Genomic DNA, 121,896 nt, shown 5'->3' with positions numbered 1-121,896 from the left:
TCCTGACATGTACCCACTGACTGTTTATAATCACGTGGATGCAGTTATAATGTGTTGTGATTGAGATCCGGACCCACCATGCATCCTTTTTAACTCAAAATTACATAATTACATAACCGAAGTCTTGGTCAGGAGGGACGACTGTTGCTGTGATTTTTTTTTAGTAATTACAGCAACACAGAGGAGAGAAAACACATGGTAAGTCAAAGTTTTTTGCTCTGAATCGCAGTAACCAGCTGGTTTAACTTCACACCTTGCTGCAGTGATTTGATGAGTCAAGAATCTGTTGAGCTGTCAGAATGTGAAGGCCATACTGTAAGAGGAAACACCTCACAATGTCAGAAAAATTCATCGAAAGTGCCATGATGGAAACCATCGGAATTATTATGTTTTTTGATTGTTTTATTATTTCAGCGTTTAGAGACAGGGACAACATAGCAGGAGGATCCTGGCCTATTTGAGCCCTCATGACCTGATACTAGATCAGTAAAGATATTTTATCTCATTTAGTAGAAAGTGTACCATTTTATTGTAGCTACTAATGTACTCAAATAGTGACTTCTCGCTATTGTTACTAGATTACAGCTTACATGTCTGTTTTTTGAAGCAGTGCACCCACCTGAAAGTGTCAGAGAAGCACACTGTTCTACTTAGTACTGTCCTATTGACAGGGAGCTGTGAGAAGCTGTAGGATTTCAGGAAAAAATACAACTGTGCAATGAAGAATAAAATCAGGAGGTGGGATATAGAAGACTTGAGTCAGGACGGGAGCCCCCCCTCCCAAATTTGAAAACAATGAATCAGACTCATTTTTTTCACAGTGGGGTCCTGATGATCGTATAGTTCCTGGCTGATGAACAAGTATGAAGGCTTTATATCATGGGTAGTCTCCACTCTCACCTGCTCTAAATGGATTCCACTCTGTTGGAAATGAGATATCTGCGAGAGGCAGCTCTCTCCTCCCTGGAGACTAATGCATTTGGAGAGTCCATGGTTCGAGTGGAACGCTATCGGACAGCGAGGAGGAATGGCCTCGTGGGGAGATATATCGATGTAGACGTTTTCCTAGCCCATTACCAGTACACCCGGCGCCAAAACAAACCTGTGGGGTGGATTCTGCGCCAGACAGCAGACGTGATCTAAATGGAAAGAGCTGAGTTTTTCCAGGACCACTATCTACAAATCTAAATTTGTGCAGCCACAGGCCTGAGGGAGGTGAATAAATACGCTAATGTCTGTCTTCAGGCTAGCCTTCGGTTGGTGAGCCACATGAATGTAGTGTGGGGATTATAAAAACAGCAGCCAGTCAGGTCATGTTGCTCCTACAGCGTGTTAGGGTTAACAGTAATAGAGAGCCCAAGTCCTGACATCATAGCCAGCTTCTTAAGGGTCTGTTTTTTAGGAGAAAAAAAAAAAGAAAATCAAATGCAGAGCAGTGCCCGTTATAAATGTTCTGTTAGTGACAGATTATTGATTGATAATGTGATCCAGGCTGAAGTCTCCTGACCTGTTTACTGACTCAACAGGGCTGCCCATGTTTGATATTACTTTCTGAACTGGACAACAACAACCAATGATAGAGGCGTCCTGCAGCAGCTGACAGTGCTGCCAAGTAACAAGAAACACTGTAGCCTTCAAGGTTAATGTTTGCTGGCATACATTTGTTCCCACTCAACTCCCCATTCATCCAGACTCGTTTAACCTGCTGCTCTTTGTTTCCTGATGCGACGCGCTGTAGCCAGTTGTTGCACCCCACTAATCCGCATTTTGTTTACGTCTGCTTCGCCATAAAATGGTGGGAGGGATCACTTGTGAGCCCAGCTTCAAACTGCAGAGCCATGGCTCCACACTGCTGCACACAGCTGTGTTCTCTGTTTATTCAAAATGTATTGAATGTCAAATTAGACCAAATTTGACATTGCATTTCCTCTGGTCCTCAGCAAAAAGCCTGCCAATTATGAAATAGATTGAATAAATGGTTCTCGAGATATGTGAATAACATACAGACAGACAGAGATTGTTTGCATCACAGTGAGACGACAGTTTAAAAATTACAGATTTTACTAGTTTTGTTATGTTATTTAGTCAATACCTCAACACCTCCAAACACCTCTGGAATAACCTTAGTACTTATACTTCGAAAAATGGCAGGTTCTGGTCACGAATAAAACTTCTGGAAATGTCCGCAGGTCTCCTGAAGAAAATACACTAGAGTTAGATGTGTTTTCAGTGTTGTGACTCAACCTCCAGTTGTCCATTTGGTTGCTTTGTTGTGATGACGCCACCACCTTCCTGTCCGCCCCCTACTGGCTGCAGCAGCTGGCCATTAAGCATATTGTGTGGACGTGATATGCCATGTTTGGGACCCTTCAACCTTAAACACATCTGTCTTTTGCAGACACTTTAACTGCTAAAATTATATAGTGGTGCCTGCCTGGGCTGCATGGAAGGTTTGGGGTCATGAAAAACTTTCATCATCTGCAGAGCATGAATTACATTTCATGGTAATCTGGCCAGTAAAATGTCTAGAATAACCAGGGGGCCGCTTGTGTCACCCGCAGGCAGTCAAGTATTATTTGTAGTGAGACTAGCTACTACCCTTTGCACCCTTTCTACTCCACAGTAGTGGAGAGTTCAACATTATTCAGCCTCTGCTCCATCATTTCAGGATGAATCATTTTGCTCTTTGATATCACCTTTCAGTCTGCATAAACGGTATTAATGTTGTAGTTGCTCATTGATTCAGCAGCCTAATGGCTAATGGCTTTTATGTAGGCTTCAGATGGAAACCAGTTCAGATAAAAAGTGTTATGTTGGACAGACAACAGTATCCAATTTGAAAATCCCCTGCTCTGATAATGGGTTAGAGCATCATCAAACTAAAGACGAAGCTGCTTTGTTCATCTTGTTCATCTGCTTTTGCTACCACCAAAGAAGCCCCTTTGAGCAGTCTACCCAAGGCTGGGATGGAGTTTCAGCTTTGCTATCAAATATTCTCTGACACAATATAATATTTGATTCTACATATTATGGAGTAGTGTCACCTTCATGATGATCAAAAGTAGACATTTGTGAGAAGAGGAGGATCATAGAGATGTATTCCTGTATTTCTGTGACCTCACACCTCAACACACCACAACAAGATATATGAGGGGAGGCATCGGGACAGGTAATGTGTATCTTTAACACTAGTGATATTGACTTGGGTCAGAGTTTAGGCGATTGCCAACTGACGTTTCATTTGTACGTTGCCTGATAAAATGCTGACAGAGCAGACCTCTCTGTCATCTTACACACAGTTTGTAAATAATCTCACTGATTGCCTTGGTTTCAAGGGGCTCTTACAGCACAAGATCTCAATTGGTTGTGGTTTACTGGGTCACTTGAATTTAACAGAACCATCACTCATAATCTCATCTACACCTTTGCTTTTCCTGTGTCTGCTGTAGCTCCTCCCAACTCCGTATCAGTCAAAATGACTGAGGTGAAGTAAGTGGCAGTTCATTTTGAATATCTGATTAAAGTGAACATATATTATCATTATTATTATTATTATTATTATTATTATTATTATTTAATCTAAATAAGTAAAAACAAATGGAACACCGGAAATACTTGTTTGCAGTAGCTTCAAAGTATTGCCCCTAACGGCCATTTAAGGCACTACGGTTTATCAGCGGTAAGTAGATGAGAGTACAGAGCGAATTTCGGCTGTTGTTGGTGAACCTAAAATACAGTGGTTAAATACCAATGGAGGTCTTAGCTAAGTAATAACAGAGCTGTCTGTGACTCAAGTGATCAGGTTTTATTCATTTGAGCACGACAGAGCAGGAGCCAGTCAGGAGATAGACCTCACCTGCAACTAATGAGGTGAGCTCAATCCGTTTTCCTTACTTTAAAAGCTGTGTACGGGCCACATCACCTCTGCACTTTTGGTAAATTAACAACCGCCGTTTAGTTCTTCAGTGCAGCATAGCTTTTTGCTTAAACAAGCAAGTCACGGCGACATGATTTAAACAGTCTCCAACGTGAGGCATCCCTTAATTGACATTTTTTTTAACAGAGTTTCGGCTGAGTTTTAACCCAAATCTGACACGCTTAAAAGTGTTTGCGGCGCTCAGCAGGCTGATTTTTGATCCTTGCCGCTGCCTGTACAAAGCCAACAGGCAGGTGTTAGCTAACACAAGGTGTCGTTTAATTGACACAGTTTTGAATGGTGTCCAGGTTGTGTCGTCGCGCTAAAACTTCATTAAAAAAAACCAAACATAAACATTGTTTAATATTGAAACAGTGGGGCATTGAGCAGTGTAAGGTATTCTGAATTTACTATGTGGTGTAATGTTTAGAGAACCTTGGCCTACAGGATCCTGAAGAGTTTCAGGTGAAACCATGTCAACTTCTAATCTGTTGCGTTTAATTGACGCATTTTTGAACGGAGTTTGGCTCGTGTTATCCCGTAAAAATAGCATACACAAAAAGCTTTTTTTTTTAAGTCAATGTGCTGCTTTCTAAACTATGACTAAATATATAATCTAAAAAAAAAAGAAAAAAGTACTGCATCATAACACATTTCCAGGTGATGTATCTTTTTAAGTTAAATATATTTTAATAGAGTGTGAAATCAACTTTAGTCACCATTGGACCACATTGAAACCACCTCGTTCATGTTAAAATGTGAAAATGATATTAAGTCTGTTTGTTACCTTCAGGCTGTCTCCTCCGTACCCACCCCATCAGTCCTGTGCAGCCATGGGGCCATATATAAAGCAGAGTCAAGCCTGGCAGCTTCTCTTCAACAAGTTTGTGTTGGTTCTTGGTGACTCAGGTAAGAGAAGGACAAGACATTTAAGATTTATCTGTAATTATAAGTATTTGAGATTGACACAGGGTAACCAGAGTACACCGCCACGCTGACAAAGCTTTGATTTATTAGAAACATGGTTTTAAAAGAAGAAGAAAAATCATGACATGCTTCCTGAAATATTTTGGTATTGAATTCTAGAACAGAGTCAAAGTGCCAGCATCCAGCTTTGATTCAATAGCCTATCTACAGTTTTTGCCAGATGCAATCTCATTTTTCTAAGAATGCCTCTTCACATCTGAGCAGCTATCAGAACCCCTGAAACCCCCCCCCCCCCCAACTGCTCTGTTCCATTTCAGGCTCTTACTTTTCATTGAAACTGATTGAGATCTTTTGAGTTTTGTCTGCTACTTGATGTGAGTAAAGCCTTTTGCATTTGTTCTTTGATTTCAGTGCAGCGCTCCATTTACAAAGACCTCGTTCTGCTGCTTCAGAGGGATCAGTACTTGACTCTGCCTCAGCTGAAGTCCAAAGTAAATCTTTCCCACTCACATGAAATTGCAGCATCTTCCCAAAAATCACACTTAAAGGGGTGCTATGTACTTTTGGAGAGGAAATTCATACATACACATACATACATACATACATACATACATACATACATACATACATACATACATACATACATACATACATACTACATATAAACAAGGTAAAACTGTCCTTTAAGGTCAGTTTGGTTATTCAGTTGATTCAGTCACAACAACAAGGAGAGTTTGTTTATTTTGTTAAGGCATGAAAAAAATCAGCCAATGAACATCTTTCTCTTCCTTTTAACATTTCCTCAACAAAACTACAGAGTGCTCCTTTTTCAAAATCTGCAGTCTCATGGCATGTCTTTTTGTTCACACAAAGGCCTTGGCTCAGTCCAAATTACATTAATCTTCGTCTTTATCAACCGCTAATAAATTGTCTTTGAAACAAAAGCTGCCTAAATAGTGTAATGTGGTGTTATACGTTGGGTAATAAAGATGGAGGATAAACTGGAGGGTGGCGATCATGAAGCAAGTTATTACCAATAGAACAAAAAACTGCATTAATGTTTTTCTGCATTTCAAAAACACCCATGTTCTTTTCCATAGCTAAAAGAACCATGTGCTAAATAGCTAAAGCCAAGGATAGCTATCAGAGAGCAGCAGTTGCCAGTTTCCTGTCTTATGCTACCCCCCATGTTTTTGGAGACAACTTCAAATTCTGGCCATGGTTTACAAATTAATTTTTTAGGACTAGTTGACAAAGCAGATAGTGCTGTAAATCTAGTCTGTACATCTGTCAGAATTAAGAGTTAGTGCACAGGTGTTGCTAATAAGTCACTAAAGGCGTGTCTACACAGGATGTATAATTTAAAACTTTTTTTAGTCCATCCAATTGTCGACATGGGCTGCATAAAGACTCACATTCACTTGCACGTAAGGTTCAAAGCACTGAACTGAGACATTTTAAAACTTCAAGTGAATTTTTTTCTGTTTTGTGTCATCAATATTATACTGTTTTTATGTAGAAAATCTGTGGAAAATGGCATAGAAAATATCTGTTAATGAAATCTATTGTAGATTGAATCGACTGTTTCTTCACATTGGCTGATGTAGACCAGTCAGCTGTTAACCAGGTACTGCGGGTAAAATAAAAGTTCAATCATGAAATATTATGTAATCCTAAACATTACAGTTTAGCTCCGCCCCTTCTCTTAGCCCAGTAATCCTTTCCATTTGTCAGTTCAAGTTCCTCTCAGCAACTTTGTGAAGTTTGCCTATCTCACACACATCACATCGCTATGTCACATCAACTATGAAATGTGCCTGTGTAAACTGTCTGGATAATGAAATGTCTCCCTGTCTGTGGTCCAGGGGGAGTTTTCCTTTGAGTGTGACACCCTGGTGGAAGGAGGTCGATTAGGTCCCATGACTAACGGCACAGAGTACAGAGAGGTCCGACAGTACCGCTCTGACCACCATCTGCTGCGTTTCTACTTCCTGACACAGATCTACTCTCCGTATATGGAGAGCATCCTGGAGGACTTAAGCCAAGGACTTAAACCTGATTTCATTATCATCAGTTCCTGTGCCTGGGACATCACCAGGTAGAGAAGTTGAATTCACTTACTCTATAGATAAACACATGGGTCAGTAAGTATGGATCATCAGTCAGGTGATAACAGGTGGTTGTATGTGGAGTGAGGTAGTCTGTTTAAAGATGGTCTCTTGTGGCTGGTATGAATGTCCTCTGATTTTTTTCCTGGATGCCCACAGACTCCTGTTGGATGACCCCTTCCCAGTGGATGCTGGCCATGTGTTTTGGTCTGGCGTGATCAGCTGTTCATTCAGTCTCTACTTCAGGTCTTTGTTTCACTGATGTAGTCTTCCCCACAGATGTCACATGGTCCTTGTAGATACAAGACAAAATCCAAAAGCTGGAAGTCACGCACTTGTCTTTAGGGTGACCCAGCAGAGGGCCTGAGATTTTCAGTGGCTCCGATTGACTGGACTAGGGATGTCAAACCTGAGAATAGTTTTGACTGGTTGCCAGGGATGTAGTGCTGTTTGTTTAAGTACTAGCGTGCATCTAGGAGGAGTGCACATATGTGCGTACATGTGCATGGTGACATTTTGGCTCGTTTCAGTCAAGTATCCACTGCACAGTGACAAGCTAACGTGAGTGGATTATAACTGACCGCATGAACAAATGTTAGACTGCCTCCATTATATTGAGAATATAAAGCAGCAATCAGCCAAGACATCTGTTTGGAATGATTACGTTCATAATTTTTTAGCACTAATATAACTTACCTTTTTTAGCTGCTCCAGAACAATAAGATTATGTTTTGCTGCCTTCTCGTCAATTCCAGCTGTTAACCAGAAGAAAAAAAAAAGTCTCAAGACCAAGTATAAGTTGACACACCTTAAATGTCAAAAGGGCATCTTTTACAAATCAGTTTTGCATCTTCAAGCACTGTATATGATTTTCAGCTGGATTATGAAAACTGAAAATTTCCATACAGAAAAAAGCTGCGCTCTGGTGCACTTAAAATTTGAGATGACGACTCTATACGACATGCAGTAGTTCTACTTGTCAATCTGCATGCAGCAATGCTACTTGACCCTGTGGTTGTTACCTTAGTTTTTCTGTCCTGTGTTTGCTGCTCTCTAATGCATTAATTTCAACTCGTATGTCATTTTTGAATATGATTCTGAAAATATTGTAAGATATGTGCTTCCAGGTATACATCACTAATTGGCACAGCAGTGTTAAACTGCAGAATATTTTAAAGGAGTTTGTGCCACACAAGCGCTGTACAAGGCTCTACCCATAGACTATTCATTCCCCGTCCTTTACTGCTCTTAAAAGACCATGAGCTGTCACTGACTGCTTCAGCCTCCACACAAACTTCACTTCACTCTGCAGACAAAAAATGATCTCTTGTACAGTGTCTGCATTGACAATGAGACTGATGTCTAGAGAGGTATGTTTTGTAAGTTATGGGGATGAAACTACATTTTTGTTCTCACTCGCCGAAACGCCTGTCTGCCACTGCACATCGTGGTCCTCCCACTCATTTCTTTGGTATGAATTTCATTAAAGTTGAGCCTTGTTCAAGCTCAGTCAGGGTAAGATGGAGATGAGTGTATGATTGATTATGTACATAGTACATGTACACTGAATGGAAACTCTCAAAAAGCTGCCACCGGAGAAAAATGAAGTAGCTCCATCCGGTTTCCCCGTCCTAATATACAGTTACACTCCAAAAACATCCCCTCTGTCTCTGAGAAGGAAATATTGAGCTATGTGTCAAATACCAGAGCAGAACATGAGAATGCATAATGGTGGACCAAAGCTCCTCCACTTGTTATTGCCTCATTCAATTTACGGGGAAGTTTTTTACAAAGTTCTCGCCACAATCCAATTTTTAATGAGTCATTTGATTTTCGTGAAAGATCGAATATGTCCTTCTTGATTGTTAAGAACAAAACAACAAAAAAGCAAGTGTGTGAACCAAAGGAGCTTGTCAAATGGAGAGAGCTTTGGTGTAGTTGTAATTCTATAATCTATTTTTAGATTTTGTCTTGGTTTTAATCCTGAGATAAATGTTGTCCTTTTCATTTTAGTCAGTTTTTGGAGTTGAAATGATTGGATGATTAGTTGATTGACAGAAAATAAACTGATGACTTTCATAATCAGTTAATCATCTTATCATTTATAACTGGTGATTCAGACTTATGGGGGGGAGGGGAATCCCTTTTTTTATTTAACTTGCTCCTCCGGCGCTCCTCATGGGCTGCCGTAGTTCATAGTGGGCTTTCCACAGAGAAAGAAACACCCCAACATGCAGCGAGCCAAGAGCTTGTACCTAAAACGGCACTGCCTCGTTAGTAGCTTGGTTTTGTGGCGTCGGACACTTGTTGTTCACTATGAGAGGACCGCGGCAGCCCACAAACACCTGCTATAAAGCAGCTAACATTAATAAGGAGTATAGTGGTGCTGAGCTAGCAGTATAGCGCCGTTATTCCACAGTCTGGGGAGAACCCTGCTGCTGTTTTTTAAAAAAAAGTGTGTTGATGTTTTTGTACTCCAACACTAAAGCAATGTGCTCCTATAGTATAACATTGTTGGACAGACAATTGTTTTCTGAAAAAAAAAAAAAAAAAGATAAAAATTGATGCATCAGAAACAGAGATACTATATGTTTCTATTCCAAGAAGTGTTCTTCTGTTTCAACACACGTAACTCGGCCACCAAACGTGTGGTCTTTGCTGTTATACTAGTAGTGAATAATGTACCATGGAGCCTCTAGCCTGCAGTAAAGATGAGATGCGAGGTACAGAGGCTTGGTGAGCTCATGTCAAGGGTCATCACTTGAAGACATTTATCAAACTTCACACAGTGCCCTCTGGAGATACTAAAGTTTAAATACAACTATTTAACGTAGGCCGTAGCACTCCCCAACACCTGGAAACACACTTTAATGTGTAACATCAGTTCCCCTTTAAATACCACTACAATATGACAACAGATTGTTTTCTACAAGGAATTCTGCACCAGAAAACGGTAGCGATCACAATGCATCAGACAGCTGTGATTGGTGTGATGGTATGAGGTCCCTGCTTGTCACTCGCCATTGAAAAGAATCGGCTGGTCACACAGTGGGTACTTTTGATTTTGCTGATTGTCCCTCCTGGCATTTTCATTCATCTGACCTCTGCCCTGTGACCAGAAACCACTCTCATCCACCATTTTGAAGGTGTTTCCCATGAGGAAATGTTCTACTAATGGTTACACCCCATCAATGGGTTTTGATTGATTGTTTATTGATTGGTCACTGCAGCTAATCTGGTAGGACTGCATAAGAGGCAGACTGCTGTGGAAATAGATTTTACTGCACAGTTGAGTTTTAAAAGATGCAGTGTAAAAGACCTGGGGGCCAGGAATAGCAGCACCATTCATAAGTGTAACATTATTCATGTCTTTACATATGGTAATAATTATTGGATATGCATATAATCTGGATGATGGATGAATCATGAGGGCTCTTACTCTTATCGAATAAAAGCCGACTCCCTTCCCTTTTCTTCTGTTTTCTTCTCTCTTTGCGTCTTGGCTCCTTTAGGGAAAGCCAAAGAGTAAAATATTTTTTTAAAGGATCATGCCTCATCTTTATTGTTGTCACTATTTACGGTGATCCGCCACAACATTAAAATCACCGACAGGTGAAGTGAACAATTGATCATCCTGCAATGTTCTGCTGAGAAATTTGGGGTCCTGGCATTCAAATGGCTTCCACTTGACATGATCTACCAACCCAAGCTTGCAGATGAAGCACACACAAACAGGACAATGTACACACTGCCTGAGGGGGTGTAGTTGGTCGTGTCATATGGCATCCTCATGGATGACGGGACCCAACATTTCCCAGCTGGACATTGCATTGTGACAAGATGATCAATGTTATTCATGTCACCTGTCAGTGGTTTTAATGTTTGCACAAACATACAGTTCTGCTCATAGAGTAATGTGCAAAAAAAATTTAGTGTAAATTTCACAGATGTATGGAAACATGGAACCTGGAACGTATATAACATATAGAGCTGAGCTTTATGAGAAGTCTGCTAGTGTGTTGGCGGACTTCTGTTTTGTAGAATGGACAGGCGGTGTCGGGGTGTGTCTTGGTGAAGGAAAATTGAAATGTCCACAGTCATTAGCTGCAGCTGCGTGTTGCCCAAACCCCAAACATACCCCTCACTTGAGGTATCTTGGGGCTTGGTGCTCCACCTCATCTCCGCTGATGTAGACGGGGGTATGTGCCTTTTTGCCCCCTTTTTTTCTAAAATCAACAATCAGTTCCTAGATTGTTCTCTGTGCGCCACTCTGCAAGATCGTTGATCTCTTCCCGATATGAACTCTCATTGATGCTTGTAATACGCCCGTTTATGGTGGTGTTGTCCGCATACTTCACAAAAGAGTTCTGCTAATCTCCTGGTCTTGGAGTGCAGTCATGGGTGTACGGTGTGAACAAGAAGGAGCTGAGCATGCAGCCCTGATGTGCTCCTTTGTTCAGCAGTGCAGTGGAGGTGTGTCAGTCTATCATTTGTGGTCTGTGAGGAAGTTTAATACTGCTTGATAAGTGTGGTGCTCAAGTCCAGACTTCTGAGCTTTCCAGTCAGTTTTGGTGGGTTGTTAGTTAAATGCTAACCGGAAATAAATGAGCAAGACTGATTTATCATCATATAGGATTTTTGCAATATTTATGTATCAGTATGATACAGTTGGTTTGATTTCTATGACATTTGTCATTGCAATCCTACTGACTTAAATGATTGTCTGACTTTTCCTTTCGCAGTGAACTTCAGTTTGACTATGTGTACCTCAGGATGCATTGTGGATGGATTTGGATTTAGCATGCTAAAATAAGATGGAAGTGGGCATTTTGAAATGTGCACTGACTGTGTATCTGTTGTAATGCTTCTATTTTTAAACATGCTCCTTTTTGACTTGAGTCAAGGGACTTCCTGGTAATATAAAAGGGTATAGAAAAAAAACAAAATATCTAGGTCACAGTAACCAAATACATCAACATAGAAATGTTTGTCTCCAGAGTAAATGATGCAGCATAAAATTTCTGTTTATCAACCTCAACAGTCCAGTAGTGATCAGGTTTGTTCTGTTAATGGTCAATGATTATGTCAATAACATGCCTGTTCTATGTGGATTAGGGGAATTTTGCATGCAGAATAATTAGTCATGATTGATAAATGCACTGATGGATGATAGAACTATTTCTTGCAGAACTTTCTTTCTCCTTTCTCTCTCTGAAAATGTCACTGTTGTTCTGGTGTCTTTAGCAGTGTACTGTGAATGTGTGAATCTTTGGCACAGTGTACATCATTAGTTTTAAGGTGATTTCATTCATATCAATAATATTCAACACAACATTTTGACTGTCATTAGTTGATAAGAAATTTGTGTAAAATTGAGTCCAGTTATAACCCTATAGAACATAGCAATCCACCACCAGACAATTTAGTGGCTGTAATTCAGCTAAATGCAAAGAACACCATGTGTTGCAAAAATGTGACTGTATACTTCCTTAACAAGTCATCTGTTAGTTAGTTAGGTAGTTATTTAGTCAGTTAGCAATGAGAAGGAATGCACAGCACTAGACGATTTAATTTTCATTCAATTTAATCACAAATTCTCCTTACTGTTTGTTGTCAGGTACGGCCGGGGGAGTCTTGAACTATACAAACAGAACCTCCACAAGTTCTTTGGCCAGATTAAAACCATTGTTTGCCATGACTGTCTTATCCTGTGGAATCTGACTATGCCACTTGGCAAGAAGATCAAGGGTGGATTCCTGGTGCCTGAAGTGAGTATCATTGTTCTATGGGCCTGCAGATTTTAATCTCAACACCACACCATCTGATTTCGCCAAGAGAACAGATAATGAGCAGCTGAATATAGGCATGGTGGAAGTAGAAGCGCTTATAAAGAGACTGGCACCTGAAATAAAAATCACACTATTCTGTCACATGGCAACCTTGGGTTGGACCTTTAATCTTTATGTGGGAGAACATGGCAATGTGTGTAGGTGTAGAGTTTCTTATCTAAGATAACACTGGGTACTGGCCATGACAGAAATGATGAGTTTTTGGCTGCTGAATGTGAGACTGTAACCTTTCCGTAAACATTATTTTGTATGCTGACTTTAAAATACAAAATGAAATTACAAACTCTCCACCTCTTTTCAGGAAACCAAAGGAAAGGTGATAGAAGCCAATACTGCAGTACTTGATAAACACATTGTGGTTTCAGTGAATCATTGAGAGGCTTTAACATTGTGGAGAATCCTCAGCTTTAGTGTCATAATGCCAAGCTTAGTCTTAGTTAAGATACTTTCAGCTGTACTGCTGGTGCCTATCATTTGTCCATATGAATCCATAGTTCATCCAGTAAGCTGATATAATACATTTTAATCATGATATCATAACAGTTTCACCCAGCCCTGTGACGGTCAAGTGATTGTGAGGATGCATTTGAATACTTACAAACATGGATCCTTGTACATACGTGGTTGCAGCTATTATTGCAAATTTATACTTATTAGGTTTTCTTCGTGCAAAATGGAAATGTCCACAGATACTGATGAACAGAAAGGAAGTTATTAATTATTAATTATTAATTATTAATTGCGACCAAACACTGTCTTGAACAGTAAATATGGTTAAAATGTAGTGTAGTTAAAAAGTTGTTTATGAACTGGCTATAACACGTTACCATGATTGAATCACAACAGGTGAGCCACCTGCGCCCCACACTGTGTTATGACATCATAGAGGCCAACTTCTACAGCAGTCGGTTGGCGGAGGCCTATGGATTGGATGTCTTGGACCTGCACTTCCACTTCCGCCTCAGGCTGCTGCATCGTATGCCAGACGATGTCCACTGGGACGCATTGGCCCATCGGCGCATCAGCACCCTGCTGCTGCAGCATGCCGCTGCTGCCTGGGGAGTAGACCTGCATGTCCCCCTCCTCCCTCCAGGACAAGGTCAGTGTACACAAAGCTGTTAACATGATATACTGACTGCTGAGCTGTTATTGGCCTTTGATTTCAAATGGAACATGGCTCAGTCCAGTGACTGCTTCACTTATGTTATGACATGGTTTATTGTTTCTGTATTTACTGTGTGTTCAGCTGATCAATACTGCAGGGGAGGTCTATAGGAAGACCTCTTCCTGAACTGATTGATTCTGCATATAACAGTATGCACAACATGCTGTATGCTTTATTTATGCATTGTGCTTGGAGGAAGATATTTTCATTGACTGCTTCATTGGTGCTGCATGGAATAAATGTGTGCACATGACTGTGTGTGTGTGCACACTTTGCCTCAGCAAGGAAACTGGACATACTGTTATTTTCTGACAGAGACTGATCTGTCCTTGGAAACCCTTCTCTCCTGCCTCCTGCAAACTAAGAAGAAATACAATTTTTATCTGACACATAGTGCAGCCACTGTCATTTTGAAATGGCCTGGCTGAAATGATTGTTGGAATGATTCTGTCCCAAATCTCCTTCCTGGAAAGCTTGAGTTCGGTTGGCCTGCCTTCCCAAATCTAGTAGGCACTGATACAGATGTGGTCTGAGTTGATATCTCTTGCGCTAGCAAAGGCTGAAGCTCCAGCTCTTTACCTGCCCAAGCAGCAAAATAGCTTTGTATGGTGCTGGAAAATGAGCAGATGCCAGATTGTACTGCAGTCTGTTTTATTTTAGTTGCTTTTGGCCTTGTAAAAGTGAAAAAATCCAATGTTTTTTGTTCTGCATTGTTTAACTCCCACTACCACCAAATCTCTCAATGTTTAGCAAACTCTTGAACACTGACCTTATTTAATTAAAGTGTCACATCAGAATGAATAACATTTTTATATTTTCTGACTGGCACTTTTTCATGTGTTGTCCCAAACTGAGAAAGCAGTGGAAGGTTTTCATGTGTCTTGACCTTGATACTGTTTGATAGACTTGGATGAAGATTAGATTAATTTAATAACTACCTTTCTCCTTCCCTGTGTATCTTGGGGAGTCCATAAATACATGGGATACTAGAACTACTGTCTTTGAACAGAGGTGGTGGCTTAAGACATTACTTATTGCCCACCTACAATGCAGTACTGGGTTACCTCCCCAGACAGCTTCACCCAGCCCTAGCAACACATGAAGGCTGGTAAAGTCAACATCCCACAAAGTGGGACTAACGACTCTGTAAGGACACTCCCACACACAGTTTAAAAGCCTGCCCTCCAGTTAGTTAGAACTATAGAAGCCTCTTGGATGAGAGGTGAAACATATTCCAAAAACTAAAACAAGTCCAGATGCCTACAATACCTACAATACAATGACCTGGATCACTGAGAGCCTTCATCATCAAACACTCCACTTATGATCTAGAATCACATAAAATAAGGGAACATCATCAAACTAGGTTTAGTCATAAAATTAAAACTCTTGCGAAGAGGTAGAAAATATTTTTCTTACATTATAGTTGCATCAAGAAAAGTGCTATTTTTTTTGAGTGGAAAAGAAGAATAATCGAGGTTTGACTTTCTGAATGCCAAAGGTTTTTTAGTCTCTTTATAACACGGAACAGACTTTTAAACAATGAACAAGTGAGATGCTTCGGATGCTTTTTTTTATTAGAAAATATGCTCATATATTCCAAGAAAAAAACATTAAAAAAGGTTTGTTTTTGTTGTGTTGTAGCTTAATCAAGAGAAAACTGTATGATATTTTGTGCGAGCTCTTCAGATGGTAATTATGTAATGTTAATTAACAAGCCACCATTTGATAATTAATTGGAGCTGCATTAGGCATTACAGATGTATGAAAAGACTGACTTGTCATTTTTGTTTTTTTAAGTGCTCTAATATACGCATTTGTTCCCACTGTTTGTCTGTCCGTTAATGTGTAAATGAGGCGATGAATAATACATAAATGTTGTTTAGAAAGGCTGCAACTTTTGTCTAAAGAGTGCCATTTTTGTTTTGTATGTGGGTGGAAGACCGAGAAGTGAACATCAGACCCCTGCTGGCGCCAACACAGCTTGCCAATCAACCTGGGCGGACTGCTGGTCACCACTATGGAGGTAAAGCTCCAACCTGTCTGCCGGAATTACTGGGCCTGATGAAAACTTACACTATACCCACCATTTCTTTGTAATCATTCTCTCCTGAACGCTCTCGACGCTGTCTGCTTCTACATACTTAATGCTACAATCTTTCCAGTGTAGAAAAAAACTCTACAGTAGTCACAGGTGTTCATCAGATGCAACGCCAATTGGCTGTTTGTGCAGAACATCAGAGGACTGCCTTGCACAGACTTCAGTAGTAAGTTTTGTTGGTAAATGAGAGACATTCATGTCAGACATGTCTTCATCTCCACAAGCAGAAAAAAGAAAGTAAAACTCAATGCTTTGCATGCTGGACTGGAAAGATCGGTGAAACTAGCGGGAGACTACAATGAATGGTGAAATTTTTGAAAAGATGCAATGCTGCTCAGATTTTATGGGGAATGATCACATTTGTGTTAATTGTTGCAGACACAGAATTGTAACTTTAATGTTGGAGTGAACTTGGGTCAGCCTTCACTGTATCCCAGCAAAATATACATCAACACAGGTCTGGACCACAGACCAAGAGTCTTACTCTCCTCGCTGTAGTAGGGGACTGCAAGGCTGCAGTGAATATTCACAAACCTGTGGGGAAAAGCTGAGCTGCGTCCTTCGCGGTACATCTCTGAATAACATCAGAACATAACATTTTTTTTTCTCCCACTCAGTCCTCATTCTGTGCTGCTTTTGTGCTGCGTCCACAAATTCCCTTTAACACTGATTTATTCTGATTTTTACTGTAGTTCTTGTTTTTCTGCTTGCTGATATTTATGCTGTATATTGTGAGAGTAAGAAGCTTTCAAAGCTACATATAGACCTCAGAGGTACACTCTCACTAAACGGTGGATGACTAATTACTAGCAGCCTAGGGATTAGGCGACTTGGATCTAAACTGCTTCAGCAGTATCAGTTAATGTTGGAACCTCTAATAAAAGGCTGAACTGATTTATTTCATTCATCCCACCTCAGTGTCAGGAAAGTCACCACCAGTGATCTATACATGTAAGCCCCAGGCACTCCTTTTGATCAAAATGAGATTTGTGAACCTAGAGATCTACACAGCTATCTTATCTAACGATGAAGACCCACTGCTTTAGAGTACACCTGCTTCTAGGACACAGCGGAGCTGGAAGAATGAAATGGAAGCAGTGTGAAAAAGGCAGATAAACCCCAGTGAACTGTGGACAAGCACCGTCTCACCTCATTACACCAAATTTGAGCTTGACAGGCAGAAGGCTGCCTCTGTGAACTTCCCGTTCCGTTGAGGCATGCTTTGCATACTACTACTTTAGTTTTTGTGATCTCTGTGGAGTCCGCTGACAGTCTAAGATGTTTGTTCCAAAAAGCAAAAGACCAAATGCTGGCAAGTTTACATTTTTATAGGGATAGATTCACTGACAGACCTGTATAAATGATGTTTTACTCTGTAAGGCGCACTGAAAAGTTTTCTTTTCTGTCTTAAAAGAAAAGTTCACTGAAGAATGACAAATTAGTCATTATCTCCTTGCTCCATGCTGATGGAACATGAAGTTTCATAGTCCATACGACATTTCCGGGGCTCCAGTTTTGTTTCAGCAAAACAGCCATGCCGCATTCTTCTAAATAGCTAAAGTCACTGAAGACTTGTTTTAGATAGTTTAAAAACAAAAAAAAAATGTATCCAGAATCTATTTGAAGACATTTACACCCTTGATGCATGGTCAGTCTCGTGTTCCCACATAAGACGAGGTGCCTTAAAAAAGCTCCCCAGCTTTGCTTGTGGAGTGTCAGGAATGTTTGCTGCTAAACTTCACCTGACGTTCCATCGGCATGCAGGTAGTAGACGGATGCCAATAAAGCCGCTGATTTGTTTTATATAATTAATGCCCCCCGAATGGCAGTCCCCACGGCAGGTTGATTTCACGAGGAGGGAAATTTTACATTGTTGCTCAGTGAAGCTTAAATACAAGTACACACCTTCATTACCTCCAAACATTTGTGGAATAGGAATTCAATACTTCCGATATATTAGGCATCTCTATAAACGAGCCGCTGGTAGAGAACAATATTGTTGGCTATAAAATGCCATAAGCCCTGTGTCTGCTGCTTTCCCTCAAGCCTTTTTTTTATGTTTCATTGCTGTACTTGGCCATCAGACATGTCTGCCCACTTGGCAGGATCCATTGATTGCATCAGTACAGTAATCAACCCCCATACAGAGGCGAGCCTTCACTTGTTGGGCAATTTAAAATAGCTAATACGGAACATTTTTAGAGTTATAAGAGCCCCTTGCCCACCTTTAATCAGCCAGAAAGAGTAATCACCAAGTCATGCTCTGTTTTCTCAGCTGGTGTTTATGCAGAAATCCTACAAGGGAGAACGTCGCCACCTGCTTCAACAGCCACCATCGTCCCTTGTACCTAAAAGTCTTAGTAGTCTGAACAACTACCATTATGTGGCGCTCAGCCCTATCCTGATGAAGTGCGAGTGGGAGACTGGTTCTCACCAGTATGCTTTCAAAACCAACAAGTCCACAGAGGATATCATAATAATATCATAATAATTCATCTGCTGGATGAAACTTGCTGCCCTTCGCCCGTGTTGCGCCTCACAACATTCTTTGACATTTCTCTCCAATCACTATGTCACATTATGCCACGTCATGATATGAATTCTAAGTAAATATTTTAGTTTGTATCTGACAGTTATCATAAAGCACAGCGATAATGAAACAACTGACAGGTGATGCCGCTGTGCTACACATCATATTTAATTGAAGTTGCTGTAAAATAGGACCTCGAAGAACAGACGCCTCATTTTGTTAAAATGCTTGTTGTCTCGACTCCTCTCTTTTCATGTCTATTTGTCGCCTCCCCAGCTCACATTTCTTTCTCAAACTGAGAAATCAGGAGACAGGACAGATTCTAGTGTTGCTGAATCTTTATTTGTTAAGCTGACATTTTTATGATTGAGCGCTGTCCTCTTGAGAGCAGTGAGAAGAAGCTAGACAAAAAAACGCATACAAACTCTAACGTTGTTATTCTGTTTCTGTATGTTTCAGGTGTAGATCAACCCATGCGTGACCCACTGCAGCTGCCCCCCTTTAGGCAGCAGAGTTCAGCTGCTGGTGCAGTCGGACCTTTTTACCCTCAGGTTCCTATGCAGTATTATCCTCGTCCTCCTGCTGGAAACTGGAGATTCTACAGAAGGTGTAGGTTAAGCTCAGAGCCAGCAACACTTTGCCCTCATGTAGTCAGTTTTTGGAAGTATGGCTTTATTCAGACTGTCATCGCTCCTCTTTTGCTGACAGATGATAACCCTTTTCCCCCTGCAAACCCGTGGTTGGGGCCACAAGTTCATCATCAGGTTGGAGGTCAGAGTGCAGCAGGTATGATGCTTACTTTCTCTTTGTCTGTTGTGTGTGGAATCAGTTGTAGTTTTAACATAGCTCTATGACATGGAGACCTTCTCCCCTCCTTCCTGTATTTGTTTTGCAGTGTTTCAGTAACCTCACTGAAATGACTCTGTTCTGATTTAGCTGCAATGAAAAAGAACATTTTAAACAATTTAAAATGATTGTTTTTTGCTCATTTATGCCCAGTGGTTTTTAGCAATCGGTATATGATTGGATGAAGGAGGCTGAGACATGGAGACATGAGAACCATGTCAAGTAAAACCGTCAGTTTCAATAATGGAATAGCACTGAAATCTTTAAACATTTTAAATTGCAACTCAAACCTCATGTTTTTATCAGTCTAATAATAGCTTACATGTCAGCAAATTACCTTGCTAGCTGTAGTTCTGGCCAACCCAAACAGTTGTGCAACCCTCATCTTGCAGGTCATAGCGGCCCAATGAGAGGCTCCCAGCTCTCTTTTAGGTGTCTAGATTCACTGACTGGAAAATTCGTATTACTTGCAAATAATTTTGTTCATTTAGAAATTTCATGAGACAACATTAGTAGCGAGTTGACAGGGATCCAGAAAATGTCCCTCAGCAGGTGCCATGGTTAACACTGCTGCCTACAGCAAGATGGTCCTTGGTCTGTATCCTGTTGGGGCAGGGTTCTCCAGTTTCCCCTACCATCCAGAACATTGTACATTAGGTTTATTCTCCATTTAGTGTCCTTGACCAAGTCACAGGCTGAGATCTGGAGTAGGTCCCCGGGTATGTACATTACGGTAAATGCAGACTACCAATTTCACCTTGTTGTACATTGTATGATGTGTGATCAAATGAAGAATCTTTTTAACCAAACAAGATTTGTAGTCAGCATCTTAACCCCTAAGTTATAGGGCTGCCCATCAAAAAGTATGTTGATAATAGAAACATTGTTTTTCATTGATTGAACAAAAGGTCAATCAGAGTTCCAGACTCTCAGTTGTGGGGATTTGCTCTTTTTTCTTTCATTGTAAATGGAATATCTTTGGGGTTTGGACCGTTGGTCGGACAAAACAAGACATTTGAATGCATCACCCTGGGCTCTGGGAAATATTTTTTTCCTCTATTTTCAAATGTTGCATTGACAAGATGATTTAAAAAAAAAAAAAAAAAAAGCCGAGTTGATAATGAATATAACCACATATTCCAGCCCTACCTGTTTATCACCCTCAGTAGTAATATCAGCAGGTAAACATCGGCAGGGACAGAATCCATTACTGAAGCCACAGCAAACTCAACAGGCATCATTATTCAACATGACTTGTCCAAACAGGTGCTTTCTTTGACTTTGTTTACTCTACAAATCAAATTATTTTGGAGAGTGAGCACCAGAGGTGCCAACAACCAACAGTTTTTTTTTTAATTTTATTTAGTTTTTTCTCAAGGCAGTCTGTGGAAGCTAATGGAACTGATTGTTTGGCCCTGACATGCAAATGAATGTAGCCTAAAACATGCAGAACTTGAAAGGGAGCTATTTTATGTTTTTCTGTGCAGAATGGTGATCAAAAACAAAACAGCCTGTAACTGTAATCACACATTCTAAAGTTCCTCATGATTGAGAATTGATTGATGGAGAAATCCTCAGAAGATTTCTTTTCATGGAAACGGTCCTAAAATTAAAAAACTGATCTCCACCTCAACCAACTTCAGCAAAAAAGTTCTTTTTTTATAATAATGCATGAGATTTAAATAAAAAAAGTTTTATTTAAATGAAACATTTAAATGAAACTTTGTGTGTACCTTCATGTATACCCATACATAAGTCATTGTCTATCTTGGACCATCCCAGTCACAAACATCTGAGCAGATCCATTGCTCTTTAAGGGGAATAAACGGACACAAAGACCAACAAAGAAGCTTTTCTTCTGGCTTTTGTGAGATCACTGTGTTGTTTTATAGTGTGAAACTTGTCTGCAGACTGCTGAATATATAAAAGTGCATTCATGTTCACTGTCTGTGTGCACGTCTGTAGCTGTTTGTGTCTGTGTGTCTTTGAGGAATGGCAGGTGCATATAGATAGGCTTTATTTAACAATATTTTTGATGGTAGCAGTTAGGGGTAGATTGATGATCCAGGTCTATATTCAGCTTTTTTTTTCAGATCATTGTTTTATTAGTGTCTCAGTGCCAATAAAGTAAACATTTAAAAATGCCGTAATTTTTCTCTGACGCAGCATCTTTTCTGGTAGTGGTCACCACTCTGTTGTCTCAGTGCCCCTAATACCAGTGCTTGATTTGTAAATCGAAAGGTCCCAGAACACAGACGTGGGGCTGTTTCAGCCAGTTGGAGGAGCAAAAAAGGCAGCCACACATCAAAAATCCACAATCCCAGGAGTGCAGTGGACAACGCCTGGGGACAACCAGTTAATTAAACTTCAAACTGAACATTATTTATTTAGATTTATTAATCAGAGCATCACTCAGAATCAGCAGGGGGAGGTACATAGTAGGAGTTGATTAATGTTGATGTTTGCACATGCTCTCCTCCTCTTTTTTTTTCTCTCTCTCTCTCTCAACTGTCCCTTCATCTCTCTGTCCACTCGTCTCCTTTCTGTTTGTGGACTGTTACAAAGGGGGGAGAAATCAATAGGACCAAAGAACAACTGGCTAAGAAAACAAACTAAGTGTGTCTGTCTGTCCATTTGATCTGTCGCCTCCGATCCACATTAGTACCGTGGACGGTGTTGCACGCTCACACCCACACACACATCTTAAATTAAACATAGGCCTACTCGTTTTGTCATCTCACACCACAAATGGGAGTTCACAGTAAAGTGCCAAAATATTAAGAAATTAAAGTGCATAAACCACATGCCAGCTTAGTTCACATTTCATGCACAAAACTGAGAACTTTAATTATGCCTCAGATGTCACTGTGTGATCGCTCACTCTCTTTTTAATATCAGATTTAAAATTTCTGTAAAAAAGGCAAACAAACAATTTTTGAGAAACGTCAGTAAATCAATGAAGGACAGGATAGATAACATTAGATATTATATAACGTTTATTTGATAGTGATTGGAGGTGGCGGTCCCAGTGAAAAATGAAAAAATGAGGCCCCGTACAATAAAATGTGATGTCAGGAGTTATAATGACAATTACTGAATAATCAGAATTTGCAAAGTAACTTGTTGCTAGATGTATCAAATACATGAAGTGGAGGGAAAGCAGCAGAACATTTAAAATGGAAATGATCTCAAAACTATACATAAGTACAGTACTAGAGTTAATTGTTCTTGGTAACATTCCATCAATGACAATTCTTAATTTTGAGAGTATGATTTTTATTTTTCCTGTAGATGTTTGTTGGTTCCAGTTATCTATTGTCTGTTTTCCTGGATTACTAATAATCAGTATCATCCCTGGGGGAAAAAAAGCATCTGCTGACAAGGACATAGGTTTGCACATGGATGGTGGGGACATGGGCACGTGGAACTTGTATGCATTGTCTTTGGAATGAACGCATATTTTGCAATTTACAGATATACCCTACATCTCCAAGATGACCAATTCAGGCAGGCTATGCTAGGATTTGATTTGCTGAAAGGCTTGAAGAGAGGGCTTCATGCTTCATGCAAATTTGATATTTGAAATAGCTATTGCCAGACATGCAGGAGGTGAGAGCAGATCAGTGTGCTGACAACAATGAGTTATCAGGGCTGTCAGTCCATACCACAAACACGGGGGAGAATTTAGTCATCCAGATGACTCACTCTGTTGCCTGAATGTTTTTTTTGTTTTTTTTGTCCACACCAACACATTTTGTCGTGGTTCATTAGCTAAGTGGTCCTGATTGTGTCACATGCCTCTGCTCACATGGACTAAGTTAGCAATCTAAATATTACCACCAGTGATGGATAATTTGTAATTTGCCAAAAGGGAATGCACATTTATCCAGGTATTTGAAAAGTTTAATGAATTACTGTTTCATTATTTTTTTTCCCTTCCAGTTCATTGAATCAAGTAAGTTTAAGCACATTTCTCAAATTCACTATGTAGTAAGCACACTGATATCAATGTACTAGTACAATATTTGGAAGTGTTCCACTTACGTACTTCCTCAGAGTAAATTTCTGTATTATAGAAGTATGTGTTACTATACTGTCTTAAGTATATATCTAGTATATCACTGCTAAGTACATAGAATGTACACTGATAGCATTCTCTTTTATTTATAATTAAAAGAAGTTTATTGATAGCATGCTTGAATAACTGACTGTTTTGTAAGGGTGTTCAGTTCTACAGTAAGTATTCAGAGTGCACCAAACACAATAAACTGATTACATGCATTACATATATTATATCAACTGAATGCACAAAATTATGACCACTGCTGGGGTGCATCCAAAAAATTAATTAAGTTGAATTCTGTAATAAAATATATAACTTGAACATCGGGAATTAGGCAAGTTGCAAACTGTGACTGTGGGAGACCCACAGTAGAGACTGGACAGACACTGTTACATACTATTACTGTAGATATAAATGATCAGAATGCAGCTTGACACTTAAATTCAGACATTTAAGTTCACCTTGTCCTGATGTGCGAATGGTATGTGTTTTAATAGACAATTGAAAGATACTATATTTGTACTTGATATGTAACGATAAACATACAATATTTTCAATATTTCAGAAGAATCACTAACAGTAGTTCGTTTTGTAAATTTGTAAACTTTTGTACAGCCGGTTGACAGAACTGCTGGCATGCCCTGAGATGAAATACCTAAATCCAACACTGATCAATTAAGAAATGATTTTGAATACAGAGCTGTATGTATGTGTATTACAATCATAACGTATATCAGTGACTTGAAAATGTACTATAGCAAAATGTGAATGATCAATCGGCTTTGCTTCCTTCATTTAGGTGCAAACACGTCGTACTGAATTACGAGTAAAAGTCACGCACTAGCCACCTCACCATCTTACAACTGTACAATCTGCTGAATGTACGTTAAGTATCAAAATGTAAAGGCACAGGTTCTGAAGTGGAATGGCCTCTGTGTGGTTAAAGCCTTACAACGAACTTTAAACACCCAATAGCATTTTGTTTTTGTATGCTATTTTAATGTTTAATGACATTAAAATGAAGTATAATCGTATAATGAAGCTAAAGTTATTTATGTGGCTGATCGTGTTAGAGTGGGCCTTGCAGACCCAGTTCAGGAACAGATACCCAGTACCAAGGGAGAAACCTCAGGAAAGACGATTCAAAGAGAGATCCCCTTTCCCCTTTGCCGGTTGGGTGTCTGCATGCATTTGTGTTTGTATATTTATGATGACCAGTTTGAGTTTTACAAAAGTGGAGTTTTTGTCCTGGAGAGTCTTCTTGAGGCCTTCTGTTGCCTGAAGGAGAGATGACTTGTCCTCCTGTCATTCAGTGCGATGGCTCCCCAACTTTTTCTCAGTGTTTTTAAGAGCAGCCAGGTGTTCTCCTGTTCTTGCCTGTCAAGCTGAGCCACATCAAGTGCTCTGGATTTCTCCGTCTCTTCCAGCCGGGAGGTTTTCTCCTGCTGCCAGCGGAGGTGCTCAGTCCCCCACAGATCTTTGCCTTTTTCAGGGCTTTCTCTTCCTGATCTCTGCTATATGTTCCTTGAGATGGGCGCGGTGGGTTCTCTCCACGGTCCTCTTGGCATCCTCCTTTTGTGGTTGTCCTCAAGCTCTTTGAAGAAGATACAGCAGAGTTTGAGGACTGCACAAAAGCCAAAGAGCTGCAGCGTCTGGCTTTGAGCAGTTATCAAAGTGTTGTGGTCCGCTGCTTTTCAACACAGACTTCTAATCTCATTGCCTCCAGTTCTTCTTGAAGGTCCTCCCTCTCTGCATTCACCTTCTCCAATTGGACTTGAAGGTCCTTGCTACCGTAAATCTGCTGTGATTTCAGATCCTCGATCTTGGCCTGTAAGGAAACACATCTTCCTTTACATCAGCTCGCTCTCTCACAGCTCTTTTGGTTTTGTTTTTTTTAAGCTCATCGAGTAAAGTAGTCAAGAACTCCTCTTAGATTTTTAAGTAGACTCTGCCTGCAGATCTGAGCAGGGCCATGCTGTCTGTCAGCTAAGACCTTATTTAAGTATATGAATCTTGTGGTTGCAGTTGGATACCAGTATACCAAATTCCACTGTGACTGGTTCAACGCCATCTAGGTCATTGAAAAATGGTAAAAACATAATAATGTTAAAAGACCATTTTGTTATGTACTATACAAAATAATCAGTTTTTAAAAAGTGCAATGAAACAGTATATCAAAAAGTACTGTGTATATAATGTGAATGTGTTTTGGGTTTCCAGCCTGCAAATTCGGCTTGTCAGTTGTGTTACCGCAGAAAAAATTTGATTGACCCACTGGACACTACCCGTCAAGCACCAAATGATTGATGTTAAAAAAGAAGCAACTAGCTGGTTGAATGCATGACACCGTCCAATAGCTAAAGAGACAAAAAACTTTTTCATAGAAATGTCAGTGTGTATCTGTATGCGCTGGATGTGTAAAGAGGCAACTTTTTCCTTTTTGCTTTTTTCCTGAAGAACAACTTAAAAAAAATAAATAAATAAAAATAGAAATAAAAAATCAACAGACTGGGTTTTCTTGTCTTTTCTGTCTAGGTGGAGAGTTCAGATTCTGTCCTCATTTCCAAGCACATGAATGCTATATGAGGAGGAGGAGGAGGAGGCCTAACATCAGGACTCACCCATACCTCCCCCAACCTCCCCAGGGGGCACCCAGATACCCAGCGTATGGATGGTGGTGAGCTGCAGACATTCCATAAGAGATGCAGGCGCTCTGGATTCAACATTAACTGGGTGGTTTGCCAAAATGAAATGACTAACAGATGATGAGTCACTGTCGGTGTTGAGAAAACACATTGGGGAATAAAGCAGTTCCCAATAAAGCAGCAAAGGGGAGAGAAGGTTAAGTAAAAGTTAAGTCACAGACGGTTTCTGTGTGCTTCTGTGTGTGTTTAAGGTTGATCAGAAGCACAGTGACATGTACAAAGTGTGCACTAGAATTGATGATCAGGGTTTCTACATGTTCCTTAAGGCTAATGATGATAGAAAATTTGGACATGTTTTTTGGCACAAGAATGGAGATAATAAAAAGATGTTCCACTCTGTCTGGGCTATCTTTGTGGAATGATGCACGCCAAGCCTGTTCTCTCTTTTACGTCGTCCCCCTCAACTTTGAATCCTGTTAATCTGCACTGAGGGCATCATGTGTACCAAATCTAAGCCACTGCTCTCCTCAACCAATGCCTTGATCTCTAGCCTCAGGCAGCCAGACACCGACAGGTACACCGTGTTCGCACTGCGAGCAACACCGTTCAGCTAGCCAGCAGTTGACCCAGAAATATGGACTGTGTGCTTTTTGCCTGATGGAAGATTTTTCCAGTCAAATCAGGCTTTGTGTTTGCCTGTTAGCAAATTGACAGATTTTTAGATGGAGAGTGTAAGATGGTTGAGAAGTTCTCTCATACAACAATACAAACAATACAACCTGTATTTCAGCATGCAACTGTCTGTGCTATATTTCAGTCTGTTTTTGTCTCGATTAAACATTAGAGTTAGATTATGGATTTAACATTTCAATATTAAAAGTATTTAGATAAATAGTAGTCACATGAATAAATTATGTAAAATGTATGCATAAACAAAAACTTAAATTCAAAATGTCACATTTCATAATGTCATCACAAAGTCATTTCCCTGACCTTTCAGCCTCATAGGCAAGTAAGCTCAACAACAACCAAATGTAGCCAGTTAGCACCCGTTAGCTAGAGCAACAGCAATGTCAGAGTAATCGTGAATAAAATACCTTGCTGCTGCTGGAAATGAACACAGTACACACATACAGCAGCTAACATCTCATTTTATTTACCTAGCTTAACAAGGCTGCATATGCTTACTAGCTAAACTGAGTTGTATGCTTGGATTATTATTTTGCATCAAAGTGAAGGGACAAGCAAACACTAGCTGCTAGCTAACAGTTACTTCTGCCAGTAACACAACTTTTTAATTGTAGCGCTCTTCTAAATGCACAGTATCATTTTCCATCGCACTAGGTGATTTGACATGCTAGCTTTTACTAGCTAACTGCGATCCCCAAGATTCAAGACTTTATTATTTGCTCAATTAGAAGTGGTGTGTCCAGACCACACAGTGATGCCTCTGGTGAGGACAGTCTGCCAGTAGACCTCTGTAGGCCTGGGAGTCTGACAGCACCCACCCAGCCACAGTCTGTTCACCCTGCTGCCAACATCTGACAACAGATACAGAAGTATCTGCTGCTGTACCACCAGACTACACAGCAGCCGCAGACTGTGAGACTCCTCAACTCATCCTCAACACTACATTTTCTAAAAAAGATGTAGCTTAAAAGACATAATTTCCTTTACGTTTTAAACCAGTGTGTTTAAATAAAATGACAGTAAACTTGAGAACTCAGGCCAGCCCTCTTCATTTAGTTGTTCATGGAGGTTACGCTGAGCTTTTTGAGAACCAATAAAAGTGGCATGAGACAACCACCTTGGCCAATGAAGTGTTTAAGATGTCGGTGTAGCCATCATCCAGCTCAGTAAGCACAGCGTCCCAGAACTCTGGGTGATCGACCCGGCCCCCTGATGGCTTACGAGGGTTAATCTGCTGCAGAGACCTGACAGCATGTGAACACATCACCTGGAGAACACTCTCTTCCAGGCCACATGGTGGTATTGGTAGTGCATTTAAGGTGTCCAGGTAGGGGTTATCAAAGCATGAAGTCTGGTGGGAGGATGCTGTCGGTTTGGAACAGTCTGTCTCATAACAATCGTACAGGTTTTTGCACATGGGCTCTTTATGGTGCCTTGGAACTATTTCAGCAGAGCTTAATGGACTAATTAGTACTGCTGGTTGTTGCATAATTGGAAATCCTGTGAACTAACCCTAATCTTTTTTTGAGATAATGTTTTGCTAGATACTAATGTTTTATGTTTTCCATTCTAAGCAAATGACTACTCTTAACACTCATATGCTTTTTTTCCCCCAGTTTTCAAATAAACCGTCCCTGTCTTCTCAAATTTCATCTTGCATAATTTTAAAGGTACACTCAAATATTTTTTTCATATTTCTCCTTCCTATTTCAATATTTTGTTCCATTTCTGTCTTTCTGAACTTAAATATAATCCATCAGTATGGCCCAGTTGGTAGAAACTTACCTCAGAGTACCTTTAAGTGCTTGCCAGCTTTAATTCTGAGGACTTGTTTGACAAATTTGAAATGCAATGTAAACCACAACTCGACTGATCGGACGGCCTCAACTACCACATCTAATCTCATCTGTACCCTGATGAGTGGTCGAATGACTACAAGCTGATTTTCGGCTTCCGATGATAACTTTGTTCCTAATACTGTAGAGCAGGTGATTATCACAGCTTCCGGCTGCACACACATCACAGATGTGACCAGAGCCTGCGGCCCTGCCCGCTATGAGTCACAGCCGACTGCCTCATAGACCAAGTATCGCAGCGTGTGAACAGACTCTGAGTCTCAGGCACGAGCTGCTGTTTTATCAGCAGCTTCCCCGAAAAACACTCACCTTCTTCACCTGTTCTCAGCCTCATCTAACAGCAGGTAGATGAACCAGGACGGCAGATCTGCTGCTGGTTGATATCCATCTATGTCAGAGCGTGGGGGTTCATACCCATCTTCAATTACATCCCATAAATGTCCCTGCCTCAGCTAGCGGTAGGCCTCACGGGGGCGTCAGCTCGGACGTGAGGAGAATCGGACAGAGGCCATTTCCATTCACAAGTGTGGGCATTCATTATGTGTGTGTCTTATCAAGAAGTGAGACGATAAGCTGGCAGCAGACGGTCCTCCAAGGCGGAGCACGATAGAGCAATTAAGATGATAGTCAATTAGGCCACGCTGCTAATTGACTTGTGATTAAAGCCAGAGCTGATTAATAAAGTGAAGGCAGCTCTCTTCTTTCTTGGCCTTGATACAGAGGAGGTGTGATAGAGAGCCTGTATGAGCTGATGCAGCGATATAAACGGAGGAACAGCTGGGCCCTTCTGTCAAGCTGTATGGTGGATAGCTTAGCAGTGTTCGAGTACAGCTGTGAAAAAGCCTATTATTTGATTTCCATCCTTTTGTCAGCTCCCCGTTCAGAAGTCTGTCTCTACAACAAGCAGTTATGTAAGCAAGATCTTAAATGTCACATCTGTATTAAAGGCCCCTATTTGTAAAGAGAGTTGAATTTTGAGGCTAATTCCTAACTTGTCAAATACAGACGCTTTGGGACGGCAGCCGGCCTGACCTACAATCCCAATGCGTCAGTATTTGACAGGTTGGGAATGAGACTCAAAAATCAACTTTTCTTACAAATAGCACTGTTAAGACCTCCATGAAAATTCTCCTATTTGTGCCTGACAAAAGTATTATCACATTAAAACAAAGTCTTTTTCTTCTCCCTCATTAAGAAGTTCAGAATATTCTCACTGGAGGCTTCAGGTTTCCACATTTCCACACAACTGTTCATGATGTCACAAATCATGCTTGCAGACTCACCTCTTAAAGTTGCAGTATGTATGTCAAATTAATAGTTTAAACAAATAGGGGGCAGTGTGTCACTAGAGCAACTGCTAACTGCTGTTTTTGCCATTATCTAGCTCTGTTAGCTGTGCAGCTAGCAGTCCAGACTGTAAACCTGAAGCACCTTGGGAGTGTTGGTGTTTACACTGCTAGCAAAGGCGCTTTGGGCCAGGGCTTGCTGATGGTAATTTTAGTTGATACCTCTACAACACAATACACAGATTTTTTTTCACCTCAAACTCTTACATAGTGCACGTTTAAAATCAGATTTTCCCTCAACACAGTTAAGCTCAGACATTCAAATGGACGAGGCTTTAACTACCTAACGGCACAGAATGATCGTAACAGCATGTGCAGCAATTGGTTGTCTTGCCGGGGTTAGGGTTTTATCTTGTTGCTGATAAAAGATTATTTGACCAGATGCTGAGAATTCCAAACTGATGCTGCTGGTCACACAACGAGTGAAAAGAGTGATAAAGAAGGGTTAGGACAAAAAAATATATTCACACTCCTGTTGGAATTATTCGTCCATGTTTTGATATTTTGGTCCTCCGCCAAACACAGTGGAGGTCAGTGAAAGTTCATATGTGGTGCTGCTCACAACATTGACAAGTTACATTCTATTTTTTTTAGATTCGTCTGCAACGTTTCTCCCTGAAATAGTGCTCAGTGTGGATGGTTATAGGCACTAAATTTAAACGTCAGCTTTCTTAGAATAATAGAATTCGGCTCGGGATCAAAGTACATTACTGTTAAAAGTTGCACAGGGTGTTCTCAGAATCATAACTGAACTGAACATACTGAACATATGGGACACACTCACCATACGTAAAGCTTTACTCACTCGCTCCAGTGGTGTCTAGGATTAGGTATCTAGGATAAATCAGCTTAATAACTCCAGTAGACTTCTTCTGTACTGTCACTAGTTCCTGTGAATGTTCTCTGTCTAATACCTCAAGTTCCTATAGTGCAGATTTGCCAAATGTAAACAAAATTAAAACAAAAAATGATTATTATTATTGTATCAGTTTTCATCGGATATTCCCTTCAACTTTACTGCTTCGCTGTTGAACTTCAATTAGCGCTGAAGGTTCACACTCGGCTGACCTTGGCTTGTTTTACATGCTTGTACAAAGCTTTCAAGACCACTACTATTAGGTTACATAGTGTATATATTGGCCAAATAACTCCCTCACTTTACTTTTCACTGGATAGGAAAATCCTTGGCAGTGTGTTTAAAGTGGTGGCTGTGGTTCAGTCCTTGTCACTGGGGGAGACACCCCAAATGGCTCCTGACGAGAGTGCCAGCAGCGAGCATGGTAGCTCCATCAGTGTGTGTGTGTCTGTGTGTGTGTGTGTGTGTGTGTGTATCTCCAAACCAGATCAAATGAAGCCAGAAGCACATGGCCAGATGCCACAAGAGGTAAGAGAAGGTGAATGCGCCATTTTAGAGAAGGTTATGGGATTTGTTGTGTTTGAGAAAATGTCAAATCGAAAAAAGAAATTCAGTAGATAGCCTCCTGTTTCACAGCAGGTTGTTAAAAGAAAATAAGATCAGCTTCAGCGGTGCGTTTAACATCTCCTAACAGTGTGCAACACTTAGCAACAGTCTTGCAACAGATCTGTGTACTCCTGTTGGACGAATGAGTCAGAGGTGAAAACCTTGAACTGAAGCATTTTCACAACGTTAATTAAAGCCTCACTGTCAGTGGTGTGATAAGTGCCCAAAGAGGGCACACACAGCTGTACCCATTCACTGCTGCAGTGGTGACTGGAACCTGTGCTTTAAAGCAGGATGTTCAGTTCAACACCCCGTATAATTGAGACGTTTTGTTACGCTTTGGCAGCACTGAGCGAGACACGGGGTGACTCGTTCGCAGGTTTTTCAAAAATAAACCAAAAGCATCTCACAATCCCAACCACATCCAATAATGGTCGCATGTCTCTCGTTTGTCTTATTTTTTCTGCTGCTGCTGCTGATAACTGCTCTTATGCTACATGCTGTAAAAATCGCCACACATTCTTGCACCTTTTTATTGATGTTTCTATATTTTAATATCCATCCATCCATTTATTCTCCTCAGGGTCAAGACCCTGGGGTCTCTACTGGTGAGAGGTGTCATGAAAACCTCCAGGGGAGGTCCAGGAAGTATCCCGATCAGGCTCATCTTGACACGAAGGAGCGATGGCTCCGCTCCAACTTCCCTCTGGATGCCAGGCTATGGAGGAAACTCATTCCGGCTGGTTGTATTGACAATCTCATTCTTTTGCTAACCACCCAAAGCTTGTGCCCATAGGTCAGGGCTGGAACTTAGATCGACTGATAAAATCACCACAAAAGTCTGGGAGAACTCCAGCAGTGCTGCTGACACCGCGGCAATCTGCCTGTCCATCTCACGCTCTAAGACAGCGATACTTACACACCTGGCTCAGGGCCGTAACTCACTCCCCACACACAGACAAGAATCATGTTATTCAGGGACATTTGGGGGTGTTGGTGGTAGTATTTCTGTCTCCCGTGCTTCAAGTCCTTATGATAAGCCAGGCTAACCACATCCTGGCTCCAGGCTGTGCTTTACACACAAACATGATATTAATGTTGATGCTCTCTGTTAGGAAGTGTATGGTGAACTGTTTCTTTATCTTAAGTGATTCAGAATGTGCGAGGCAAAAAAACAGACACGGCACGGCTCTGAGGTCAACTACATGACTCTTTTTATTGTTACCGTGTATTTGATGTTTGGACGTCAAAATATGAAGCGGGTTAAAAAAACAAACAGTGGTCCTGAGAAGAATCTCTTGGGTATGATACTGTTAAATCTCTGCAGATGCAATGCTAGCATTGTGTGGAGCCAGTGGTCCCCAACGTTTCCTGTTTCAGGGCCCGCTGGGAGCCGTCAGCCAGGCCGACCAACGCCTGGACAGTCTGGGCCAGTCGACACAGTCCCTCATCTTCCATGATGAGTTGAGGAGAACACAATGAATCCTGGGAAGGGAGGAAGAAAGGAGTTATACATACATGCGCATGTTTCTGACACACTTTTGTGTAGCTACATTGAATATTGTCGCCATTACTGGCAGTTTTAGCCCAATTCAGCATTATTGTTCCAGTGTGACTCCCCCAAAAACATTACAATATGTCTACAGAACAAGGTACATATGGTAGTTTGTGAGCTTTTAGATGCTGTGTCAATATCATGGCTGGAATATGTACACAATTTTTGCTCTACGACCTCTGTTGACCACTCTGATATCCACAGCCGGCCATCTGTGAACTGTCTGTATGTACCATTCTGCCAAGCAGAATACAGTACACAGCAGCTTCATAGAGGCAGACACAACCACTACTGCTCAGGTGGAATGACTGTGTGAGTCACTAGTTGGTAATTTAACTTTTATACCAAAATACCACGTTTTGAAAAAAAAGGGGAAAAAAAGAAAAATCGTGCCTGTACCTTAGTGGTGAAACTTTACCTACAAAGTTGTAATTAATTAAATGTCAAACCCGTTAGCTAAATGTCAAACTCCAAATTCTGAGATATTCCGACAGTTTTAAAAGAGTCAGCATTTCTCTCAAACTGTCTCAAACTATCATCTGTAACGCACGCGTATTATTACATTCAACGCATACAGAAGAGAAGCATTTGGCCAGTGGTCTCAGATTTTTGGATCCTCTTGTGCATCCGAACATAGATTAGCTCTCAAAAAGAAAACAAATATGTGAAATTTGCAGATTGGAAACCAGTCCTTTAACTCTGTTCAATGACTGTTTAGATGACCTCAGCCATTGGTTATTGGGTTTCAGGTGAAAGTTCGCAGAGTTTGTGTTGTATTAACAAAAATGAAGAGAGCTCTAGATGTCTACTTAAGTCTGTTTAAAAGCACTTTGTACACTATAGGATCAAAAAGGTTAATTCCCTTGCCATTATGTGGTAGTTTTCAGAACTATTAGTATCAATAAAAAAATGTCTTGGCAGAGCAAGGAGCCACCCACAGATTCAGAAATGCCGTCAGAATGATTTGACACCTACTTAAGCACATTCGTGTTGTTCAGGACTTTGAAATATATTGAAATGATAAATGATGTTAGTCTTTTTTAGTCCGCTGTGGTTTTGTCATATTTTGTCTTCTAACAGGCCAACCTGGTGGCGAAAGCGTTAACACATTTATGATACGTACTCAATGACATTCTGTAGCAAAGCGTGTCATTTCACTCTCATACAGTGGGTATCAGAAACATCCACGCACCCTGTCAAATGTTCGAGTGTTTATTGCCTCCAGGCCTGAAATGAAAAGCCATTAAACCAGACTTTCTTTCGAGATGGGAAACCAGGCGCGTCGAAACGAAAACAACCACAAACTCACTTGCTGTAAAATAGAAAAAAAGTGTCTGGACATGTTTGAATGTTTAATGGAAAAGGGGAAACTCTGATCCAACTCACAATAAAGTCTTTCTGTCATTCAAACTGTGGCATTAATGAATGTCTGTGGGTCTGCATGTAGGTTAGATATTTGAATAGCTGAGGCTGAGTAACAATCTCAAAGAACTGTCAACTGTGTAATAAACCTACCAACATGTAGAGCTGTGAGATTAAACTGTGCTCAGCAATCTAACTTATGTCAGGCACCCATGATTGATGATACTCACTCACTCATAAGTACACTCCATTGTGTTGATTTAAACACAATTTGTATAATACAAGACATAATAATGCAACGTTTCATATATTTGGATGTTTAAATGAAAACTTCTCATCAAAATGCCACGACTGTTGTTCCGGAGCTGCTCATCCATTCAAACTAAGCTTGGCTGTATGTCTGACAACCTTCTTGCTATAACTTTTAAATCCTGAAGTCACAGTGTAACATCTGTAGAGAAATGACACCGTCCACGTATAGATCGGTTCCTGATAAACCTCTCTTTAACTATCCAATTCAGTCTGCTACCGGGCTGGATTATTCCCTCGAAAATGAAATTGAATTACGGCAAAGATCGGGTCCTACCAGCATGTTTGTGGTTATTTATTTAAAGTTATTGAAGGCTGATGAAAGAAAGAAAAAATAAACCTCCACCACATTAACTCCAACCCACACTGGCATTTCTTTCAGTCTGCTGCCTGCACTGTAATTTTTTTGATACCCATCCAGCGACGTATACCTGTATCCTATATCCTGACATACAGAGCTGGACAGTGTATCTGTCTGGTCAGTTCATTGGTTCATCTCCATGCTGTTAATAGTGTTTCTTCATGTCTTTGAAAGGCCGTGATGCAGTTGACTGAACAAAGGTTGCTCTGACAACAGATATAAACCTCACGGCATCTCTGAGGCAGAAAAAAAGTCCTGATGAATGATTTCCTTTCATGAAATTCACCAACGGCTTCAGTAAAATCCCAATCAATTTACAGCACAGCATGGCAAAACAGTGATACACACGTCATACAATATGCGGTGTTGAGATGTCATACTTGAGTACAAGCAAAGGTCTTGTGTTAGAAATATTATTCGAGACAAAGTCTTAAAGTATCTGATATATAATGTACCTACAGTGTCTCAGTGCTGGAAGCTGGTCGTCCAACAAACTTCAAAATTGTACTGAAGCACTGAAAAGTACTGAAAACATGTTGCTACCAATGGACATCAGATGCAAAAAATGTTCAGGTTTCTGGTATCAACTATGTTAGGACTAAACTCTGTCAGTACCACACACAACCACTCCCTCGCTGCAACACATGGGATTGTTGAAGTGATTAAAAAAAAGAAGCGTCATCAGCGTAGAGCTTTAACACATCGCTGCTGTCCTGCTCTGCGTCTCTGCCGCGCTGAACCATCCCACGCCCTCGGCCTCAGTGGCCGTGCCGCATGTATCCCTCCCCTGCACGCTTCATAACACCCAGCACCTCACACCTGTTAGCCAACAGCTGGAATTGGGGCGAAGAGGTCTATAATATTGAACTTTAGAGACAGAGCTCCAGTTATCCACCAAATAGTGACTCAACCTGCGAGTGCGACTCCACAAAATGCTGTTTTTCTAGTGTAATAAAAGAAATTATGGCCTGGTAAAACTCACTCAGCACTGTCCTGTCTAACAGAGCAGTGTTTCATGATGGGGTAGAGAGGAAAGCGTAGAATAAATGATGTTGAGAGTAGTTTTGGACAGATTAGGGCACATTTTTTCGTAACTTGTACCTGCCTTGTAAACTGCCAGAATAAATATGACAGAGGTTGTCAACATGGCATTCACTTTAGAGAATGTACAGGAACAGGCCATACCCCTCCTCCAGCAGTGTGTTTGATATGGAAACACTTGCATAAAACTAGTTATTGGTCTTAATCACAATACATTTTATCTTCTGTTCTTAAAAAAACTGTACCGTAGGCTATAGAATGAGAACACGGATAGTGTACCAAAACCCTTAGGTTCACTGTGTTCCAGCCTGGTTTTGATCATTTCATCATTTGAAAATTTGGCAAAGAATTTCAACAGAATTTCAACAAAAAAGGAGTGTAAAGCCTTTTGTGGCTCCAGAGGAAGCTGCATGTGATCTGAGAAGCTACCTCCAGTGATGTCACCGATGGATCAGCCCTCACAACCTTCTGTCTGGTATTCAGGAGTTTCGCAGTCGATGTGGTTTTTTACACCACATGACTGATCAGTCACAGCTGGTCACACGCTCCGAGACACAAGATGTGACACAGGAATAACGCGATCCAAACAGTCCAGGACCTCACGTGCACCTTAATTGATGGAACGTGCAGGCAACAGGACACGCAGGCTCTGATTATATGTAATGAGTGATGGTGATTCCCTTGGGGAAATCAGAAACTGGGTCAACTGCATCCTCATCTAATGAGGATATATAGAAATAAAGGATTGCAGAGGGTTTTAGATGGGAGCTACACCTGTGTCTAATCCTAGGTTTTTATTTTTCAGGTGTAGGAGGACATTCCATTATTGGTTTTGACCAGTCAGTGTTTTTTTTAGGTCACCTGTCATCTGAGCTGATTGGTATAGAGCAGGGCCACCCAAAGTGGGGCCGTCATTACGTTTGATTTGTTCCGGCAGATGTTTTTTTGTAAAAAAAAGAAAAGAAACAGACAAACAACAAATTAATGAAATGTATAATATGAATCGCTTTGATGCTGCTTTAAATTTTTGCTCTAAATAGTCTGATTACAGCAGGCAGAGTGTCACTGTGCAGCAAGTCAGTCAACTCAGGATCCTTGCTCTGTGGAGGCCCTGACAGGCAATTAAAAAATAAACTGGAAGATTATTCACACATTATTTAAAATGGGTCACTACAATTTTCTTTTCTCACTTCTCACTTGTACAGCAGTCTCTAGGGGCTTCCTGATTGGACCATTTTGCATCTGAACACAATAAGTGTTTGTTCTTGGGCCCCCTCCTGCTTTGGAGCGTTCATTTTAAAGCTACCACAGAGAACGTTCAATGTTTGTGGAACAAAAGATGGCGAGAAAAAACAGCAGACACCAGGCAACAGAGTGGCTTGATGACAGCCTTCAATTCTTCCATTCATTTTATGATAAACCCAGATAAGTTGGAATGGGACCTGGTGGTGGGCACTAAGAACAACTATATCAACTAGATCTTCTCGCTGATGATGGTCATCAGCATTAAGATGAGACTGTTCCATTCAGTCTGTTCATCCTGAGGGGAACATGAACGCCTGAACTATAATTTCGTCGACCAAATCAGTCCAAACCTCGAATGCCAACCTTACCGTGGAGCTTATATCACTTATTAGAAATTCATCTTCTGAAAGTCGAACATTTTATGAAGAGCTATCCAATAGGCCAGTCAACATTTGCACTGAGTGAGCCTAAAATAGAACCTGTGTAACAGTGTGTGGATCAGGTGTGCTGTATGATTTGTATCGGTGCACGTTCAAACAGTCTCTCATGTACCAGTCCAGCTTCTGGGCATGTGTGTGTAGCCATCAAATTCCATTTGTTCAATCAATACTCTTTAATGATCTTCTTTGGTGTGAGTGTTTTGATCCATTCTTATCTTGTGTTTAGCCAGTCGGCTGTTATCTGCTGATGTGACAGTCTTGCACAGCTAGAGCCCTACGCTGTACATACCGTAAATTACTGTTTTAAGGCAACACAATGAAGATTAATTTGGCACTTAAGGTACATAAGGTACATCCACAATAATGCACAGTGTTAAAAGGGTAAAAGATTTAGTAGCTCTACCCGGATCAGCTATGACTGCATGTTCTTGAATGTCTATCCTGGTAGTTGTTGCATCAAATCTCAGACACAGGTGTTTTCATTCCACACAGTCAGACAAGGCCCCCCCCCCCGGATGACCCTTCCTCAGTGGCCCATCAAAGGACTCCCAGAGGAACTCACTCATCCACAAAAACTGACATTTCCTGGTAAGTCATAGAAATGATTCAATCTACATAATCAGTGCTGCTGACTCTCTAGTGATTGCCTGATTAATTGGTGGCCCTCCGAGTCTGACTATACACATCAAGTGCAGACAATCCACGCTCACAGCTCCGGTGGTGTGTGTGAGTAGCAGGTGGACTGAAGTGATGCAGAGAGGGAAATCAGAAAAGGCGACAGCAACTGTTTACGAGTCTCCTCCCGGTGAACGGCGCAGTATGAACCTACAGGCGGATTTCTGCCTCTTCTCCGACCTTGGCTCAACACACTCACCTCCTCCTGCACGGGCCAGCTGGAATTTATAATGGTACACCTGCTGTTTGGAGAGCACACGGGAGCTTTTTGAGGAGGTTAAAGCACAGGGCAAAGTGATTCGCATCAGGATATCTGCACGCCTGCTTACCACTTCAACACATTTTCTTCAGTTTGAATGTTTTGCGAACGTCACTTAAAAAAAACAAACATTTCAGAACCAACATGATGGAGCCAAGCCGGTAATATCGCACCGGTCCTGTACTGACCCAACATATGTGCACTCAGTTACTGCTAGCTGTTGAGTTTTTAAAGAATAACTGAAGTTTTTAGGCCCTATTTTTCTTGCCCAGAATACTTTTCATCAGCATGGAGCGGGGAGGTAATAGTGGGATTTAAAGAAAAATGCTTTAGGTGAACTGTTCCCTCACTGTGGCGCTCAACAATGAAGAACAGAATTATTTGGGGTTGTGTGGAGGTTAACCAAGCCTGCCACTTTGGCCTTGTCCTTGCATTCTTTTCTAGATCCATTTAAATTGGGCCTTTTCTGACTCTTTTGTACCTGGCAATGCCTCCATTGGGGCCCAAAACTTCTCCTCTGGGTCATTCCATTTTATTCTAGTCTTTTCAGCTCGTGTCATGAATTTCCCAGAAAAATATTCATGCAAAATTCCAATGAAATTCATGGGAACCTGCAAAATGCTGTAGCTATAAAACGATTAATTGTTATTAGTTTCATGTTAACATCCCGCACAAACTATTCAAATTAATGGATGTAGCAAAGTATCCTCAGGGTTTCTTGGATGTTCAGGACAAATTTTGACCTCAATCCAGACAGAAAATTAGGGTCAGATTACACATACAAAGAATAACAAGTATTTTTTTTTTATCAGGTAATTTAGCTCTGAGGGCCAAACTAACCAAAAATTACTCCGCATTTTAATAAAGTACAGCCAGAGGATTTTGCAGGATTTATTTGATTTAATTTTTAAGAAAATTCACGACATAAACTGGGAGGGCTGAGGGTTAGTTGGTATGGAATGACTCTTATCCTAATGTCATGACGCAGAAATCCTAAAGAGAGTCTACAGTAGGCAGTAATGAGCAAATTGTATTCCATTGGATTCCTGAAGACATGAATCATTATAAATGCCTCACAAATTTAGTTTAATTTCTTGAAAACAGGGTCTACTTTCCTAAAAACAGCTGGACATTGCAGCAGTTGCAATTACTGGGGACCATTTTCAGCAGTGGATTAATCAAAGCGAGTATTTCTGGCAGCGGGACGACACTTTTTAATAGGATACATTCATTGTTGTTTGGCTCTGCACACAGGTTTTTTTTTTTATAAGAAAAATAGAATATCATCAGACTAACCCAATTAAAATCTGACATGTTTGAACATGGGCAAGCAGTAAAATTTGAAAATGGTTTAAAAATGTCTACTTTCAAACTTAGGTGTGCTTACTTGTCATTGTGTGACCTGTTTTTTTCCTGGTCAAAACAAGACCAAAGCAGCAGCAGATATCCTGATTACAGTCAGAGTTTTTGGCAGATGAAGCAAAAGCAGGAAGGCAAGCAAGCAGACAAACAGCACATGGTCAAAGTTTGTTTTTAATAATTTCTTTACAGCGGGAGGAAAAAGAACTTTACATATAGATTTATATAAACTCAAAACGGATTCTTAATAATACAAGGGTATCATATAAATATAAAATACAACAGCACTTCTGTTCCGCTAACATATTTAAGAATATAGCTTGGTCTAAGCCAGTGAATCAATTACTGTGTGTTGCTTATCCAGTTTCATTTATAAAATATACACTTGAATTGAAACAGTATAAATTTTCATTTTAACAGCAGGCTAATAAAAAATATCAGCCATGGGAGGGGAGGTTTGTACAGCGGACAATCTGAGCTCCAGACAACAGCAGAGACGAGGACATGAAATGGATGGTGGATGCAAATTAACATTGTGTTGTACACCAACAGAATGGCTTGTTATTATTCAGAACCCAAAGAGCTCATGGTTCAATAAATAGCGAAAGATATTATGAAATAATCATGAATACATTGTTTAAAATAAACCTGAACCAATAATGAATTATTCTAATTATATTTTTCGCATATTTCTTCTTTTCATTTCAACAGATTGACTTGTTGATTTTTACTACATTGTAGAAATGTATTTAAAATTAGTTATTTATTTCTCCATTTTAATTTCATGTCACTTTCATGACAGTGGTGTCAACACTGCCTGCTCTTTTAGCTAGTTAGCTTTTGTTAGCTTGAGCAACAATAATGCTAGAGTCATTCTAAATTAACCAACAAGAGCCTCACTAAGCTCAGCATAGCTACACATGCTTCTAAATGAGCTGGCTAACGAGCTAGCTGATTCATCACCTGCATTGCTACTGAAAATCAAAGAGAAAAGCTGACGTTAGCAACAGCAGCTAACTGACTGGGTCATTTCTGCAGGTTTTTGATGTTCCTGACCTACAGGTGCTAGCTATGACTGTAGCAATTCAAGTCATGAATGATCATAGACATGGACATGAGGGCGTTGCTCAGTCATGCTTCCAAATTTGCCTAGTTCCCAGTGGTGGTATTGCAGTGAAAAATTACGATTGCCCAAAAAAGACTCTTAAATACGTAAATATTTGATTCATGCAGGCTTTATATCCGTTTAACTGTCCTTGAGTCGAACAAGGTGATTTTAAATCTGTGACATCATCACAATGTAAAATCAGCAGTAATCTATGCATCTATTTGCTGCAGCAGCTGGATGGTTGATTCAGATATACTTCAGCACCATCGCTCAAGCTAACAGGAGCTAACAGGCTAAATTTTGGAACAGTCACTGAGCTTGTGGAAGAAGCAAGGTGTGCCAAGTGGAGATAACACCCCTGTCCTAATATTATAAAAGCATCAGGAGATAAACTGTGACATGGATGAAGTGTCATTATAAATCATAATATAATCATTAAATAAAAGAGACAAGGGGAATTTTGAAGTTAGTTTCTATGACAAAAAATTAACTCAAAATAACATTTCATCACAATGTATAGTTTATATAATTTATTAAATTATAGATTTATTTCCTACACAATGTATTCATGAAATTTCGTTCATTGTTATTTAATTAATATTGAACTGTTTCATAATCTGTCCTGCTCAGCTAAATTAGAGTAAGGTTAAACCAACAAATAATGTCAGTACTATTTACCTCTGATATTATGACGTTTCTTTCTTACCACAATCGCATGGGGGGATAAATAAAAGTCTAAAAATGTTCTTCATTTAATTTTCCCCTGACATTACCTTTAGGCTTTTAATTCATTAATTATGGTCTCAGAAGAATGTTTTTCGGGTGCCATTACAATTTAAATGTTGGTTCAGAGGCCTTGATAAGAAGGTTTCAAGGGTTTTAGCAGCACAATCCCAAAAATCTTCCCCTTGATGTTAGTTTTGAAACCAAACATCAGTGAAATAGGCATTATAATCGGATTCCAATCTGTGTTTAGTCGCAGACACTGACCTTCTATGAGCCATGAGCCAGACACAGCGTGTGGTAGAAACAGCAGAGGCCGTCTGACGCTCAGTTCAATGAGTAGCCTCGAGGGAATCAATTATTTACCAATCCAATGAAAAGGAAAACTTTTAAAGAATCAATGTTATTTTAACTGCGAATAATTGAGTATTGATTTAATCTATTTTACCTGTGTTTGTGATTTAAAGCACACACACTGATTTCACAAAGCTTTTATAACAGGATGAACTAACCCGGTGAAGCCTCTGCTGTCTCACCTCGAAAACAGTAAAACAGAAAAACAAAACAGATTTGAAATAAATAAAAAAAAAGCAATAATTTAATAACCTGTTTACATTTATACAAACATGAAGACAGCTGGTCAAAGGGACCAGTGTCAACGACAAAAAGACACACACACACAACCTCTTGGAGGAGTTTGTACCGTCAGTTTGGAGTGGGAATAATGCAGCGACATCGCCCCCTGCTGCTCACAGTTAACATAGCAGACATAAAGGGTCTGGTCTTAGTCAATAATCATTAAGAGGCACTGTATCATTTGTCTCACTGTCACATTTTAGTGTCAGACATAACATTACGTAACATCCAGCTTCCACTTTCATTAACTTGCATCTGTCTCAAGGCTAAAAATCACATTCACAGTTCAGTCTCAGGTTACTTGAACAGCTTCTCTAAATAAACAAACAGACTGCGGTTTGAATAATTCTCAGAGGTTGAGCTGCTCTGAACGCACAAATAATCAATCAAGTTAAAACTTGGTGAGCAGGGCTAAAGAACTACAGTGTCTCTGGCTGAGTGATGCTGAGAAATACACCAAACCAGCAGTGTCTCATAATAAATAGGAATGTCACCGTTTAAGTAAGCTGTTGAACCTGTCTGCTGACTTGATATATCACCGTTTCTGAGTTTGGGTAATAATTTTGCTGTTTGCCTCCTTTTCTCCTATGTATCTGGAGTATTGGACTAACTCAGGAGTTGGTGGAGACCAAAACAGACATAAAAAGGGAGTGAATTTTGGACTAATAATCATCAGGTGGACACAAGCACACGTCCAAATGAATTATAACAATCCTTAGGACATATGACAAATGCTGTGTTTACTGCTTGTTGTACTGCCCTTTTCAGTGGCCCAAAATAATTCCAACAACAAAACAAAAAAAAAACCCTCACAGATAAGTCAGCCTTAAGTTCAACTATGCCCTCAAGTGCACATGATGGCTACCCTGCACATCCTGCTTTTAGAGCATCTGTTGTGCACATCCTCAGGCATCAACAACTACACATGGAGGATCCAATTGGTAAGTCAGGTTACCAGCGGACTCTGAAAAGACAACATTGTACAAAAGCTCACAGAGTTTGGTCCCAGTGGTCTAAACAACACCAGCGCAGTGTCACCAAATTTACTTACGCAGAGCTCAACGATGACTGGCCACTTTTTGAATGACTCTGGTTCTGGATGCGATTTTCCCCACTCATTCACTCCACTGATGTTTCTAAAGAGTTTTTAGCCGGGAAACCATGCCAGCCAACTACAAGATGAAACTTGACCATAAAACATTTGACTCAAATCAAAAACAAAGATTTCAGGAATGTAAAAAAGGGCAAAGGTACAAGACTGTGTGCGACATTGGCAAACGGTCTGACTTACAGCCATTGTCACACCTTTGAACACTTTTTTCCTCTGGAAAAACCAAGGCAGCATGTCAGAAAAACAAAGCTGGTCAATGTTATGTAAACAACCCACTCATGGCAGCAGTAACTCGATAACCAAAAAAACTTCTGCAGGTTCAGATGTCGCTGTTACACTTTCCAATTGTAGGCAGTGTGGTACCTCGACATCAATAAAAAAAAATTTAAAAAAAGTTTCTCTTAAAACAGACGGAACACCACCAGAGTCGATCTAGGGTGGTTAGGACTATATGGCTTATGATCAACATCCTAGAGTCTGAATATGTACAAGGACTGCCACCTCCAGAACCTCACAGTTGAGCTCAATTTACAATACGCCAAATAAGACATTCGCAAGGAAGGTATTCAAGAATGAGCCAGTGATGATTGGGCCCTGATCTGCTCTCTAGTGGCGACAATGTGAATCTTGTGTGTACACACAAACAATGAAGCTTGCATCACAGCTGTTTGTCTACGCAGGTAGAAAACTGAGGGTGTTGTACCTTTGCTCTGCCCACTCATGTCTCAACCAATTAAGAGTGTTTGTCCGTGTGGAGCAGCTCTGCCTCTGACAATTAAACATGCTGTGCGTTATAGAGTGAAGGCTAAACTAGGCTAAGGCAATTCCCTGTTTGTCTAATCTCATACAGTATCTGTCCTTCAGCGTAGTGCATTCTATTGTTCTAAGTGTCTAAATGAAGAGCTGTTATGTGGTGTATTCTGTTTGTTTTCTTAAAAAGGTGCTCGGCTGTATGCTCTATATGGCTCCAACATCCAACCAGTGCAGCTATGGAGAGTCAACACACACTCGTATGTCTATAGCCATGGAGGGTATACACACTGAAACTGGGTTTAAAAACTCTACAGATTTGACTGTGAGTGTGTGTGTGTTCAGTTAATCATGTGAATATAGGTACTGTGTGTTGCTCCTCTATGAGAGCAGGTAGCAGTAGAGGACGTAGAGCAGGGCCATGGCTGCACAGTAGAAGAGCAGGAAGTCTGTGGACAGCAGCGAGGAGGACGACGATGGCGATGAAGGTGAGGAGTGGAGGTGGGGCGGCTCCTCCGCCGTCTCCCGCACCTCCACGGCCAGCAGGGCCGTCACACAGCGCAGCACAGCGGGCAACTTACACAGAAGCACATCAGAGCACACACACACATCCATCTGGGCCCACACACACAGGAGGAAAATACAAGTAGTTACATTGTTAAAACTAGGAGACAAGAGAGGACAAAACAGAATAGCATTACAAACAGCAAAGTTAGGGTTGGGCTGATGTATGGGTCAGATATTTTTCTTGAAGACATGATTCAATTCAGGACAAAAGGCCTTCAAACACCGTCATCAGTCCAACCCTGAGAGGAACAATGTAGCAACACAACTGAGCTTAAAGCACATTGAAAAATCTATTTTTACTAACTACTAGAAAAGTCGCATTTTTGAGAGGCTTTTAAGAAACAATATTAAAGTCAGACGTTGTACTGAAAGGACAGGAAGTCAGTGAGAATCATAATCAGGCTTTACCTCAGGGACTCCCAGCTTCCGACATGCAGCGATGAAGTTCTCCACGTTGAGTCGACATTTTGCTGAGCTCAGCTTTGGCTGAAAATAATATCAGGCAACCTCATTCAGTTGACATAATGTTGAAATGAAACACTGCTGTGATATAAATATTTTTCATTAGTTGGGATAAGGATGCTTTGACTTCTCATATGGCTCAACCACAGAGAGAAATGAATTTGATTTCATTATGGTAAAAAGTCTCCCCATTTCCTTTGATTTTATTTTGCTGGTAGGCTTCTCATGTGAAACTGTGTGTAGAAGGTTTGAGATTGCTGATAGGAAGTGAACACTGCAAAAACACCCCGTGAAGTAGAAATGACATAAAAGTGTATATGAATACAGTATTTGCAGTACTATTCTTATTAAAACATGCCAGCGCTCTAAACAGATTTTCCTGTTAGTTTGACTTGTAGTCAATACTTCATGACTCTTTGTGGCGTTAACGTCGGTGAATTTTATTTATTCAGACTGAAAAGGATTTTGTGAGCCACAGTTGTATCCATCCCTTAAAAAGGTTTGAACTCCAGAATTGTCTTACTTCCTGCCAGTTTATGGCTGTTACACTGCAACGATGACACACAGACGTAAACAAGTTGCAGTCTGTGTTAGCTAAAGAGGCGCTAAACTTTGACTCTTGTGGACATTGTTTAATCTCAGTTGGAGTCAAATTCTGCCAAACTGACACCACAATTCAGTGAGTAAATACATTATTCCTGCACTTTGCATTTGTAGCTTCTTTGGTTGGACACTGTGATGTGCTGTCAGATGATTATAATGTAATTAATCGATTAGAGCAATGCTATGTTGTCTAGAATTATGCTCTCAAAATATCAACTGTCTCCCCTCAAATGAATTATTTGTGCAGATGACTCATTAGTTTGTGTCCTCAAATTACTCCATGTCCCCGCCACTAGCTTTTTTTGCAGAATTTACACAACGTAAAATGTTTTTTAAACATTCAAACTTTTAAACTTGAAGTAGCCACTTAAAGGTCCAGTGTGTAGGATTTATTGGCAGCTAACAGTGAGGATGTACCTATCAACTAACTGAATAAACCTCCTCACACCCTCTCCTATGGTGAACGCTTAAAACAGATGTTGTTAGTTTAGTTCAGATAACTCATCTTTTTGTAAGAAATAGGGAGAAAATGCTGGACCACCTATAAATGAAATGCAGATTGGTATGAAGACAAATGGCTGAGCTGAGTGATTGTAGTAAGAGATGTTTTAGAGACCTGTCGAAATGTGACAGATGATGAGAAGAATCACAAATTCAACCTGAAGCAAATTCTTGTGCCAGAGACTGCTCACACAGTAATTTCTATTCAAAGTTAGCTAACATTAGTACCCCGTGAAAACAAGTAAGGCTGTAGCAGGAAAACCCTTGGTGCACACTGCAGTTTGAGTTTGTGACAGGAGGAGATGACAGGATTCGGTAGTTCAGACTTACCACTGCTGGGGAGGGAATGTGGATAATTGACACGGAGCGGGCTCGAATCTGATTGACCAGCTGGCAGAGGATGGTGCCATTGGATAAGGCCTCTCCGAGATCCTCTGGTAGAGTGATCTTCAGTCGAGACTCCAGAGTCTGAGGAAAGAGACAGAGAGCGTGTCAGATATTTATTCTTATCCATATTAAACAGCCTATTAGACTGCCAAGGGACACCAACTACTATAACCCAAAGACTATCATAATGATGTTTAGCATATGTCAACTGTAAGCAACTTAAATTGTCAACAAGCTCAGGAGACACTGACAGAATAAATGTGTGATACTTTCACAGTGTGCAAGAAGTTATTCAATTAAAAGAAACTTAAAGGATTGAGAAATGATCTTCGTACAGCACAGGAGCATTGGAGAGCATGCAGAAAAGAAAAACACAGCTCCTACACACTTAAACGTGTAAAACTTAAAAAACATCTGTGTTGTGGGTACGTACCTTGCGTAGTTGTGTGATATCTGGTCTCTCCTCTTTAGGAGAACGCAGCATCGTACGAGACTCACTTCTGCCAGACTCACCAAGAGTAAAGATTGACCCTGACACAAAGACAATAAACATTGTAAGAACATTTCTAAGCACTAAATAAAGTGTGAAGGGTGTGTGTGTTATCTTGTGTCAAGTTGTGTTGGCTGTGTACCTGTGGGTTTGACATTGCTGCGGGATGAGGTGCGAAACAGGAAGCTGTTTGGTCTCTGGGCCTGGCCAGGTGGAGGGGATGTCTTCGGGCAGGATGGGACATCTGACACAAACATTTAGGTCCATGTTAAGAGCTAAGTGTTAAGTTACTAAAGACACATTCACAAAGCACATCTTTATACCTCTAAAATATCAATATCTATTGATAATACACATCTGTTAACACAGGGTAAATAATCCAGCACCTCTTAATTAATTTCCTTCATTTCGTTTCTCACCTCCTACAACCCTTTTCTGAGTGTGTGTTGAGGGTAATATTAAACACTGGCTGTCACCAACCATGAAAAGGATTTCCTTAACTACATAGCTAGCTACTACCAGTGTGTGTTTACTGTCAGAGGAGGTGACAGACAAAAGCATGGGACTGTTGCTGCACCTGAGTTATCATAGTTATTACATGTTTTAAACTTTTTTAAAATGAATTCTTTTGGCTACTGACAAAAGCTCCCCAAGTGCTCAGAAAAAGTCAGTTTAACCCATGGTAATGTTGGTTAGTTTCACCCATAAATTTTAATTTTCCCTCAACAGCTGATCTGAAGTATGAGAAAAGAGATAGTCCAAAATGGCCAGTGTAAACAGGTAGAGGTGTCAGGAAACAACAGCAACAAAACACCTGGGGCTAGATACATAAACAAAGTGTACGCACAAAAACAATGCGTATGCCTTGAGAATGTGTGGCCCTCATGCACACTTCAGACCAGCATACACATATAGAGGTAGCTGTGGGTGAAATTAAACCACACAGTAAAACATTGTTTAGTTTTCATGGATTATGTTTCAGTATATAGCATTCAGGAAAATGTCACTCAGAGGTGCATTTATAAACTTAATTTGAAATTGTTCATGTGTGATTAATTCTCTTAATCTTTTAATTTACATCAAGTGATATTTACATTTGATCCTGAATTGTGAAGCACTTTGTAGTCTGTTTAAATATGAGCTCTCAAGATTGATCATTGATCATCCTTCTGACATTAAATAATGATGAGAGAGGTATTCCACCAGGTACAGGTGTTCTGATACTGTTGGCAAACCCTGCTGATGAACCATGATCAATTGTACTTTTTCTTTGTGGAGTGGTGGAGCAAGAAAAGGTATAAATATGCAGCCAGATTAAGGTCATCTCTACATCCATTTATGGTGTGTGTGTGTGTGTGTGTGCGCGCGTGTTTGCGCAATACCTATTCCGCTGCTGGAGCGATGTAGATGTACTGAAGGAGACGCTGTGCTCATCTGATCAGCACTCTAATAAAGAAAGGGACAACATTCACATTTTCAATAATGGACTCACATTATCTGTTATTATCCGTTAACTGAAGGAATAAGGAGCACTACTCACTGCACATCGCTGCCGAAGTCCTGAGTGGGAGTTGCTGTTCTCTGGAGATCCACCACTAGGGGGAGACACACACCAAGAGTTGTTCACTACATACACCCAACACTTTCCACACCCTCAAGTTTCACTCTGTTTGTAACTCAACATAAACTGAAGAATAAATGGAAGTGAGCATAACTCAAAGATTCACTCGGTCATGAGTCTCTGCTGTTTTGCCACTGTGTTTTATCATGTTCAACAGGCCTTACTTACGCCGAGCTACTTCCTGTCTGTGGTGCAGTGGCCACATGACTTCCTGTTTTGGTGGATGACTTCAGCAAACTGCAAAATTAGAGTTTTGACATGGAGAGCGTATAATTAGATCTGAGACAGACTGAAGGGAGTAGCCTCTGACAGAGAGTGGCTCCTTACAACACAAACTATACACATTTATATTCACACAGCGCTCCAGTGACAAGGGAAACACAGAGTCACATTCGTGTTGACAGTCTATTCAAACACTACAACCCCCTTCTAATATGGCATCAAATGCTTCTTCCTCTACCAGCGGTAAATTCTGAAATATTTTCTGACATTTGTTCTGGGCAAATCAGCACAGATGATACCCTCTCTAGTTTGGTTTTAGAATGGCTTTATACAGACTGTAAATGAGTACTTACTTGGCCTTTTCTCTTTGCTGCTGCTGTTGACGCTCTCTCTCCTGCCAGATGAACAGGGTGCCCGGCCTTCTCCGCTCCTCCATGGTGGGGCTTGAGGGGGACAGGGGAGAGGAGGATGTCGAGGATGGGGGGCCTACCTCTACATGCAGGCTGGTCCTGGAGAGGAGATTAGGAGAACGCCAACGAGGCATATGATATTGAATACTTTGACCTGAATGTCCTGTTTCTGGTGCTTTGGGTTACTCTAGCTACTCTAGCTAGTTTGCAACTTCTGTACAGTAAAGTAATCTGGCTGTTTGGGAAGGATAAACACTTGAGCCGATAACATCCATAAACACATTTATCTCACAGTCAGACTTGCTGGTGGCAAACCCAACATTACACATCTACCACTGCTGATGAAAATCTGAAATGACTTAAACAAAAATTCTCATGGACAAGGTAATTTTTTAATTTTATTCATGTTAAGCTTAGTCTCACTCCCTGTATCCAGGCGACCAAATGAGACACTCTCTCTCCTTTAGTAAACTTGTGGATTTCTATGGTTTTGAACATAGTTGGATACAGTTGGAAAACATAACAAAGGTCTTGTCATTTTTAAAAATACAGATTACATCTTTAAAATAAATTAATTTTATGTGGACCAGTTTCTTTGCAATGCAGTCCCCAGTACTGCCGACTGCATTTGGGCCCAGGAAGGAGTTGTGACATAAGCTTTAAACACTCTGAACTGGTTGCACTCAACCCTTAAAACCACCAATTTTTAAGGGTCAACTTGTGTAAGTGGTAATAAATATCAAAATAATGCACTTTATTTGCATTTCAAGTTTCATGTTGGCCAGTCAAACTCTACTGTGCACTGCAATGGGTGAAGATTGTACCTAGGCTAAATTCAGGTTCCAAGCAGTTTTACAAATAAATGAGAGCAGATTAATGCTTTAGACCGCCTATGAACTCAAGTCTTTTGTGGAGATTTGACAGATTTGCGCCTCTATTCTGAAGGCTGGGTCTGTTAAATCGTTTTATCACTTAAATGTAAAAGCTGTTTGGAGACTGTGTGTTGAGTTTCCATTTTAAGTCTCTGTATTCTATTTATAGGAGTCCCAAAGGAAGTGTTGGAAGCCAAGATGTGGAACATCCGTTTGTTCAAGCTACAATATGATTGTAGGATTGTGCAACAGTTCAAGCAAATCTCCCTAACTCAGGAAAATGGCAGTCCAGTGACTAGATTCTAATCATGTACAGTATATAAGGCTTAATGATGGTTGGAGCACTGAATTAATGTTAGGAATTTGGCCTGAGCACAGTTAATAAAACTCAAAGATTTAGAACAATGAAGCATATGCAGCATGTTGCTCCAAAGGCTGAGAACAATGGCCCTGCATCGAATATTAATATTTGGCCAGTGGACTAGCAGGACACTAAATCTTAACAATGTGGTTACAGAACAACAGAGCAGCATGATAAAAGCTGCCTGCTGAGCTTCAGCAACTACAAGGCATAAATGTGGCTACTGCTGACAACACTGCATGGAAAGGAAAATATGATTATTAAGAAACAAGTTTTAATCAATGAGCCTGTGCCCCAAACCACAATGTGACAGGGGTCAACATCTAACCAGAGAAAATATAGCTGGATGTTTGTCAAAAAAATTCTTACAGTGTTTTAGCCTGATAATCAGACCACTTCATTCCTTTGGACTGACTTCATGCTCATGACAGCCAGTTTCTGTTTGGCAGTGGCATTACTCTGTTGCAAACATACCAACATTTTCAGTCAACTCAGTTCCTGGGAGCAGTTTTAATATAGCAAAATTATAGCAGTTATTCTGTACATTGCAACATGTGAGACAGATATATGCATCTCTTCCATGCTTGACACCATTTTGTTGGCCATATTTCTGGAACAGATTTTCAAGGATGTAGCTTTCTTGTGCTACTGTGGCCACAGAGTGATTATGTCCATATAATCTGCCTACAAAGTTTTGAGTGGTCAATTGTTTTTTCTACTAGGGGAACAGTCGTCAGTGGCTTTACTCCATTTGGCTGTGCTTTTTGTCATGTAGCAGCATGTGTGGGAAATGACACCAGGTATGACAAGGGATCTCTCTCAGCTGATAATCAGACAACAGCAGGTAGCAGAGAAGCTTTTTACAACTTTAATCTTTCTACAGTTTGTAAATGTTGGAAGAGGCACTACAGAACATTTTACACTAGGGATTAAGTAAAACTCTCACCAAAATGCAGCCTAGTCTTTTTTGTGTGTGAATGCACACGAGTCAAACCTTCGTGGAAAAGCATATTTACAACGAAAGAAGCATTTTTAAGATTTACTCACAAAAGAAGCCTGGGTTGCTTTTTGGCGAGAGTTTCACTTTAAGATACAACAAGTTGGGTGAAATATCTTAATAGTCTGTATTGTTTATAATGCGGTTGGTAAGAACTAATCACCAATTAGTTGACTGAACAATTAGTCGATCAAAAGAAAATCTATGCAAATTAATTAATGTGATCAATTAATCTTCTATGCTCTTTTTCAAGCAAAAATGTTGAATATCTATACAGAACTATACACAACTCATTGTTTCAGCAGCACCACATACAGAAATATCTTGACTCTAGCAGTATTGTGTTTTGTTCTTACATATCCTCTGACATTCCTGGATTTATGTTGGCTTTCAACAGATACATGAACATTGAAAATGCTGTTCTGTTGCCACAAAGTAATAAATGTGAAGACTGGGTGAGTCAGGCCAGTCAAGACTGTTAACTTTTCGAGATAACAGCAGCCACAAGCACTCAGTATGCACAGTTTGAGGGGCAGTGAGTGTCTAACATTGTAAGTAATGGGAACTGCAGTCTATTGACTTTTCCCAGCTCTTTAAATACCTTGTAAAGTGACCTTGTAAAACAAGGAAGGAAAAAGACAGCAAAAAAGTGGAAAGTCCTTGTCTGTCTTTGTCACTTGGAGTGACTGAGTACATCAACGACTCTGTTTCCAACCAGTAGAAATGAAGAGTAGAATTAAACGTGATGTAAATACTTTTCAAATTTACTGGAATACCTTTGGACAAGAGCTGTAGACAAACAAGACCTCGGCTGAAGTCATTATGAGCCTCAGCCAGCAATGGCGCTATAGAAGAAAAGAAACTTCCAATACACCCTTTTTATTTCCTTCCTTCCTTCCTTCCGAGGTTTTACAAATTGGAAGTGTATTTTTTTTTCAATCACCTTTTATTCCTGCTACACCCAGACCAGTGCCCTCTTCCAGTTTTTTCTGACACACAATTTTCCTATTTGCTTTGAATTAATTAGGCTTGTGCTTATTGGATCACATGATGACAACTGAAGAGATGATCCCCCCTCAATCCCATTTTCTGTCATCCCTCAAGCTGTCCTGTCCATAAAGCAATGAAAGGGCAAAAAAATACAAAAAAACCCAACAAAAACAAACACTAATGTGCATACAGATGTTTACTTCTACTTCAAGGAATAAAACAGAAATATATTTCATGTGTTAGTTTAGTGCAAAGTTTCAATAAGTCATTTAAGGCTAGATAAAAAAAAAAGATCTACACTCACTGTTAAAAAGTTATATAAAAATGTCTCCAAAAATTCTGTTAGCGTTATATTGGTAAATAGAAAACAACATTTTCAGAAATACTGCACTTTCTTGTAGTAGTAGTGGCCCTCCTACAAAATGACAATACCAGCAGTGGCCCCAAGATAATTTGAGTTTGAGACCGCTGCTTTAGAACAAAGCTACATCACAGCTGGGTCAGGTCAGAATTACAACAAACCACAGCATTTCTCATATTGGGTGTAGGGAAAGGTTCAACAGACATATACCATGAACCCAAAGAGAGCAGCGCAGCCATGTTTTCTTAATTCAAACCAATACTACCGTGTTGTGCTTTAATCAATCACTGTGTTGTGTTTTAAACCATTAGTGTTTTATTTTTGAACCATTTTTCCTATGTTGTGTTGTTTATTAAGCCAAAAAATGAGCAGTGCCATGAAAAGGGTATCTTTGACAGCATGATTTAAAGGCATACCTGCATACTGTTGAGTCCTTGGTTTGGGGTAGTGAGGAGTTCTCCTGCTGATCCTGAAAATCAATGACACAGTTAATAACCTGTTTTCTATTACAAACAAGACAAGTTTTTGAGCAACAACAAGATCTGACAATATTACTACTCAGACAGTGAATGATTGGTACCAGAGGTGGAGCTGTGAGAGAAGGTGTGGGTGGATCCATCCTGATCTCCTCCTCCTCTTCCTCTGTCACACTGCTGTCGATGAAGTCCATGTGCTCAGCTTCACCATTCACTGCAAAGAAAACATGCATACAAATCTATTGTTTCAGAAATGTTCAAACTTACGATTTTTACTGTTCACTATTTAATTCACCCATGTTTTCTTTTTTACATGAAAAACAGAACAAATGTGTCCTTCCTCACCTTTATTAGCTTCCAGAGGGGATCCCTCCTCCTCCTCCTCCTCTTCCTCCAGGTTCCTCTGATCTCTGCTGACCTCAGCCATGCGGAGGGAACGCTCTGAGAAGTCATCTGCTGACTGGACACAAAGACAGGTAGTCAGTGAGTCATTGATCTGTGGTCTGTTGGTCACACTGCAGCTAAATAGGACTGTATTTGTATCATTGTATTCATATCAGAGTTTTTATTTTCATCCAACATATATTAATATCGTGTTATAATCATTATGTATAGTATGATCACTGAAGACACATGCCAGGGTATAAATGACTGTGTGTGCGTGGGATCCAATAGTTGTACCTCATTCCCAGACCATCTTTTGCTGCCACTGTCCACACTGTTGAAACCAGAATCCAGCCCTCCAAACTGACCTGTGAACAGCTCCTGGTCTGACAGACTGCAGGGAAACATTTAGAGCACACATCAGGACAAGTTAAACACACAATCAAGTAAAAGGTTCATTAGTCTAAAGGGCAGTGACTCAAACTCAGCACTCTTCTGCCAAATATTCTCTCTTATCTCTGTCCTTGGTCCTGTCTATATCATGGAAATGGCTCACTAGGCAGCTAAAAGTGGTCCATGAAAGTTTATAAATAATTGACAAACCCTGCTTCCCATCAGCCACTCATACCATTTCACTGTCATTATGTATTAGCAATTTCCCGTTTTCAACATTTACTGTAGCTTCTACTATTTATTTAATCTCTCTCCTCATTTTCACATCATACATATTTTGGCATGAGAGTGTGCCTATCAGTGCATATCGTGGTGGCAAAAATATTTCCATAACACGTTTATCCTATGATAACTAGCTGCAGTAGCTGCTGCTATCAGTAAACAGTACTTATGTCCAACTGTCATTTAAATGTGACAGCCATGTTACTCCTGTCAACACACCAATTTTTCTTTCTTAGATTATCTACTATACTGTAAAACCTGAGAAACATTAATGCAATACCTGTTATAAGTGGCCACTGAAGGCAATTTTCACCATTCATTACTGTAAGAATCACTGTAGAATCATACGGAATAGTGTGGACTCAAGCATTGCCTCGCTTCTGATTCCAGTGTCCCTATAAGCCTACCCACCGTTGGCCTGATGAAATATTCCTCCCTAAAACTCTTTCCTATTACGAAGTAAGCCTAAAATCTAGAAATGTTAAGAAGTTCAAAAATATATACACAAACCAACACATCTAAGGCTCACCAAAAAGCCCAAAAAATACTCATGTATTACCATGTAATGATTATTTGTAATATATCTAAAATACAAAAAATACATCTCTTCTAGAAAATTTGACCAGCAGAAATGAGCTCATTCCTTGAAGTGAGGCTAGACATCTATTTTCCATTATTTCTTACCAGCTGTTGAATCCAGTAGGCCTCAGGTGTCTCTCCAGCTCCTCCTGGCTCCTCTTGCAGGCCTCCATGTTGAGGTACTTGAAGATATGGTATTTGCCCTTGGAGCAGATCTGCGCAGGTGGCATTTGCAGTGGGTTGTTGTCCAGTAAGATACTCTGAAGATGTCGCAGGTGGCGGTAGCACAAGGGCACGTGGGAAATGCGGTTGCAGGACACATCAAGCCGGACAAGGGGGAGCTCAGATATTTCTGAATGATACCAAGAAGTGGAGGTATATTAGTTACAACATCTATGCTATCTCTGGTATTTAACTAAATATCTAGTTAAAATCAGTAATACTTTTTTACTTTACTTTTTTTGTTTGAACAAATCAAGTAACTTCTAACTCCCATAACTTCTGCTGTTATCGGGCTCAATTTACTCTTGCTGCTTTCAGTGCTTTAACATGTTTTATACACTTGAATCGACATTAATTTATTTGAGTACTTCCACTTCATCTAACACTTGCTCATTTCATCTCATACACTTTTAACTCCACTCAGTGTTTAACCCTCAACTAAATCTTCAACTCCTTTCAGCTCTTTCAATTAAGTTGCTACTTAAGATACTCTGAACAGCATTCACAATGTTCTTGAAAATAAACACAAGTGCTGTTTACATTCAGCATTCCAACAATTTCTGATACTTCAGCTGCAAATTTTCTGCAATACTTGCATTAATGTTTCACAAAAATGTCATTTCCTGGCAGTTGCATTGAATTATTCAATCAACAGCAAAGCTGAGGCAATTGGAAGTAATAAGTAAGAGTTTGAGAGCAGCTGAGTGTTGATTATGATGTGAATGTTATTTGTACATTGATTAAATTAGTATTGTAAAACTGTACTTGGCTTTACCATTAGAGCTGTTATAGCATGGATATTGCTAGCCCCCTTAATATTTTACCATACTTTTATCTGTATGCAAGTTAAACAGTATTTCAATTAAGTCTAAAGTGAAATATGTGGACAGTATTCCATAATATATCTTATACACTTCACTTTAAGGAATGCAAAGATTAGAAAGCAAATTGCAATTTAAAGATGGCTTAACACCAATTTATTATATGTAGATCATAACTTGGTAACTGAAGTTTTAATTTAGAAAAAAGGAGGAAGTCTAGTCATTTTCATTAAGTGCTACATCGTAGGCAGTTGTATCGAAGGAAACTTGTCTTTGATACAGCACTTAGTATAGCCATGACCTGGATGACAGAGAAGCTTCATCAACATCTATTCATTCGCAATCCCTCCTAATGAGTTTAGGAAAGAGGGACTAATGGTGTAAGATCCATTAGGCTTGCAGTCAATTCCTCTACATGTAAATGGTCAATGGCTCCACAATAATGATGCAATCTATCTCTCCATCTAATTTGTAGAGACCCTACATCAAAACCATGGTATACAATTTTGTTTAATTGCAGGCATAACACAGTTTATTTTCAGTGAATGAGAGATCTTTCTCTTCTTCAACAGTTATAGATGCACTGAACAGCAATTGACGACAACTAATACACTGTGCAGAAGCATCCTGAGGTTTCTGGAGTTGGTTGGGTTCATCAAAGAGCGGTGAGAAATGATGGATGGAGCAATATGAGTCAAGGTGATCAGGGAGAACTAGAGGAAGTTTTAGGTTAATGGATGGGGTCAAGTTTGTCTATACCTTCAGGCAAAGTGGTGAGCTGGTTCCTCCTCAGGTTCAAGTCCCTCAGACACTCTAGTTGACCAAGCTCTGGTGGCAAACTCTGAAGCTCATTACAGCTTACGTCCTGAGAAAGAAAGACACAGAAAAACATAGTGAATTAAAACCAGTGCAGACAATTGATAATTAATTGCACCAGAACATAATCTGGACTTTAAAACCCTGACTATAAAACAGATATCATTTAATTTTCAAAATGACCTACAAGGACATAAAAAGTACTTTAGTGATACAGTCGGAGTTTGATACTATCACCGTAGAAATGTTTAAACTCTATTCTGTTGCCAAGATATACAGTATATATAGCAATGTGTGTGTGAGTGTAAATGTGTATACCATACCAGCTGTCGGAGGTGTGTGAGGGAGTATATGGAGGCAGGCAGTGAACACAGCTTGTTGTTGCTGACGATGAGCACTCGCAGGAGGGGGAGCTGAAAAACCGACGGGGGTAAGCTGGACAGAAGATTCCGACTGTGGGGACAAGCACACAGTGATGTCATTCAAGTGGCAAATCCATTTGAACTAGAAATATAAACTTTATCTTTAAACCTCCTTAATAAAATTATTATCCAATATATGTTATTACAGTTAGAAAAAACAGTTTATTGTTGTAGCTAACTAGCTACTGTCTAAAAATATGTTATTTTTTGTTGTACAGTATATTTGCTTTGAGCCTACACTTAGGCTGCCTGTATTACCAGCCACCTGGATGGGTTTTCTGGTCTCCTAGCAACAGTAAAATTACAGTGTGTAGGAGAGTCAGTGTGCTTCTGTTTTTGTAAGAAGGTTTGGGCCGGATTTGTAGAGCTTCTCTTCATCTCCAGCATAAACAAACACTGAAGTTCACATGCAGTTTTCAAAAAAAAGCTGCGCTTAAAGGCGTCAATGCACCTGTAAACTGCTAACTGTGGAATGGATGCAAAATGATGACTGCTGCAATGTGCTAAAATGCAACTTTTAAGTACAGTTCGTAGAGAGGCCAAGTTCAAACCCTTCCAGTTTGTCAGACAAACTGCAACATTATATATACAGGGTTCTCCCCAGATGGTGGAACAACGGCGCCGCGCCGCTATACTGCTAGCTCAGTGCCACTATACTAATTTTTAATGTTAGCTGCTTTATAGCGGGTGTGGGCTGCCGCGGTGTTCTCGCAAACCCCTGACGCTGACGATAACAAGCAGCCGTCCATCTTCCCCCCTGGCTGACGATAGCGAGTGTCCGTCCGTGAGTACAAAGCCTCTGTAAATGGGACACACGCTACACCAACGCCCCCCAAACTGCAACTTTCTAAAGTAAAAATTATCATATTTGTAGTTCATGTCACAATTAAAACACAATCAAAAAATGACTTGTCCCTAGCCATTAATTGCTGGGCATCATTTTTCGGAAATAAGTCCATGGTGGTCCACCAGAAGGGGCGGGAGAATATCAATCTGGGTTTCCTGGTTCAACTTTGACTCTAACAGTGTCTCCCACAATTATTCAGTACTTCTACATGTAGTAGCACAGTTTTCCTGTGCAATGATAATTACATTTTGGGGGCACTTTTGCCTCAGCACTCCCTGTCTCACTCCAGAACAATATGCATTTTTTGAACTGTAGTATGGCGCTGTAGGGTCAGTTCAGGGAAAACCAGCCCATCGTCACCACCTTTCAACATTCAGCAGAGAATGCAGTTTGTGGAAGGAAGCCAGCTGAATGTTGCTGACTCATTGATCTGTAGTTTTTGTTTATTAGAAATCAAGCCAGAAAGAGGGCAACTGGTAACAGGGGACCACATGCCATTCTTTCATCTCACAGTGTGGAATATCAGAACGACCACCAGCAACAATAATGACATCAATGACACTACTTTGTGGTGCAAAAAAGACTGGGGACACCTGGTTTAGATCATCTGTTGTAGTGATGTTATCATGTTCCAAAATCAGTACAAGTAAAAACAGTCAAAATAGGACCCAGAATCTGAGGGGATGGACCCATCAGTCTTTGACATTGCTTTTTCTGTAAAGTTTTGGCATGTTTTAGGGTGGAAGCCCGACCGTTTTAAGAACTGTAAAACCAGAATGACACACAAGCTACAATAGATCTTTGCTGGGGACAGACCTAGATCACTTTCTTCCCACAACATTTTGCTCACACTGAACGAAACAACTACTTGCTGTCTTTCATTCAGACTAAAAACAGTCAAGATCAGTCAGGACCTGCAGATGTCAGTAGTTTGGGTACCTACGCCACCAATGGCTTTTGTTAAAGTAATAGTAATATGATTTTTTATTTTACCAACTAGATCATGGGTGCCAAAACCTTTCCCTTGAGATCCAAATTCAAACTTGATGGTGAACCACAAACCTAAAAGCTCCACTTTGGGCGGCCTTGAACTAGATGTCTTAAGTAACACTCAAACGGTTGATTATCTGACAAAGTTAGCAGCAGTAAAATGATAACTAGCAACAGTAACTGGCTCAGATAGAAGTATAATATGTAATTGTATTACCTGAGGTTGAGGTAGGTGAGGGCCTGGAGGTTGCCCAGGCTGGAGGACAATGAACGCATCCCATTGTGGTAAAGGCTCAGTGTCTCCAGGGAGATGAATTGACAGAGCTCCTCCGGTAGCTCACACAGGCGATTCTTAGACAGATCTGCAACACAAGAAGATGGCCAAACATTAGACGGATCCATGAGAGTTTCTCCAGTATTCTTACTGCCACCATAGAAGGACAAGTGGAAACTAATGATGATTTCAATTCAAGCTAAACCAGACTTTTGTAATGGATGGAGTTTTAGTGGGAATTAGCAAAAGAGATTGTGAAAAAGAGAGCTTTGGGGCATCCTTGTTATCTAGTGGTCTATAACAGACACTATGTACCATAAATACAACTTAGCTGTTGTTCCATGTCATTCCCCTCTGTCTCCCCTCAACACTGGCAATATGCCATTAAAAATAACATGACAAAAAGAGCTTTCACCAAAATAATAAATAAATCAGTCATTTTAGCCTATAGAATAACAAATATAGGTTGATGGACTTAAAAATAAATGTGTCCAAATCAACAAAGTCTTGGGAAAGCAACCATGAGTGGAAAATTTAGTCAAAAGATTACTCTACATTAAACAAGAAAGGTAAAAACTGAAGGAGCAGAGGCTGGGATATTCAGACTTTTAGTCACACATATGGGTCAAACAGTGTCCTCCTACAGTTCCCACGATGCCATTTGAGAGCATCTTTAGTTACAACTCTCTTTCCCTCTGCTTAAAATGCAAGCTTTCTGTTCTAATTTTGTAGTTTCTAAGTCCAAACAAAGAACATAACCCCATGCCATCCATCAAATTCATACTTTGGTTTTATTTGATGTATCCCTGTGCCATATGACAGGAGGACACACACTGTTTCCAAAACCACCAGCCTAAAATTAACAAACAGCTCCAAGCTGGGAACCCACACTGCTGTGACAGAATCTTGGCCAACAATCGTCCACTTCTGACTAAACTGGGTATTTCCAAAAATAGCTGCTATTGGCTACCTCCAGCTATCTGTTTCCAGAGTTACAGTATCTAGGCCATTCTCATCCATCTTGAAGGATACATACATACCAGCCAATTCTAATGTCAGCTCGAGGTGACACCTCCAAATCAAAGCATGCCCTAGATCAGTGGTGTCAAACTGATCCAGTAAAGGGCCTTGTGGCTGCAGGTTTTCATTCCAACCAAGCAAGAACACACCTAATCCAAATCAGGTGTGTTCTTGCTTGGTTGGCTGATTGGTTGGCTGATCCAAATCAGGTGTGTTCTTGCTTGGTTGGAATGAAAACCTGCAGCCGCATGGCCCTTTACTGGATCAGTTTGACACCACTGCCCTAGATGTACAACTTCACAACATTTTCACTTTTTACCCTAAAGTCCTACATGGGGAATACTTCTTTAATTTCAAGCACTCAAGTTAGCCTTGAACCAGACAACATCACATCCTGTTAGTCACCTAGAAATATTCCACGACAGCACTACAGACTTTATCGCACACCCTGCGATTTTCCTCATTTGTGAGACATTTTTCTCAGAAATACCAAGATGAGACATTATAATTGTAAAAAAAAACTGTCTACAAATAATAGTAAAATAGTTACAGTATTAGTAGAGGTTGACTGTCAATTAACAGTAAATTACAAAATAATTTGACACAAACATGGGCGCTGGGAAATTCTGACACACATACAGTATGTGATTGATTGATAAAAGTATACTCAAGTTCTCGCCCCCTGTATCTAATTTTTTTTTTCTGTTAGCTCTAAGAGCATGCCAAATATATGTAATAAAATCATAAGTATTTTTAATCCAAAATCCCTATTTTTCCTATGAAAAAGTAATAATATTTTTAATGCCATCTACACTAAGGTGTGTTTAAACAAATGTACTGAGTCACATATAGTGGATAATATCATGGGTCATTGTTGAATGTTTGGTTACCAGTTGATGATAACTTTTTTGTAGAGTAGTTGGTGGTCTAATAAGCAGTTTGATTAGTTTGTTGCTGACTTCCAACTGATGCAACAATATATGCTATGAAGACTCCACAAAGCCATGCCCACTTCTGAGTGTTCAGATCCATCTATGAGCCAGTCATATTTCTCTTGAAAGTCATGCTCCATCCACATCTTCACTCAGGCATTCATTATAGAAGATAAAAACGTTCTAACTGCTATTTATGAGGGAAATAAATGCCCCGTAATAAACTGATTATAAACATGATCTCTAACAATCATTTATGTGTACTTGATTTCTTTCCTCATCGATCAGATTTTTTTTACCTTCCAATCTCTACTTCCCAAACCTTCCCCTTCCCAAATGATGATATCGCTGGGTGTGCTCAATATTCAACCTGTCATCAACATATCCTCTACACAATTATCCATACCATTTAGGTTTAAAAAAAAATTGTGAGCACCAATAAAGCACCAGTAGATTGTCTAAAGAGCTGTAGTATCCCAACCAACAGCATTAGCTTTCACTGCCAGCAGGATGAGACAGAAGTCTGTCAATGGCAGACAGCCCAATGGCTTTTTATTGATTGCTGTTGGAAACGGCAGGGCTGCAAGAGGAGAAGGCAGTTCCTCTATGTGTTAGAGCTTCAGTGGCGACTTTTATTTTGGATGGCTGACCTCAAAAAAAGGTGATCTTTTACTGTTACTAATGCCACACAGTGGAATAGGTTAATAACAGTGGAAAATGGTCTGTTGGCTCTCACATTCAGTGAGGTGACAGTTATTATGCTGACAGACAGTGTTGTACAGTTGAGTGAAAATGTATGGTACTTTCATGTATCACTATTTAACTTTTGGTTTGCATTACATTTTGTAGTGTTTGATTTCTTTTTTGTTTCTCTTTATATCAAGATTTTCAACAGACTTAAGAGTCATTAAGGTTTTCTTTATCAACCTTACTGCTGGAACAGCTAATCACATAAATCATTTGGGTAGGTGACAGACAATTAACTACAACTATCAAACAATTATTGGTTCCAGCAACTCAGTGGTGAGAATTTGCTGCTTTTCTTTGTCTTATTTTATCTTAAATACTTCAGGCTTTTAGACCAAAAACAAAACAAAAGATAACAAACCCAAACTGTTTCTGATCTCTAAAAACAGCTAGTAATTATAAATGGACAAATTACGGTAAATGAGGTCTAACTATGTGTTCTATAAAGCAGAGAGGATGTAAATACTTTACTGCTGGGCCATGTTCTTTATAAATTTAAGCGTGAACAAAGAAACCAGAGATTCATTATCAGGACCATTTCACACGGCCTTAATAAACACAGTCGAGTGGTTCAGTGTGTGTGTGTGTGTGTGTGTGTGTGTGTGTGTGTGTGTGTGTGTGTGTGTGTGTGTGTGTATGTTTTGTATGCATATAGTAAATGCAAGAGGGCTAGGCTCTGTACAGTAGCTCTAAAGCCTGATCTCTCCCCATCTTCACTGTCCCATAGCTGGAGGGGAGCTGTCTGAACAATAGGTGGGGGTGGAAATAGTGTGTGTACTGTGTGTAGTGTGTGTATGTATGCTCTGGGGGATGGAGAGGTTGTCTAGTCTATGTATCCACTGTTGCAAAAGACAACCAGATATCTGGGAGCTCCAGTGTGATTTAAAAAGGATATGTGCTGGCTTATTTCTGCGACAAGAATAAAAGTATCTGCAGTCATTTCATTCATTTCCTAACCTTAACCTGCATCCTAAACATAGTTTAACCTTAAATCCATGCAGTAATAAAGAAAAGGCCCATATATCAATTATAAAAATAAAATAAAAACACACTCATCCCAACAGTTAAGTCCAAGGCAGCCTTTCCCCTGCACTTTTTCTCCCAGGAGGCATTTCTACCCAAATGTTCTGGTAGCTCTTGAAACAAAGCCAGATTGCCTCTCTATGAGCATCATGGGAAAAGTATGTGCTGGGGAATGGGCAGTGAAACGTCCAGTCTCACACTGGCCTGCCATGGTTGAGACAGCAGGACGCTGGCTTTGAACAGATTTTTTTCTGTGGTGCAGAGCCAACTCTGTCAGTTAAACAAAACTGCATGAAGAGGAGGAGGGCCAACATGTCATGATGACAAGAGCTGAGATCCTTCCGGTTAAAGAGCTGACTCACTGGCCCTAGCAATCTGTTTCCAGATCGTTCATATCCAGCTGAGACACTTCACAGCTGGCATTATAGTGAGTGTCAAATGTGTCATGATAGACCATTTATGTTATGTCTTCTATGCTCGATGATTTGGCTTCCCTACCCAATGTAAACAGCCACGAACATTTGTTACCCCACCTCAGGTACACAAGCCTGGTTTTAATTGATTTAAGCACAAAAACAGGTTTGTCAACGACAGCTGGGATACACAAATATATTGACAAATAGCTATTGGCTGAATTTACAGCAAGTGGAGTGACATATATTCCTCATATAAATTAATAAGGTATTTGTGTCTAATATTCGTTTAAATGAATTTTAACTCAAGATGAAAAGGAAAAGCTATCAACACAACATAATTGTACAAAAAAGTGGGGAAAAAGCACAGAAAGTCAAATGTCAACCCAGTTAACAGGATTAATCCATACTAGCCACTTTAAAGTCTCTGCTGACCTGGACTGACCCATGTCCGAGTTACCATGGTGACCATGCAGATTTTCTGAGAGGCTTAAGAATAAGGTCACCTATCATTAGCCTGGAAAACGAGCTTGGATAAAAAAAGAAAACATCCAAAGCAGATGCACACAAGCATGATCATGTGTATGTGCTTACGATGGGAACAACTTTCTGTTTAGGCCTGGAGAATTTAGAGCCGCTAAACTCTTATATACTCTTATACCCCTTTTCCACCATTCAAAACTCCCACTTAAACCCACTAATATCGGGCTTTTTTGTGCAATGGGAATGTGTAAATGTGACCAATTGACTGCAGTAGACCCGGGTTTTTATCACCTCTGCTTTGCTCAGCTTTGATCTAAACGTAAGACACGGATGAACATGCTAAATTCAGCCATGCGAAGAAATGACGCATTATCAACATCTCTTGGTGCCATCTCTTGGTGGCGTGTGAAAAGGCAAATAATTGGGCATGTGCTCTATTAAGAACGTTTCATTACTGGACACAGTGTTGGACACAGAGCCTCAGTCATTCCTGTCAAAGCTGCTCAGTGGTGTTTTGAAGCCTAAAATGCTTTAATTCCCAGGCATAATAATACCTGGATCGCAGAACAAGCCAGGTAACTTCAGGTTTAGCACCCAGCTAACTTGAAGGGAGTTAATAATTAAATTCTGAGGCTCTTCTAGGCACAGACACGCTGCCTTGCCTGTGGGAAGTGGGAATGGTGTCAATATGCAATTTTTAGCGGATTTACCCATGTTTAAAAAGTGTTTGCAAACCTAACCAAGTTTCAGTTGGAGCTGGTTGGATCTCTTTGACAGCTAATAGAAAACACCTGCTATGAAGTCACTGATGGTGATGGTGCCAGGAGTGCAACATGCTGACAAGGTTTCAACAAACACAGCCATACAGCAACAGTCTCCTGCAGCCTGTTGAAGCATATGCTTGAGCTTTAAGGTGCAACATACAAAATCATTGCTGTGAAATTGACTGTTATTCCTCTCTGACTGCCATCAAAAGAGGAGGCCATGTTTAAGGCAGGCCAAAGCAATGATCACACAACTTTTTAACAGTTCTGTTAAAACCTATAAAACTGTACAATTTATGGTTTCCAAATCGGCCGCTATTATTACCTAAAGTGGAAAGAACAGGTTATCACCATTAAGTCGCAATAAAGCTTTATAAAATCAAAAACTAAAGCATTATAGTGCAGTCATCACCTTAGAAATAGAGGGTTTGACAAAGCAAGACCAGTGTGCAGCACAATGATTTTTAGTGAATTACTTATGGTCAGTTGCCAAGAAGACTGAATCTGTTGACAAAAATGGGTGATATAACAGCTGCTGAGCTTGCATATCAACATCTCCATCTCCATGACAAGTGAACAAATGCTATCTGCTAATGAAGACCATGTGACATAGATGAAAGCTCTGGAAAAAGAAACTGAATGGATTTGGACTTCTGATTGTTCTGTCAAGGTAAAATTTGACAGAACAAAACAAAAAACTAAAAAGAGAAACCTGTTATTATTACACCTCTTACCAAACACACTGGAGGTACTTTAAACCTAAATTATTTAAAATTCCAAACTGTTCAACAAAGGGAAGGTATAATAACAATGAAATCTGATCACACATCCTGAAACGTATGTCTAAACAGGATTTCAAAGGATCAGCAAAACAAGGAGGATTGGTCTGTCAGAGCAGAGCACTGTTTCTAATTACAGGTCAGGATGTGATGGAGGAGGATCCACTTCAGATGCTTATGTCATTGCTGACCCAATGACCTCTACAACTTATGACACACTGATAAGCAGGACTGTTGTAAAGTGTCCAAACACACAAAGAAAACTCCATGCACACATGAAAACAGGCTGGCAAATTCACTCTGAATTACACTCAATATGCTCATATTCCAGAGTGTATTGCATAACATGGGGCCACACTCAGGCAGTCTGACATAACCACCCAAGACTTTGTGCTGCTTTTCAAAAGTCTCACTTCATTTTACAAGATTGATTATACTGACTATACTGATACAGTCCAGTTTCACAAGCCTTCAAAGGTTTGTGGGTTCTTTGTATTGGTATTAGTTCAGCGTTTGTTTCACTTGACATCTGTTTCTAATGATAACACAGAGATAATAGTCTCCATTCTAAAAAGGAAGAGTTAAAACAAGCCTTTATTATAAGGCACTAGAAGTTCGACACCTGCAAAAACTGTTGGGCACTGTCAAAGAAATTAACACACTAATCTACTCATAAATCTTGTTACTCTCTGCAGTCACAAGGCTGTTTCAGTAACTTGCAGTACCATGAGAATAGAAAGTCTTCACATACCTGACTATTATGTACTTCTGAAGGCTGTATTAGACATTAATAAATACAGTTATTGTTGTTATGGTGAAAACCAGGAGTGGTTTGTGATTGGGTGTGGCTTGGTGCATCAACAATTCACCAGCATAATGTGGACGACAAAGTTAAGTAGGAGACACAAATTCCATCAGTGACACATTTTGGTGCTAGTCAAGACACGCTAACGCTCTGTGCTCAGAAACCTGTACAACTCAGAGACAAGTAGCTACTATCTGAATTAATTTGTTGCAGCTCGGTCTTACTTCCAATAACTTGGCAAGGCAATAGTGTGCTTCATGGATGACTCCGTCAAGTTATATTCTGTATATTAGGATATCAGCCAATACCAAGGCCAGTGAGATATTTAGCTAAATGACACAGATGCTTCGGAAGCTGCTGGGACTAAAGAATCTTGAACCCAACCTCAGCCAAGTTACATTCTGGATTGTTATGAAGTTGTGCTCTGTATCATACAACAGCTGATAAATCCTGCAGTCAATGACATCGGTCATTTTAACTGGTAAAAATGTAATCAGTGCCAGCTACCTGAAAACTGGTAACCCAACAAGCCCAGTGAGGCAATGTGATTGTGATTTTGAGCTGTATACACAAAATTGATTTGAATTTGATATGAAGCTGCTCTGCAGCTGCGTGAGCTGTTGGTTTCCTATAGAGGAACCCAAGGCCCTAGGCACTGTGTGCTGCTCAGATTGTATACCTTGCAATTCAAAGTTCAAGCTGTTTCAATTCTGACCTCATCCTTTTTGACCCTTCAATGCATAACCAATTAGATGAGCAACCACAACATTTTCATGAAGCAACCTGCAACCGCCGGAAAGCTCATTCTTTGCATGAAGACTTTTGTACCGCAGAATGTACACAATCAGACAGGGCGACCAGGTATGTGAATAAGGGAGCAATGGTATCTTCCCCCTGCCTGACACTGATGAAGTGAAGAAGGCTTTTAAGTATGGACAAAATACTACTAACAATACTGTTAACTAATACTGCTTCAAAACTACCAAGGATTTAAGCTTATTCCTTCAGCTCAGTTAACAAAATAAAAAGAATAGTAAAGAATCTAAGCCTATAATAGGTGGTATTTACTGCAGGACTTTAACTGTGTTTCATCACACTAACCCAAGAAATACCTTCAAAAATAAGAGGATATCAGGTTTCTGAATGCCTTGCCTGCTTAAGGGTGGTGACTGGTGTATGATGAAGGCATTTAGAGTCTGTATTTTTCCATGAAAGACAAGAGAGAGAAAAAGTTAAAGATTTAACAGCTAATGAAGATTTGACCATAACTGGAGAAAAACAAAAAAATAAATAAAGTTTCTCTCTCAACCCAGTTATGCAAAACTAACAGGCAATCGTCTGAAGGTAGAAGGGGTGAGGGAGAGAGAGAAACACAACCGTTAAAACATCCCAGGTCACATGTACCTGCTTAAAGCTGGTTAGGAGGAACATGTTCACGCTTGCAGCCTCTGTAAATCACTCTTTACTATGATTTTATTGATGTACATTTGGTTTTCTGATTAATGCGTGTTTATCCGAGTGTTTCCTTCATCTCATCCCACAAGCTGTTTGGTGTTGATGAGACATTAATAAAGCCAATCAATAGCAGCAAGCTTGAAAATGTATTCTGTGTCATTCAGCCAAGAAACACACACACACACACACACACACACACACACACACACACACTTCAGCCCTCAGAATGAAACTGAAGAAAAAAGGGACCCCTGGCCTCCCTGTGCGTACAGAGGTGTGTTTCTGTGTTCACAAAATGAGGCTCTTCTCATATCACATTCTGAGGAAGGGAGGTGAGGGTCATAAAAGAGGTACAGGAGGAGGGGTGGAGTGCATGAGTAACAGGCATATAATACCAGCAGGAGAGCATGGACAAAGGATCTGAGGAGCAGCCAGAAAGGGGATAAAAAAACAAAGAAGCCGACCATGAGGATGCCAAGACAACAAAAACCCCCTGGAGGAGTGACTCAACGAAAAGGGGAGCTCTTTACTGGTTTATATCCACAGTGTTGATTGAAGCAACTGCTGTCTCTACAAAACATGAAATAACTGACTCACAGTGAGAGTGCTATGGCTGGACCTCAAATACTGTTATTTACCAAAACCTGTTCAAATGTCTTTTTTAATAATATGCAACCATATCATGTTTAAATACGACTACTTTATAATCGATCTCTGAGTCGTTGAATGTTACAGTACGTGTATTTCCCACCAGGCTCCCAAAAGGCTCGACTATAATGCACAAAACTGAACCAGTGGGATATTTGTTCAAATGTGGTGTCTTTACCTAGATAAAGTCAGCTTGTAAGATCCCATTGTCACCAGTGCATTTACAGTTGGGTCAGAGTCGTCTGAGTTTTATATGTAACACTAATGTTTCATTTTTGTTGTTTTATAACTTTCAAAAATATTCATGAATTTCAGTATATCTCAGTATTTGGTTTTGTCCCCCTTGTGCTTTAATGACAGCACGCACTGGAGCTTGCACAGACTCCACAAGTTTGAGCAAAACCTACTGACTCATGTTCACTGGTGTTGAGGTTAGATGACTAACAGTCAAGACTACTTCAGGGTCGTCCTGAGTATTATGTGTGCCCATAATTCTACTGGTTGCTTTTCAATCTCATCATCTTCATTTTAAATGCAACACAATGAGCTGGAAAACACAGTGGTAATCAGTAATCTAAGATTTAACAGATGCCCCTACCTACATATACAATAATAATAATAATAATAATAAATAATATTAATATATACATATAACATGCATACTTTGTGTCAAATAAGCATCCTATACGTACCAGCCACATCTTGCACAGCTGTTTAGGTTTATATTACAATGTTGCCAATGGCAACACAACTCTGTGTCTGCTGTAAGACAGGATGTGGCAGTGTTGATTCCTGTGTTAGTTACAGCGAGCAGAGAAGCAGCACCATAGCCAGCAGCTGAACACAGCAACTCCATGAGTAAATGTGCCTGTGGGTGAGACGATTGCATGACTAGGACTGAGTGCTGACTGAGACAACACTTTACACTTTGTTCTGAGATGAGTAAGTGATTAAGATGCTGGCATTGAATCAGTTAAGTTAGCTAAAGGTGTGACCTGTAACATATGGCCAGGATTTCCATTAAAAACATTCAAAAACTGAACTAACATGATCAAGAGAATGTAAGGAAACAACAGTTATTGACATTATGTCTAAGTCACCAATGCAGTGTGTTCCACAAATTTTCAGATGAAATTTAGCATGCTAATCAGCAAGCCATGGCTCTTCATGTCTTGTAATGCCACTTTGGAGCCACTGAGCTCCACGGCTAATTGAGCTACTTGCTAACAGCAGCTACTCCAGGAGTATAGTGAGCAACAGTTTAGCAATGCTGCCTCCTATTGTTCTGGGGCTACCTTCAAATATTGGCCATGCCTTTCAAATTACACCTCTACATTCAAATCATATTTTTTTAAAAATTATAAAAAAAAACAATCTGAAATTGGATAAATATTCACTTCCGAGCTCTTTGAGTTGTGTTTGGATAAATATTCACTTCTGAGCTCTTTGAGTTGTGTTTTTTGTCTGAATTTACTGACTGACAACAAGATTTAAGGCAGGAACACACCGGCCCAACCGCTGGATGCCTTAAGCATTTGGAGAGTCGGGAACAAATATGTTTGGTGTCTTCAGCTTCGTCGGAAGTTTTCGGAGTCGCGCGGACGTTGTCTGCTCTGACTGGCGGTGTGCTAGGAAATCAGCTTGGTGTGTGGGAGGGGCAGAATACTGTGTGCTGTCTGCTTTGCAGTCCTGGCACGAGACTAATTGTCATGTCCGTTCAGGACGAAGTAATTTGTGTTCCTTTGGTAATGCCTCACTGCATGTTTAGTATGCAGCTGTTTTTATCTGAAATAGTTCAGTTTCATTTTGATCGAAAGTAAAGAGAGTTGCGTGCATAAGCCTCTCGTTTACAACTCACAACACAAGCGCCACCTGCTTATGGCATCTTGCGCAAGTGCAGAACGTACTCGCTACTGTGGAGTAGGCAGCACGTCGAAGCGGTGTGTTTCAATGCAACTTTTCTGCCGAACGGGTCAGACAAGAGGCAACGGAGTGGTCAGAGAGTGGTCGGACAAGGCAGTTGGACGTCTGGGCGGTGTGTGGGGGCCTTTACACACTGCTAACTGAACAAAAGACTGTCCCTTACGTGGCTTGACATCTGAGCTCAGCACTTACCACTATAAGCACACACACACAAAAAAAAAATCACCTTGAAATAGTTCAACAGCTTTTAATTTTACATGCTGTTTGAGTTATGAAATATGCTAATTTACAGCTAACACCTTATGTTAAATGCACAAATGGAAACGGAGAAGTTTTTATGTCACTGTGTTACTAACAACTGCTTGGTGCAGTGATTGTGTGCAGCATGTCGGAAGTCTTGTATGGTTGCTAGGCCAGTGCCTACTGCTGTGACAGACCAAAACCCAGGCAACTCATCTGGATAACAAGATATTACAAGTAAATAAGATAAATAAAGAGTTTGGAACTATGAGGGCAATTCGTTCCGCTTTCATGTTGCTCCATTAGCAGATTCCATCTCCTTCCAGTCTTTGTGCTCAGCTAAGTTAACTGCAAACACACTCATCTCCAAAATGCAGACATGTTCCTTTAAAGCTTTAGGCCAACTATAGCCCAGACACCTTTGTTTGCATTGCCTCAGGTTTCCCCCCATACACTGAATGTAGTTCGGGATAAAACAGGCTACATAACAGAACAAGGGTGTCAAGTGGTGTTGTTAGGGCCTTCGTGAGACTCAGTTCTACTCAACAACAGATGATGGGGAGTAACTCTTCCCTTCTGATGAATACTTGTGGCAAATCAAGTCAGACCTGATTCACTTGCCCTCCCTACGGCCTGGATCTTTTTCTCCTACACCAGCTCTATTATCCTTCCCCTCCATCTTTCACATTTACTTCTCTCCACCTCCTCCTCTCTCTACACTCCCTCCTACAGACTGCAGAGTTTGCTCTGGCTCTCGTATGCAAAACTCAAAAAAGCTTCATGCAAAAGGGGAATTCAATTTGACCACACTCAGGACACCAAACGTACACAGAAAACAAGACTTGCATGGAGACTCAATAAAAATGACAAGAATTACTGGTCATTTAAGCTGTGCAACAGGCCTAAAATAAAATGGGATAAGTTTGCGTAGATCTGTAGGCCAACAGTTAGCAACATGTAGCTGTTTGCTATAAATTCTCATTTTTAAAATGTTGTGAAGGCAAATGGATCATGTCTGTAGGTGAAACTGAGTGCAAAAGATTAAACAGGCAAACAAATTAAACAGTGGGTGCAAGTGTAAAAATGTTCCAGTCGTCATGGCAACGACTTGCACATTGCAGGAGTGTCAAAACGAGTTACACCACAGAAAGGAAAAGACAGTAGTATTTACGCAATTACAGAATGAGCCATCAAATCTGAGGGCTGGTATTGGACATAAAATTAGTTCAGATTAGTTTAAGAATAAAAAAACGGATGATTTATTTTAGCTACAACTCTGAAATGGTTACAGTTATGTTCAGTTACAGATCAGTGAGGTTAACCACAGATATGTTGTTTGAAGGTTATTATAAGAATCAGAGGGATACTGAGATTCAGATGAAGTCTATGGCATCAATTATCCTTCCAGATGTCCTTCTGATGTAAAACAGACATCAGCGTACATACATACCCCCACATGCATGTACACATACTGCACCTTTATCTTAATCAATAAAGTAATACTGAATAGAATTATTGTAGTAGAGTTTAATTAACAGACTTTATTAACAGAGAAAAACTGCCTTGACTGGCTTATTCCAGCATTATTTTTATGTTTACATTGGATTGATAATTGTCAGGAAAATAGGGTAACAGAAAGTAGAAGGAGGAAGTAAAAACAAATTACAACAAGAGGCCAAATACACAAAAAATCTTTGAAGCATATACAAAAGTATGAACAGAATAAGCTATTTAATTAGATCCTATGATCAGAATCAGAATCCCTTCATTCCCCAAACGGGAACATTTGTTATACAATGTCAAGCTATTCCAGAGATAAGTTTACAGAAGCTAATACCAAGTACTTTGATGACTTCAGATATTGTAAGTTATAGTTTGGTTAAGTGGCTTTGCCATGTTAATAGTGCAACATTGTATTTTTAGTGTGTGAGGGCCCTGTGGTGTTTGTTAGTAGTATGGCAGCAGAGTTTTGAACAAGACCGAATAGATTCATTTAAGAGTGGCATAAACTGGAAACGATTATGGAGATGCATTCAAGTCTCATTTGACCCATTTTAGCCAGACTGCTGTCACGTGGTAATCACAGTTCCAACAATACTAGTGTAGTTCCCACACACATCACGGAGATACACTAGTGAGCCCCCGTCAGTGTTATCTATGTCAATGGGGACTGTCGTAAAATCTGTCGACAAAGAAACTACAGGCCATTTTAGTTTGGATTTTTAGTCTCCACCTCTGGGTGTCCGGCAGGCGTGATAGATGAAAATAATACATAAATGGGGGGGGCGCGTGTCAGCTGGCACTAAATTGCAAAACTTCTTTCATGTCTCACTTATATGCAAATTAGCCATGTGTTCAACAGCAAAAGCATAATTTTTAACATGAGGGCAGAAGAGGTCATAGAAGGGGTAACTTTCAACTGACAATTATACTCAAGCAGGATACTCATTTGAGTAAAACTAAACACGTGAAGAATTCCGGTAGAGAGAGGTTGAGCTGCAGCTGAAATAGTGTGAGAGGACATAGTCAACAGAGACAGAAGATAGCGACTGTATCTCAGACGCCAACAGAAACTGATTATTTCTGCTGCAGTGAATTTTGCCACCCACAACCAGCCTAGGAAGACTGAGAGGAAGTATACCACTGAATGAGTATTTTGTGGCCGAACATAATGTTCTAAATATATTAAGAAAACATGTAGGTGTACAGTTTACCGTCTCAAAACATACGCAACAGCTGTTCGGGTAAAGGCCTGTGGAAAACACACATATGAACACAAAGCCACTTAATTCAAAGCACTAAGGAAACCAAAAGGACATGTTGACTGTCGGTTCCTTAGTCATCATTATGAGGAGACCAAAGCTGAACAAGTGTAGTGGTTGAAGATGGCACATCAAGAACGTAACACAGTAGCATCTCCAAGCACGCACAGTACTGCAGCTCCAACAGGTGACAGTGAGTCCAACCTGCAGCAGGTCATCTCTCCGACCACATAACCTGCTCCAGAGGAGTAGAGGACAGTAACCGACCCAATGGAATCTGTAACCAATGAATTATAGACAGCTGACAGCCTCTGAGCGCTAATAGAATAATCCGCCACAGGTTGATAGAGTAACTTTGAAAACACCAAGTGACTTGTTTTAATGAATTTCAGTTGTTTTATTCAGATTTTAAATATGATATCTGTGAGGGTCTGCTTCTCAGCTGACAGACCACAGGCAGTAAACGTGGCATATAATACTTCTCATCCTTGCAGCTGTAACAACCTTAGCAAGTTACATATTGAGTCCTGTTCTTCTGATCATTATATCAAATCATTATTAATTCCACAAGATAATACACAGCGCAGTCAAGGAGTGATCCGACATTTGTGCACATTGCTCCTCGTTTCATTTACTGTTCATCGGCCCACTCGGCCATCTTCCATATTATTGTTTCTGTTGTATTCATTGAAAGTTTTAAAACGTGTCTTGACAGTTTTTATTGTTAACAATGTTATGAATAAATAAAGACTAAGAGTTAAAGGATACTAAATAAATTGTGTTGTATTAGTACAATGAAAACTACGATGATCTCATGACATTCTCTGTTGACGTAGCCAACTTTTTCCATTTTCTCACTTCAGATGCCTTTTGAAACACCCACCTTCACGAGCTGGGCAGGTTTAAGAGGTATTGTGGGCTGGAGCATCAGGTGGTTGCAATGCATCCTGGTACATGTTGGCAGGCTGTGCAAGCAGGACAACTGTATTAACCCAACTTTCTCTTTAAGGACACTGGGGATCTAATTGCCTAAAATAATTTAATTTACCATCAAAACAGACCGCGACTTTAAGACCAGCAGTGCAGTTGCTGCACTTGGTACTGCTCTTCTAATAGCAGTGCAGACTGACAGGGTAGGAGCATGGGTTGCTAATGTAAGCCTCTAAAGAATAGCTAGCTGCCAGGTAATGAAGCAGTGTTTTATTTGATGACTTTATTGATGGTGTTTGGTTGTCAATAAATGGCGAGCATCCATGCTTTTCGATCTCCATCTGCTAAATGGTGAATGCTATTGTGATGAAACCAAGATTGCCATAGTTAAAGAAATCACCACAGGTGAAGACAGCATGCTGGAAATGTCTAACCACGTCTGTTTATGTGATATTATAAGGAACTTGATCACGCATGTGGGTCTTGAAGATTTGTCCCATTTCATAGGTGGAGATTTTCAACCTTGTAAACACTGGTCTGAGAGGCAATGTGTACAAGAAAGCCAGGGGTATGAGTAAACGCTTGAAATGGGATAAATCTGTGATACATGTCTTTCAGTTCATTAGATGTGGTCTTTGGACTTCCTTCATTTGTCATCCTTGTGAAAACTTGCTCCTCTCTACAAGCATATAACAGTAATCCAAGACTTAGTATATGCATAAGTTTGCCATCTCAACCCCTCCAAGGCCCCATACCCTCTCTATGTTGTTCAGACTCCCTCAGTGAATCAGCCATCTGGACACCACACACTGTGGGAGTTAATGGATCTGCTGGGTTACATAAGACAGACAGGACCTTGGCTTTCATTATTCACCAAGTAGTCCACTCCACACCATTAGATTATTTACACACACACTCTTATAGTGTTACATTATGTTGAGGGACAAACATAGGGCTAGGAGGAATGGGAATGAAGCCCATTAACTAATGGCTGCCTGCTGAGCCTGGAGGAGACAGAGGCTACAACACAACAGATAGAGCAAATAAAGAAAGTAGAGACCTTTGCATGCAACCATTATGTCACTTTTTCAAATCCAGCCAGGGACTTTCAGTGTGGTGTGAGCAGTCCCCCTGCAACTCTACTATCCTGGCAGTTTAAACCAAGAGTGTATTATTAGGTTGTGTTCCCTGTGCAAGCTTTACAGGTGCCAGTTGCATTATCATTGAGACTGATGAGATAGATGAAATGTTATTGTAGAGCGATCAAAGGGAGACACAGGAGGATTGTAGAGCAAATGATTTACTTTTTTCCTTTCAAATGCTTGCCTAAAAAATACTTAAAGGAAAAGGCTAACTACATTCTATAGTTTTATGACTGAAATGAGACAAAATAACAATGATCACACATATATCCCCACAAGAATTCTACTAACAAGTATTGTGTATTATTTAGTATTGTGCCTGATACATCTCTTTGCATAAAAACTACAGTGAACAGCTGATGTGTGGGGAATAAGGATAATCTAGATACAGCGCCAGAGAGGCAGATCCCCATTCATTTCTATGAAAGCTGCTCAGTGTGGCATGCAGCCAAAAAAGTTTGCCTTCCTGGTTATGAAATTATCTGGTTTTCCGCATAGTGGGGCCTAGAGTGTAGGCACCAGAGACCTCCGCCGACCGAGTTGGCTAACTTCAAAATAGACAAGCTGTATGGAGCTATTTCATGATTTTTTGCCTGCCCCCCCCCCCCCCAGTCCCACCTACTTCAGTTGTTTCGAAGAATGCCTCAATGCTGTTTCACTGTGAAGCTCCAAAAATGTTTTGTAGACTACAGAATTTGAGTAGATAATGACTAAAAAAATATATAAATAAATCAACTAACTTAAAGGGTATGTTGTAAATGTAAATTTAAACTGAACACAGTTCAATATAGAACAACAACTAACCAACCAAGGCTAGAAAAAATGACTTCCCGATTTAGAAGTTAACTTACGAAAAATGCAGTCTCACTCTCAGTGTCAGACATGATGCAACTTGTGCAAGTTCCCACCAGTCCTTCAAACGGGTAACAAAAGACAGATCACTGCTTTTCCTGTTTGGCTATCTCTTGTACACTAGAGAGTCTTCACACTTTAACGTGGCTAACTGCTGCTGACATCCAGTTGCCTGACAACATGGGATCCACCTCATCACTCAGTGCCTAATGAACAATGGCTATGGCAACCATGGAGGAGTTGTGGCCCATGCTCCCTCCTACATACATATACACATATCAGACTGCAGACCAGGCTATGCATCTAAGTAAGGCTTTAGTATGTGTTTGTTGGCATACTGGTCATGTTGTCCTAATGCTTCCCTGTCTGTCTCTGCCTATACTTTGGTTACCTCCCATGGGACTGAAGAGGGATTCCCCCTCCCCACCAGCTGCTGTGCTCTGAGAGAGAAAACACAGCAGAAGGTTTCAGACAGAGGACAGGGAGAGGGAGAAATGTTGCAACATGAAACTAAGAATACTGTCTGTAAATTACTGTAAAGCACGAGTAACTGACTTCTGGTCACTGTTAATGCAATAATGCCTGAAGATGTGCATGCTGCTCTGTACTAAAATAAGTCATGCCATTCATTAGCCAACATCAACAACTTGTCCAGTATCTATCAGTTCATGAAAGAGTCCTTCCAGTTTCCCCATGAATAGCTTTTTTTGTGACATTTCCAAAAGACGTCCTTTAAGAAGTGCCCTGACGGATGGAATCATGCTGGCTGACAGAAGGTGTGGAGCAATCAGAAGCAAAGCGGTGTGGATTCAGAGTAGAAGACAGACAAAGCAGAAGTGAAGACTGAGTGAAAAGGCAGCCCACATCCGCAGCACAGAGGAAATAAAACACGAGGGGGGTGAACACACACGCTCACACACCGCACCAACATGCATGCACGCTACACAGTCTCATTAAATGACACAGAACAGATGTAAACAACTGACAGAGAGGGCTATAGACATGTGTTGGGCTTAAACTGCACAAGTGCATGCACACACACACAGATGAAATCAGGGCCTGCCTAACCTGAATATAAACCGACAAAAAGGTTAGTTTTGGAGTTTGTAGTAGCTTAGCCACATAGCTTTTCAACAATGCTTAAAACCAGGCCATTTGTTTGAGGAGGTGGTGTACTGCACTTTACTGGATCCCTCTTTATAACAGTATGTCATCACACCAAATTCAGAACACCAGAGCCAATCAGATCAGATTTGTTTTGTCTCTGCCCACTCCCAGACACATAACAAGTAGGCTTGCTCAAGCAATGTCTAATTTTTACAGAAATGGACTATGGTTGAATTCACTCACAGCAGAGGTAACCACAAAATCCAGTCTAAACTGCATAGTCTCAGCTAAAATGAAATAATCAAACTTAAAAAGCAATGAAAGATCATGTGGAACTTGGATAACATAAAGTAATGCCTACATTAATTTCCCTCAACATACTGTTGCACAGGAAGTCTCACTTACTTGGTTTCAAAACATTACATATTACTGACACATTTCAGGACAGGAAGACAGAAACCAAGACTAACGGTACATTTAGATGAAACGTGAGGAAAATACTTGGGTCACTGTAAAAGCAAAAAAGATAACCTGCAACACAGGGAACACACCTTGGTGAATATCAGTGTCTGGAGATGTGTCTGGATGTCTTCAGCATCCACACGCAGCTACCTGAGGCTACCAGCTACCTGAGGCTGACCGGTGCCCAGTTCTCAGCTGCAAAGCACCTGTCCATCCGTCTCTGGTGAGTGGAGGTTTCTTAATTAATATGTTAAAAGCAATAAAAAGTTACTCACCGGCAAGTAGAGGTAGACTGAATTCATCTGTTTAACAACAACAGTATGAACCCAAAACAAGGAGATTTCTCTGTGATCTGACTGCAATAACTGGATCAGAAGAACGCTGAAATAACAATATCATAAAGTCGCCTTGTACAAAGCCTGAATTCATGCTTCATCGGGTCCGTCAGCTAGACGACAAGCAAACAACTTTTGAAATGCTTTTTCCGTGAATGGAGTTTGGATCAATTAGGGCAATGCTGTGCTGAGACATATTTCCCAAAATTCCCAGGTAGTCTTTCTGACTAACTTCCCTAAACGGCAGCTCCTTATTATTCCTGTCCCAGTATGAGTAGATGTGTTATGATACAGCTCTGGGTTATGTCCATGATTAGTGATAATTATCCTCTCCTCCATTGTTGATCATGTTCAATGTCCAGACATGTGAACTGGTGTTTAATCACTGACTTTGTATGTAATCTACACACAACATAAGAGTATACAACTAAACTAGAAGCTCTGTGAGACATGTAAGGATGCTAACATGCTCACAATGACAATGTTCATGATCAACTTTTTAGCAGCTATAACTTTTTAACATTAAGTTAGTGCTCATTGCAGCTTGACACAAAGTACAGATGAGTATAATGGGAATATGATTAGTTTTGCAGTCACTATGACTGAATGTTAGCTATGAAGTGGTTGGATGCTAATGATGGCCCTTACAGATTTTCACTGTAGTTCAGTTGCTGATCAATAAGGATGTGGTGAAATGATCATTTGTCAAATATCCTACATTCAAATGACAACAGCATTACGTTAGAGCTTCCCACCCTGAGTTTACCACAACCTTATTAAGTCACAAAATGGTAGGGAAGAGGAAATAGCATTCGCTAGCTAATAGTTATCTGCCATCATCTCATGCAGATGCTCCAGTAATGAGGTTCTAGGATGGTTAACATAATCTGTGCAGCCATTCTAAGAGCTGTCAAAGCTGTCCAAGCTGTATTTGCCATTGTGTTCTAGTTTCTTTGCACAAGAATAAACTCTAGTCTCAGCACCGACATACAAAACTGGAGCCAGCCCTCGTTTGCCATCCAAGCTACCCACAGCTGTTGTGATCACACAGAGGAGAAAACTACAAGAAATTCAGAGCCACCTTTAAGTCTATACTGCACAGACTCAGTTAAAGCAACGGCTTGACTTTCTCTAGGTATATGAATATATGTTGCTATGAAAAGCAACGGGAGGAAATAAACAGACAGTGGGTTTAACTGTTAGGATAATGACGACTACTGTCATGGTTATAAAACTGCTCAATCTAAACAACAAAAACACGCACATAAACCCCTGGTTGTGTCAAAGTGATGGAAAGTAATTTAGCTTTAATCTGTGTTAATGTGGAAATGGAGGAGGGGTTAGATATCTGATGAAGGCAGGATCAGGTCTATAACCCACTTCACAGGAACATGCCATGGAAACATCCCTCTAACTTCCACAACACACAGATACAGACGCACAGGTATAGACACATGGACACGCACATGCGTCCTTCCCTCATTCATTATTTCTCTAAGTCAGCTGCTGCCCTTCTCAGTTGTGGTATGGAGTATGTGCTAAGTGTCCTGCTCCCCTCCTACCCTCTACAACAGGCTCTTGTCTCTCATATCCTCAGAGGTCATATGAGACTTGAGGTCAATTTATTAACTTTGTGCCCATGCAACAACATTTCCGTTGCTTCTGCTTCAGAACAAATTAAAATTGCACTTACATGAGCCTTTGTTGGTCTCAGCATTCCGTTTTTAATAAAGTAAGAACTCAATAAATACTTTATTACTGAGAAGGACGTCCCAATCCTATTATGACTTAATATTGAGAATCTGTTATTTGTAGTTGTTATTTTCTACATTGGGTCTAAATTAAAAACATGGGGAGGAGATAGAGTGGATGTGCTATGCCTGACCACATTGCTAGCAGCAAAAACAAGATGCAGTGCACCAGCAAAATGTTACTGAAAACAAATAAAAGAATGCTTCTTTTATTGCTTTTTAACCCAATCTCCCAAAGAGCCCACTGGCTCTGTTCTGCTTTCTTTTCTGTATATTTCTATCACAATTCTCTGTGGATCACTGTTTTAATGAAAGGCAATGGAGCATTTTTACAGAAAAAATGAATGGGCCTCATATAGACCAGTCCTTGATGGCCTCAGCATGCCTGAAAGAAACTACGTTGTATAACACTTCATCCGACGCAACTGAAGGTTGTGTTTCTACATATTCCAAATGGCCACACAGAGCCATCCCGAGTTCTGCCATCAGAAGGTGGGTTTCAGATACTGAAGAAGTTCTACTGAAGAAGAACTTTTGTTAGAATATGGCGAGCAGTTAATTGCAATGGCGATCACTGATCATTTGATAACATCAGCCCATTTGCTTTTTTCTCCTTTAAGCAATCATTTTATCAGTTAAAATATTTTAGATCATCTGACAAGCACTTTAATGTACTGTACCAGCATATAAAAAACCTGAGTAGACCCACTAATTGTGGTGGAAAAACAGCATTACAGGAGGTAAAAGCAACGAAAACTGTAAAATGTTACATTGTGGGTAATTTGCAGTTTAATATACCTTCAGATCTAGAGCTGACTAGTTTAACGAATTAATCAATTATTGTTGCTATTAGAGTCAATAAGAAGCTTCAGTTATTTTTCAAGGAAAGATGCCCACAAAATCCAGTTCCTGGCATGATGTTTTTCCAAGGTAACTAGTGGGCGATGGGAAACAAAAGGGAAATAAAGGGCATATTTATGACATTTTATAGACAAAAGAATGAACTGAATATCTGCACATTCATCAACAAGGAAAAACAGGAAAACAGCCTCTTTCAGACTCAAAACACAGCTGACTTGAATAAAATTACAGACACATCCGCCATTATCACAAATCACATGAGATCCCCTGATAATACCCCTAATGCGTCGCTCATGACATATCAGATTTATTGTTATTACCAATTTTCAACTTGTAAATTGTGTTCACGTCAACATCCAAGTAATTACGATTCAAAAACTGGGGATTATTCTGAAATCACTGCTACATAGGACTAATGTGTAATATCAGGAAAGAACCTATAAACCCTTGTAATTGCAAAACTATCAAGGTGATGGACTGAAAAAGACATCTGAAGCTGGGGGTTTTTTCAACATTTTTCTTTTCTCTTTTCTCTCCACTATATGATGAATCAATCGTTAACATAATCATCAGTTTAACTGATAATGAAAATAATCATTAGTTGCAGCCTAACTGTTTATATCATAAAATCTGTTATTCATTCAAAGTTGGCTTTAAAATGATCAGATTTAAAAAAGCAGCATACTAGAGGGGTACTGAAAAACTCTTATTTGACATTGTCAATCCAGTAACAAAAATTATCATTTCTAAACCCATACTAGGTAAAACCTAATTAGAGAAGCATTTACCCGAGGGTAGCCTGTGTATATTCACTCTGCAGCAACACACAGACTTGTGGGTCCACAAGGTGCACACAACATACAATGGCTGGGCTTTGTTCCGCTCAACCGCTCTGAGCTACCGGGAAGCACTCTGGGGGAGGCAAGCCAAGTCTCCTTCTTTGTGAGTGTGTGTGTGTGTGTGTGTGTGTGTGTGTGTGTGTGTGTGTGTGTGTGTGTGTGTGTGTGTGTGTGTGTGTGTGTGTGTGTGTGTGAACCTTTGACCTTCCTGAGGGAAGCTGCTCCAGTGGGGAAGAAGGGGGGCTGATGTTATCATAAACACTGCTGGGCCTACACAGACCAGTCTTATCCCAGTTCAACCACTATGATCATCTCTTTCTATGACCTCAGTTTCTAAACACACAACTCACTCTGGATCAGATAGGCTGCATCTTTCATTGTGAAAATGCTTAGCAGAAACTAACATATAAATCCTGACTGTTGACTGAATGACCAGTTAAAAATTCTGTATATCTGGAGTGGGCTTTGGGATGACTGACTCGTGGTTATTGTTGCTACTCTCAGAATCATAATATTGATATTTGGATGGATTTAGTTTATTGTCCAGTCCCACAGTAGTACTAGTCAGTCTCACAAAGAATTAACCAAGCAGCAACCCTTCCCATGGACATCAACAAGCTCAGAGTATGTCTGTATACCTGTCCAGCCTCACACACCAGAGAGACAACAGAAACAAGTGACTGCTGGGAAACGTGGAACATTTAGCAGCTATAGAGTCAGATATTTGTCATTAGAGTTGGTGGAGACCAAAACAGAGCAGTAAAATGTTGGAATACAGGACTTTAATACTGGTCAGGTGGCCAGAAACAATGACTTCAAAGGGACTGCTCATGTTGCTCTTTGTCTAAAGGATGTGCAAGTTTGGCAACAGCAACAGTATATTAGAGTCTAAGGCATTAGAGGCGGGATACATTGATAAAACCCTTTACTGTGGAATACTGTGTGTACTTAATGATCAATATCAGTTGATATATATCTTAATTTAATTCATTTTCTGGAAAATCTGCTAATAAACTGACAAGAATGTCTGAATGTCGGCTAATCCTGTAAATGAAATACTTCGAAAATACCACGTGAATAGCTGTAACACGATTAAAGATGCAGATAACTCTTTTCTTCGTTTAAAGCTCACACAACAAGAACTTTCAAAATCAAAAATATTTCTAAAATTTCTAAAAAATGTTTAATTGCACTTGACAGATTTTTGGGAGCATGTGTGACTAAGATAGTCATACCCTGCCTTGTTAACACTTCTCAAATGTCTGTCTGAAGGGTTCTGTACAGTTTGTCAAACAGAACATCACATTTGGAGATTTCTCCTTGGGCTTCGGGGAACTGTAACTACAGAATCCACCAATGCAATAGCAAACCATTTAACAACACAATATATGTGAAGCTCTTTATTAAACACTGATTTATGTCTGGCTAGTGAGTTGTAAGAGGGTGTAACGCACCACAGACCACACATCTATCATTTTAACAAAAACTATAGTGAATGCTACTGTTCTCCTGGTAAATTCCCTTTAATACCTATCCGCCTTGACTTAACATCTGGATTAGTTTAGATCTACCATACCTGACAACCATCATGACAGCTTGATGAATCAGCAAGGACCGTCACCACACACAGAAAAAGAATGTGCAGGGGCAGGACTCTCAGCCAGGTTTGCTGTACTTCACAGCTGATATAATGTCTGTGGGAGTTGGCATAACTACCAGGTATCTCAGTGAAACTGAGAGAGCCTCATTACTCAAATAATAGACATTACCACAAATATAGTCTACACAAACATGTATTCAAGACTAAATGTCTACAATTGTGCCTATAGAAGAGCATGACCCTAGAATTAGAGCAAATGAATAACAAATGAGTCACCATGAGCCACTAGGAATGACTAGTGATGTCAGCAGCTGCCTTGTTCAATGTGGAGGTCAATGCAGATTGAAACATTGATGAACACATCCCATTTGGAAATGTATTAACGATACTTCTAGATATCCATCTGGAACTTATCACATTGCCTGACAGCAGAAAGGCTCTGTTCCATTGAAGTAGAACATTAAGTGCCGGTTTTATCATTAGTGTTACCTGTGTTAACAAAATGTCAACAGTGCCAAAGGTCTATTTCACCTTAACAATGCAGGGCTCTAACTTATCCCTACTGGCCACCTGCTGTATGCTGGAGTTCTCACATTTGAAAATAAAGACCACCACACGCCGGCGCCAACATATTTGGCTCTCAAGTCTACATTATGTGGCCCTACCTAGATGCTGCAGTGTGATATCATGAGTGCTAGGGGTGCAACGGTACAGTTAGCCCATTATTCGATATGTAACTTGGTTATTGGGTCTGGTTTCATTTTGCCTATTGCTAGAACAAAAGGTGTTTTACATTTATGGTGTACTGTATAATGTCCAATGAAGACATATATAAAATAAAAACACTTTCAAATGCTAAAAATGAAAAAGTGCCTCTTGGGCTTGACTACTGGAATAATAAAAAGAAAAATAACAGCTGGTGACAGCTCACAGCTGGTAACCCATACACAATCTGAGAAAAAATGGAAATTAAACAATTGTTCATGCTCAGCCTTTCTTTAAGTAAACATAATTTACTATATTCAGAATGAAAAGTACAATATCAGTTATCCATCAAGTCCTGTATTTTCATTTCATTCATTTCCACTATCTTTGTTGAGTCCAAGGTTCTGTGTTTTAGTCAATTCATCTTCTACGGCTTTGTGCGTCTTTTCATAGAGGTTGCAGTGACTTAAACTAGTGATGGTGAGTAAAGAAAAACTATAAATAACACATGCTGTTCATTAAGGCAAGAGTAGAGTGAAACTCCAATAGCTGCTAAGCTAATCTATGTAATTTCAAAATGCCTGTGGACTGTGATGAGCACAAACCTTTGTTGGTCTCCCCTGTAATAGAACTGTACTTTTGTTTTCAGTCCATGTTTTTGTGTGTGTTAATCTAGTCAATTTAAAGTAAATTATACAGCACTAAACTGGTCCCAATTATTTTCAATAATCTATTGTTTTTAAGGCCTAGTGCAAAACGAAAGTGGGGGAAGCACCTTCTGTGGCTGATTGTGTTAAAATGGCAGATGATAGTTCTCTAAAGATTGCAGACCCCTGAAATAAATCAAACTGAAATCGTATCATGCCACACTGAATGATGGACACATACTGTATTGTTCTCTAAAGAATTGACATAATATTGTATCATAATTAAAACTCCCACTGCTGCTAGTGTCTGACAGTTTTTCTATTGAGTCTCCAAGCTGAAGATGAGAAATCCAATCATATCAACATTACATAATCAGGTTTATTTTTGTCAAAATTAACAGAGTGAGCAAAAACTGTACATTGATACTGTAATAAGGTGGAATGGCCCTTTAAACTGAACGTTGACAGCTGATACTTTACTAACTGGCCAAGCTGGGTGATTGGTTTAACCAAGAACCTGCGCTTGGATAAACACATCCTAATCAAGTGACATTACTGTAGGTATGGGATACATTCATCACAGCCATAGTCATTAGGGTTTGGTTGCTCCAGCGGCAGGTGCCTGTGTGTGTGTTTATGTGTGTTCAAGGCCAACTCATCCCACAGGGCCTAGACCTGGGTTGTTATGAGCAGATGGTCATAATTACCAAAGCACAGAAAGCGGCAGCAGAGGATAAGGGGGGTGTTGCTTTAAATTGCTGCGTAGCCAGATTGATTTCAGCAACCTGGATGGGGTAATCCTCTTTTCAGCCAGGCGAGGCCAAGGTAGTTCCCTTTAATCCACAGCGTCAACCACACCTACTCAACGTTAAATTTTACTCTCTGTCATCAGTGGCACTTCTACAATGTCCGGTGCAACTAAGCTCAAATGAGATCGAGTGACACACATTGAGAGAGAGTCCAGGAGGCTGGTGAGTAAATAGGGTTGCCATATTGTTACCCTCCATTAAAAAAGTGAAAAAAATAAGATAAAAAATAACTCAGGACTACCAAAACCACTGCAAAGCAGATTAAAGCCAAAGCAGTAAGCACAAGAACAACACAAAACCCAGTGAATGAAACTCTAAAACGATCACACAAGGGAAGTGACAATGTTGAGGGCTGTCAGTCGCTTATAAGAGGATGTGTTGAGGAAGAGGAACTCGCATATCTGACGTTTTTTTTTTTTTTCGTTTTCTTCCTTCAAGTCCACTTTAAGAGAACAGACACGTCTAGCTTCGTTTAAAAAGCTACGACTTGATCTGGCCTTACTTGAAGACACTGGCGAACGCCCCATAGAATGAGCCTCGGCTTTCTTATAGCTGCGTTAGTCCACCTAGCAGGAACTTTCTTTTCAAAAACACAAAATTCTTGAGCTGCGTGCTAACACTAGGCTCACGCTGCCGTTTGGTGGGGGACTACGAGGCTTTAAAAAAAAATACAAAAGCAGTTTATTGGCGTGTACATGGGCCGAAGTAAGAGGTAAGTCCTGCTGATCTGAAAACAAGTCTGAATTGATATTTCTAACGAGGGATGGGGTTGTGACAGTCATCGGGCGCACAAACTGCGGAGTTATTTGAGGGAGTCTTGTGAAGCGTGTCGGGGCAGAGGAGAAGATGTGCCTTCCCCCGTTAGAAGAAAGAAGCAGGTGGCGATAAAACAATAGGCGGTTCTCGTGATAACAGCTAGCTCGCTGGTGCTGCTTTGTTAAGTTAAGAGGAAAAACAGGGAAAAGCAAACCGACCTGCATGTGTGATGTCGGACAGGTCGTAGTTCTTGGCGCTCCGAGGAAACTCCTTCAGTTTTCGGTTGGACAAGTTAAGAGCCCCGCTCGCGGCAGCCTCCTCGAGCGCCTTCTCCACGCTCCGGCTGGCCGCTACTGTGGCCGGCAGCTGGGCTCCATCCCCAGCAGCCATCAAACGTACAGGTCTGCCTCCTCTTTTACTTTGTTTGAGGCGTCCGCTCCACTTTCATACCCCGGTAAATTCCTCCAAACTCCGAACCTGAGTGCCCGTCTTGAAAACTTCTCTCAAAGTATGGAAATATATCCGCGGAAAGCCAGCTGACAGCGGGAGTAGTGATTGCGTCCCTCACACAACGGGAGCTATCGTTTCCACTACATACGGAGAGCGGCACAAGCTGTCAATCTTTCAGGAAGTTGCGTCAAGCTCGCACATTTCGCAACAAGATTACCAGAAGCCCGTGCCTGTCCTTCAAGATAAAAGCACTTAAAACACAGGGGTCTCGCCATAGGGACTCACTGCCAGACAGAACAGATAAATAAAGTTTACTTCTGCTTCAAAGGCTTCTACACAACGGACACGCTAAATGACAACAAACATGTTCACATGGTGGGTTTGGTGAATAATGGGGAAAGACCTTTCCTTTGACGGACCAAAACATGCAAATGCAGAAAAGTAGTCCTAGGATCAACGAATAACGTGTTTTGCTAACAATGGAGAAAGTTATCAATCGGGTTTCGTTGTGATTGTTTTATATTTCATTAAGACAGCACTCACATGTTTGCCGGAAGTAGCTTGTGAAAACAGAGAACATTTATATTCAAGATCATATAATCCTCCAAATATGTATATAAACTGTCTGAGGAGTAGCTGAGTTTCCTCTCGGAGCAATCTGTGTCGCCTAAATAATTAATCATTTATTTTGGTAGTTGCAACCGGATGTCGAGCGAAACAGTTTTGCTTTCTACCTGGCCTTTCACGGGGAGGTTTCGGAAGGGTGCAGCCAGCGCGAGGAGTGAGCGAGGAGGAATAGGCGTGGTCACCATGCGAGTATTTGTGATTGACACCCTTGGGGGCGGGGCGTCTGCTTACTCATTGAATGTTGCTTGACAATCGGGAGAAACAACGTTACACTCATGATGATATGATATCAGAATACGTATTACAACACGTTTTTTTAACCGATCCTAAAGCTGTGTGCCTAATGAGGAGCCAGGTGATCCAATCAATTATCCAATTTTTTCATGTTTATTTAATTTGTTAAGCTGTTGATGTTTAGTCTTTAGTATAGTAATAATAACTGCAAGATCAAACTACCCACAATATAGCTTGTAGTTCTTCACTAGTACTACATGAGTACTACACTGGTGTGTTCATTTGTGTGTTTGGATACACACACGTGTCTCAACATCCATAGAAGTGCAAATGCCCAGTCAGCAGGGCTGCATGCTCCCTCCTTGTCTCCCATGAGGTTTATAACCCTTATTCTTATTCTTCCATTCTTTCAGGAACAGATGACTCCCCTACCACACACACACACACACACACACACACACACATGCACACACACTTCCGCATCCATTAGCATTGCCCCCCTCCCTTATCCTCCATCTATCCTTCTCTTTAGCTCTTGTGTCCTCCCTCCCTCCCTCTCCAGCGTCCCATTGGACCATCTGTCAAAGTCCTATCGGACTAGTCACCCAGCTGCGACCAGGACTAGTGTGTGTGTGTGTGTGTGTCTGCGTGTGTGTGTTGGGTGTGTGGGGGTAACTTTCACTTCATGCACTTGCAAAATCCATTAACAGTCACTGGTTAACTCATTCTACCCACTGTATTTCTATGAGATTATAATGAAAGCATGATACCTCCCCCATCCATGGGGCTGTTGTGATATTGCTTATGCTGTTTTGAGTTTTTTTGTGTGGAGGGAGGAACAATACAGGTCCACTAAATGAAGTGCTCTGTGCTTTATGCTGTGTTAACCAACATGCATATTAATGACATAAATAATTAACCAATCAATCAGTGCTTACATTTTTGCCATAAGTGGTAATACTCTGATGAACTGCTGTGGGGGTTGGAGGGTGTAAAGTCATGCGTTGCTCATTAGGGTAACCACATAATAATGGGTGAAATTCAGGAGTTGAGGGTGGGTTGGACAGTGCAATCAGTGTCAATGAACATTAAAACATGGAAGTCCAAACTTGATGCTAAAATTGATTATTTTTGTTAATGAAGTCAACTGACGCCTACAGCTACACCCTCCCTGTCCTTGTGACTGCAACTTCCGCGAGCTTCATCGACACCAGTAAACAAAAAGGGGAAAAATGCAATCACACAGCTTATTTTGTGGATATAACAGCTGTAGCCAATGGAGGGCCAGAAAAGTTTTTGTCTGTGCATGATCTTTTAAGTTATAACTCATTGCTTGAGTTTAGTCTATGTTTCAGGACAGACAGGACAGGATTCAAGACTATTCTGAATTTTGGGGGCATTTGGTCATCATAACTGTGCTCATCTTCATGGCCACAGAAGATATTGAAAAGTGGCTGATGGTACTTCAGAATGATAAGGTAAAGCAAAAACAGTTGCCTACTAGAAATTTAAGTTGTGTGGATATCAATAAATTGTAGAGCAAACACTAGCTTTAAGCCTCCATGAGAGGAACGGACTTGTGATGGCAGTATCACACAAGACACTTCCTAGTAACCAAGTTATCATAATTAGGGCTGAGTGTACAGTTTTGGCTTGTGACATTCATAAACAGTATCAGGCTTGTTGGCATGTGTAGCGCTGCCAGTTTATGGCCTATGCCACTTTTTATCAGCATACACCATTTCTATTTGCCAACTTTAGTGGCAGGCACCACTGTGGACCAGCATACTGGGGGTTTGCCACTCTTATTTAATAATCATATGTGAATTCTTAGTGGTATGACCCTTTGACTAGCGGTAGGTTGGATGAAAACCGTGTGTTACTGTTACCTCCACCAGCAGATGCCAATGGCCATCAGCCTGATACTGTTTATGAATGTCACAAGCCAAAACTGTACACTCAGCCCTAATTATGATAACTTGGTTACTAGGAAGTGTCTTGTGTGATACTGCCATCACAAGTCCGTTCCCCTCATGGAGGCTTAAAGCTAGTGTTTGCTCTACAATTTATTGATATCCACACAACTTAAATTTCTAGTAGGCAACTGTTTTTGCTTCACCTTATCATTCTGAAGTAAGTACTGCTGTCAAAGTGTAATGTGGAAAAATGGCACCAGCATGTATAGATATAAACCTCGCTTCACTATGCTTTTCAGTCTGCCAGCAGGCTGATTTTTTTTTATTAAAAAAAAAAAAAAACAGGTTAAAATTACAGCACAGAGGAAGCATATCTGCAATTGCATAATCAAAAAAGGATGAGGCATTGTTTTCCACGGTCACTATCTCCAGGTAATGATGGAGGTACTGGAATAACTTTGGAAACTCTGCACTGCAAAAGAAAAACAACCTGAAATTGAGAGGACTCAAAACCGACACTCTTTCTCCCTAGAATTCTTTCTACTGATTAATACCACCACACATGTTACTCTCTAATTAGGATTCTTGCAGTCGTTTTTGGTGTGGACAGTGGCCATGCTGCTAGCATCTCTGCGACAGTGGCAACAAACCACAGATGCAGACTAAGATGTTAGACTAAGATGTAGTGTAATGTCCACATAAATAAATTGTTATATATATATATATATATATATATATATATATATATATATATATATATATATATATATATATATATATATATATATATATATATAATGCTGTTTTATGTGGTGTAGTTGTTGACTTTTCGTTTGACTGCACATAGTCAACAGATGCAAATTAGCTGCTAGCTAACTCTGTGGCAATTTCTTTTAATTTGTGTGCTGTACCTGTAAAAATAAGAACAATGGAAAAAATATTTAATGTACATCATATGTCATTTTTAAAGTAGCATATGAAGTGTGACAACTGAGCCACAGTGGCACAACGTACCTAAAAGTATAAATATCTTGCTTTAAGTAAGTTATGTTAACAGCATTGCTTAGCTTAACACTTCAGACAACAACTGGCACACTGTATTATCAGGTAATGGAAGGTAGTTAGAAGGGAAGCTTGTTGTTTTCAAGCAATGACATAACATATATCAAAGAAAATCATCATCTTCGATAAGTGAATCTCATGTCTATATGTAAAGTACAGAGCCAGAGTCAGAGCCTAGCTTAGCGTGAAGACTGGAATCAGCTCACCTGTCCAAAGTTAAAAAAATACACCTATTGGACCGACACTTCTAAGGCTGACTGATTGACACAAGACATCTCCTTGGTCTGTATTTCTTTAAAATTTGTGTTTTATATCTGGACTTCTGGCGAATTTTACACCTTTTCACTCTGATCCTCTGTTTTCCTGCTAATTATCTTGTGGGGCCTTCCCTCTTCCAGGTGACCACGGTTAAGAGGAGGTCATGTGACTCGGGCACCACTTGGCGATGCCACGGCCTGTTCAGGCATCCTCTTGAATCCACACACTTTACATACCTTATATTATAATTTGCATCAGATATTCTGTAAATTCAACTTGTATAATGGTGATTTTGTGGTTCTGTTCCGTACATGCGACACCTATTGCATGTCTGTCCTGTTTAAAGTTTGTTTTTTTTCTGTCATGGCAAGTTTTTCCTTACTCAAATTAAGGACAAAGGATGATGACTTTGGGCCATATGAATAACACTGATTTGAGTTGGTCTGATTTAGTTTAACCTGCACACAAACCAAAATATAAAAACAACAATTTGATTTTTATTGTTTTTTTCAGAGGAGTTTTTCACTGGAACTATTTTGTCCTGAACGCTTTCGCTGTATAGCTACCAACCCACTTCTGGTCAAACGTTACAATGGCTGAAGCCTGACTAAGCAGTTCGTTGCCTCCAACACTTTCACACCGTGAGGAATAATGAACATAACAGCTTCTATGAGCCCCTTTACACTGTGAGCTGTTCTCTGTGATGAATCATGCGTCTTTTTTTAGTATCGGTGACCTCACATCCCCATGTGGATCATCTCGTTTTAATACAGCCTCACAAGAGGAGATGAGAGGTTAGGAGACGACCGAAACACGCACTGTAACACACACACACACACACACACACACACACACACGATGATCCTGTCTCCGGGAGTGACACAACAGGAGCTGCCGACAAAAGAAGCAGTGACATAAACTAAATCCTGCAGCTAATGAGTATGAATATTCATGCTCCTGTTGACCCACATGCTTTTGGAATGTTGTCATCGGTCCACACTATGACCGATCAGTAAAGCTGAATGTCCCATACGGATTGACATTCACATGGATTTGGATTAGGAGTGATAAATTAGTTCACCACCTCCCTCAAACATTACAACTGATCACACAGTGTAACTATTAAGGAACTGTACTTGTTTTTGGGGTCTTTGTAGACCAGTGACCCAGTAATCTAGACCCCAGACTTTTCCCACCATTTTTTTTTTTTGAGTCCCAGCAGGCAGCTGAGTGACATCACAGGTTCTCACGCTCTTTGTCCATCCCTACTTCCTCTGAGCGCTCCCCCTCTTCCTCTCCTGTCCTCCCAAGTGAGTTATAGAGATATTGTTGGTTCTTCACTTCTCCATAAATTCACTAATCTTCTCTCAGAGTCATATACGCTGATTGCATTATGGGATGTCATATACATATTGAATTCGTAATACAGTATCCTAAACTGTGTCCTAAAAAGTGTGCTTCCTGTACATGTTTAACAAGAACATGCAAGTGTTTTTGGACGCATGAAGGAGTTTGTCAAAAGGGTGGCAAAGGTCACCCCTAAAGTTGTAGTGGCTACCCGGAAATCCTGAGAAATAATCGGCTGCATTCACATTCGCCTGCTCTGTGCTTAAATTAATACTTGGTTTAACACCTGGATCCCCCAGCACAACTATGTTGGATTCAGAAATATAGTTTTAATGTTATTACCGATCCGACCTGGATGAGTCGGAGCCTGGTAACAGGCATTTAGGAGAACCATAATAAATACACAGAAATCAGCAGTCGTGTTTGGCTACGTAGTTCATATAGAGGGTTCATTAATAAATTGAGACGCTTTTATAACTAGTTTAGTCCTTGTGGTATGATTACCTTCCCTTGATAACGGTGTGCATCAGCTGATACACACACACAAAAAATGATGTATTTCTTTTGGAAAATGTATACATGAGGCTGATTCAGGCTGCTTTAAAAACATTCAAACTTTAATAGCAATGGGGATAAGCTTTATAAGACTTCACAGTTTTGCAACAAAGAGCTAAAGACAGGCACCGGTATGATGTTTAAATGGGATTCAGAAAGGAAAAGATGGAATGGATGTGGAGATAGACGATGATGAAAGGAGGGACCGGCTGGACAGGGCGGATGAACGTGGGAGTTTGGTGTGAGCAGCAGATTCTGAAAAAAAGAAAAACTGTTTGATAAAGCCCCATTCAGTTTTTCCACTCTGTCCAACAACATCCCGTGATCCACTGTGTCAAATGCAGCCTTGAGATCGAGCAGAACGATTACACATCACACCATACCATATGTACTGTTGTTCTGGATAACCAGACACAGTCAAAAGTTTTTATTTCCAGTTCAGTTTCAGAAAACCAGTGAGAAAACTATATAGTGAGCTCATCGGCAGAAAGAAAAATGCACTTTCGGACACTACTGCTGCGCCGTTGATGACATCATCACCGTCGAGCAGTTGAAAAGTGAATTGAAACCTCCATGCGTTTGTCCGCAACGCAATGCGTGATGGTAAATATTGCTTGGTTAGTGACCTTTGGTTGTACACTACTGTTCGCGATGCATTGTGGGATACTTTGAGTGCACTATATAGGGTATAATATTTCCTACTAGACATTTGGACAGCACTGCAAAATGGTGTGTTCACTATGTAGTGCATTATATAGGGAGTAGTGAGTGATTTCGGACTCAGCCAGTGACCTACAGGAAGAAGGGCCACGTGAGGAGAGACCCGGCTTGTAAACTGGGACAGATGGAGGGATGCTGAAGGACACATGGAGTTGGAGGAAAGAGAACTTTCAGAAATAGGCTGTTCAGTGGCACAGGCGGGAGAGACTGTGGAGGTGACCGACAGTGACTGAGGAAGAGTGGAGGGCGAGCGAACGAGGTAGAGGTCAGTGGAGAGAGTGAGTGAGTGACTGCTGAAAGGGGAGCACGCCTGGGAATGAACGGTATGAGCTTTAGACGTGACCAGCCCACCACCAGCTGTGCATGTTGGTTCAGACACACAAGCACACGCACACGCACACACACACACACACACACACACACACACACACACACACACACACACACACACACACACACACACACACACGCACGCACGCACACACACACACACACACACAAACACAGATTGGCTTATCAAGTCCCGACACACCACACACCCTGACTGGAGCCTGTTACACATTAACGCTGCAGTAAAACGGGATGAAAAGGAGACTGAAATCTCTCTGGTTTCATGGCTCTTTACTGCACACTGATCCTCCAACTGCTGCTGGTATCACTCTAAACTATTACCGTTAGTATGTCATAACAACCACTTTCAGAGACAACAGACGTGAAGTACACTCATCTAGGCCTCTCTCACTACCTTTATTTTTGGAAAGGAAAGGAAACATGTTGGATATTTTCAACTGTAAATTGTGTTTTACATATATAAATCACACCAAGCATAGGTATGAAAAAAGAAATCGTAAATCGCTCCCTTTAATCTCCATGACAAGAGTGATGTAAGTGTCAAACCCTCCACGCAAACCAACACAATGCAAATTATGACGCGCAGAATTCTTGAAAAATGTGGTGTGAGCTTGATCTGGAGGTAAAACTGAGAAGACTGTTAAAAATAAGTTCTAAAAGCATTTTCCAACTCATTTGGAGCTCCATATGAAACATGTAGAAGCCAGTGGGAGAGTGGGTAATGGCAAGGGTTGATTTCCGTGGCTTGTAAAATGTAAAGGCTAAGATGTCAGACTATAATAAGTGAATGAGTTCCAGTCCTAAAGGACGACAATGACAGGACAGATCTTCATTTTATCCAAGTTGGATGTTATCTCAAAATAGTCACCTCCTGACCCTGTCTTCTACCCTCAGGTCCCTCAGGTCAGCTGAGGCTCCTGGCTGCTCCGTTGTCTAAACTTAACCTCACGCCTTTAGTGTATCAGCCCCTAGACTGTGGAACAGCATTCCAGATCTCCCTGATGCTTTGACTCTTTTAAGTGACTCTTCCAGATGTGATGAAGAGATGAAGCTCTGGCGAAAGTTCAGACAGGGGGGCTCCTCTTTACTCAGTCTTTAGTTTATTTCTCTTAACATCCCTTCATTCACTCATGCTCACTCACAATTGTCTGTCATCATTTGGGTGCTATCAGTCGATATCGGCCGCTCCCATCAGCAGGACACATCCATCCTCTAGCACAGCGACACACCTTCACTGTTAGGCTATCATCTTGCCACTGCCTCTTTAAATACGATTATCTTCTGCTTCTAGTCCAGTTCTGCTTAAAAAGTTCACACCAAAGCACTACAGCCACTTCTTTGCTCCGTTGATCTCATATAACATCAGTCCTCCATTAAAAGCTGACATTCAAATGTTAGATCAAATGATGGCTCAAATAGTGGGGTCCCTGGTAGGCTGGAAAACAAAGACCAGGCATTTCGCATGTACCAAAATCAGCATAATTAGATTTCCATTCATTCACTGATGAAAAAAGAATAATATAAACAAAACAATCCAGTTGTAGTGGAAGCAATAGATGAAGAAAGTGCAGAGTTTCTATTAAAGGAGCATTCCAACTGTAAACTACACAGCTCTTTGCAACGTTGGAGTTTATCAGGGGCCCCCCAAAGGGTCAGAGGAAGTGATAGTCCAGCCCTGCAGCTCTGGAAATAAGAATAGATTGTTTGGCTTTACAACAAGAGGATCATTGTTCATCTGACTTTTTTATTCAGGTGCAAAATTGCAAAGACTGGTCATGGGCACACCGATAAGGGGCCTTTATTGTAAACACTACAGACTCTTTATATTAAATCCTACACGCTGCATCTTTAATTAAACCAGATTTGTGACAGTGTCTGAATCTACAACTTGACATGACATCTGCCTCTTTAACTTGTATAGTATAGTTAGTACAGTGAAGTGGGCAGGAGTTGATGGCTGTTCTGGGAATGCATTAAAATCATAAGCACTTACTGCCCTCATGTGGCCATGTATGAAACTACATCACGAGAATAACCTGTTACTGTAAACCACATTGTGACAGCAACAAATTATGATGTTACGTTTTCACTAAAACACATGTTTGTCAAATGCATTGCAAAGAATGTTGATTTTAATTATATATATATATATAAAGATAGCTACTTTTGCAAAAGAGTTAGCCTACTGCTGCTGATTTTGCGGAGTTGTTGCTTTCCTCTTGTGTAGCTTTTTTAGATTGTATTTTCATTATTGGACAGAATGTTGTGTATGAAATGGACCATATGTTCAGGGGCGACTGTCATGAATATTATATCAGTGAGCGTTTTTCCTGTTCATACAACGATAAAGTTTGTCCGAACAAATTTTGCCTTGACTCGATGAGGCAAGTTGATATATGATGTCAGACTCAGTGTATTTTCTTTGGTCTCAAGACTGACTAGACAACCTCTGAAAGAAAAATGTTTTCTGTATTAATACTAACTTGTTCCCTTGAAAATGAAACACACAATGGGAATAGACTGCCTAAATCTTAGAACTACATTACCCATCATTACTTTGGAAATGTACCATCTTTCCCGCAAAGTGAGGTGTGTTCTTGTTCATTGGCTGAACGCCGCGGCAGGAAACGCATAGCGAAATATGATTGGCTGGTTGTCTCCCTTTAGTTACCCGGATAAAGATTGGCTTTATATAAGGTACTATCGGAGGCGGGGGGTTGTAGTTCAAACCAACAATCGGTTGTCGATAAGAAAAACCTAGATATTGTGCCACAGCGGCAGAAATTATTTGTACATTTTAAATATGGTAAGTATTTTAAGTCGTCTTTGCGACCTATCTGAACGATAAGCTGTCTTTGCTGGTGGTTTTCTGGCAATAAATGTTCAATAGCCGCCGGTTCATTTCGGTGGATAGCTAACTGGTAGCCGCTAGCGTTAGCTGTTGTAGTAGCTTAGCGGGCTAGCTGAGTTGCCGTTATTGGTTGCATTAAGGAAGCAATAGTGTGGCCACAGACTGCTAAGAGGGCGGTAAAACTGGCCACTCGTAGTCACTGTTACCTCACAGGAATACTGGATTTTGTGGCTGTAAACTGAACATTTTCCGCGTTTTTCCAGGCTGGTGGTAAGGCAGGTAAAGACTCCGGGAAGACCAAGACGAAAGCTATTTCGCGCTCGCAGAGAGCCGGACTGCAGGTTTGTCCACTGAAACTCATTCATTTCCTCGACCGTGCTAACACAAGCTAACGTTGACAATCAGACGTCGCAGAGGTTACCCAGCTGGTGGCTGTCTCTCACTGTCAGGCCACTGAGCCATTTATTTGTCTGCGCTAAAACCCGTCGTGTTTTATTGCTGCAGTTCCCAGTGGGTCGTATTCACAGACACCTTAAGTCCAGAACCACCAGCCACGGCAGAGTGGGAGCCACTGCAGCGGTGTACAGCGCGGCTATTCTTGAATACCTCACGGCCGAGGTAACGTCCTTCTATCTTGCACCTCATCCACACATCGGCCCTGCAGAGCTGCTGTCACCTCGGTCTGTAACTATCTAAAGCTGGGCTTTTTTTTTTCGCAGGTTCTGGAGCTGGCAGGAAACGCATCAAAGGATCTTAAAGTGAAACGTATTACTCCACGCCACTTGCAGCTGGCCATTAGAGGAGATGAAGAGCTGGATTCACTTATCAAAGCCACTATTGCTGGAGGAGGTAAGGGAACACTTTTCACCCTTTTAGCATTTTAGAAGTGAGTGTTGTTGTTGTTTGGCCTTGATCTTTGATCAGCTTGACATTTTAAATGGACTTTTTTCCCTAATCAATTAACACAATGTTTTTTTGTTAATAGAAAAAGAGGAATGGTGGGAAATTCCCTTTCCATTCCAGATAATTTAATTTTACATCAAATCATTCAACTTGTGTGTCTGCTCGACTTCGAGGCCATTAATGGCTCAACCATTGTTATGTTTTGTTTTTTCCCAGGTGTGATCCCGCACATCCACAAGTCTCTGATTGGAAAGAAGGGCCAGCAGAAGACTGTATAACCTGAAGTGCTCTGGAAGTCTGCATCATGTGGTTAAATGTCTTAGATTAGAACACCTTTGTATTGAGCTTGCAGTTACTCACCTGGGGTATTTTTTAAAAGTGGCTTCAGAGAAGCTCATTTCTTGTGTTTTTCCTTATTTTTCTGGTGCTGCGGTTTTTGTGTTGAAACTTGCTTTTGTGGCGTTCCCATGTTCAAAGTGGTGTTTTAATAAAGCTCTCAATGGGCATTTGCAGTTTCTTCTTTCAGTTCTTGCTTCATCATGGGCTTGTTTCTGTTCCGCACTAGATATCCAGTTTCTCCGGTGTAGGTGATGCAACTGTGATTTGGATTTTGTTGTCACTAAAAAGCCAAGGACAGCCACAGTCTGCATGTGGAAAGAGTTGTGGCATGCTTAAAAGCAGCTTCAGTAAGCCATCAGTTTCAGTCTCATGTAGTTGCATGACTTGCAAAGCATGTTTGAGTTTACTGGACTGACACACTGGGGAGGACCCTGTAGTAATTTTTGGATTGCTGAATAAAACTGAACTGGTACTGTCAGAACATTTTTGCACATTGTGTATGACTGGCTTATTGCATGAAGGCAGTTTGACTGTTTCCAGTTTCAAGCTGAAATGGTTTGAGAGGAAAGTTAACTCAAATGGGAATGGATTTCCCCCTCATGCTGATGAAAATTCAGTTGAAGTTTCGTTGTCAGAACAATTGTGGAGCTTCACAGCAAAACAGGATTGCAGTGTTCTTCTAAACTGAAGTAGCTGGGGACTTGCATTAAAATGGCACCATGTAGCTTTTCTAGTGTAATCCATGCTTCAGGACGTCCAGAGACCCCAAATGAAAAGACCCTTTTTAAAGCCAAAATCTTCCTTGTAGCTGCTAAGCAAAAAGCTTTGGCAATTCAATATAATTTTGAATTTCTGGGTCTCCAGAGATTGCATGGAGCCTTTTTTTTTTTTTTTTTTTTTTCCCCCCCCATGTTTTCTTGTTTTAAAACTAGTCCTACTTCTACTATACCTGATTTTCCATCAGCATGGGGAGATGAGGTAACAACTGAATCTTTACTTTCGGGAGAACTGTTCCTTTAAGAGACATGTAGCACGAATAGTATTGTATAGATTACATGTTCAGCATTACCAAACAAAGCAGTGACTACCTGTTTTTGAAACATGAAATATATTTATATATGTATGTGTATAAACAATTTGGTGGACACGTTGAAGGCAATTGTGAACTTCTTATATGAAAAGCAAAAAATATGGTTAAATTTAAAACTCCACAATGTCATCCAGTGTTTTAAATATGAAGGACGTATTAAGCATGAGCACCCTTGGCTCTAGACAGGATGAGGTTTCCAGGTTTTTAGTCCAACTTCCTCCTCAGCCGTCTTGCTATCATAGCAGGAGACTACCACTAGATGGCACTGTAACACCTCCTATTGTATGAAATGTCAGCCATGGTCTCAGTTACTCTGATATATATTGGGCCCATAGAAGTCAGGGTCCACTGAGGATAAATGGCATCAGTGGATAAGAAATGATTAGGATTCAACAAACTGAAATACTGACAGGCAGATCTATACCATTCCAACATTCAACAAGTGACATTAATCACATTCTCAATAACGTGAGTTTACTCACTGGTAAATGTCTAGCTTGATCCCAGACAGTAGAGCAATATACTACAAATGGGATGCGTGTGTGTGTGTGTCTGTGGTGTGTTTGTGTGTATGTGTGTTTGTGTCCAGGTAGATTTATGGGGACAAAACCATCTCCAACTTATTGACCCGAAACACTTTGAGTGGCAATTTGTGGCAAACTGGAAGCTGCTCTTAAAACAGTCACTGACTCATCTTTGAGCTAAATTTAAAGTTGAATAAACCAGTTTTGCACATGAATAAGGCTTGGTTAACGCACGATATTTTATTTAATTATTTATTTACTTTTTCCTGTATATAGGACTTCATTACCCAGAAATCCTTTGTAATATCAGTAAGTTACCGTAGACTTGGTGAGATGCTGTTCTGTTGTAGGCCCACTATCAGGAGCCTTACTAGCCATACACAATGTGTGGCCGTCACTAAGCTCATTTAGAAGTTACATCTACATTGAGCCACTCAAACAAAAGCACAAATGCGATGAACAGAGTTCATACGAACACAGTTCACGTTATTTGAACATTTTGTGAACAAATTAAACTCATATGTACACACAAACTTGAGAAACAACAAAGAAAGTTGAGGAAAATGTTATACAGCCTCTTCATTCTTGTCAAAGGCTGACACCGTCATTACCCACGATGCTACTTAATCACAGACAGCGTGATTAGATAATCAGGTATGTCACTAAGCGATCTGAGGTGTGATTACGTGAGCATGTCTGCCATCTTGGACTGCTATACACCGGCGGTAGCACATGGATGCACCACATGCAGAACTCTAGTGAAACCAGAAATGTGATGGGTTACAAGGTAAAGCTTTTTTTTTTTTTTTAAACAAATGTTTAAAAAACAAAATAATGTTTAAAGACCTTGTGTCTCCTTTTTTGGAGATGGAGTATTGATGATGAGCTGAGGAGTCTCACAGTCTGAGGAATGAAGCTGATCTATAGTCTGGTAGTGCAGCAGCAGATGCTTCTGTATCTGTTGTCAGATGGCAGCAGGGTGAACAAACTCTGATTCTTTGTTGGAACTGGCAACCACACACCCTTATATGTGATAATCATTAGCAAATGTGATCATATTAATTGACTTACGGAACACATTTCAGATTTACTGCAGTTCAGTGTGTGGTTTTTCCAATTGGTGTTGTGTTGTCGTGTTGTCATACCTAACTATGCCATACTTTAAGACGATGGACACGCTTGCACATCTGCTCCGCAACCCATTATTTCTCCCGGCTCCTGCAGCAACGGCTCATCAGTGCTTCCAGCAAAGCGATGTGTGCCGTCTAGCGCACTGCTAGGCGCTGACAGTGGCCATGGCGCTAAACGGCAAGAAACGCACGAATCACATTCTGTCTGAAGGACCCATAACCCCACAAGGGCACATTGTTTCAAATTTGTAATCCTCAGACCGCTGACTTAAGTGATGTCACTTAAGGACATCTATGAGACTTCACACAGTTCCCCTCTTAAGACGCTAAAGACCTTTTCTCACATATGCAGTAATACTCCCCCCCAGGTATCTGAAAAAATAAGGCTGATGGCGGTACAATCAGTTCCACTTGCTAATCAATCTCACATCCACACTGTCCATAGTTCTTTTGTAAGGTGTCAGTAAGCATAATGCCTTCTTTCTTTAGATTCTGGCAGTTAGCTCCCTGAGCTTAATGGTGCCTTCTAATTTTTTACTTACTTTAACTCAGATTATGAGCAGATAGTGTAACTCTGCAAACTGTATTTTATAAAGAGAAATAGGGAGAAAATCACAAATTCCTTGTTAATGATGTGTCGGTGCACAGGAACTTTGCAAAATAAAGTGTCTTCTTTTCACCCTTTGTGTAAGTGAAATCAGATGTGACATTTAAAAATAATTAAGAAAACTCCTGTGTGTGTGACACAGACTTGGCTTGCACGCAGAACCGGAGCTGGACTCGCTGGCTTGTCCAAACCAATCAAACATGCAGGAGAGGCTGAGGTCCTTAACTGGACAAATGAGTCCAAACACTACCTGGGTGCACTCCTCACTGTGCCACATTTATCAGGAAATAATGAGAGGAATGATTAGTAAACTGATCCCATGTGCCACAGTGGCAAATACTCACAATGGTCGAGGTTGGTTCGATCACGAAAAGGGGTCAACTCAGTCTACTGTTTTCATCTTCCAAAGGCAGTGCCTGATCTCTTCGTTTTGCTCAGGGCTCCGTTGGGGAAGAGACCTTACATCAACAGCATGCTCTGAGGGAGACATCTGGCTTTCTTTTCACAGTCTATACTTCTGTCTGAAGTAGCTCGAAAGTGCATTGTGAAGGATGTATTTGTTGAAAAGACAACAGTATTAGCAAAAATGATCTACTGAATGTGAAAACATAACACTTCTGATGGTATGACGTCTATGTTGCCGCAGAGGTAAGACAGCATGCTATAACCAGCTAGCCCTATCCCTTCACAGTCAAAACCTCCTGTGCAGCAATGCTCCAAGATCCAGACCACTAGCTACATGGCTAACTGAGCTAGCAGAAGGTAGTGCTTACTCTGGTGATATGCTGCCCCCTACTGGTTTGGAGAATGTACGTGCAAGGTGGCCATTTCTTACATATTGCACCTTTAGCATCTTGGTAAAATTTGCTTAATGGCTTTGTTGCCGAGAGAGATTAACCTCAATCTCATGTCTCATATGTTGCATTAAGTACTGAGCTGAGCATAGTAAGCCTTGCATGGCATGTATTTTGCCTACTCACGAACAGAAATATGAAAATTTGTGTTCTCAGGGAGGGTTGCTGTACACGATGGAAAATGTCATGACAGTTTACCCCCCCTTGCATATTACTTCCATGCAGCACCTTTTAAAACAGGGTGGGTTGCCAGATATGGTCTGTGAACGCTGCTTTCAATTCTGGTCTCTGTCCAACTGCAATGCTAACAAACCTCACTGTGACTTTAAAATTCAGTGGTGATGTGCGAAGCTTGTGTTCTACAAGAACTAGTTCAAGTACTTAATTCCCATTAGAAAAATGAATGCATATGATCAACAGACAGCTGGGAGAAAGTGTGAGGACTTAAACAAATCAAGGATTGGATATTAAAGGTGCGATGGAAATAAAAAAATAGGTGAAATTGCCAAGAGAGTGTGATGAAACTACAGTTTTGATGTTATGTCAAAGACAGATCTATGTACTGTGTTGCAGAGATAGCCTGTCTACTTAAGCTAGCATGCTAACCAGCTAGTCCTGACTAAATCAAAATCCAAAAGTTCTGTTGTGTTTTCTTTTTTCTTCTGGGGTCATGCACCTTTGCAGAGCTGCAAACCTCCGCTAATGTTGAGGACTAAGCAAAAGTGTTTGTATCTGGATGAAATCAAAATCAAAAGCCTCTCCAAGAGTCTAAATGGTGTAAGGAACTTCAAAATGCGACCGTCTGATCCACAATTAACCTCTGGAGTCTTTAACGAGCACATCTGTCCGCTCGGCCATTGATGATTTGTTTAGTAGGTCTGGTGAAAAGCGAAGTGCTAATGAGGCTTCCCCCCTCCCACTCTGGCCAACCAGGGCACCACTCAACCATTAAGTCAATTTAGAGTAGACTGGGGGAGGGATGGGCGGGTGGGGTGGGGGGCTCCTTTTAATTTGGTTCTAATTAAAGTGCAGGAAGTGAAACAGCGGCGTTCACCTACCTACCTCCAGGCTGGAGCGACTCGCCGCTGCTCTCTGGAAGCCATTAGCACATCTGGCCTCACTGGATGGATTTTTAACATTTATCGGGTTCACAGAGCTCATAACGGCATGTCAGCAAGTCGGACGAAGAATTTACTGTCTGCGAAGAAGGCCGCTGTTCACGTTCACTGTCTCTGAAAAAGACTGTGGTTCTGGTTGATCTGAATTCAGCATTTTACACTCTAAAGTACAAACTGTGCCATCGCTTAGTCAGTGATATTACTGGCAGACACATTAGAAACTAATGTCCCATGTTGTGCTGTATGTACACCAAAACCTTGACTATGACTTTAAAGGACCATACACATGAAAACCGTGCGTCTTGTGTATTTTTGGTGGTGAGTTCCAGTCAGTCTCATGTTTGATTAAGCCCATATTCACACTTCTCTCTGCTCAGTGATACGGAAAGAAAATAGTTCCCACATGAAACTGCTCACAACAAGGTCTATGGATTATCTTCAGTATCTAGGGCATTGTTTCTGGAAAGAGATGTTGTTGTGCACTTATATATGTGTGTGTGTGTGTGTGTGTGTGTTTTGGGGTGGGGGTGGGGGTGGGGGGTGCAAAACCTGTGGTTAACTAGTCCAATGTGAGTTGTTGAGAAGATTCCGCTCATCAGTCTAGAAATAAACGGATGAAAATCACACTCTGTACAGTTAATTCCACCATCTCACATGTGAATGCAGAGCATACAAACGGGTCATATTTGGTGTGGCGTGGTGGAAACACAGAGCTCAGCGCAGCAGGGAGTTTGGAGTGAACACACCGCCTCCACCTTCAGGAGGCCGATGATGCCGCGGGTGGAGACGATGCTCGTGAAATGCTACGAAGAGCAGCAGCGACAGCACGGCTCTCAGGTGAATAATGTGACAGCAGGCGTGCAGCAGAAGAGTGGGCAGAGGTGTTGGATATATGTCGCAGTGAGAGAGAGTATGTTAGGTGAAATGCAAGTATGAATATTTCAAGCTGCTCAAATCGACTGATTGTTTAGTTCAGATCTGATCACACTGGATCGCACGATGACAGTGTGTAAATGTGAAGGCGTCACCCACAACAAACACAGAAATTCACTTAACTCTTTAGATGATAATCCACCAGGCTTTTAATATCTTAAAGCTCATTGTGTTTTTTGTTTTTTTTAATGGCCTGAAAATGTATTCAGTCTCTGTCTGACTAATACATCTGTTTCTAACATCAGCAAGCGGCTGTGTTTCAGAGAATAAAGCTCTGAGCAACACTACCTGCTCAGCAAACATCAGACGGACACAGTGTGAGACTAACTGCAGAACACAGCGCAGCATTTACAACTAAGGAGACAAATGTTTTTTTCTCAGGAGTCGGTCGAGACCAAAACAGAGCTGAGAAAAGAGTGGGAGAAGACTCGTCAGGTGTACATAACCGGGGTTGACTGATATGGTTTTTTTTGTTGTTGTTGTTTTAGATTATTAGTAATCAAAGAAACTGATAATCAGAAATTGGAACTGATATACATTTATAATGACCGGTGATGGAACGTTACTAACTACAATTTACTCAAGTACTGAACTTATGAACAATTTTGTTGAACATTTTTTGTCATGCTACTCTGCTGCTTTATACTTCCACTGCACTAAATGTATATGATAACTCTCGTTACTTTGCAGATTCAGATTATTCAGTGCTGAAAGACTATTTCAGAACCAGAGTACTACTGCATTTAAAATCAATTTCTTTTTTTTTTAATTTAACTTTTTATTGGCAGCCATAGTGTACAACAGACAACAAAACCTGTACTTGTATGCCTGTTTCTAGTCTCTGAAGGAAGTAGCAGGAAAATAATAACCCAAATAAAACCAATTTCATCAGCATTTGGACACAAAAAAACACAGATATCAATGATCGCCAGGCTGATAATCAGTCTATCCCCAATAAACATGACTCATAATGAATGCTAATGTTGCTCCATCTCTGCAGACATGATCCGTCATTAGCAGTCACACAATCAGACACGTTGTTACCTAGTTTGTCAAACTTATCGAGGGATGAAACAAAAGTGACCAGTAAATATCCATTGCAGTTTACAGACCAACAGATCTCTGCAATGACTGGTGGGAGTAATGTTACCATAACTAATAGAAATAATGGACCCACGTTGTAATACACCAAAATTCAAGGTTTAAAGTTAACGTCATTTTGCCTACTAAAAATGTCTGCATGCTTTAATGTTCAGAGAACATATCATGTTTCTCTGCAGCACCTCTATTCACCTCATGTTTAAACGCTCAATTTTAGTGCCTGTCTCTTCAAAGCACCCCTCTAGAAAAGGCCAGTTTGCTCTGATTGGTCAGCTGTCTTCCGCCTGAGCAGGCCCCGCCCACTGTGTTTCTGCTGCGGCTCTGCCTGTTACAGAAGTCCTGACGGGCTGTGTTAATTTCTCTGTGGATTGTGTGTTTTGAGGCTCTCACTGTATTTGTGTAGCACCTAGATAACCAAAAATACCCACTACAATATGGGACCTTTCACATAGACTGGCATAAAGTCGACAGTGTTTTTTGTGAAAGTTGAGGTGAACTGTGCATCAGTATGAGTGAACTGTATGAAGGATTATCCACATGCTGGTGGGTGAAAGACATCTCAGTGATTTCCTGTAGCCTCTCATAAGCTGTTTGACGAGCAGCTGCTTTGTTTCTGGCCTCAGCACACAGAGAGGTTCCCAGCGTGAAATATTCCGTGGCGAGCGACTGTAAAAGCTTTGTCAACTCAGCGCCGACCACGCTACAAAAGCAGATATAATGCTGGGTTTGATAACACAGTTAGGGAGAAAATGAGGCGGCTGCCGGGAGGGCTGGGAATTGAAGTGTTTTTTTGTTTTTTTTTTCCCCCCCCTCTTCCTTGTTCAAGTTCACACTCGGGTCCATCTGGTGGCAGGTGGTTCAGAGCAGCTGAATAGGCAGCGGCCCAGACTCTCCTCCTCGCCTATCACACATGGCTAACTTATCAGAACAGACACAATGAAAGCAGCAACGACACTCACCGCGCCTGTAATCTCTGTCCGGGATGAGACTTTGATTCACAGACGCTTTCAGCACATTTGTCGACATTTTTTTTTTTTCTTTTCTCCTCTCCATTTTCCCCTCCTTTCCTGTTGGGCTCTGTGGCGGCTTGGCATTGTCTGTCGGTGTGTGTGTGTGTGTGTGTGTGTGTGTGTGTGTGTGTGTGTGCGAGTGTGTGCACTCACACAGACGGGGTGGGCTGGCAGGGGTCACGGTTCGCCGGCCCGCCTAGATCCATCAAGAGGAACAAAGCAGGGGGAGAAGGAGCAGTGCCAAGCCCACTGAAATCAAAGACCAGGTTTGGGATTGGGATTCGCTCCAAAAGGCTGGACCCATTTTGGTGGTGCAGGGGGTCTCTGGGAGCTAGAGGGAGGAGGAGGAGAGGAGTTAAAAACAATAATCAAATCCACCACGGCGTCTGAGGACAGGGCCGGTTGAGAGCGCTGGCTGAAGCCTCTGCGTGCCGCATCCCTCCTCGTTCCTCCCCTTTGAAGTCTGCTTACTTTTGTTCTTTACATAACTTGATCTGATATTTGAAAGGCTAATTTGTATGCATTCTGTGAGCAGGGGGTGGAGGGGGAGGGAAGGCACCGCCACCCAGAATTCCACAGGGGAGCTGACAGGAAGGTCAACACGATTGGCCACAGGGGGAAACGGGGGGACACAAGCAAGCCAAAAGCATATGATAAGTGTCTTTGAATTATTGCAGCTCTGTGCAAATTTGACGACAATGGCCGAGTGGTCAGGGGGCTGAAATCCCTTTGCAAACAGAGCGCGCATGCTTTGGTGGTCTTCATTTTGCTGTCAGCTTCCCCACCGGATGAGACAGCAATAGGCTGCAAAGGCAAATATGAATAAACACTTCAAAGAAGCTCTGATACGGCTGATTTATATGAGCCGGAGCCTTACATGTATACACTTACAGTCATTACTCGGCTACACACAATACACATGCTTGATCTGATTTGAAATGAGTTAGTGGACATAGAGAGGGTGTATTCCAAGTGAACAAAGTGTGTTTCTGACAAACAATGTCTTCAGGGTAACTCCAGCATTTGAGGAGTGTAAAGCGTGTTTACAAGTGTTAGGGAGTACAACTGCATATGTTATAAAAGTCGTATAAAGCCTTTCGTGGCTTCAGAGGAAGCCACACGTAATCTGAGTGATGTCACTCAGTGGCTAAATTGCATTGTGGGTAATGTAGGCTCCGGTTATTGAAAAGCAGTCCACTTGTCCGACACAGCACTCACTGTTGGAGTCATTATGGACAGTTTAAAAAGAGTTTCAGTTGCCTTCACTACCCACAATGCCACTTAGTCACTGAGTGACATCACTGGGGGCAGTTTTTCAGATTCCATGCAGCGTCCTCTGGAGCCACAAAAGGTTTTAAAAAGTTTCCCAATCTGTGATGCAGTGGAACACATGACGTGAGGGAGGTGAGTTTGGTGAAACGTGGCAGATTTATTTAGCGTGCCCAACAATCTCTGACATGGTCAACTTTTAGTTTAGTGATGACATTTATATGTGTTTTGATGAAGCGTTCCCTCACTTTGTGCACAACATAGCAAGTGACAAACTGTAGTTTTCCTTTAAAGGTGCCACATGTAACTCATTCTCATGGTCAGACCCACCAGACCAAAGTGTCAGTAAGTGACAGCCTGGTACTGACACTCAACAATCAACACCTTTAATAAGAGATGCACACTAAATAAACTGCGCGGTTGTGTATCAAAGTACATGTGAAACTACATCACTGTCTTATTTGTGGCTACAAAACGCCCTTAAAACTCAGGATTGGATTCTCAATTTGGACAAATTAAACAAACATCCACTTTATGGCCACGCATTTAGCAGCGACAGAACAAAGCAGTCCGAGAGTGAGAGTTCTAGTAGAGGGCATTTTCATCAGAATGTAATTCGTCAGATTATATCTCCATCATGCGGCCCTGGAAGCTACACCTGCCTCTGTGCAAATAATTCTTAAGTGTAAAAAAAAAAGCGTTTTTCTTGGAGCAACACGCCTTTTCATCAACCTTGAGCTTTAATGACTTCCTCGAGGTGCTTTTTGACTGCTGTCCAGAGGCTCGGTGGGAGGGGAGCCTTCCTCCTCAGCCTTGGCCTCGTGCCAGGGTGACAATCAATGTCTCTGTGTCTCTTCTGTGGGAGATTATTTCGAAGGTCTCCCCCTTTTTATTGGAGGAAATGGTATTTGGAGGCTCAAACAGGATGTCCTGCTGACTGGCCTGGACTCTGAACCATTCCCTCACCCCCCCCGGGCTCCATTCTTCCTCCACACACCCCCTCCCTCAGCTCCATTCTCTCAGAGGAAAATAGCTTAAATTAATCCAGGAGTCTAAGCAGCCACTTCTCTTTTTCTTGTCTCCATTTGGAAAAGGCAGCGAAATCATTCACAAATGAAACTTTCCTGCTTGCACGGAAGCCTCTGGTTGGTCTGCTGCCGGCTGGAGATGATGCGATGTTAACAAATTCATCCAGTATGGTTCCGTTTAGAGGTGCAGATAGAGTTTCACTGTCCCACACCATACATTTCCAGGACACTGTCCAGGTTTATATAAATTTCTGAAAACTGTGAAGTGCATTTGAAAGCTCTGTGAAAGGGACAATATAACTGTGTGAAACCAAAAATGAGATCAGAGAGAAAGGAAGATGAGGATGATGGAACAAAGCCCTACACTAATGACAGAGTGGATATCCCTCCATGTCCACATCCAGGACCACTTCTTACACCATTGGTGCTGACAATGCTCCATTTCGTTGTTTTCCAACCAAAAACAGAGGAATTGTTCTGGTGTTGCATCGCTCCCATTTAGAAAACAACCCAGAAATGGTAGCATAGCCGGAACACAAGTGTTTTCAGATGCATCCACATGAGCATGGACATGGCTTTACCTTCTGACCTGTAATCTCACCCAGTGGAGTTTGGAGAGTCTTCCAACCCTTTCAGCTGACGGACACATAAGCCGCAAACCAAGACAAAAAGTCACCTCAAAGCAAAACTGTGGAACTTTCGCTGAACAAGTGTCACTGACAGGCACAATGGAAATGGAGCATAGTGTCAGCACGAGCACAAACTGTGAAGAGAGAACGTTTTTCAATGTTTCTCTCAGCAATTGAAACCAACTGAACACCCCTCACCCCACTCGCTAGAGCCACAGTGTCCCTGCAAGAGAACCTGCCCCATCTTGAGGTGTAAAAGCTCATTGTAACGTGACAAAAACATAATAATTCTTAGCTTCAGGTGATTATACATTATGACAAAAACGCAATTATAACTATTGTGTTCTATTTTTGCCTACCACTAATCACTAGTTTTATATATTGATAGTTAATCGAATATATAATGTGAAAGGTGTCATATGTTGTACTGCTGAACCCACAGAAATTATCACCAACTCTGAGGTTATTACGTTTTTTTAAGACATGATGGGTGACATTTCTGCATTAAAATGTCTAAAAACAACCTTTACTGGCATTTTCCCAAATGTTTCCAACAACGTTCAAACCAGAGAATCCACAAGGATTTCAAGGTAACGGTGCGTTTCATTTTGCCCGCCTGTCACCATAACTTTCAGGAAAGAGTCACAGAGTGAGGAACCTCGTCTCTGGCAGCAGCAGCAGATAGCTGTTTCCAGCTAAAAGAGCTCTGCCAGTTTATCAATAGGACAGTATCTCATAACTTAGCCCCAGGCCCGTTTCATCCCGGTTTCCTTACCATTGCAATTCATTTCACACAGTATGTAGTATGAGGACCAGATGAATGTGACTTCAAAGCTCGATGGTGAACACAGTCGAGCAACCTGATATTTGATGAGTTGGTGGAAACCAAAAACAGAGCTGAAAGGAGAATGAACGTCCAAATAAATGTTAATGTTGCACATAGACAATTGTTCGCTAATGGTTTTTGCCTTAACAAGACAAGTATAAAGTGGTAAGATGTTGAATTAATGCAATAAGAACGAAAAAATTACCAAATCCCCTCACACACTGTGTGGCATGCCACACACAGCATGCATCAGGACAGTCTCATATTTATATGGCCAACTTTGAATAAAGTGTTGAACAACAGCTGGATGCATTGACCATTTGCAGCCTCCTGGTGTCTTGGTATCACATTGGGGTTGCCAGGTTTGGACACGGAGGTACAGAGACAGTTGTTTTTCGAAAGATATCTTCATCGTGTTTGGGTTTTTCTTCACGTCCACCTGACCTGAAAAGGAACAATGCGAGAAGGCTTCATCCGGATCTTGTCTATAATCTTCTGTTTAATGTGGACAAACTCTGAAACGTTCCCGCTCTGGCTAATGTCAGGAGCTTAAAACACAGGCCCCTGGCCTTTTTGACAACAGAACACAATTCTGACCTTTGGTTCAATATAAATGTTCGATCCTTCTTCAGAGTTTTTGAGTTGCAACACGATTGGAAGCGGTTCATGGCATGTGTCGGGTTCATGCTTGGCCCCCTTTGCTATAAGCATTGACCTTATGACCTTTAATGAGGCTACTTTGGCTCAGTAAAAACATCAGAGGGAGTGGGAGTGTGTTGGGATTGCGCTGTGGATCATCCAAACACTGCCGAAAGGAAAGAAAAAAAAAGATATGAAAACAATCAAAAAGGTCTGAGCCCAGAGTTGTCGCAAGTCGACAAAAGCCAGCTGGAGTGGAGCTGCAGGACTTTAATAGCTCATGCTTCGTGTGCTGGGGCTGCTTGAAAGGAGGGACAATACATGAAGTCATGAGGAGGTGGAAGTGCAATGTGACTGAAGATATTATATGTAAGATTAATGCATTGGCACCTCTGATAAGACTGGATCTTTTGTTGTGTACTTAAATTACCAGCATTCGAACCAGAGTAACTGTGATTCAAAGTAACGCGTGTTTCGCCTGTCACCCACTTCCAGGAAGAAACCAGATGACGGCATCACACACCATGGGCTGGGGCCGTCAATAATGGAACTGTGATTGGTTGGGGTTTGACACGAGGTCTCTTTCACCATCACCGATTGGTTAGTCGCCACCCGCTAGGGGAGATGGGATAACAATGGCAGCGTCAACAACGCGAGCAGAACATGCTGCTGCGTGCGACTTGCCTGAAGAACTCCCCCCCCCCCCGGTTGGAGATACAAATATTACTTTGAATTTGTTGAATGTAAGGAAAATGACTTGACTGTAAGGTGCACTCTTTGCACACACTACCTCAAACTTATCGAAGCACCTACAGAGACAGCACGCACACACAAAGCTTGTTGCTAAGGAACCGTGGAGCAACATGAATGAGACGCCAAGCAAGCAAGCAAAAACTTTCTTTTCAACAGAACCAGAAGGTACTGATAACATGGGTAACGAGTAATGTAACTAATTACTTTCTTCAGGGAGTAATCATGTAATGTAAGGCATTACTACTTTCGAGAGTAATGTGTAATATATTACTTCTTTGAGTTACGAGCCCCAACACTGCCCCCCAAACATGTTGCACATACCAACTAAAGTAAACCAGCTAGCATCTGCTAGGTTCAGGTTTCACGTGTAGTGTTTGTCTTTGACGATCACGTTGACTTACCTTGCATCAAGGGGTTACAATCAGTGTGTTAGAAGGCGAACAAACCTTTGACATCGTGTACCATCTCAGAAAATACCAGGCAACGTCAAAAGACGTCAGCATGCCTCCCACTGTCTTCAGCTTATTGTTTTTCTGCTGACACCTCAGCTTCGACTGTAGCATTAATTTCATAATTGCATTTAATGAAAACAAAACCTTAAATTTTGATGGTTCGTTACTGTTTGAGTTTGTCTTGAATGACTTTTAGTGGGAGCAGTAAGTAACACAGTAGCAGGCTGGTGTCTCCTTGTGGCCGCTGGATCACAGCATCAGAAAGGGCTGTGCTTCCCAGAGACGGGGAGGACTTGGTTTTTCCTCCATGTTGTTGGGTGGTTCTGTGCAGTTCTGGCAGAGGAGAGCCCAGCTGTGCTGTTTCAGGAGTAGATGGGCGAGCCAGCATGCTTACTTTTTATAATCAGCCCTAAACACACAGTGCAGCAACAAAGGACCGGACAAACCCCGACCTGCCGATGGCACCAGATGAGGTCAGAGGACTGTTGATGAAGGCCTGCTGAAACTACAGATGTAAATTCATCATTTAAAAAAGGGGGCTGCTGCATTTAAGAGCGCTCCCAGCAACAAGATCATCAGGACATAATGCCTGAAAAAAAAAAAAACATCATTTCAATCCTCGTTTTGTTTGCCCAGTCTAAATCACTGCCACTGTGGCAGTGTGATTGTGCCGTTGGGCTTAAAATGAAACTGATTTCGACTTTTTGGGTATTTCTTTTCACACATTTCCACCCACTTCATGCAGAGATTGGTCACGTGTGAAGGTGAGGGAGTGCAACGCCGTGAATTTAAGTGAACAATTTGTCAAAATTACTCTCTTTGAGATGAAAATGACACAAGCAAATGCAGAGCTGTAGTTCTCGGAGAGACATCAGGGAGGCACGGCTGACCTCTCAATCCCAGCTTCCAGTGCTAGGTGTGTTTCGGAAGACTTGACAAGCATGCTGCCGCCTTCGCACAGAGGAGCTAAAAATACGACACTCGCCGGGAGAGTGATTTTGGAAGAAAGGCCATGAGGTCAATTAAAATCATCAGGAACACGAACCCTCTCAGGCCATGTCCTTTTTCCGAATTTTCTGTGTACATTTGGACAGCTGCTGGTGGTACAAACACACGACTCTTGCATCAAATCCGCAGAATGTAAATGGGCCGAAGGAGCACAGATTTACTCCACAACTAAATATAGGAGAACACCTACCAACTCCTCCACAGAGACATTTTTAACATTCAGCCCGCAGTCAGCAAGAACAGGTTGTTCCAGCGCAGGCCTGCTAAGATGTGTGACATGGAGGCTGATGAAAGCATGCGAGAGTCTTCCTCGCCCACAATAAATGGGGAAACTGGATGACTTCCAACTTTTTCTTCTATCAGACCACCCACTTAGACCGAAGTAAAAAGAAAATGCATGGCGCAGTTTTTGTCATGAACTGGGAGGGGGGGGATCAACATGTTGATCCCAGAACCAACAACTCAGAGATTACTGACCCTTTTACCCATTTACAGCTGTTTAAATCAACGAACACCACAGATACCTATAATTTGGGGGATTTGTAAGTCTAGACCGTGCTGTATACAAGATATTCATACCCCAGGCAGATGACCAGGAGGACAGTGATGGCTTGAATTGACCTCCGGGCGGACACCTAAGCAGCAAACATACATTACCGGCTGCTTACTTACCAGCCTAGAAGAAATCAACATAGTTCAACATTAAATCTCCATCACTTTCTGGCTTTGAGCCATCTCCAGCAGTGGAAATGGGGCAGCTGTGGCTCAGGGGTAAAGCCAGTGTCGTGTTATCAGAAGATGGCCGGTTCGATTCCCCTGGTCTTGCATGTCGGAGCGTCCCTGGGCAAGATACCGAAACCCAAACTGCTCCTGATGTGCTGGCCGGCACCTTGAATGGCGGCCACCACCCTGAATGTATGAATTACTGGAAGTCACTTTGGGAAAAAAAGCTTCAGCTAAATTCCCTAAATGGAAGTGCCAGGGCTAGGTGGTTAGCATGCTGATTTCACCAATTCTGCAACACAGACATCTTTAACATATTGTCAACACTTGTATCTTCACAGTGGATGATAGGAGTTCATTTTGGGAGAATTTGAAACAAAAAAATACAACACCAGTACAGCTGACGTTTGTGGAAGGCACCTAGAAATAACACAATACAAAAACAACAACAACAACAACAATGCCATTAAAAATACTCAAGAAACAATTGAAAATAATGCTCATTCACAAGGTTAATTAACAACTCATCTGTACATCATACAGAATATTTATTGTATGTCCTCAAAATACACAAGAAACCATAAGACAGAACAGAGGGTGAGAAAAACCCTTTAAGGTCATTTGGAAAGGAACACAATGAACACCAGGCCGAACTTCAGTTAGCCAGACCGGCAAAAAGATCCAACACAGGTCCTCTCCTTAGAAAAAAAACAAATGCCGAGCTTTGAATTCAAAAACTCAAATTCCCACAAAATAAATACAATCTTTTTTTCTTTTTTTTTTCTTACACCCGTAACAGTACCTGTCAGCCAAAACTCCCGTTGGCTTTACTTTTTTTTTTTTTGTGTTAAATTTACCCAGAAACATTTCACACGTTTGCAGAAATGCAGAACACAAGAGCTGTGAAATCTCTCGTCTCTGACTTCAATGAAGGGAGTTTGCTCTCCTTTTCCTCTTTACAGGGCTTGGTCTGTTCTACAAATCCTTTTCCGTTGACGGCAAAGAGATTGCGCTTCCTTTAAATCATATTCCGTAGACAAACATTAGTAGTGTCCTAAACTATTAGCTATGCTTTTGGCATGGTCCACTGGCCCTGTGGCAAAAAAAAAAAACAAAAAAAAAACCGAGCAGACAAAACAAAGCTCTCTTTAAGTTGCAGCACGTTATTCCTGGATTTGGTTAAAAAAACAAACAAACAAACAAAAAATGATCTTCGGTTCTATCATGAGAACATTCACCTTAGTGATCAGTGCCACTCGTGTCTTACTTTGTACAGTGTCCAAACATGGGAATGAAAAAAAAAAAACTGCCAAATGATGTTGCACTTGTATGAAATGATGTAGTGTTGTGATTCCTAAAGATTCTGAAAGCTGGACAAACAGCAATATTTTAGGCCTCATTTAGTAGTAAGAATTGCTGTTTTAAGCACAAAAATCAGATGCAGTCTTTGGCCCGGTGTGAGAACGAATAGCAGGTATACAACTGAGTGTAATGCCATGACGATGTCTGAAATGTGTACCGTTATCCCAGGCTGATCTACCATTTGGGGTTGTAATGCTTTGAGATTCCAACTGGATTCTGGCTCTTAAAATACATCTGTGGTTTGTAGGCACAGCTTCCCCAACAGCACCACACCGGTTATTGCCATCCTGGTCAGTAGTCCTACACTTCCAAGTCTGACGTGGTGGTTACCACTCTCACACTCTGAAGAGCAAGAACAGACAGAGCGAAGCACTAGAGGTGGCGTTAGATCGTCTCAGTTTGAAAGCTTAAGGCCACCGACCAAGCTGCTGTATTTGACAAATTTGGGAACGAGAACTTGTCATTACCCTTATACCCTTGTTCCATTTTCTCACAAAGGAAACCCACAAACAGCCTTTATCTTGTGGTATTTGCTTGGGTCAGTGCACTAAGACTTGTCTATAAGCGACTGGAAAGTAAGGGTGCTCCGATTGATGAGCAATCGTGCCGCTAAAATGCCATATCGTCCTGGACAGGGAAGAGGAACAGATCATAATCTGGCAAATGTCCAACTGAACCACACGCCGACTGTGATGCAGCGCGTCTTTCCTTTCCTTTATTACCTTTAATGGTGTTTCTCATTTGCCAATAATAACTATTAGCTATAGATGATAATAAAGTTAAGAAACAACACTCTGATCAGTGATGGGCGTCAGACAATACTGCTTCCAGCAGTCTGCGATCAGCCCCAACGATCCTGATCGAAGCACCCTACTGTTCAACTAATCAGAATAATAATAAAAAAAAAAGCCTAATTATTTTTTTCAAAAGACTGAGTTTGGATTGAGTCAAGCTTCATCACAGCATTGTTTGCCATCATCCAAACCACTCCCCTTCATCTACTGGGAAGGCATCCACTGGATTCTAAAGTAATAAAAAAAAAAAAAAAAGAAAAAGAAACTGACCTTGCACGATTGAGAGTTTCTGCAAGGCTGCTGAAAGTAGTTTTTTGCACAATGCAAGATATGATTCATAAAACAAAATATTTCCAACAGTGTCGCACACGTTATGTGTTGTGTTATGGACCGTAATCTGAATCCTTCCATGTCCCCTTCATACGTGCTGTGGCAGCGTTTTGTTCCCATTGAAATGATTCAGTATGACATTCATCTTCAGTTCAAGTCAGTGACATATTGAGTGTTGTAGTAATGATCAACTGTCACGCAGATTCAAAGATATGCCTGTTGTGAAGTGCTTCAACAAAGTCTCATTCTGCTGTTTTTTTTTTTTTTGTTGTTGTTTTTTTTGCCATTTCATACACACACACACGCACACACACACACACGCACACACACCTGCAAATTAAATTCAATAAATAAGACTTACAATGTTGTAAGGCAATGTTGACCATGCATTTGTCACAATGAACAACAAATCAAGAAACATACATGGTAACAATATGCACATTCATTAAGAGCAACAAGGTCGCCAATCCCCACTTTTTTTTTTTTTTCCTTCTTTTCTTTTTCCAATAAATCAAGTTTTCAAGGCTTTCAGGGTGATCTCCTGATCGACAGGGCTCATCCCCACCACACCTGGCTTCTGTAGCAGGACCGCCTCTTCATTCAGAGAGCCCAGTCCAACCAGCAGGCCGGACACGCAGCAACTGGACCCAGCCACAGCGGGGCTTTCGCATTGCATCCAAAGTTGGAGTTTTATTCCAAGAAAAATCAAAAAGGTCTGTGTGGAGACAGAGATCCAGCAGCCAGCTGCTCAGAGCCTCAAGACAGTCCAGAGGTTTCCAGGTAACTCTGAAGTTTTCTCACTGTACTTCTGTCCAAGGAGCAAAGGTCGAAGTCAAAAGTAGTGTTTGTGATGTGGAAGTGTCCAGTCTCTTCAATGAGGTTCACAATCTGGAAAACAGAGAGGATGATGGGTGAGCACCAGATTTATTTGTATAGACAGGGCTTAGTGATGAGAACTTTCGGTCTGCATATGATAGTAATTACATGAGTCATATTTCCAAAAACAATGCACATGACATTGTCAGTCAGTCTTCATTTCAGCAGCATTATTACTACACTGCAAAAGAAACATCAAATATTTCTTACTACATTTAGGTGTAACTGCTCATAAAGCCCCTGCCATATGAAAATAACACATAAAATAAGATGTTAAGCCAAAGAGAACAACAGCGCACAAATGTGGGTCTTTAAATCAACTTCCTTCACGTTTGAAAATTAACTCAACTTTGACTTGAGGGTGAAAATTAGCCTTTTAAAAAAGACATGACAGAAATTCAATTTTTCAGAGCTTCCTGTGTTCCTTTGTTTGAAACATGTAATGGTTTAATTGGATCAGTAAAACTTCTTTGACTTAACATGTCAAAGACTAGCCTGTCAGAAAAGCCCACAGCTATGTGGTTCAGCAGAGACGTTTGGTTTACAAGCGAAAAGAGGAAAAGAATGTGTGTGGACCTATGTGATGTGGTCAGACGTAGGGTAGAAATGTTAATGAAAATGAGCGATGGCCTCCTCCCTCTTGTACCTTTCCTGTGTATTATTGGTTTCAGACTTCAGACCAGAAGTGAAAACGAGGCTTGAGGTTGGGACTCCTGGGGGAGTATATAAGGAATACCATCCAATATAGCTTGGTGTAGGTAGAGTGCACAAAAATGTGGGGAAAATTACAGCCCGTTTTCATGACAGGGCAGATGAAAGTCAGATGCTCAGGCGTTACCTCTCTCATTCAACCTTTTGATAGTCAGGTCTCATTTTCAGTGCATGTTTAGGATTCCCCTTCAACTGGAAACAGCTACAAAACTCATGTTGGGTCCCACCGTCGAGACCATCTGCATCACAGCGCTCTCTGTGATACAATATGTGGTCCCCACCAGCGTGCAGGGGAGGCTGGGAGTTAATCATTCCCATCTCTTGTAACAGGAAGTGGAGCCAGTTGGTGAACTCGGCTAGATTAGCCTGATTACTGTGCAAGTTAAAGCCGTGCGCGGTTGATGCCGTTTTGGATGGGATTTCTTTCTTTCGAGCCAGCCGGTCTTGTTAGGGGAGCGAGGCAGAACTTGGCAGCCGCCGCTGGGAAGATCCACTAATACCGTCATATGAGAGGCCTCGAGAATATAAGCAAGAAACATGCAATCTCTTAGGAAAGAGGAGAGAGGTTAACCAAATAATTAATTGCTTCCAGATGAAGCTTCAGATTGGAGAGGATCTGTAACAGATCACAGCTCCTCTTCTAATCCAGTGCAACAATAAAGCTGACCAACAGCACAGGCATGCAGTGATATTATGCCTGAGATCAGGGGAAACTAGGGGAACCAAGCATTTTTCATTTTTTATCTGGAGCTCGGTGGTTCAGGCAAACTTCCGTGTAGAAGATAATAATTTAGGAACGTAAGAGATAATATCAAAGCCATAACCTCAACTACATTCAGTGTTTTCTGATTGGTAGTGAAACCAAATTTGAAACTTATAAAGACAGAAAGTGTACTAACACAGTCTGCACATTGCATTCACTAAAGAAAAAAGGCTCTTCTTAGCTGTTTTAAGATGATGAAGAATTGCTTGACATTCGTCTGTGCCTTGCTGTTTGTGAATTCAATTACATTTTCACATCTGTCCTATGATCTAACTACTTGGGCCCTGGGCCACCAGTCAGCGATTGAAGGAACAGTTCAGTAGATGGTAAATAATGACTGAATTTTGAAAATCTTGGACAAAAAGCAATAAGGTACCATAACTGCTGCATTTTATGTAAAAACAAGATTTTAAGTTTAGCACACTTTATTGACTTTTTATTATACACAGCTTGTGTTCAAATGGACTTGCTCCTAAGGCGCGCTGCAAATACACCAAGAGATTACAGACATGCAGTAGATCCACCAGAGCAGCTTCGAGTGGCAATTTTTAAGTTCCATTCTGCAAAATGTCCATTTCTGTGAGAGCAACAAAGTCCTGGAGCTCTCTGCATGATCATTTAAACTTCCTACAAACTTTCAAATCAAATTCAAGAAGCTACCAAATCCTGGCTAATTAGGCAATAAACCTGTTCTAATATGCAACAACTGTCCCAGGACAGCTTCTGCTATAAAAACTATGATACTCACATCACACAAGTGTTTCTCTCTGTATATTGTATCAAATAAACTATTAATACAAAAAATAATAATAGTTTCTGGATTTATCCTTGTGGTTTAAAGAAGTCAGACTGTATGTACTACCGAGGGGGATTAGAAAATGGGTTCCAGTACAAACGCTTGTGACCAAATGATTTCAGTCCTCTAAATCACACCAGTGCTTTGCTCTCCTAATCAAGTTAGCTTTGTTTATTTGAAACAGATTGGAGCATTGGAGCTGTAACACACAATTATGCACAAGCGCCACTAGCATTGTATTTAGTGTTCGTAGCGAAACACTAATTTACACCACGTGTCCACGGGAGGCTTAAAACAAAAGCAGGTGCAGGTATGTCTATACAGAAGGACTTGCCGTGGGAACCCTGCCGTTTCTCTTTCAGGCACCACAACTCGACTGAAAACATTGGCGCATTTTCAGCTCAGTGAGTAGATCGTTCCAGAGAGGACTGGACGATTCTTCAGATAAGGTTTTGCGCATTACAATAGGACAGGTACCTTTGCATCGATCACTGAATCGACATATCAATCCGGATCAGTTCATCTTTACACCCCTGTTACATTAGCCAATGATACATTTTCTAATACAGGATGCTCCAGAGATCCTGCTGAAGGTGATGAAAATAAATACCAACTGAATGTACTTGACTGCCAACACTAGACTTTTAACTGACCAACACACTCATGACTGTTTCTATTTTTCAATGGAATAAAACACATAAATTGCTTGCCAACTTTCTAAATATCAGATCAATATTTAAAAAGTTAAATATCACACTGATAGCGAGAACACAGACACTACGGGCAAGGCTCTTGTGTCACAGGGCATTATCTGTCTGTAAAGGCTGACAGTTACAAAAATGGGAAGTTGAGGACAAGTATTTTCCCATGGGGCATTCTGTAGCACTGTGTGATAGAAATAGAAGGAAAACATATTGTTCAGGTTTTTATTAAGATGTTCAAGTGTAGAATTTTTTTTTCTTTTCTTTTTTTTTTTTGAATCATAACAGTGGCACAACCCTTGGGAGAAAAATAAACATCCACCCACATAGCCTGAGTTATTCACAAGATGAAAGGAGAAATATGTTCAGCTCATCTCAGAAATGATGTCCTCAGCATTCAGACCAGGTTTTTTCCCTCTGGACCTCATCATTTACTAGAGACTATAGACGTAAACAGTAATACAGGGAGACATCGAGTATAGCAGAGGCTGAGGGAGCAGCTTCACCCATCAGATGACTGCAGTGCAGCACACTCAATCTGAATCTAGAGCATTCACTTACAACTTGGAAGCCTGCAAGTGTTTACGCATCCATAAGCTCACCTTCATCTGAAGTGTGTGCCATGTGAGATGACTTTTGGGAGATGTTATTGCTGAATTAGAGGAGGCAGGTTCAGTAGGAAAGCTACATCAGAAAGGACGTGACAGTAATCACCACATAATACCGTCAGATCGCAGTGACAATACATCACAGTGTATCAGACGTACCTGCTGCAGTATATGACCTTCTCTTAGTGTCATCAGTCTTTTGTGCAGTTCCACCAGCTCGTCCAGGTAAGCCTGGGAAACACAGCAACATGTTGTTAGCTTTATGGCTTTTCATAAGGCCACTGTCGTACAGTAAGGTGCAGGATAAACCCATTCATACCAGACTTGTCCAAGGATACAGCATTTGACACGAGTGCCGTATTTGCAACTGCAGCCTCAAACACACATGCAATTCTATGTAGCATAAGAAGCCAAACACTACAGTCTAAACCTAGAATATTTTTTATTTAAATCAGCATTTATATGATCAGAGAAGAAGTAAACAAGTTTATGAATTTAATCACTTAAGTTACAATAGCTTTGATTAGTCTCCATCTTGTAAAGTTGCGTTTGGCGAGCAGAGCAGCCAACGGCTCCAATAATTACATTGACATTCCAATACACCTTCCTAGTGATGAATTTTCTTAATTTAGTCCAATTTTAAACTATTACGAGCCGGTTTTCCTAACATTTCTCCTGAAAGGTTAACAGTACATGTTAACAGGGTAAACAGTTTAAATAATATATATCACCATGAAACTTCCTCAGTCTATTTCTTACATTTCCTGAATTTATATGCTTACGTATACATAGGAGGCATTATCTGCACTAATTTGCACACATTTCCAGAACAGAAACGTGAACTAAAACAATGTCGTCAATTAACATTTTGGTATTTTGAAAGCCAAACAACATCAGGGACAGGTTGAATTATATTTGTGTCATCCAGCCTCACTTCACATTCTTGCTCCTGACAAAAGGTCAAACCATTCCAACCCAATGTCTGTCTGAACAGTGTAGTATAAAGTGCCAGACTCTACTGAAGTGCTGTTGTATAATATGGGTTACTTTATACTGAAAATCAAAACAAA

The 121,896-nt window shown here is 40.8% G+C and overlaps 4 protein-coding genes across 6 annotated transcripts in view; 2 read left to right on the top strand and 2 right to left on the bottom strand.

The window, feature by feature from the left end:
* Positions 1–3,235: 3,235 nt before the first annotated feature.
* Positions 3,236–26,549, top strand: LOC119027618 (PC-esterase domain-containing protein 1A-like). Its single transcript, XM_037112989.1, has 12 exons — positions 3,236–3,243; positions 3,450–3,489; positions 4,710–4,825; positions 5,255–5,334; positions 6,709–6,941; positions 7,111–7,197; positions 12,569–12,719; positions 13,647–13,899; positions 15,908–15,991; positions 19,056–19,205; positions 19,305–19,382; positions 26,041–26,549. Exons 2-12 carry the CDS (start codon positions 3,476–3,478, stop codon positions 26,184–26,186), a joined length of 1,392 nt encoding a protein of 463 aa, XP_036968884.1. The 5' UTR covers positions 3,236–3,243; positions 3,450–3,475; the 3' UTR covers positions 26,187–26,549.
* Positions 26,550–32,696: 6,147 nt separating this feature from the next.
* Positions 32,697–87,202, bottom strand: lrch4 (leucine-rich repeats and calponin homology (CH) domain containing 4). Of its 2 annotated transcripts, none has more exons than XM_037112254.1 (18): positions 86,797–87,200; positions 59,732–59,876; positions 57,579–57,708; positions 57,199–57,304; positions 55,502–55,748; positions 54,440–54,536; positions 54,104–54,218; positions 53,863–53,972; positions 53,699–53,751; positions 49,645–49,800; positions 49,238–49,306; positions 48,989–49,043; positions 48,831–48,894; positions 47,591–47,692; positions 47,392–47,489; positions 46,902–47,039; positions 45,414–45,491; positions 32,697–32,989 (listed from the first exon to the last, which is right to left on the bottom strand). In XM_037112254.1, the coding sequence occupies exons 1-18, from the start codon at positions 86,966–86,968 to the stop codon at positions 32,840–32,842; spliced, it is 2,085 nt and encodes a 694-aa protein (XP_036968149.1). In that variant the 5' UTR covers positions 86,969–87,200; the 3' UTR covers positions 32,697–32,839. The 2 variants fall into 2 exon arrangements, with proteins under 2 accessions (XP_036968149.1, XP_036968148.1); XM_037112253.1 differs by lacking the exon at positions 32,697–32,989 and adding an exon at positions 40,267–45,053 and having other exon boundaries at positions 86,797–87,202.
* A 9,545-nt stretch (positions 87,203–96,747) lies between these two features.
* LOC119027796 (histone H2A.Z) lies at positions 96,748–98,377 on the top strand. The gene is made up of 5 exons (XM_037113247.1): positions 96,748–96,904; positions 97,213–97,290; positions 97,454–97,567; positions 97,669–97,798; positions 98,069–98,377. The coding sequence occupies exons 1-5, from the start codon at positions 96,902–96,904 to the stop codon at positions 98,128–98,130; spliced, it is 387 nt and encodes a 128-aa protein (XP_036969142.1). The 5' UTR covers positions 96,748–96,901; the 3' UTR covers positions 98,131–98,377.
* Positions 98,378–114,397: 16,020 nt separating this feature from the next.
* Positions 114,398–121,896, bottom strand: part of mllt3 (MLLT3 super elongation complex subunit) — a 52,004-nt gene continuing 44,505 nt past the window's right edge. For both annotated transcript variants that reach the window (XM_037112920.1, XM_037112922.1), the window contains 2 exons: positions 120,986–121,057; positions 114,398–117,259 (listed from right to left, as the gene is read on the bottom strand). In XM_037112920.1, the coding sequence (XP_036968815.1) occupies positions 117,128–117,259; positions 120,986–121,057 (204 nt within the window). In that variant the 3' untranslated portion in view covers positions 114,398–117,127. The remainder of the gene's footprint in view (positions 117,260–120,985; positions 121,058–121,896) is intronic.

The sequence above is a fragment of the Acanthopagrus latus genome, chromosome 10, assembly GCF_904848185.1.
Source record: "Acanthopagrus latus isolate v.2019 chromosome 10, fAcaLat1.1, whole genome shotgun sequence".
In the NCBI taxonomy this organism is placed as follows: Eukaryota; Metazoa; Chordata; class Actinopteri; order Spariformes; family Sparidae; genus Acanthopagrus; species Acanthopagrus latus.
The sequence above is the reverse complement of the archived record's forward strand: the minus strand, read 5'-3'. Positions and strand labels throughout refer to the sequence as shown.

Excerpts from the sequence above, each read along its gene's own strand:
- LOC119027796 (XM_037113247.1), top strand. Across the intron at positions 97,291-97,453 it reads CGCAGAGAGCCGGACTGCAG|TTCCCAGTGGGTCGTATTCA; the intron begins GTTTGTCCACTG and ends TTATTGCTGCAG. Across the intron at positions 97,568-97,668 it reads TTGAATACCTCACGGCCGAG|GTTCTGGAGCTGGCAGGAAA; the intron begins GTAACGTCCTTC and ends TTTTTTTCGCAG.
- lrch4 (XM_037112253.1), bottom strand. The coding sequence starts at position 86,968 with ATGGCTGCTGGGGATGGAGCCCAGCTGCCGGCCACAGTAGCGGCCAGC. Across the intron at positions 57,709-59,731 it reads CTCACCTACCTCAACCTCAG|TCGGAATCTTCTGTCCAGCT; the intron begins GTAATACAATTA and ends TTGTCCCCACAG. Across the intron at positions 49,307-49,644 it reads CAGCAAAGAGAAAAGGCCAA|TTTGCTGAAGTCATCCACCA; the intron begins GTAAGTACTCAT and ends CTAATTTTGCAG.
- LOC119027618 (XM_037112989.1), top strand. Across the intron at positions 4,826-5,254 it reads GTTGGTTCTTGGTGACTCAG|TGCAGCGCTCCATTTACAAA; the intron begins GTAAGAGAAGGA and ends CTTTGATTTCAG. Across the intron at positions 13,900-15,907 it reads CCTCCTCCCTCCAGGACAAG|ACCGAGAAGTGAACATCAGA; the intron begins GTCAGTGTACAC and ends TGTGGGTGGAAG.